The sequence below is a fragment of the Hydra vulgaris genome, chromosome 06 (assembly GCF_038396675.1).
Source record: "Hydra vulgaris chromosome 06, alternate assembly HydraT2T_AEP".
NCBI lineage: Eukaryota > Metazoa > Cnidaria > Hydrozoa > Anthoathecata > Hydridae > Hydra > Hydra vulgaris.
The window spans coordinates 643,591-787,769 of NC_088925.1; the positions used below are offsets into that span (position 1 = coordinate 643,591).

The 144,179-nt window shown below is 29.7% G+C and overlaps 2 protein-coding genes and 1 long non-coding RNA gene across 7 annotated transcripts in view; 1 reads left to right on the plus strand and 2 right to left on the minus strand.

Moving 5' to 3' along the window:
* LOC100209039 (MPN domain-containing protein) overlaps positions 1-32,731 on the minus strand; it is an 85,410-nt gene extending 52,679 nt beyond the window's left edge. The window contains exons 1-9 of one of the 4 annotated variants that reach the window (XM_065798903.1): positions 29,007-29,044; positions 27,306-27,700; positions 26,893-27,039; positions 17,017-17,180; positions 15,276-15,422; positions 8,113-8,211; positions 7,714-7,979; positions 7,603-7,643; positions 2,111-2,174 (exon numbers count right to left, since the gene is read on the minus strand). In XM_065798903.1, coding sequence (XP_065654975.1) covers positions 2,111-2,174; positions 7,603-7,643; positions 7,714-7,979; positions 8,113-8,211; positions 15,276-15,422; positions 17,017-17,180; positions 26,893-27,039; positions 27,306-27,339 — 962 coding nt within the window. In that variant the 5' untranslated portion in view covers positions 27,340-27,700; positions 29,007-29,044. Of the gene's footprint in view, positions 1-2,110; positions 2,175-7,602; positions 7,644-7,713; positions 7,980-8,112; positions 8,212-15,275; positions 15,423-17,016; positions 17,181-26,892; positions 27,040-27,305; positions 27,701-28,295; positions 28,333-29,006; positions 29,045-32,714 lie in introns of those variants that run through there. The other 3 variants (XM_065798906.1, XM_065798907.1, XM_065798904.1) reach the window with 3 other exon arrangements.
* A 10,620-nt stretch (positions 32,732-43,351) lies between these two features.
* LOC100213781 (TNF receptor-associated factor 5) lies at positions 43,352-116,660 on the minus strand. Of its 2 annotated transcripts, none has more exons than XM_065798909.1 (7): positions 116,576-116,660; positions 113,468-113,630; positions 111,203-111,359; positions 67,686-67,844; positions 50,768-50,923; positions 47,876-48,471; positions 43,352-43,687 (listed from the first exon to the last, which is right to left on the minus strand). In XM_065798909.1, exons 2-7 carry the CDS (start codon positions 113,620-113,622, stop codon positions 43,369-43,371), a joined length of 1,542 nt encoding a protein of 513 aa, XP_065654981.1. In that variant the 5' UTR covers positions 113,623-113,630; positions 116,576-116,660; the 3' UTR covers positions 43,352-43,368. The 2 variants fall into 2 exon arrangements, with proteins under 2 accessions (XP_065654981.1, XP_065654980.1); XM_065798908.1 differs by lacking the exon at positions 116,576-116,660 and adding an exon at positions 115,813-115,867.
* Positions 116,661-142,592: 25,932 nt separating this feature from the next.
* The window catches only part of LOC136081572 (uncharacterized), a 4,626-nt gene continuing 3,039 nt past the window's right edge, over positions 142,593-144,179 (plus strand). Inside the window, exon 1 of the long non-coding RNA XR_010638910.1 lies at positions 142,593-142,889. This is a non-coding gene — a long non-coding RNA (uncharacterized LOC136081572). The remainder of the gene's footprint in view (positions 142,890-144,179) is intronic.

Consider the following 144,179-nt stretch of genomic DNA (forward strand, 5'->3'; position numbering starts at 1 on the left):
TTCTCTGCTTTGTTGCTTAAGTTTTGTACTATACATCAGTTGAACTTTTGTGAACATAACAGGATATTATAATATATCATATATCAACTTGATGTGATATACAGGTCTATCAAAAAACCATAAAAACGCAACATATATGACTAAAATCTTGTTTGCTTTTTAAATTCAGAACTTTTCGTTTTTGTTTACTTAAATGTTTTTATTTCTTTTAACTTTTTTATTTTATTTTTGTTTCATTGACTGATTTATTTAGGGATTAGCAAAGTGGAGTGCACATACATCAACTGACTTATTTAGGTAGAACATACAAGGAGTGCCGCCTCATCAACTCAGGGTTTTGATTAGGGGAGGCAATATATATATATATATATATATATATATATATATATATATATATATACATATATATATATATACATATATATATACACATATATATATATATATATATATATATATATATATATATATATATATATATATATATATACATATATATATATATACATATATATATATATGTATATATATATATATATATATATATATATATATATATATATATATATATTGTATACATTTAATTTAAAAAAAAACTTTATATTTTGCTTTGAAAGCATATTTTTTATAGTTATTATGTTTACAATATGATTAATTTTTGATAGCAGTATGACTTTTAATTCATCTGTCTTCATCATGGATCCTAAAGCATTGTACTGCAAGTTTTTTAACGCAATAACTTTTATTTTTTCAAATTTTGTTTTGTTTTAATAACTTGTTTAGTCAGCTAACTGCATTCATTTAATCAGCTAACTGCAAACATTTGCACAATCAACATAGTTTAATGTAACTAAGCTTGGATATCAGGAAGATTTTGTTTCAAAGGAAGGGCCTTGATTCAAATCCACAACAATATAATTGCCAATAATAACCATTATAAATGATTTAATGGTTTAATTTTCCACTTAGCAAATTTTTGGTCAATATTTACTCTGGAAACTTCAATAACAATGTTTTTGATCACAACTCAAAATGTTAAACTTCATTTTAGGAAAATACATATCATCTAAAAGGCTGCAAACTCTTATGAAGTCAGTAACTAAAAAGTTAAGTAATTTGTGAATAATGGGCTAAAAAGCTCATACAGAAATAGTAAAATATTTGTGAAAATTCTTAAAAACAACTATTTTTCTAAATTTTGTTTTTGGTATATTTTTTAACAGAGCTTTTTACCGAATTTATAAAAAGTATCAATATGGAAATTTCGATTCAAAATAAAATTTCGGCCAAAACCAATACCAAAACAGATTTTCGGTCGATCACTATATAATTGTTTATCTTTTTTAAAGTCGAACTTCTCATTTAAATTCTTAACTTCTCAGTAAAAGAAAGTGTCTATAATGTTTATTAATTTTCTCACTTATACTTTTCACTCTAGAATTTTTTGCTTTGATTTGCTTGCAAATCAAAGCAAAAGGAATTAGCATGACTAGCCCTAATACTAGTTGAAACATTACTAACTTTGCCACAATTTTCATACAGTGGTATCTTTAGATTCACAATTTTCATACAGTGGTATCTTTAGATTCACAATTTTCATACAGTGGTATCTTTAGATTCACAATTTTCATACAGTGGTATCTTTAGATTCGCAGTCTTTTTATTACATTTTTTTATTACATTTATTGCTATTTTTGCAAATTCATAAACTTTCAGGTGTTGGTGGATATTTTTAAGGAAATAACTGCATCAAATAAGTTGATGAAACTCTGCTTCATTGAGAGCTGATTACAAAATATTTTTCACATGTGCATGACAGCAGTGAAGGCTTGCCAAAAAATATTTTAACAAAACTGTTACAATTTAATACTATTTGTTGTTTTTTTGGCATTTTATTTAGTAGCTAAAAATATTCCTATAAACTCACATCATTTTTTAAATAATATGAAAATGTACAAAATAATGTAACTGAAATACGTAAATATAAAAACTAAATAAAGTTAAAATATATTAGAGTATATTAATTTTTTATTATAATAAAATTGTATAAACATTAACATTTTTATATGAATAAAGCCATTTCTCTTTTTTAAATTAAAAAATATATTACCTGGTTGAAGTAAGAGAAGAATGTTTTACTGATGTCTTAGTTCTTGCAATTCGCTTACGGATACCTAAAAAAGCCAAATAACACTATATTTGACTTTTACTGATGCCTTAGTTCTTGCTATTCGCTTACGGATACCTAAAAAAGCCAAATAACACTATATTTAACTTTTACTGATGTTTTAGTACTTGTTGATTGCATAAGAATTTTAAAATTTTGTTAAACTTATATTTTTAATAAATTAATACATTTTATACAAATAATATTACTTTTTATTTTTTATTTTTCTATATTCAAATTTAAATAGATTTTTTACTGTTTAAAGTTATATTATTAAGTCATATCAGACGCTGTTACATTGCCTCGTATACCTTATCAATTAATGAAATTGAATTGAAAATCATTTTTGTTGTGAATGATAACTACAACTAATGATATTTATAATTATATATACACTAAATTTATAGTTCTTTTTCATCAAAATGTTTATTCCCGCTTTTAACTTTAAACTATAGTTGATACTTTTAATATTATAATTTATTATTAAAAAATACATTAAGGAGTTAAAAATAAGAAAAATAATACCTATGTAGTATGTATAGAGTAATAGTACCTATAATAGTATGCTATGATATTATGTTGATATGGTACTATGTTGCTATGCCATTATGTTGCTAAGATATTATGTTGCTATGCTATTATGTTGCTATGTTATTATGTTGTTTATTTTCATGCTATACTTATTTTATTGATATTGATATTTAGGTGTTGCTGTAATGTTTTTAATTTTTTTTATTAGAACTATTTTTAGAACTAGAAGTAAAATTAAACAACTTAAAGATAAACATAGAGATTTAAAGATTGGATCTCTACAACTTAGAAATCAAAAATATAGAAACTTAAAGATTGAAACTGTACAACTTGAATATGAAAATACAAATTGAATATTAAAACTATTTTTTTATCTCTTAACAAATATAATCATAAACATGTTTTTTTACAAGCTCATGGTCAAACCAAACTTTTACTTCTAGGTGCTTCATACACAGAAGGAGATGTTTAATAATTTTTGGAAATTTTTCCCACCCACCCTAAGCTTATTAAGACCCCCCCCTCCTCCTTTCCTGTTTATTAATATTTATTTGTTATCAACAAAAAAACAAACATCTCAAAACTAAATAATAGTGTTAAAAATTACAAAAATATTTTTGCAATTTTTAACACTATTAATACTGCCGAAACAAGTAGTGTTCATGCAAATGATAAAAAGCAAATGATAAAAAATAACGTGTGCGCTGAATTTTTTGAGTAAAACAAAATAATAAATATATACTAAGACAAACTAACTTTGTTGGTTTACTTGAAGCTTGCCGTCTCGATTTATATAATCTACAATCTACAATTTATTCATAGCCGTAATCTACAGACTTTATAACTTATTCAAGCACGTTTAATTTCAAAGTATTTTAGTATGTGATATCATTGTAGAATTTCAATAAAAATTATTTTTTTCATCAAATTAAAGATTTTTTTTTTTTTTTTTCATTATAGATTACTAAAGAATTTATTTAGTGACTTATTATTATACAAAAGTTTTTTTTTTTTTTATCATAAATTACTATATAATATTTTTAGTTATTGTAAATTATTATTTTTTAATTATTATTACTAAGTTCACATTTAAAATATGAATAAAATATTTCAAATACTTTAAGCTTGTCTATTGCTATAAATTATTTTTATGTTATATTTATTGTATTTAAACAACAATTATCCTTAATAAGATTCTGTCAAAAAAATTATTTTGTATTACTTAACTCTTTTATTACCCCAAGTTGCTGAAAGATGGCTTTTTGATTTTTTAAAATTTTGACCGCAAGCTGCTGGTAGCAGCTTTTGAGTATGCTTTACAATTTATCTTGTTTTGTATATATATTTTCACTCTAGACGCATATAATTTGTTTGTTTTTAAGGTTTAGTTAATAAACAAGAACAAATAAAAGCCATATAGTGTATTTATAAAAAATTATCACTTGACAAAGTTAAAAAATCTTGAGTAATTCTTTCATAAAAAAAACTTCTTTAAATTTAGATTTAAAATAAAGCAGCATTAACAATGTAAAATTTAACTTGTATAAGTGTATAAGTATTTGTCGAAGTGTAGAAGTATTTAGTAATTACAAGTCTTTTGACGAAAAAGTTTTAGTTACTATTTATAAAAATAATGGTTTTATCACTTTGCATATCTTATTGTTCAATGATGCGTGTTTATAACTTATTTAATTGAAAAGTTTATTTGTTTAGGTTTCTATTGATATATAGTTTGTTATGCTTTTAAAGAGATTTACTATTCGAACTTTAATTAGTTGTCAATGTTATGCCACTTTTTATTGCCAACGTTTTTTGAATTGTAATGTTAAGAGACAGATTTTAATGAAAAATACTCGCCAAATAAATTAATATAAATTAAGACATGAATTAAGAAATATTAAATATAATATGTTTTTCAATACCCACTGCAACACATTAACAATTTTAATTGCCATCTGTCTTGAATTATTGCCATAAAACATTATTTATTGCTTAAATTAATAAAAAAGCTTTCTGTTATTTGTTCAAGAATTCAGCAAATATCTCTAATAAATGATGTCGTGTGCCAAAAATTATTTATTAATTAAAAATTTAAGAATTTGTAAATTGTCATTTTGGTAAGAGAACAAAATTGTCATAGCAATAAACAGCTTAGATAAAATAGAAAAAAAGTTTATGTTGCTTACATAAAAAAAAAGATTTAGAATATATAACAAGGTGATCAACGTCATTTTTATATATTTATTATATTTAGTGTGTATCATAATATGTAGTGTTTATAATTTAATATTTAGTGTGTATCATTATATGTAGAGTGTATCATAAAAATCTTAATTTTATTGGGTTCTCGCGCTCTATAAAAAAAAATTTTTTGTTTAGCTTATTATAAAACTTAAACAAAGTCATACGACTAAAAATAAACGCTTATTTTGAAAAACAAATAAAACAAAAAAAAATTATATTGATTTGAAAAAAAAAAATCCTACAACAATGCCATATACTAAAACTCTTTGGAATTATACACGCTTGAATAAATTATAAAGTTTGTAGATTGCAGCGTATATCTTAAAGACTTAAGGGAACTGGCTAATATGAAGACGCGAGCTTCAAGTAAACCAACAAAGTTAGTTTTACTTGGCAAATATTTATTATTATTCTGTTTTACTCAAAAAAATTCAGCCCAAACACCTTTTTTAATCATTCTCTTTAATATGAAAACAACTTGTCTTGGCACTTTGGAATCCCTTTAAATACATTATAACAAGAAACTATTTTCAGTAATATGCTGTTGATAAATATTGAATTTATTATTGAAAATATTGATTTATTATTGAAAATATTGAATTAAAATTGAAGGTCAGGTATTGGATGTAGATACTGTTAATAGTAAAGCTCGTAGAACATTTTGCAAAACATGCATTTTAAACAATTTATTGATGACACTAAATGGAAGAATACTCTTTCTGAGGCAGTTTTTAATGGGCATGCAAAAACAATTTAGAAAGCTGCTTTTAAGTATTTTGACCTTCTGCAAAGCTGAATACATACAAAGATTTCATGATAAAGGATTTCATTCTGTACCCACGGCTGTTTCACTCAATATAATAAATCTGAGGTAGGCTGGTAGAAGGGCTGTAGAAAATCATGAAAATGCCAGCTCAGGTACCCGTCAAAAGAACGGGCAGGTACCTGTTAAAAATAAATTAAAAAATAAAAAATAAATTTAGTATAAAAAATAAATTTTTATACTAAAAATATTTACGTATAATAATTAGTGGTAGATTAGGACTTTTCAGGGTCAGGAGTTATTTTAAAGCAAGAGATCTCTCACCATGTCATTTAACAAATATTTTATTTTCAGAATTCTTTTTAAAAAAAAAAAAATTTTTATTGAAAAACCCAAAACTGCGGAACTCCGGGTTATAGTCCCCCTAATCCTCCATCCTAATCCAGCACTGATAATAGTACTATATACTTAACTGAAACTTGGACTTCTTTGAAAAAGTTTAAAAATAAACTAAGAGCTTCAAAACTTTCTGTCTTTCATCTTTTCATTTTCAGGTTTTAAAAGAGTTTAGTCTAAGAGACAAGTTTATAAATGAGTTGAAAAAGTTCTGATTTGCGTAAAGGAAAACATCGTACATAACATGAGGTTAATTGTATTTAACATTGTGCTTAAACATATATTTTCAGAAATTCTGAAATGCAATAAAAAAATTGTAACTATTAACTTTTGAACAAGATCTCAAGATAAAAGATTCAAAAATTTTTAAATCTTTTTTCGAATTTGATTTTACATATCAAGTTAAAATTGTTAAATTGTTTTAAAACAAATAATGATTTTTAACTTAAAAAGTGAATGAAATTTAAACTTATTAAATGACAGTTACCCATCAGCTAAAAATGTTACCCGAGCCTGATGGTTTCTCCAATAGACCATTGGAGAAACCACATGATAAGAAATGTCAAACATGTTTAAGTGAAGAAGCAAAAACACTAAAATGATATCGTCAATCTAACGGACAACCTTTTATCAGATTGTTTCTGCTCTATCATTAAATGCTTTAAAATCTAGAATAAACAATTTCTAACTCTTTTGAATATTGAGCTAAACCAATATGTTTGCTATGAAGATCCATTTTATCATAGAGATGCATGGATTCATGCCTTAACTAAATGTATTTTATAACTTTATCAAATATATTAACTTTTTGATTATTGTTGTTATTGCAATTATTTATGAAATGCATTCTCTAAAAATGTATTCTGGCTTTTAAAATGTTTTCTGGCTTTAGAAATGTATTCTCTAAAAATTTATTTTGTCTCTAAATAAATAAATTTAAAAAAATAACTATAACCATTTTTTTTCCTTGTTCACTTGTAATCATGTAAACAAAAATAATCATTTAAAAATGGTTTGCATGTAAACAGGTGTATTAATTAAAAAATGAATTGCTTACATGTAAACTAAATAGTTATAAAAAAATCACATGTAATCAAAAATAATTTGTATGTAAACAGGTGTATTAATTAAAAAATTATTTGCTTACACGTAAATAATTAATAACATGTAATAAAAAATAGTAGTTAAAAAATAACTACAAAATTCTTTTGAACAAATAAATACTTTGAATGAACAAATAAATACCTTGAATGAACAAATAAATACTTTGAATGAACAAAATAAATACTTTGAATGAACAAATAAATACTTTGAATGAACAAACAAATACTTTGAATGAACAAATAAATACTTTGAATGAACAAATAAATACTTTGATGAACAAATAAATACTTTGAATGAACAAATAATTACTTTGAATAATTAATTTAGTTCAACTAGTTGCAGATAATACAATAAATTTTTACAAGAAATACCTTGATTGAAGAAAAACTTTGATTACCTTTCTGACCAGTTAACTGTATAGAAGGATTGTTAGATTTTCTAGAGTAAAAATAAGTGATTGTTGTTCTAAATTTTAATACAAAAAATTTAAAGTTATTTATATACATACATTTGGTAAGTTGGTTTGTCAGGAAATTTGGAGACTTTGGCTTGGCCAGCATTAGCAACTTTCAAGGAGTTTGCTTGACCAGCATGAACAACTTTTAAAGCCTCGCTAAAAGTCAAATAATTTGTAGTTGGTGGAACATAACTAGACTTTATTGGATCATCAAGGGATGAAGCAGAATACTTCTTTAGTTTATTTTTCTCAGATGGTGTGGGATCAGTTATAAATTCATCAATTTCAGCACGCTGGTGTGCATATGGAGTAGAATTCTATGCACATATAAGCAAATGGTTTTTAAATCATTTTATTTTTAATTTTAATTTTACAAATTAAAACAATCATCTAAAATTATAACTTAAAATAAAAAAATCATTAAAAAATAGTTTAAGAGAAAAAGCATACACCAGCATCAATTGTTGAAGCAGCTACAGCTTGTTCAATCTTTTGCTTACGAAACCATGTGGACTTGAATTCATCAAGTTTTCTTCCTTTATATTTTACCTATAAATTTTATCCAAACTAATATTATTTGAAACTCATAATTAGTTATAACATAATAATTTTTATAATAAAATAAACATCACAAGTAAAGGTTGAAATAATTTTAAGTTTTTTCACTTTTCAAACTGAACACTATTTTTACAATACAAAAAAGATTTTCTCTATACTCTACAATTCAGACTCTACCATTCAGACTCTACTTTTTCATTATTTTATTAAAAAAATATCATTAAAAGAGCCAACTATAGAAGCAGTAAAGAACTGTAAAAAATTAAAACCTAAACATAATGGCAGAAAAAAAAAGGACTGTAAAAATTAAAGAAATAGAGTTAAAAAGTAACAAGTAAAATGACTTTAGGTAATAAAAATGGAAAAATAAAAATAACATTTGAAAACTAAATTTTTATTCACTCAAAATGTAACTTTGATTTGCAAAACAAAAACATGTGAGATAATTTGAGTTCTTTGTTTTGTCTTAGTTTTGTCTTATTCCACACTGTGTCATAAATCGACCCTCAAGTTGAACTTTATCCTACTTAAAAAAAATATATGCCATCAAATAGATATTTATTAGAATATTAAAAATTAAACATTTTAAAAATCCAAGGGTGTATTTTAGACTGGGGGGGGGGGGGTAATGCTAAATTTATATATCTTTTATCTTTTTTTTTTTCAAACATTGATTTTAGTGAACCTAAATCCGGCCTCTTGGTCATTTGTAGGCAGAAGACAAATTTTATAGAAAATTATATAAAGCTAAATACTTTTACAGATCTTTATTTAATTAAGTTACTGCATAATATTTATAAAGTTAATTAATATTGTCTTTAAGTTACTATCTTCGTCTCGATGAGAAGTCTAAAACTGCCTTATGCAAGTTCTCTCCATGGTCTTTGTGACTTACATTTCTTTTGTATCTTGCCCAAGTTGGTTTAAACTTAGAGTGAATAGCTTCTCCAGTTTGTTCTGCAAATCTGGCTAGACCACATTGATTTTCTTCACAAAAAGGAACAATATGCGCTAACATGATCTAGACAGCCACATTTAAAGTTTGGCCAGAGAGTAAAAACTAGGTCGCTGAGAACATTAATAAAACCCATAAATATATGTAACGATGATGGAGGAATTTTTTTATCACTTTAACTTCTGGATCTTCATCAAGATGAATAAGCCTTTTTCGTATAACATTTTTATACAGCTGTGCTGTTTCTTTTTTATCTCCTGCTGCTTGAAACTCTGAAAGATGAAGATCAAGGCTTCCAAACGTTCTTAGAGTTCCTGCATTTATAGTCTTCTCACTTTCACAATATAAACATGCATGGATGCCACCATGCCCAGATAAACCCATAATCATGTTAGCCAACTTTAAATCCCACGCAATATGAAAACCCAGGCTGTCTAGCTGGATAATATCTAAAAGTTGTTTTATATTCTGATATGTTTCAGGAACATCTTCAGCAATAGCAATAAACTGAATAGGTTGCACACCAGACCCAATATATTCGTCAGATCCCCGACGTATACTTCTGTTTTTTATATTATTACTGTTAACTTTAAGTTCATCTGAATCAAAGATGTTAACACATATTTTCAATGAACCTCCACCTCCATCAATTGAAACTCGTACAATGGTATTATAAGGATTTAACGCTCTTTCACTTATAATGTTCATAACAAATTCTGAAGAATCTTTTACAAAAACCAGGTTCCTATCAACCTTTTTATCCCCAACTTCAAATTGCATGGACTGAACACTGTAATAATTTTTCACAGTTAATTCAAGATTTGACAGTAACTTCGTCACTTCTGACTGGACAACTCTCTTTCCTGTGGCCATGTTAAGGGTAGAAATCAGTTTTCTAGTTCCTCTGTTTGAAAAGAGATTTGCTGGATTTGATTTCTGTCTCCTTTGTTCTCAGGACGACCAACTCTTATATTCTGCGGTTTTCCGCAGGTGGATAAATAAAATAGATCACTTAATTTACTTTTTCTTTGTTTATTTTTTCCTTGATTATTGAAGAAGCCACCTGCTCTGCACTGTGCATACCTTGTTCCAATGCCAATGATGTAAAGTTTTTTACAGCAGTTGATTTGCAGCATTTGTGCTCTAAGCCACGACCTAAATAAAAATATTTTTGATGGTAATTTGACTATACCAATATCATGTAATATTTTAAAATCTTCTGTTTATATTACCTATTATTGACAGACATTTAGAACAGATCTTTAATGTGTTTTCTAGAGAGGTAGAAGAGGTCTCATCAATCTCAATTGTAATAATGTCAGACTTGCGCTTCTTAGAAATCCAATCAATCTAAATAATAATTATTCAGAACTGACATTTGAGCTTTTTATGACAGAATTGACATCTTTATAATTTAGCAGATATTTTAAAATTTTTTTTTAAAAGATGCAATTAACTTAAACCTACCCTTTTCTATCTTCTGTGTCCATCTGGTTAGTGGTTTCTTTCTTTTTGCAAGCATATACAAATTAGTTTTGCAATTTCCACATATAAAAGAAGGATAGGCTGCAATTTCTTTCATGTATCCAGAGTATACATACGTCTGCACCAGTTTTTCAATAGTATCTTGGACTGTAATAAGACTCTTTTTAGTTTTTGTTTCCGAGCAAACACAGCAATAACTATTTATATTCATTTTTTATTTGCTAAAATTATAACAATGCCACGAGTATTATAATACAATTTTTTAAAGATTTAGAAAATTTATTAAATTAATCTTTAAATTTTTGAAGCATTTCGCGCCAAAATTTTAATAAAACAAAAAATTTAAATATATTTGCATATTTTATGCTAGATTTATATTTTATATAAAAAATTTGGCAATTGGAGGGTCAAGGCCCCTCTGCCCTTTTATTATTAATATTTTCAATACGATTTTAGACCCCCCCCCCGGTCTAAAATCCACCCTTGGATTTTTAAAATGTTTAATTTTTAATATTCTAATAAAAATCTACTTGATGGCATTTTTTTTTTTTTAGTTGGATAAAGTTCAACCTGAGGGTCGATTTATGACACAGTGTCCAGAACTTTTGTGTTCTTTAGCTCAAAAAATTAGAGATGGTGTCTCGATAAAAATACTCATCCTGGGCAGATGTTAAGTGCATCTGGCTACTGTCTTGTAGGCAAGACAGTAGCCTCCTAGGCAAAGACTTAAGGGGTAAACAGATTTTATCTGCTGACCAGCCTTGCACCCCTTCTTCATCTATTAGGCTGGCGCAGATGTATTTTTAATACATTGTTTCCAGTTTAGAATGTTGAAATCTTCTTGACTCAATGGGTTTTGCTTGTGTCTCTGTTTTGCTTGTGTCTTAATGGGTTTTACTTGTGTCAATGTTTTTATGACTAGGCAACTCATTCTATTATCACCTCATGAGGGTACAGCTCTAAAACTCAGTTTTATGGTTCTGAGGCCGGCTGGTAGTAGTATCTATGGCAGCTCTCAGAGAGGCTGATTCCATCAACAGCTAAAAAATATCAAAGAATTAACAGTGCCATGTTGAGCATGGATGGTGTCCCTGTTTGTACTTTTGATGTGCATTGTGGAGGCCACATTTGGAGCCCTTTGTTATGGCTTAGAGTTTATTATTAGTAAACAGGCAATTGCTTGGGCTATTAAGCAGTGTTCTGAGTACTATGTATGCTTTGAATCAAGTTCTTTAACAAAATTAAAAATGAATAAAGTACCAAAAACTATAAAACACAAAAAACCATCATCATCACCAAGTTCTCTAAACCTATCATTCACTAATATTTGTGGTCTTCGAAGTAACTTCTTCTGTTGAGTCTTATCTCTTGCAAAGTTCACCAGACCTACTTGCTCTTTGTGAGACTAATTTGAGTTCAGCTGTCTCATCTTGTGATCTTAGTGTTGATGGTTATCTTCCTCTAATTCGTAAAGACTCCAATAGTCACATGCTTGGCCTGGGCATTTACATTCGTAAGAATTCACCCATTTGTCGTGAAACTAGGTTTGAATCCGCAGACTATTCTTTCATGTGCTTTCGTTTAGCACCACTTCACTCTATTGCCTTTCTCTTTGTTCTAAAACTAATATCTCATTTTTATTCATCACCTGAATCCCCCTATTATCGTACCTCTTACAACTACCTTAAAGCTGACTGGGATTCTTTCCGTGATTTTCCTCATGATAGCCCTTGGGTAGGAATCTTTTGTCTTCCCGCCAACAAATGTGCTTCTTACATAACTTCATGGATTCAGGTTGGTATGGAATCTTTTGTTCCCTCTCGATGATTCCAGGTCAAGCCTCACTCTGCTCCATGGTTTTCCTCACACTGTGCTGCTGCGATTACCATTCGAAACCGTTACTTCCATATCTACCAGCAAAACAATTCTCCAGAAAACAGACGTCTGTTTATTACTGCTAGAAATCAATGTAAAAAGGTTTTGTCTAACGCCAAAGCCCGCTATTCTCAGGTCATAAATTCTTGTATCTCATCTCACAAATTAGGGTCTTGTGACTGGAGAATCTTTAATAGCATTAATAATGAGGGCAAATCTTAAATTCCACCTCTCTTGTATGGTTCAGACTTTGTCACCTCACCTAAAGGCAAAGCTGAATTTTTGCTAAAAACTTTTCATCAATATCATCTCTAGATTCCACTAGTTGCGTTCTACCTGATATTGCCAATAAAAAGGTTGATCCATTGCTTGACATTCGTATCACTCCAGTTTCTGTATCTAAAGTGACTTCCTGCTTAGACTCTTCTACAGCTTGTGGTCCAGACAACATACCTGTTATTGTCTTGCAGAAGTGTTCTCCGGAGCTGTCGTCTATACTCTCAAAACTATTCAACAAGTGCTTATCAGAGTCTTGTTTTCCAGCCTGCTGGAAAGCGGCATCTATTATCCCTATTTTAAAAATTCTGGAGAACGATCTGATTCGTCTAACTACCATCCCATTAGTCTTCTTCCTATTATAAGCAAGGTTTTTGAATCTTTAATTTACAAACACTTAATTTCTTATCTTGAATCTAATAACTTACTTTCTAATCATTAATATGGATTTCGATCATCTCATTCTACAGCTGATTTGCTAACAGTAATAACGGATAGGTTTTTTTGTGCATTAGACAAAGGTGGAGAGGTTAAGGCCATCGCTCTTGACATTTCAAAAGCTTTTGATAAAGTTTGGCATGCTGGTCTTCTCCATAAGCTTTCTTCTTATGGTGTATCTGGCAACATCTTTAAGATTATTAAATCCTTCCTTTTTAATCGTAGTATAAATGTAACCCCTGAAGTTACAGAATAAGAAGAAGAGTGATGGACAGCACTCTTCTTCTTATTCTGTAACTTCAGGGGTTCCTCAAGGTTCTATCCTTGGCCCTATACTCTTTTAAATTTACATTAACAATCTTCCAGATATTCTCACATCTAAGGTGGCATTGTTTGCTGATGACACTACCATTTATATTTGTCGTGATAAGAAACCCACACTCTCTGATTGCTTGGAGGGGGCATTTGAGCTTGAAAAGGATCTTACTTCTGCTACAGCATGGGGCTCACAGTGGCTGGTGAACTTCAATAATGATAAAACTCAATTTTTTTTCAGTCAATCGTTATCGCAATAATTTAGATCTTCTTATATTTATAAATGGTGATGTACTCGATGAGTCACCTACTCTTCATCTTCTAGGATTAACTCTTACTTCCGATCTTTCTTGGAAAACATATTTCAAATCTGATGCAAAATTAGCATCTGCTAAGGTTGGATCTCTTTATTGAGCTCGACACTTTCTTACTTTGGATTCTATTCTCTATCTCTATAAATCTCAAATCCGGCCTTATATGGAATACTGTTGCCATATCTGGGGCGAATCTTCTAATGATGCCCTTTCTCTTTTAGACAAGGTGCAAAAATGCATTGTAAACATAGTTGGACCTGCTTTTGCAGCCAACCTCCAACCATTATAACACCGTCGTAATGTTGCTTCTCTTTCTCTTCTCTTTCTACAAATACTATAATACAATAATGCACTGCACTAAAGAGCTAGTGTCTCTTGTGCCATCTACTAAAATTCATTCTCGTGTTAATCGGCATTCAATTAAGTCTCATCCTTTTTCTGTGACTGTTCCTAAGTGCTCCAAAAACTCTTATTTATCTAGTTTTTTTCCTCGAACATCAGTCCTTTAGAATTCGCTTCCTTCATCTTGCTTTCCTGATTCATATAATTTGCAATCCTTAAAGTTGTCTGTCAATCGTTATCTTGCTCTACAATCTTCGTCTTTTTTCTTCCAGTAACTTCCAATTTTAATTAGTGGTTGCTTGCAGCCTTGTTGGAAGCGAAGATTTTTTTTTTAAAAAATAAGAAAAAAAAAAAAATGTTAAGAAGCTTTGATTGACTTGGGCAAAAAAAAAATTAGGACATAAAATTAGAAACTATCAATATTGAACTAGAGTCTTTATATGAAATGGTAGCCATGGATTACAAGACTTCATGTTTAAAAATAACAGATTTTAAACCCCCTGATAATTATAAAAATATAAATCCCCTTTTTTTAGTTAATAGATACAGAAACAAAACAATATTTAAAATAATAAATGCAAAGAATGAACTAACTCAACAAAATTAATTTTAAAATAACTATTCACTGTAACTTCAATTATTTATAGGAAAAAAAGTATTCTATAGTTATAAAGGAAAGATTCTATAGTTATGAAGGAAAGATTCTATAGTTATGAAGAAAAGATTCTATAGTTATAGAGGAATGATTCTAAAATTACAGAGAAAGATTCTAGAATTACAGAGAAAAGATTCTAGAATTACAGAGGAAAGATTCTAGAATTACAGAGGAAAGATTCTAGAATTACAGAGGAAGGATTCTAGAATTACAGAGGAAAGATTCAAGGGTTACATAGAAGTAATTTTAGGGGTTACAATGGAAAGATTCTAGAGTTAAAGATTTGTAATTCTAGGCAGAAATTCTGTTCAAAGCATTCATAGTGAGAAAAAGTTTTTAAAAAAATAAAAACGTGATTTTATCATTTTACAAATATTATATAATCATGCTATAAGTTTACCGAAGCCCAGCCACATCCAGACTTTTTATCAGGGTTGACCTGCTTTTTGCAGTGCATGGCCCAAGCAGAAGGAGAACTAAATATTCGATTTGCATTTTTGCAATTAATTGTACCATCTTCTTTTAAGTCTCCTACAAACTTATTTCCCTAAAATAAAAATACTTATAAACAATATTAGAATTAAAAAAGTCAAATAAAAAATCGTAATAATGGGTGATAGCAGTAATCATTTTCATTACAATTTTAAAAATATTCCTTTGGGGTTATTATTTTGAATACAAAAGATATTAAAAACTTTTTTTTATTTAAAATTTAAATAACTTAAAAAGTAATTTTAAATTATGTTAAGAAAAGAGAAAAGTTGTTTCGTAGATTTTTGTCTTGCTGACTAGAATCCACAAAAAGACCATTACATAGACTCCAAGCTTAAACGTCTACTTAGAAATACTTCCCAAAATTCAAGAGGTAACCTAAGAAATATATTTATCAGCAAAGAGAAAATTTCAAGAAGATTTCACCTAAGGCTTATTAACAGAAAAAATATGCTTTCTTGTCAACTTTTCTTGTTATTATATATTTGAACTCGTATTTCAAGCTAATTATTAAATAAAAAAAGAAAAATACTTTAAAAAAATACTTGTTAATAAATAGTTTAATATTTAAAAAAGCTAATAATAAAACCAAACAAAGAAATGTTAGCTGTGTTTCCTTTAATTATGATTTTTAAAACATTAGCATTACATGTGTTAGGTATTTGTTAAAGTAACTTATTTGATGACACTCACCTTTTGCTTAAAGCAAATCTTTGTTGCTGATTCAATAAAATAGTTATTGTTTATAAAAAATAGTTGCACATTTGCTCTCAACTAAAGTCACACATTTGAGCTCAACTTATCAAACTTTTCTACTTAAAATGAAACATTATTGATATAATTTTTAATTGAAATATTTTTGATATTATTTTTAAATAAATTATTACTTTTAAATGAAATATTTTTGATATTATTTTTTAATGAAATATTGTTGATATAATTTTTAATTGAAATATTTTTGATATTACTTTTAAATGAAATATTACTTTTAAATGAAATATTTTTGATATTATTTTTTAATGAAATATTGTTGATATAATTTTTAATTGAAATATTTTCGATATTACTTTTAAATGAAATATTACTTTTAAATGAAATATTTTTGATATTATTTTTTAATGAAATATTGTTGATATAATTTTTAATTGAAATATTTTCGATATTACTTTTAAATAAAATATTACTTTTAAATGAAATATTTTTGATATTATTTTTTAATGAAATATTGTTGATATAATTTTTAATTGAAATATTTTTGATATTATTTTTAATTGAAATATTTTTGATATTATTTTTAAATGAAATATTATTGATATGATTTTTAATTGAAATATCTTTGATGTTATTTTTAAATGAAATATTATTGATATTATTTTTAAATGAAATGTTATTAATATTATTTTTAAATGAAATATTTATGATATTATTTTTAAATGAAATATTATTAGCAGTAAAAAGCATATACTTCAAATATTATTCTTATTTTTTAAAATTAAAATAATTTTTCAACACCTTTTTAAGTCCCTTTTATAAATTCCCAAACAAATAAAAAAATTACTGAGAGAAAACTTTTTTTGAATAAATAATTTTATTTTTATAAAACTTCAACTTAAAAACTAATTTAAAAATTTATAAAACATCAAAACTACCAAATAATTAATGGTTAAATTGTTTTCCCCAGCCTCAAGAATATTTTCTTCAATTAGCATTTGTGTGGTTACACCTCGTCCAGTAAGCATTGCACTTTTACTCAAAACTTTTTTTTTTGTTGGGGAATCTTTCATTGGGGAATCTTTTGGCGCCACAAAAACCTCTAAATTAAGATTAAAATAAAAAAAGGAAATTAAAAATATAAATTAAAAGAAAAAGAAAATAAACAAGGAAAATTAGAAATTCATTTTTAAAACCCAATGTTTTATTTATACATTTATATTTAATTAATATGTAATTAAAACACAAATTTTGCAATCAATTTTTTCTGATATTAGTGTTTTATTTTATTAACATTTGGCTGTATGCTTGTGTAAAAACACAAAATATATTCAAGAAGAGGTGGATCTCAAACCACAGACATTCCGTTTATAAAGTCAACACCTTATCCATATAAGCTAAATGCGCATATAAGTAGGTATAAATAATATACCACTGTTGTAAAAAAATGAAATATTGCTTGATGTCATGACCCAGAAAAATCCTTTGGGGGTATGATTGTACTATCATTGGTGGTTACTAGGTTATAAGTCCCAAAATCTGGTTACACCGTCCGTGGAAGAAAATCCATTCTCAAATTTGCATAAAATCGCATTAAAAATACTACAAAATAATCAACTCTAGAGCAATAAAACTTAATTTTTTATAACTTTTACTTTCATCCACTTTATAAATTTTGACAGATTTTGTTAACTAAGTTGTTTTGGGAAGAAAAAAAAATTGGAGCTTTAATGATCCAAAAGTCCCAACTGGCATTTGTGAGCATTGCCGTTCCAACCTTAGGAGGCTCGAGGAAGGGAAGCTTCAAACCCAACTACAGCTGTTTGACTTCTCCAATATCAAAGTCCATCAAGTTATAAGAGATTCAGTTTGTGATAGTTTGATTTGCTCAGTTTGCAAAGCAAAGCACAATTCCCCACATCCAGTCATGGCAACCCAAAAACCTAAAGCAAACCAGAACTCAGTTGAAAGAAGATGTTCTCAATGCTTTTCAATATTTGGCAAGGGTCTTCCACACAGTTGCTCTAAGTCCACTTTGCAAAAGAATTTAGCAGAAGTTGTGTCAAAGGACTCTGTTGCAGCTGAAAGAGTTGTAGCATCAGTAATTGCCAACAAGGAAGCTTCACTCCATGGAACAGTTCTTCTTAGCAGACCAGAGGGAATAGGAGGCCACTTTATTCCAGTTCTTCCAGGTAACATTGTATTGGATATTTAAAGTTTTAGCTTCATATTTTAAGTCTATGTAATGCATAATAATGTAAAATCTTTCTTGAATATTTCAAAGGTTCATACTTAAGAGCAAGAAGACTTTTCAATAAAGAACTAAAACTGACTGCAAAAGATCTTGTTTATATGCAACACAACACAGTAAATCTGGTGTGAAAAAGCTGGTGTCAACACTAAATCAAGTTGTTTCAAGTCGGATTGTAGAAAAGAACTTCCTCTCTAAGTTTGACCAGTTGAGCAAAAAACTTGAAAGTCATTTTACTAAAACTTGGATCAAAGTTGCAACTGACAATGGCACAAATCAGGTGGATAAACTTGTCATTCACTGCAAAGACTTAAAAGCTCTTTGTCAGCAAGTTCTTGAAACTAGAAACCTCTCTGATGACTACATGGGAGTGGATGGTGGTGATGGTTTTCTTAAAGTAAGCTTTGGAATCATGGAAAATGTTTCAGTTTCAAAATCTCCGCCACCAAAACGACTTCTCACCAATTCTCTGGCCAAAGATTCTGGTGTTAAGCGTCAGTTACTGATTGCCGTTTCTGAAGATCTCCAGGAAAACTATAGCAATGTCAAGCAAGTTTTTGATCTGCTGAACATTGAAAAACTTCTCTTTATTTTGTCCTGTGATATGAAGCTGGCAAACATCATTTGTGGTCTACAAGCACATTCCAGTGCACACCCATGCTCTTGGTGTGACATTTCATCAAAAGATCTTGCTAAGTGTGGATCTCTGAGAACTTTTGGATCAATCAGAAGAGAGTATCAGGCATTCATTGTGACTGATGCTAACATCAAGAAAGTAAGTTTATTCAGAAACTCCATTCATGAACCCATCATTAATGCCTCAGATGCATCTCTTGTTCTTGATGTTCTTCCACCCATGGAACTTCATCTGTTGCTTGATGTTATAAATCATCTTCTACAGTCTCTCTCAAAAATTTGGACACATGCTCCTGAATGGCTGGCGTTACTTCATATTCAACAGCAGCCATTTCATGGTGGACAACTGGGTGGAAATGAGTGCAGGAAGCTTTTAAAGAATGTGGATGTTTTGGAGAGATTAGCCCAGCAGCACTCTTTCTTTCCAGCTGTTCCCTTTATTGACACACTAAGAAAATTCAATGGTGTTGTCCATGCTTGTTTTGGCAAAACTCTTGATTACAGCCATGCTGAAAGAATTGAGCAGTTCAGAGTCTCCCATTTACAACTTCAGGGCACCACAATCACTCCCAAGGTTCATGCTGTCATTCTTCGTCCATGTTCCACAATTCATCCAACGCCACAATAGCTCTTTGGGAATTTATTCAGAGCAAGCAACTGAAGTACTCCATCATCTTTTCAGAAACAATTGGCAAAGGTACAAGAGACCAAGCAACCACCCAGAATATGAAGACAGACTGCAAAGATGCATCACAGACTTCAACAGCAAAAAAATGGATTAGGAATATTACAAGTTTTGACGTTTTTCTCAAGAAAAAATAACTAGAATTGAAACTTTGCTTTGTAAGAATTGAAGAATTGTTATTTACCAGTGAATTTACTGCATAAATATTTTTGTTATGTTTTTGGGATAAATAAAAATTCTTAAAACCAACTTTGTTAGTTACTTACCAGCTATGTATTTAATGGGATTTTATGCAAAATTTGAAAATAGATTTTCTTCCACGGACGATATATTTAGGGACTTATAACCTAGTAACCACCGATGATAGTACAATCATACCCCTAAAGGATTTTTCTGGGTCATGACATCAAGCAATATTTCATTTTTTTACAACAGTGATACTTATTTTAGAAATTATTATTATTCGTTGCAAAAAAAAAAAAAATTTGATCAAAATTAACTAATTAACTGACTTATTGCAAAACTATTTTTGAATATTGTATCGTGATCAAGAGTGTGTAAGCAAAATTTGAAGAAAATCTATCACCAGGAAGTGACTCAAAAATTGATTGCAAGATTTGAAGTTAACAGACAGACAGAGACGAGAAGTTAATAAAAGCATTGGGAAAAACTTTTTAAATAATTTATTAATTTATTAAGACATGTGCATAATATTTTTTGCAACAATAATAACACACATCAATAACATATTACTAAATAAGAACATAATAATAATTAATAACATAATCAATAACATAATAAACAATTTAACAAAGCAATAATAGATTTTAATTTAACAAATTTAAAATCTATTATTGCTTCGTGTACTTGTACTTTTTTTTCAACATCTTCACTTCCAACAAGACTGCAAGCAACCACTATTAGAGTTAGAAGTTACTGGAAGAGAAAAGATGAAGTATATAGATCGAGATAACGATTGACAGACAACTTAAGAGATAGCAAATTATATGAATCAGGAAAGCAAGATAAAGGAAGCGAATTCCAAAGAACTGATGTTTGAGGAAAAAAACTAGTTAAATACGAGTTTTTGGAGCACTTAAAAACAGTCACAGTAAAAGGATGAAACTTAATTTAATAAAGAGTAACATAAGAATGAATTTTAGTAGATGGCACAAGAGACACTAGCTCTTTAGAGCAGTACCTATTTTAGTATTTGTAGAAAAGAGAAGGAGAAGCAACATTACAACAATGTGATAATGGTTGGAGGTTGGATGCAAGAGCAGGTCCAACTATGTTTAATGATGCATCTAAAAGAGAAAGGACATCATTGGAAGATCTGCCCCAGATATGGCAACAGTATTCCATACAAGGACGGATTTGAGATTTATAGAATCTTGAGTCTGAAAGTGTCAAACACAATAAAGAGATGCAACCTTAACAGATGCTTATTTTTCAAAGGATTTGATATTTGGTTTCCAAGAAAGATTGGAACTAAGAGTTAATCCTAGAAGATGAAGGGTAGATGACTCATTGAGTACATCACAGTTCATAGGTATAGGAAGATTTAAATTATTGTGATAACAATTGGCTCAAAACTAGGAACAAAATTGGCTCTAACTAGGAACAACAAATTGCAGATGTAATGACTTACTATTAACTTCTGAAGATGTATTACTATGTTTAGTCAATAATGCCAACCATTTTGTTAATGTGGATTGACTGTGAAGGTTGCATCATAGTCTGCAGTTGCAATATTAAGAGTTGTGATTGAGTTCATTGAGTGGTATGCAGATTGCTAATAAGGGGGCAGGTGACATTTTTAAATAGTTTTAGTAAACAGAACTATCTTAATATTAATACTACAGAAACGTTTAAGGTTTAACGTCGTTTTATTAGTTATGCTTTGAAAGAACGCGTTCTTAAAATGCAGGGGGTCATTGGAGAAAGATCTCTTAAGCGAGTTAAACTTTTTTCTTTTAGAAATTTAATTATTAGTTTAGATATATTACATAAAGAATCATACTAAAATAAATAATCATTGTTAAGATCATATTATAATTGAAGTAAGTATATAGAATAGTTGTATATACATTTTTATTAGATAAAGTAGAAAGGATTTACATTTTTATTAGATGAAGTAGCAAGGATTTTAAGTAGAAAGGATTTTAATTTTTTAAATTGCTTATATTTTGTTTGTTTTAGCTTTTCTTTTAGCAGTTTTATTATTTTATTTTTTAGAAGGAAAATAGGGGTATGGATGTTATTTAAAGTTATACTAATGCTATTTCCATAAAATGGTTATTACTACTTTGAAATTTCTGTGATGCTATTAACTATTTTTGTTCTTTTTTAGAAAATTTAGAAAAATTAAATTAAAATTTTGTGCCAACACTGACATGGCATGTCACATGTTATTGTATGTAAAGGTTAAATTTTGTTATGAGGATTACAGTTCTTATGAAAAAAAAAAAGGTAAGAAGTATTGTTTATAAATATATATTTTGATTACTTTGAATCTTTTTAAATTTTCTTGCGTCATTTTTAAAATTTTTGTTCGCACACGTTTATTGTTTGCATTTATGCTTTTTTGATATGTATGTGTATGTGGTAATAAGTGCTTTATAGTTGTTTTATCAATGTGTTTTTATAATAATGGAAAGTGTTTTTTATTGTTTGTGTATGTGTTAATATGTGTTTTATAATTGTTTTTAAAAATGGGTTTAAATACATATTTAAACATATTTGGCTTATCTTCATGTTGGTGTCTATTGTGAAAAATGGTAAATAGATAAATTTATTAAAAATTACTGCTTTTAATCACTCACTAAAAGTTAAGACAAATTATTTTGCCATATATACAATTTGTTTGATCTCAATTTGATTTTTTGTCTTTAGTGCTGTTTACTACATGATTTTGCTATAAATATTTTGGAATCATGATGTTCCAGCATAAATTATTTTGTAAAAGCTAATATGAAATAATAATTTTTTACAACTACTACTCTGGTAAATCACAACAGCTTTTCTCTATAAGGTGCATTGATTTTCATTTTTTGTATGTAATGTTTTTCTTATTTATTTACTTATTCATTACATTTTTTATTTTAGATTTATCAGATGATGTATTAATATGGTTTAGAAGAACGAAATATTGTAAAGTTTTGTGAATTTATGAAAAAAACGTTTACAAATAATTTTTTTTGAAGAAATAATTTTTAAGTATGCAACAAAGGGTTTACAATGCTTTTTTTTTTAATTTTTCTTTGTTAGCAGTATGTTTATTATAAGAATTGCATGTTTTTAATAATTCTTTTAATTATTTGCTAAGCTAATTTTTTTCAAACATCTGCTAGCTGATATATATATATATATATATATATATATATATTTATATATATATATATATATATATATATATATGTATATATATATATATATATATATATATATATATATATATATATATATATATATATATTAGTAGTAGAAAATCACTTAACAAAATTGTGATTTTCTACTACTAATATAATTGCTCTGTTCTTTTAAGAACATTGAGCACTCTATTGTGTAAAATACTTTTTAAAGTTGTTTAAATATATATATATATATATATATATATATATATATATATATATATATATATATATACATATATATATATATATATATATATATATATATATATATATATATATATATATATATATATATATATATATATACATATATATATATATACATATATATATATATACATATATATATATATATATATATATATATATATATATATATATATATATATTTATATATATATATATTTTAAAGTCATAAGATTATTGTATAATTTATTTTAAATGACAGTCTGTTATATATAAAAAAATTTTGTGTGTGCTAATTAGAGTAGAAAAAAAATTATATAGGAAAGATCGCAATCTTCAGGATTCGTTTAAGATTTTTTGTTACTACTTTCAATTAAAAGTGAAGTTTAAATGGATGATATTAGGCTAGAAGCAGATATTAGTTTAGAAAATAGAAGTGTTAATAGGCAAGTTGTTTGTGGCACAAATGAAAGAGATAGACTTAGGCAAGATGAAATTAATAATCAACAAAATGCAAGAATTGCTGCTAGATACGAAAGAATGCATTGTATAGCAAGAAGTAATACTATTCCAGATTATAATTATTTAGGAGAAATGAATTATATTTGTCAGCATTGTGGTGCTAAGAAATTTCCTAATGAAACACATTTTTTATGTTGCCATAATGGAAAGTTAGTTTTGTCGCAACCTTTATCATTTCCACAAGATTTAGAAGATTTATTTAAAGGAAACTATGCAGATAGAAATGCCAATCTGAATTTTTTAGAAATGCTAATCTGAAAAATATATTAGAAATTATAATGCCTATCTTTCTTTTGCTTCATTTGAAACTAATGTAGTTCAACCCATGAATCATGGGCCGCCATGTTTTAGAATATGTGGTCAAGATTTTCATCGTATTGGTAATTTAATTTTTTCTTTAGTTTCTGGTAGAAGCATAACTGGTAGGGCTGTGTTTTAAATTTTATATATTTTTTATGGACAAATATGTGAATTAGGTGAAAGAATTATTTAATATAAATGTGACATTTTTAAACTGTTTGCATTTTACTCATATTTTTATTAAAATTAAATTTTTCACAAGTTTAACCTTTTTTAATTTACTTTTTTATTAATTTTTTTTTTTTTTTAACATCCTCTTCATCCTTTGAAAATGGTGAGGTTATGCTTTATATTTTGATTTAAAAAAATTGTAAAAATTTTTAATCTTTATTATATCCTTCTATTTGTAATTTTAGAGTCGTTAACATTTGAGAAATATCAAAGATATCACTCCCAACACTCAGGGCCTCTCTCGGAGAGGTCCTTCAATAAGTGGCGAAGTAATGGCGGTATGGATGAGCCATCCTTTAAATAGAGGGCTCATTCATACCGAGGTGTTGGGAAACACCGAAAAAAAAACAGCAACCTAAAGGTTGTATATGTCTTCTATCAGTGAAGATATTTATAACTTTTTTGTTACCGCTTTTTCTTCAGTGATTTTTTTTAATTTTTTAATTATTTTTTTTTAATTTGTAATTTTTTGCTTATAATATATTTTTGTATATTTGGTTTGTTTTTTGTCAGTTCTAAATTACTCAAATAACGTTAAATAATTGGTAAATTATTTATTTTAATTTTACAGATGGTTTAATTTTTTAATTTGAAGGCGCTTTTCTTAAAGGGTATTAGTTAAGGTTTTGCAACTTTAAATGGAAAGTGGAAAACAGCCACATAAATTAACAGACCGACCATAACCCGTATTACAGGTTGCTTTTGGCTAGTTTTTATAAATAATAAACCTTTTTATAATATAAAAAATGTTTTATATTATCTTATTGTAATAAAGTGCAAGGATTTTAGGAATTATTAAAACAATTAAAAATTCTACAATAAAAATAAATAATATATTAAAGAATTATATATAAAGTATATAACTCATATAAAATAAAAATTATTATGCAATAATTTAGAGTGTAACAATTTTATTTTTATCAGATAAATAATATAATATTTTATCAATATAATTTAGATTTTTTAATTTGTTTTAAATTTAAATTTTGTATTTATCAAAATGCTCCCATAAACCATTTCAGGGAAGTGTGGGCAAGAGCTAAAGCTTTCGCTTCCCACTGAGGCCTGTGAAAAGCAAGGATGAGCCTTTTAATTGGCTCTAATAATAATAAACAAGTAATGGCTACATTTCAATATTCATTGGAAATTTTTCACGAAATAAAATATAAAATAAATTATCCAATCAAAAAAATTTCAAAAAAATTGAAATAAATAATTTTTATGCTACATGATCAGGGGCTATTCGAGAAAATTAATTTGCTGTGGTAACCCCCTCTTCCCAACCCCCTCCCCCTAACAATATTTAGTGGAAATTCTGCTGAATGTGTTTTTTTAAAAAAAAAGGTCCTCAATTTTTAATTTGGATGGCACCCAAATTAGCGCCTAAATACAGTCGGTGCTGTCAAAAACGGTCTAGAATAGCCCCTGATGATTGAATAGGTTTCTTTTCCTTTCGACTGAAATCTTCCTGTTAGTGGAAATTTGCCTTGGGGCATTAAACAAAACATAATGAATAAAGACTCCTTTAGAGTTATGGAAATTCAACACTTTTTATCTAAATTTTAATGGAACAGTCAAAAGACTTAATGTTGTAAATAACTGTTCTGGGAGGCACGTTAAATACGAGACCATATAAAAGCATACTCTGAGAAGAAAAGACAGAACACTTTTTTCTAAACATATATTTATGATAAGAACAGAAAAAGCTTCAACAAAAAAAACCTTTTTAGTTTATAACATTTTAAAAAATTTTCAATTTTCTTTCTATATTTTGTTTCAGATAAATAACTGGAATGAGGAAGTTAAAGCACAAAAAACATTTCAAAACCCTCCTTTGCACCTTTCCCAGATTAACCACTGTTGCTAATTGTAACGCATTAAAAAATAATTAAAAAATAAAATGTTTCTTGAATTTGAAGATAATTTTGCTAAACATTCAATGATTTTTATTTAACTTTTTTTTGAAGATTAAAGCCATTTTATTTAGATAAAATCTTAACAAATATAAATATTAGAAAGAAAAATAAAATTCTAATGTTAGGACTTCCCAAAAACTGTTAAAAAATGTCACAAAATGATTTAAAAAGGGGCCTTTTGAAAAAATCTTTAAGATTTTTTTTTGAGTGTGAATTTTTTTCTTCTGGATATGAAGTAACTCTAACAGCCTTGTCATAGAACACTACAGAAAAACATTTATCTAGGAAGTTTGCAACATATTACTAATATTACACATATGGCCAGAGCAAACATCAAATCTCAGATTAATCTTGACTTAACAGCAAGCATACTTACTCACTTTATTCTATAGCTAGTACTCTCAGCCAAAGCTGTTCTACTTATATCATAAATACAGCTTCTTATATTAAAATTAAAATACATTAGTTTTTCAAATACTAAACTTATTTTAAAAACTTATGATCAGTTCATAACATACTTAAATTCTATGCATTTTTAACCTAATAAATTTTTAACCTAATAAATTTTATGCATTTTTAGTTTAATAATAAAAATTTTTTCATTTTACATCAATGAAGTATAAAAATTTAAATTACATTTAAATATATTTATTTAAAAAATATTTTAAAACCTTGAGGCTTTAAATCTGCTGGTTTAAAAGTGGAACTTTGTTTATTATCAACATCTTCGTCATCTGATGCATCATCCTCATCATTTGTTGTAGAGTTTTCTGTATCAGATAATGAATCACTGTATGTTTGATTTTGCATTTTTCTATCTAAATTAATGTTCCAAAAAATATGTCAACAAAATACTTTATTCAATTTATTTATATACTTTAATTTATTCTTAATTTTAATTCAAAATGAAGAACTATAACTACAAAAAGTATAACTACAGTTTTTTAAGACAAAGCAAAAACAAAAAAGGCAAACAACTGTTAAGGTATCACTATGAATAACTTTCATTTATATTATTTTATTTTTTATAAACATTTAATAATGTTAAAGAATTTTTGCAAAGGTCTGATATTGGTCTGAATACCTTTTACTATGATCAGGAGGTGCATTATTTTCATCCCACCAAATTTCTGTGAAGTAACTTGTTTAACAAGTAACTGTTTATGTATTGTTTTTAGCCCTCACTCAAACATAAACATATATTTTATTTTAGTTATCTTTAAAAGAGTTTTTAGTATGTCAATAGAAATGGTTTTTAAAGTTGCAACGCTGAATTGAAAAGATTAAACTTCAAAAAGTGAAAAACATGCTTTAGATAATTTAACAAGCAGAAAATGGTCAAAACTATTCAATGAAAGTATTTTTTATATTGAAGTTTAAAGGTGAGGAACTACAACAATGGTGGGCAAAGAAAGTTATCAAATGCAATCACAATTAACAGCAGCATTAAACAATGACCAACATTGTGCTTCTGATCATCTAAATAAGACAGAAATAGTTTAAAACTTGGAAATTGGCACCTACATGAATTTCAAGGTAGACAACAACAACAACAAAAAAATTATCACTTGTAAATAGCAGTATCAAAGGAAAAAAGAAAGTTTCTTTCGCATCAAATTGCTACTACAGAGTTGCTGCAGTTATATAGGAATAAAGTTCACTGATTTTTTTAGGAACTTTGCTTCCTTTCTGTGATATTTTCCATTAATCAATATTTTTTATGGTTACTATGGTGCTCTAAGAAGTCCCTACTGTCTTATCACAAAGCGCCACATCAGAGCATTTAACTAGGAAGTTCATCTCTCCTTTCTAAGGAACATTAGTGACATTAGAAAGAAAGTTTCTTTCTAATGTCACTAATGTTCCCAGAGCTGACATTAAACCTCTTGATTCTGAATCAAGTACTTACACTACAGTGTTTGAAATATTGTGTATAACATACAAACCTTTTAGAACTATCATTGGTGATGTCTAATAACATCAGCTAGTAAACTCTGATAGCTAGTTAACGCCCTATCTTTAGGACTTTGGTAAACTAAAGCCAAGAGATAGTGTCTCAAAAAAAAATACTCACTTTGAACAGATGTAAATTGCATTTAGAAACTGTCTTAAAAACCAGCCTTTCTGACAGATTGAAACTTTAGAGGTAAGCAATAAACTTATGCTGACCAGCCTGTTACCCTTCTTTATCTAATAAGCTGGCATAAATCTAAACCTGTCTAGATGATAAATGCTGGATTTTCACTCATAAGTGAAGATCCAGCACTTATCATCTATACAGGTTTAGATTTATGCCTTTTTAATATATATACATATATATATATATATATATATATATATATATATATATATATATATATATATATATATATATATATATATATATATATATATATATTTATATATATATATATATATATATATATATATATATTTATATATATATATATATATATATATATATATATATATATATTATATATATATATATATATATATATATATATATATATATATATATATATATATATATATATATATATTTATATATATATATATATATATATATATATATATATATATATATATATTTATATATATATATATATATATATATATATATATATATATATATATTTATATATATATATATATATATATATATATATATATATATATATATATATATATATATATATATATATATATAGTAGGATTTTCTCTACAGTAGATCTAATTAAACGTTAAAAATCTTAAATTGAGGAAACATTGACTATCACCATACCGATTATGACCGACTTTAAACAATTCAAACTTTCGGACGTGGATGAAAGTTTGTTTAGATAAAGGTCATTATTCGGATGTGAACTTGTCAAATAATAAACTTACGACGTCACGGGGGGAGCCGAGGGGGCCTACCCTCACTTTTTTTATAAAGGACCTTTTTTTTTATTATTTTTATTTTTTAAGAAAAATCTAGATAACTTGATATGTACGACTTTTTTAAAAAATTGATGGTTGTAGCCCCTCCCCCCCTTACACTTCGAAATTTGTGTCGGCCCTGTTGCAAGCAACAATGCTTTTTTTTTTTTGGTTGACATTTGTTGGTCGTTGTAGAGGGTTCTAAACCAATAATAAAAATAATAATATAAACTTACAATGATACAAAACATAACAAATATAAACAAGGTATCTGAAAGAATTATTATTATTATTTAGAATTATTAATATTATTATAAGAATTATTAATATTATTATTATTATAGTAATACTCTCCAATAGAAGTTTAACTTCGATGAGCCAAGTATCAAACGACAACCGGCTATAGTAGACCCACTCGAAAGACAACGAGTCATAATTGTCATAATTGTTTTAAAACTTTTTGACCGAAATAGCGACACTATTGAAGCAGGCAAAACATTCCATGTTGGCACTACTCGATTTTTGAAGAAATTATGTCTTTGACTGTTTTTGGTAACTTCTCGTTCAATATAATGCTTTGCGCTACAAATACTACCTGCAGGACCATCACATCTGAAAGAAGTCGCTCGTCTACATTCTTGATGCCAGTTGACTCTATTGCAGTTTTTATAAATTTTAAAAAATTGAATAAGATCAACTCTTAATCTACGTTCAGCTAATGAGCTAAAACCAAGTTTGTTAGACGTGATTTGTAGTTCATGTTGCGCCATTGCGGAACAAGTTTAGTTGCCCTACGTTGAACTGATTCTAACTTTTTAATGTCCTTTTGTAAGAAAGGGCTCCAAACTGCTGCACAGTACTCTAATATCGGCCGCACATGCGCTGTATAAAGCTTGATGAACACACTTGGATTCCTTTTTTAAAATTTCTTTTGAGTATCCCAATTACAGAGTTTGCCTTAAGAGTAGCTTAACTAATCTGTTCTGACCATTTGTGTTTATTATTAACTAGGATACCCAATGTTCTTTTGACAAATACAACTTCAAGAGGAATGCGACAACTATTTGCATCCAACATTGTCAGGAGGATGTGAAATTCTGAGGAACTACCGTGAAACTTTAGAACTTTGCATTTATTTATACTGAATTCAATGCACCAAAGTCTTGACCATTCACCTAAAATTTCAATGTCCTCCTGAACATACGCCAAATCCATAACTGACTTTATTTTTGCAACTAATTGGGTATCATTGGCAAAAGGTTTACAATTATTTTTAGTTCTGGCATATCATTTATGAATAGCAAAAATAGTAGAGGTCTTATGACCGATCCTTGAAGAGCACCACTCAGGACATCCATCCATTCAGAGAAAAAGTTGACAAAAACAACACGTTTTTTTTTACAGTCAAGAAAGTTCTTGAACCAATTGAGAATTTTATTGCAAAAATCATAGTCAGCCAACTTGAGATGAAGTAAAACATACGACACACGATCAAAAGCTTTAGCAAAGTCTAGCAAAATAAGCAATGCTGCACAACCATCGCTTAAAGCTTCAGTAATTATATCCAGCGCTTCAAGAAGATTTGTAATGCACGATCTATTTCTGACGAAACCATGTCGATGCCAAAAAAACAAATTATGTTTTACTAGGTGTTCAGTCATGACATCATGCATTATACTGTCTATTATTTTTTTAACTGCAGAGGTGATGGAAATAGACCTGTAATTTCCAGGATCAGTACAATGACCTTTTTTAAATATGGGCGTTATATTAGCGAGTTTCCACCCAGATGGCACTTAGCCAGAACCAAAGGACTTAATAAATATTAGAGAAAGAGGTACACTGAACTCTTTAGAACAAGTTTTGAGCACTCGAGGATTAATTCCATCATTACCGGCGGCTTTTGAAATGTCAAGTCCAGATAAATGTTTTTCGATATTACAACAATTAAACAAACAGCTTTGATTCTTCGTGGAAAAAATGAGAGTGATTTACAGGTAATGAAAACACTCTAAAAAATTGATATTTTAGGCAGTCTGATATAGAATTTTTATCGAATAATTGTATTCCATTGTGGTTAAAGAGAGATCGAATGTCACTTTTACAAGATTTTTGGCTTTTTACAGAAGAGCAGAGCTTTCTCGGGCAAGATTTGCAAGCAAAGATGATTTCGCTCTCAAACTTTAATACCGCATTAGTTACAAGTTTTTTGATCAGACGATTTTTTTTATTGCACAAGACTCGAATACTGTCTTTAAAGTTACTAGAAGCACAACGTAACTTCATAAATAGTCTAAATTTTTCTTTTGACACCGCTTTAATAGACAAATTAAACCATTTTGGATCACTCTTTTTCAAATTAAACGACACATTGAACACATTTGATTGAATTATTAGTTTGTAAATTAGACTCATTTTGAGTAAACGGATGACGATAAGTACATCCAATTAACAAAATATCATTTCCAATTGAAATATGACACCATATTTGCTCGCCCATTTGTATATCACTTAACTCGCATTCAAATGAAGGTATATCTTTTCTAACATATATGGACACACCACCTCCACAAATTGTCCTATTTCGAAGATACGTAGTGTAATTGTCTAGATTTGTTAAAGATGTAGAAGTGAACCACGTTTCTTTGATTGCAATGATGTGTGGGTAATCCAATGATGTAAATCTAGCTTTGAATTCATCCCACTTATTTTCTAAAGACGTTGGATTAAAATAAAGACATTTGAGTTTAGATAAAGTATATAAATTTGGAAGAGCATTATTTCTAATTCTACATTCAGTATAATGTTTAGATAGGGCTATACTTTCGTTTTCGGTCTGGTCTGACATTTGTTTAGTAAAACAAGAAATATTTTTTAACTCTCTTGCGTTATCCAAAGCTAATTGACGTTTTCCATAATCCTTAGATTCAATTAACACCAACGGGGAACGCAAAGTTACATCTTTTAATTGATTGGTAATCCTATTAGAAATAGAAGGAATGGGAAGTGATGTATTTTTCTTTTTTAACCTTTTTTTAATTTTTGCATCATCACGAGACACTTTTAAGATGGTCAGAACTTCATCAATCAACTTATTATCATCCTCCAAATTAAATGACTCAGTAAGATCACTTATGATTAAATTATATAAAATTCTGTTCTTCCGGTTGTTTTCTTTTGCAACTTTAGCAAATAAAGCAGCATTACACTCTTAGATAATAATGTCCTTCTATTTGTTAACAAAACCTTCCCAAACATCCGCTCTGCAAGTATTATTTTGATAATTGATGCTTGCATTTAAATTTTTTCTAAAGACAATCGAGTTCCTATTTCTGAATTTTGTTTTCTGCTTCTAAAAAACCATCTCTTGAGGTAAGAGAGGAGAGAATTTTCCACACCAGATATGCAATGCTCTGCTTAGATCACTGTGATTTCCTTGACCAATTTTAGGCCAATTTTTTTCTTGAAGAAATTCCATCTTGAAGCGAATATTTCTGCTAAGAGGGCAACTACCCTTAATACCAGTGGATTATCTCAGGACGTGAACTTTTCATTTATTTTTATTAGGTGCCTTATTACACAGGGACTTACTAACACAAATCCTGTAAGATGTTTATATGTGTTTTTTTCCGTCTATATATATATATATATATATATATATATATATATATATATATATATATATATACATATATATATATATATATATATATATATATATATATATATATATATATATATATATATATATATATATAGATAGTAGAATAGTGATAGCCATATAAAGTAAAGTAATATATTTGAACAATTTGATAGATTTTGTTAGGAAACAAAGTATCATTTAAAATAGTTCATATATATCTTTTAACCAATAAAAGTTTAAAAAGCTTAAACTTTTAAACCAAAACCAAACGAAAATTAAAATCAAAACAAAAAAAAATTTAGGTTTAAATTTTTGTTGGAGTACCAGATAATTCTGGGACTTGATGGGGCTGTTATTGTTCAGGTATTGAAGCTTTGTAAGGCTAAGACGTTTGCGTCCTTTGCATCAGACGTATTCCTTCCTTATCTTCGTTTACAAATTGCTACAACGCAACGGCTAGATCTTGTCTGGAACACTTATAAAGCTCAAAGCTTAAAATCTGGAGCTAGAGTACGTGTTGGACCTTAATTATCACAACAAAACAGAGTTTTTTGAATTTTTATCTGAAAAAGCAGTTTCAATTCAATTACCCGAGTCAGAAGTCATAATTGGCACCGCAGGGCAACATGTTCTGTCTTCAAGCTCTTGTATAATCTTGAACCATGTTTTCATGAAGAGGCTGATACTCGCCTCATTTTACATGCATATCATGCAGCAAGGGGTGGTTATAAGAGTATTGCAATATGCACAGCAGGTACAGATGTTCTTTTCATAGCAATATCCTTTTAGCACAAAATTTTATGCAATCAGCTGTGGATTGCATTTTGCACTGAAAAGCATTTCCGTTACATTGCAGTACATGAAATAGCTAACATTCTTGGACCATTAAAATCGAACGCATTACCGACTTTCCATGCTTTTACTGGTAGAGATACAACCTCGACCTTTTGTGGCAAAGGTAAAAAAACAGCATGGTCTACTTGGTCTTCTTTCAATGATGTAACTGATGCATTTTTGGTACTTTCTGCAGCTCATTATCCAATGACGGATGAAACTTTGTTGTTACTAAGATCTGTCATTTTATTGTATGACCGAACTGCTGGGCAAAAAAGTGTAAATCCTGCAAGGCAGTATTTCTTTACTCAAAAGAACTGGCAGATTGGCAACATTCCACCCACGCATGACGCACTAATGCAGCATGTGAAGCGTGCAGCGTTTCAGACGTAAATTTGGAGTCAAGCATTGATAGTATCGCCAACTTTACATAGCCCCAGTGAACGGGGTTGCAAGCTAGATGGAAGTGATTGGCATTCAATATGGATGACGCTTTCTGAAGCTGATAAATGCTGTCCTGAGTTAATTTAGTGCGGATGTTAGACAGATTGTAGAACACGCCGCTGTAAATGTGTTCGTAACAGCTTAAAATGTACTGCTCTTTGCAATTGTCAAGGAGTGTACTAAAGATTGAAATGTAACAATCTATAGATTAATATTAACTAAAATGGTTATTAAAAGTTGTTTTGGTTTCTTAGCTGCTTTAAACTTTTTATTGAGTAACAAGTTTTTTAAAAATATTCAATAAAAAAAAACTAAAATTTTTTTTTAAAAAAAAGCAGTGGGAAGGTAGTATTTCTTGGGAAAAAGGGCCGTGCCTAAGCCCCTTTCCCTCTCATTGGCGCATATGCGATCAATGTATACTTCCAATGATCTACCATCCCTTAAATTTTGGCCAAGATTAGTTAAACAGATTAAAATTTAATAAGGTTTTTATAATCCAAGATGGCGGTAATTGCCATCATGGATTCAAGACAGTTCTGGTCATGCTATGCTTTGCCACCATATCTTAAAATAATCAGCATAATTTTCTGAGTAGTTGGTAAAAATTTCATGCTTTTATCCACTTGTGCACAATTTTAGTCATTTTTAATGCTAATCTGCTGCACTAACCGCGTAATTATAATTTAATCATAATTTAAAGTTAACCAATCACATTCAACTTTTAACATGTCATAAGAAATTGAAGCATTCCAAATAAAAGATAGAAGTTTAATAAATTTGTAAACTATATTTAAAGTTAGATTTTGTTATTTTTTTGTTGTGCTTTTTGAACGACTAATAATAAAGTTCTAGATTAGAATTGAATTAATAAATTTCTAGATAAGAATCGGTAGTATTAAAAGCCTGGAAGACTTTAATTAGTGCCTGGCTGAAAGAACATTCTTAAAAAATGTAACAAACCTGAAGCTGAACCAGGCAAGCAAAAAATAAGGTTCAAACAATTAGTAAAGATTGTCTAAAACTTTGATATTTATACCTATAATTGAGGTTTGCAAAAACAATTACTTCGCCCTAATCGTGATTTTTGCTATAATTAACTTCTTAATTGATCGAATAGTTGTTAAAAATCTATCAAATAAACTTTTAAGAGATTAATCCACTTCGATTACAGCTTTCAAAGCTTACAAATTACATTTCCAAATTTGTTACTATTTTTCAAAAGCCCCATTTTGACTTGCCACTAGAATAATTATACAACAAAAACTATATCGGGTTTGAAATCATTTTTGGTTTCGTTCTCTCTCCAGCTATTATATCTCTATATATCTTATATATATTATATTATATTATATCTATTGTATCTCTTTGAGCAAACAAAAACGTTTTTTAATTTATTTTTCTTTTAAGTTTTCTGTTCCTTAATATTACAAATTCGTAATTACATAATAAAGTTTCGTTAGCAGTGAATATATGAATAAAAACAAAATATTACAAACTTGTTTTCCAAGAATAATAAATTTACTCTAACACGTAAAAAGAACGCGGAAAACTTCCAGAAGGCCAAATAGTCTTATCATCAAGCATATAAAATTTTTACATAAAATCATTACAGTATAATGGTATTATAATGTCAGATAACATGTATACAAATATATTTTTACAAATATCTTTTCTTTTTTAATTATATTTACACATTTATTAGTAATGCAATGTTGAAAATATATTTATATATAATAAAAAATGAGAAATTTTTAAGAAGCTTACAGAAAATAAATTTAGAAAAAATCAATTTTTATACTTTAAAATACTCCTTTTATTAGTTATCTTTAAAGCAATTTTTTTTAAATCAATTTTATTTATTACTTTGTAATTTTTTTTTAATCAATATTATTTATTTATTTGTAAAAACTTATTCTAGATATGAGGTGCACGATGAGTCATTTTGAATTGTTCAAGCTTATTTTTGCATGAAGACTCTAACAGGGTACTATTTGTACGCAATAAATATTTGTACTCTGGTTTTTGTTTATAAAGACTTTAGAAAATTGAAGGAATTTTTTGCATTTTGCTATTATACACAAGACTTAAAACATTATATACATTTAGTTCAAACAATATTAATAAAGACATTTGTTAAAAAAGGGGTTTTGAATGTTCTGTTTTATTTTTAAAATTAATCACACCTATAGCATGCTTCTATTTACGATATAGTGGTTCTAGTTTCGTTTTATGGGTTCTACCCTACGCTATATTACCGTTGTCTAGGTAACTTTAAACAAAACTACAGTAGATTTGTCTGAAAAGCGTTTTTTTTTTTTTTAAGAAACGTGACTGGTACATTATTCCTATGCTTTTGGATATTTTACTACCTAAATAAGCGTTTACTCAAATTTAGATTTTCATCAACAAAAACACCCAAAAATTTTGTAACAGTATCTCTACTTATTTCTCTATTTTCAATAAACAATATCGGAAAAAAAGAAACAAACTCTCTAATAACTCAAGTTTTACTTGAGTTATTAGAGAGCTTGTTAGCCTTAAACCATTCTGAAATTTTTTCTAATTCAATGTTCATTTTTACGCACAGCTCGCTAATATATTTTCCAGAGAAAAAAAAAGTTGCTATCGTCAGCAAACATTATAGTTGAAATTCTTTTTAATGCCATACAGAGATCGTTTACATAGATTAAGAAAAGCAAAGGCCCAAGTATTGATACTTGAGGTACATCATGCTCTATTAAAGACGGGTTAGAGCGTTTAGTGTCTCCGTAATATACATATTGCACACGTTTATCTAAATAGCTTTCTATCCAGTTGTTGGATCTATTTCTTATACCATACATATTACGCTTTGATAATAACATTGTGTAGTCGACTATATAAAATGCTTTCGAGAGATCTACAAAAACACCTAATGTAACTTTTCCGTTTGTAAAGGAGTTTTTTATTTCTTCAATCAATTGAAGGATGGCGTGTTCAGTTGATATATTTTTTTTTCGAAAATTAAACTGCTTGGAATAAATAAGATTGTTTTCTTCTAAAAAAGTATATAACCTATTGTACATAATTCTCTCAAGTATCTTAGAGAATGTTAAAAGTATTGATATTGTTCTAAAATAACCTATTTCACTTGCATCTCCTGATTTAAATATAGGTTTCACTTAAGCAGTTTTTTGTTTTTCAGGAAATTTCCTTAAGAGAATATTTAAAAATTTTGAATTAAGGAATTTTAAAGCTCAATGTAGCAGTTAACTACTATGTTGCTAATTAACACTGTCAATTCCAGTAGCCTTGTTTCTATCTAGGCTTTTAAAAGCCTTTTCAAATTCTATCATGATTAGTTTAATTATTATTTAGTTCATTTATCAAAAGATTTATTTACACGAGGAATTTGAGATGCAAGTTTAGATCTTATATTAACAAAGAAGTTGTTAAACTCATTGGCAATGTCGTTTTCATTATTAATTGATTTGTGATTGATTTTTATTTTCTTAGGAAAGCATGGTTTGCTAGTTTTCGGTTTACCAATAATTTCATTTAATAATTGTCTTTTTGAAATCTGTTTGACACTTTTTAAGTAGTTTATTATAATAACTAGCTTTAGCGTTTTTTTTCGGTTTCTCAAATAAATTTGCATAAATTTTGTACTCTGTTTTTGTTTCGTCACATTTTTTTTAAAGGTATTTTATATATAATTTTTGTTTCCGTTTAGATGATTTTTAAAGACCTTTACTTAACCCAGGTGAGTTTATGTCTTTGAATTTACTTGTTTTTGTTTTTTTGGGAAAAAAATTTATATAAAAGAATAAAAAAATTTTGATAAACTTGTTATACATTAAATTGGTATCATTTGAGGATTCTAAATCTGACCAGTCAATATTCATTAACTCTCTTTTAAGGTAGACTTGGCTATCCAAAGAAAAATACCGCCTTGTGATTGACGTTTTTTTTGAGTAATTTTGATTTTGTTTGAGGTCGTTATTGAAATAAATATCGAAAAGTGAAATAAATATCGGGAAGTGATTTTGAGCAAGATTTCAAATAAAAAATTCGTTAGTATATTATCTATTTAAGTTGCAGAATTTCTTGTAATTCGAGTTGTTGAGATTGAAATTATTGCGCGTTCAAAAATTAAATTACATGAGATCGCACAAAAAAAATCGCATAAAACAAAACGCGCAAACAAAGTATCGCATAAAAAAGGATCGCATAAAAAAAGGTTTGAGTGTATACGCAAAGTTTCCCGATTGCCATTCAGTTTTCATTTTCTCTCGCAAATCCTTTCTAATTTGATTCGTCTCCGTGCAATAATATTTGTTTATAAAAATGTTCTTTCCTTTTAACTTTAGAAAGTTTTTTAAAATTGCCTCCTTTTCTTTAAAGCCCAATAATTTCAGAACAATTGCTTTGTGCTCATTTATACCTTACTTACCATCTCTATGCGCTCTTTCAATTTTTACTTATTTTATACCCAGGTATTTATCAAATATTGTTTTTACTTTTAATTCGCTTTCCAACTAGCTTTCATTAACATCTTCTTTAGCTCAGTCAACTCTTAGATTATTCTTTCTTTTCTATCTTCTATTTCTCTTAGCTTACTATTTATTTTTTTGAGCTCGTGTTGTTTAATTGAATTTCGTTAAGGAATTAATTTATTTTTCATGAAAATACCTTATGCGGTTTTAATTTTTTTTTTTTTAATGAGTTCCTCATGAAAATTTAAACTAACTTTAATTTCTTAAACTTCTGTTGCAAGTGTGGATTTTTTTTAGCTATTTCCAAAATAATTTTTTCTATTTTGTTCAATCTCTCGTTTAAAATTTTGGTATTTGTACCAACGATGTTTATAAAACTGTTTTCTTGTTGCTTTAGAACAGCTGCCGTTTCTATTTTGTACATTTTAGACAAATCTTTAATGATTTTTTAATTTCCACTAGTGTTACTGCCATCATATAAATAATATTTGTTCAACAGTATTAACTTTATTATTATTATTATTTTGTTAATATATTAATATATACTTTTCCTTTGTTAAATTGCTAGAATCAAAAACACGCCCGTTCGGAATGGAAACCACAACGCAAAAGCATGCGAAAAGATTGGTTGCAAAAGCAGATCGCTTATCACGCACTAAATTGCTTTTTGTTAAATTTAATACTCTCAAAAGATTTTATCAAAAGTTCTCAACTTTTTATAAAAATTTATATTTGATATTTGAAATTTTTATTTTAAGAGGCTTGGCGATAAGGCCAAATTTATCTTAATTTAATAATAATTAATAATAAGGCCAAATTTAATAATAATTAATAATAAGACCAAATTTATCTTGGCGAGAAGACCAAATTTATCTTGGCGATAAGACCAAATTTATGAAACTACAAATACTGAATTTGAAAAAATAAACAGTTGGTTTAAATCTAACAAATTATCGCTAAACACAGAAAAAACCAAATACATTCTTTTTCATTCTAACCATAAAAAAATACCACCCGATTTACCTTCGCTAAATGTATACTAAAGAAATAGAGAGAACCCAGGCAACTAAATTTCTAGGGATACTTATTGATGAGAACATCTAAGGGAAATCACATATAGATATATTAAATACAAAAATAATAAAAAACATTGGTATCCTCTACAAAGCTAGTTCTATAGTGTCTCCTGATAATTTAAAGTTTCTATACTTCTCGTTTATACAAAGCTACTACACATACGCTAATGTTGCATGGGCGAGTACTCAAAGATCCAAACTAACCACACTATATCGAAAACAAAAACATGCTGCAAGAATAGTTTTTAATAAGGATAGACTCTGGCATGCTGAGCCACTTTTAAAAATTTGAAAGCATTAAATGTATATCAAATCAATATATTCCAAAATTTGTTATTTATGCTCAAATATAAACTTGGACTTGTTCCTTCTTACTTTTCAAAGAATTTTTTCCAAAATAGCAAAAATAGATACCTCAACGTACCTTTTAAAAAAACTAATCTCTCGCACTTTTCCATTTCGTACCGTGGTCCTTATCTATATAACCAATTAATATCAAAAAATACTCAACTGGAAAAATCAAATAACTTAAATACTCTGAAAACTTTATTAAAAAATCTCATTTTAAACACTAACAACTTTATGAATTTTTATTAACCCCAAAACATTTAAAACTATGTATAAAACTAACTTGTTCCGAAACCAATGTAAACTCTAATAACTCAAAAAACTCAAAATAACTCAAAAACAACAGCAGTAACAAAAACACAAAAACAAATAATAAGCTTATTTATCAACACTTGAACAACTATATATTACCTATTTAGCAAATCGTGTACCTACATTTATGTATCGTGTATTACCTATTTATCGTGTATTACCTATTTATGTATCGTGTATATTACCTAAATAGCAAATCGTGTACCAACTTATATGTATGTGTTTTGAAATAAAATTAAAAAATTAAAAACTTCTTTTTGCCTGCATTCTTTGTTTTTTGCATTTTGGATTTTTATTCTTATTCTGCCGAAAACCGATAACATTTTTTTTTTTTTTTTTCAAATATAAACATTTTAAATAAAAGCATCCAAAAATATTAAGTAACGCATAGCGGTTTCTTGATGACGTGACCGTCGGTCTTCTGCAAGTTTTCCGCGTTCTTTGAAGTAATTTCTAATACTTTACAGTTTTATTTTATATATTTTTTTGTATAACGTAACTTTGGAATTTTATTTATTTTTCTAAATTCTTCTTCTTTCCTCAATCGTGTATTGATATATTTCTATTACCAAATTTTTGTAACTTTTATTTTTTTATCGGCGAAATATATAAATTAATTAAAAAAGTTATTTATAATTGAGGATATATTTTGGTAATAATGTATTATAAAGACTATGTTCCATCTTATGCACTATTTTATTTCAGATCAGGAGTGACCTTTTAGTACACATTAATAAACGCAACTCCTATTTTTACAAAATTATTCGCGCGAGTTATTTTATTTCTTCCTTTTCTTTTTTTACAATTAAAACCACAGTTTGTTAAAAATTAAAAATGATTAAATAAAGTAATCAAAACTGTGATTGCAGTTTTTGCAAACTTAAAGCTATTTTAAATGTGGCAAAACATAAAAAACAGGGCCGCCTAGAAGAGGGGGGCCAATAGAAACGTTCAACCTAGGCACACGGGCACAGAAAGTACAACACCCTCTAAATAATTTTTGTGACTAAAAAAAACTAAAAAGGCAACTAAATAATTTTTTTTTGAATTAATAATGGATTTCTAACTGAATCGTGTTAAATATTGCCGCCCGTAAGTGTGCTAAACAATCCAGTATTACTCAAACATACTAGATGGTATGGTGACTGTTTTTTTATTTTTTTAATTATTATTCTGTTTACCAGTATTCAGTGTTATTTAGCACATTTACTATGATACTATGTGTTGACGAGTTGAATTCAGACTAAATACGAGCTGAATTCAGACTAAATAAATGTAGCCAAGAAGTTAACCAATTATCATTTAACTTTTTGATCTACTAACTTTAAGGGTTAGGGTTTAAGACGAAATACCACCACCAATAATTCAACAACCACCAATCCAAATCAGACCTTAACATGACATTGGAACAACATGGACACTGTCCATATTCTTATTTTGCCAAGCGAAGATATTTAAATCCGCAAGCAAGGATTTTTTGTTAAAGGTTCAAATTTCAATGTTTACTTTTTAAGAAATGTTGATACTTTTTCTTGTAGTTTTACAAAAAAATATTTTTTAAAGATATTATATTTTAAAAAAAATATAAATATTTAAAAAAAAAAATTTGTTAAAGTGCAATAGTTTGTACGTAGGTAATTATGGTATACAATTTATATAGTTAAATTGGTCCATTTATTAGGCAATTTTTTAAACAGATTAATTCTGCAACTTCTTAAAACTCTTGTAAAAAAAAACTGACAAAAAAAATCTCGTTTTCATCAATGCTATTAGGACAAAATAAAATCCTCTTTTATTACTTTCAAATATAAAACTTGTATTTAACTTTGAAATAGTCTGCAAATAGATTCATGAACTATTTTTGCGTGTTTTTATTTGCACACAGAATAACTGTTACTCAGAACTGTCCTTAATTTTATTTTTTGTTATTTCGGTGCCCCAAGAAGACCTAACGGTTTTGTCACAGAGCACCGCGGAAGTGCATTTAACTAGGAAGTTCATGCCTCCTTTCTTACTGTGAAGCGAGCATATGTCCGAAGCTCGTTGCAAACCTGGATCTCCTGCTTCCTAAGCAAGCACTCGATCCGCTGCGCCACGGCCGCACTCGCTGTACAGATGTAACTACATCTGTAATCTTTTTGTTATGTAAAAACATTTTAAAAGTGATTCACAGATGTTATTAAACTTAGATAAATTAAAAGATGTAACTACATCTGTAGAAACCACAGATGTAGTTGCACCGATGTTGTTATACTTAGGTAATAGAAAAGATGTAACTACATCTGTAATATCCGTTTAATTTTTGCACAGATGTTATTAGACACAAATGAAGTTTCAGATATTGTCGGACAGATGTTATTATACTTGATTGTATTTACAGATGTTATTATACCTCATTATAATTACAGATGTTGTTGGACAGATGTTATTTGACATGGCAAAAACTGATGTTATTATTCTGACCACTTTACGTAACTGTATGACTCTTAGTAGATTTTTAGCGTTATTTTACAAATATTCGACACTTTCTGACAGCCTAAATATGTGACATTAAAGAAAAATACTTTTTGACATATTATTATTAACGCAAACACATTCACATAATAAATAGTTTTTATTAAATGAATACTTAAGTATTCAAGCACACATAAAAACTTATATTAAAAAAATGCTAAAAACAAAAATGTAATGTAAAATTTGTTATTTAGAAATATAAAGTAAGAAATATCAAATATAAAAATTTCAAATAGCAAACACTATTATCATATTATTTGCATCATTCATCATATTGTAAATCTGTATTATAAATATATATGATATTTTGTTTATTTATAAACTTTTCTTTTTAATTTATTTATAAATTAATAAATATTATTTATAAATTTTATCAAATTCATTCATTCCGTCCAAGGATCCAAAGGGTGCCATTTTTTTTTGCAATTTTATTTGCAACTCTTCCTACTAACCTTAAACTTTAAAAGACAAAACCACCGCTCAGAGAAACAGGTTGTACGCGATACTTCCACAAGCTTATTTTGACTCTATAAAGCTTTTTTTATTTACATGCCAAACAAAATTTAAAATAAGTTACATTTACTCACTAACAATAGTTTCTAAGAAGATGGTGTCATCGACAAGATAATTAGGTGAAAAAAGAGACGCTTTAGGGAAAAATTGTGGACATCCAGCAGCAATATTCATGTCTCTTACTGGGCGTTGAAAACTTGAAGAATTAATATCTGGTATAAAAGATTCTACGTGGCTTTTGGTTTGGTCTAAAACATTAATTAATTTAAAAGTAACTCTTTTCTTAAAAGGCCATTCTAATAGCTGGTCATACTCGGATTTCATAATAACAAAGTAGAGAGATAAATGTGTCTTTGAACCACTTCCATCGCCATTAAGATAAAGTCTAAAAACATAAAAATATATTAATTATTAAAAAAAATAATTTAATTCAGTATTAATATATATACAGTAGTGACCAAAAAATTAAGGCAGGCTACGTTTTTTAAACTTTTTTTAACTTATTGTTTATTTGTGGCGTTATTACCTTGGATACAAATAATTTTTTATTATGTTTGGATTTTTTGAAGATATTTTGATTTATTTTACATCGTCAGGTTGCCATAGTTGTGATATTATGGGTAAAAAGCGTAAAAGGGGACTTACTATTAGTTCGAGAACAATTAGAAGAAGGTTGTGTTGTGACTTTGGTCTAGTTGCAAGAAGACCAGCTAAAAAAACCTTTATTAACTTCATCTCAATTACAAGCTAGGATTAAATTTTGTAAGAGTTTAAAAGACAAGACACCGGAATGGTGGGAACGGGTAATGTTTACAGACGAAAGTACGTTTCAACAAATTAGAAGCACGGGCTATAATTATGTTAGAAGACCTGTGGAAGAACGCCTGAATCCAAAGTAAACCATAAAAACAGTAAAACATTCTCCTTCAGTCATGGTATGGGAGCAATAACAGCGCAAGGTCGATGCAGATTGCACATCTTTAAAAAAGGTGAAAAAGTCAATGCACAAAAGTATCTAAGTGTATTGAAAGACAAAGTGAAACTGCACATGGAAATCACTAAAACCAGCATTTTCCAGCAAGATTTAGCACCTTGTCATACAGCTAAAACAGATAAGAAGTGGTTTACAAATAATAAAATTGAATTATTATCTAATTGACCCTCAAGTTCACCCAATCTTAATGTTATTGAGAACTGCTGGAATACAATGAAGCAGAAAGTTGCAGCATATCAGCCAAAATCTGAAGAACATCTTCAAAAAGTTCTTAAAGAAGTGTGGACTAATGAAATCACTCGAAAATTTTGTAAAACATTAGTAAATAGTATGCCAAGAAGAATACAAGCCGTGCTTGATTATAAGGGACATCCGACAAAGTATTGAACAATAACATTCAAGTCATTTAAACTTTTGCTATAAATTGCTGCTATAACTATCATTTTATTGAATATTAACAACTTTGATAATTTTCATCTATTTTTTTTCATTTATTTTACATTTTCTATTGTACTTATTCAATAAAAAATTTACAAAAATTTGAGTTATTTTTTATGACGTGCCTTAATTTTTTGGCCACTACTGAATATATATATATATATATTTTTTTTTGAATGTTTGAACAATTATCATGTATGTCAATTATTATTTTATAAACATGAATAAATACGAATTTCTCTCGATACTAAATTCATTTTTTAAAAGAAAATTTTGCTGGATTTTTTTTTTTTTTTTTAAGATTATTCACCTCCCCAAGGCCCGAGGGGGGCCACTACAGTCGAGGAGGCTACTCATTTTTTTTGTGTTTTTTTTATTTTTATTTTTTTTTTAGTTGTTATTCGTGGTACAACCCTCTCTCAACTCTTTAACTCCGAAACACAAATCGCTGCGCGGAGAAACTAAGTTGAGCGCGGTACTTCCAGGGACGTGGTGTGAGTCGAACTCCGAACCTCTCGCTTACAAAGCAAGCGCTCTTACCACTACACCACTACCGCACTACCAGATTATTGTGAACAGCGTCTTCAGCTTTATTTTATATTATTTATAGCTGAAAACGCTGGTCACAACAACCCAGCGAAAATTTCTTTTAAAAAATAAATTTAGTATCGAGAGAAATTCATATTTATTGATGCTTATAAAATAATAATAATAATAACAATAATAATAATAATAATAATAATAATATATATATATATATTTATGTATTTACAAAATGTGTGTGTGTGTGCGTGTGTGTGTGTGTGTGTGTGTGTGTGTGTGTGTGTGTGTGTGTGTGTGTGTGTGTGTGTGTGTGTGTGTGTGTGTGTGTGTATATATATATATATATATATATATATATATATATATATATATATACATATATATATTTAGATATATATATGCATTTACAAAAAAAAAAGTTATTTTCTTGTTATAGAATAAAGTGTGTAGAATTCAATAAATAAAACTCTCACGCTCACTAAAAACAATTATGTAAATTAAGAGAGTAGGCTTGACACAACTACGTATTTTGAAATGTATCAATCAGATTGTGTCCTAGATTATTCGAAACAATTAAGGCGCACAAACTCGAAAAAGATCACCTAATGCATCCTGTTGTATCAACAAATAAGACACTACCTTATAGAACATCTGAACATCTCCTTAATACTATTCAATCAACATAAAATAAAAAATTATTAATTTGAATAGTTAATGAAGCCAGGTAAAAGTAAAAAGTTCAAGTTTCATTTGATATAGTTAATTTAAATTCACTCATACAATTTGACGAAGCTATTCCAGTTTTAATTAATATTTAATAACATTGACAACTTAAAGACTTACTAAACTTTCTCTTGTAGACATAAACTAAACTATACATAATAATAAAACAAATAAAAACTAAAGACATAAACAAGAACTAAACTTACTCTCGTAGACATACACCAATTAATAAAACTTTCGTTAAGTATTTGCTATTTTTCACATGAAAACAAAATCTAAATAATACCTTTAATGGTTTAATGGTCTTTAATGGTTGTTATGGCGGAAGCGTTTTTACAGAAAATAGAAAGAAAACATGTGAACCAAAAACTTTCGTGAGATATCTAGACAATTCTCACACTAAATTTGATTCAATAAAATAGCAACAAATGATTCCAAACACCATAAATGAACAAAATCCTGCAACAAATTACACTGTTGAACTCAAAAATCACCAAAAACAACCTAATTTTTTAGATAATATTGCAAACATAATACATGGAGCTTATGAAATACAAGTACATCAAGCAATTACTAATATTCTACTTAAACATAACTCAAATATCAATCCTAGCATTATCAGTATTCAAGGAGTTTTATGTGTCGCGTGATAAGAATATGCTCTCAAAGACACCATTAAAATTGATAAGCTCTTGTCCTTGTCATGGTGGGTACAACAAGAATAACCCAACTAATATTGCCAGAGACTATATAAAAAACGATTTCAAATATTCCAATAATCAACCAATGAACAACCAACTAATTATAAAGCCATGGATAAATTGTGGGTTTTAAACTTAGAAATGAATTTAGGAAACGTAATATAAAAGTTATATTCACATTAGCTCCAAATTTAATCAATGTATTCCAGACGTCTAAACAATAAACAATATATAACCCAGGTATCTACCAACTAAAATGTTTATGCAAATCTATACACATTGGCAATACTAAAAAGATAGTTATATGAAGATATATTGAGCACCAGCAAAATAACATAAAAGGAAAATGGGCCAGTCAGCTACTGAACATTCAAAATCACGTCATGAAACTTTTGACTGGTTGCATTCCGAAACCATATCTATTGCTCCAGAATATCATGTTTGAAAAATATTTAATTAAAAACATATAAATGGCTTATTGGTATTTAAATATATAAAAAAATACTTAATTAAAAATGTTAAAAACCTATAGTAGTATAACATCCTTGTTGATATTGTTTGAGTTTTAGAATAGCCGTAGTGACATTAGTCACTTCTTGTTGAAATGAACTACATAGGTTATATAGTTTATTTCACCAAAAACTGAATGAGCTATATATAATTGTAAATTAAAGTACAAAATAATTTTTATTAGTTATTAACTACAGTTAATATTGTTTACTTAAAAAAGTTCTCCAAACAAAGTCTTTAATTGGTTATAACAGCGCCAGCATTTTTTTAATCCGCTTCCTCTCATTTTCAGTGTATTATTGTTATTAATATAATCTTTATGGTCTATAGACTGTATTTATTCAGATTATTTATTATACTAATGCAAAGATGATATTTGTTACTTTCAGCACAGTGAATTAACGTATCATCACCAGATTTAAAAATAGCTGAGACTCGTCAGGGTTCAGGGTTAGGGTTAACCCTGGGTTAGGGTTAACCCTAAGTGTATATAATTAAACTTATATATTATAAAAGATATTAACACATACTAGTATATTTATAACTTCCTTCTTGTCCTTAATCAACTGGTAAAAATAGAAGTTTTACAAAGTTTTTTAGAAGTTTTATAAATTTTATAGAACTATTTTTATAGAAGCTTTAAAATTATTAAAATTGTATTTACCTGCTGCAAAATTTATAACCACCACGACTGGTAAACGATGGTGCACTGTGAATAGCCAAGGTTTTACCTTCTTCAGCTTGTTTAAAACGGAAACGAAAGTCAGTAATTCGCCACAAATGTTTACCATCGTATCTTGTATTTTCGAGCATCTGTAATTTAAGGTCAATTTCAGATATACTTTCTCCTATTACAGCATTATCAACCTCTATCTTGTCTGCAATGCTAGTTAACTCCTCGATCTTTGGCTGCAAAGATAGAAAATCATCCATATTTTTTTTTGGAAGAAGTTCATCTATTTTTTTTTTACATTGGTTCAATTTTATTTCAAAATTTTTAATTTCATCATCTGACACTATTGCAGTACCTGACAAGTTTGATAAGCTTTCTTGTAACACTCTTATAATACCATTAACATCTTTAATTTGAATCTCTAATTTTTCTTGTTTTTCTGAACTCGATTTTAAATTTTTTTGATGAACTCCTAGCTCATGTTGCATTTTATCATAATCTTCTCTCAGTTTTTTTACCACAGCAACTGTAATGAGAAAGTGATCTGTGGACTTTAGATGACTATTGAGATCATCTGAATCAATTGCCTGAAAAAAGTTGAACTAAACACAAATCATATTGTTTTTTTAATTATTCCCCAAAAAATCCCCGACGCCAAGAGAGCCATTACAGTCCAGGAGGCTACATTTTGTGGTTACAACCCTCTCTCAACTCTAAAACACAAATCTCGACAAAAAGGCCGCTAACCCGAAAAACAAATTGAGCACAGTACTACCAGGGACGTGTGATGTAGCATAAAAATAACACAAATGCAGCCACATACTAGTTGATACCATTAAAAAAAAAATGTTCCACAATATGAAAGACGCAAAGTTAATTTCTTCTAACTTCCTTTAACTTAAGATGTTAAAGGGAATTAAAAGAAAGTATTAGTTATCAAATGATATTAAATGGTTTACAAATAATTATAAATAGTTAGCAAAAATTTTTTTTTATTCTGATTCACTCCAAACAAGGCTGCAAGCAACCACTATTAAGTTGGGAATTACTAGAAAAAAAAAAGAATAGAGTTAAAGAGCAAGGAAACGGTTGACAAAAGACATGAAAAATTGTAGGTTGTATAAGTCAGGAAAACACAATGACGGGAGTGATTCCCAAAGGGTTGCAGAGCAGGTAAAACCAAACAAAAATATACCAGACAAATAAAAGTATTTAGAGCATGGAGGGATAGATACAGTAAATGAACAAGACTTTGCTGAATGACGAGTCAAGCGAGATCGAGTTTAAGTTGGAACTAGAGATTAAAGCTCCTTTGAGTAGCAACCACAATAGTATTTGTAGAAAAGACAAAGAGATGCAACTTTATGATGATGGAAAAAAGGTTCAGGCTTACCAAATAGAGCAAGTTCAACTACGCTTACAATGCGTTTTTGGACCTTGTTCAGAAGAGAAAGAGAATCATTAGAAGAACCAGCCCAAATATGACAACAATATTGCATACTGGGATAAATAAAAGATTAATAAAGGTGGAATCAGAAGTAAGAAAATAGCAAGCACAGTAAAGAGAAGCAACTTTACCAGATGCTAAGTTAGCAATCAATTGTATATATAATTTCCATTAAATGTTAGTAGTAAACGATAATTTAAGAAGATGTAAAGGAGAAGACTCAGTGAGAGGGTAGCGATTCATTAACATAAGAATGTTGAAAATAATGCAATAGCTGTTTGCAGTAAATAATTGAGTTTTGTTAAAGTTAAAATTTATGAGCCACTGTAAGCCCCAATCTGTTACAGAAGTGAAATCAAGACAGGGGTACAAAGTTGAGTCATCAGCAAAAAGAACTACTTTAGATGTAAGGTTGTCAGGAAGATCATTAATGAAGATAAGAAAGAAAACAGGACCAAGAATAGAACCTTGAGGTACTCCAGAAGTTACTGGGAGTGAGGAAGAGTGTTGGCCTTCGAGGATGAATTTAATAAAGCAGTTAAAAAGAAACGATTTGATAATCTTAAAAACTTTCCAAGACCATATAAAGCAAGCTTATAGAGAAGAACAGCATACCAAGCTTTGTCAAAAGCTTTAGATATATCAAGAACAATAGCTCTGCCTCCATCTAATGCACAAAAGTCAGCTGTAGAGCAAGAAGAGCGAAAACTGTATTGAATGTTTGATAGTAAGTTATTCAACTCTTACTTTGACAAGGTTAAGGAGAATTTTTTGATGTTCTGGAATTTCTGTGCTGCATAAAATTAATCTTTAATATAAATTCTTTAATATAAATTGTCAAATAGGATGTTTTGTTAACACATTTATTTTGAAGTAGTTTAAATTTTTTAACTCATCTGCCTTTTTCACTAACATGCTTTCTTACGCTTTATCAGTGATTCTTTTTACAATTTCATAATGGTTTCAAGTATTTCCATGAGTTCAGTTTCAATAAATTTAACTGTATCAGTTTTCTTCTGTGTTCCTAAACCATTTTTAAAAAAAGCAAGCAGTTTTTTAGAGAAGTTAGTAGAAAAACAGGATATAAATCAGTCTGTAGAATATATCATGACATAAAAAAAAAGTAATTTTATGCATGGATACACAATTAAAATTACAAAAACTTTGAATTTTAGGCATGATTTCTTTAACTAATATAGTATTTATACTCCGATGTAGTTTGGTGTGGTCTGGTGTAGTACTCGTACACACCTGTATTTGTAAATATATAATTAAATGCATTAGCTAGATACATAAATTTCTATAACAATATTTTCTAATAAATAAAGTGAAATTATCAAAATATTAAAAAACTATTTGCTAATTAAAATATTTTTATTTGGTTTTATGAGATGAAATTAAAAATATCATGAACAAAACTAAAAATTAAAAATTACCTTGTAGTTACATCCAATTAATTGAAAAGGACATATGTGATTTATTGAAAGTTTAGAACATGATTTAAAGTGATCAAAGAGCTCAGTAAAAAAAGGTTTTTCATTACAATTATACGGACAATCAACTTTTTTCATTGGACAGATTAAACGGTGATTCTGAAATAACAATATTAAAATTACTTTATGTATCAAACATAAATTTATCTTTAAAATAATATTTTTATTTATATATAACTTATTTTTTTTATAATTTGTATAATAACAAAATTATTAAACCCAATAATATGATGTATTTATAACTAATAGCTATATATAATTATCATTAGCCCATAATTATTTTGTAGCTGAACCAGCAGGAATTTACTAATGAGATCATTATTCTGTCTATAACTTGTTCTAAAAATGAAAGTTTTTTTTTCTTTTCTTCCCAACATCTTTGCTTCCAACAAGGCTGCAAGCAACCACTATTGGAGTTGGAAGTCACTGGAAGAGAAAAGATGAAGTTTATAGCGTGAGATAACATTTGATAGACAACTTAAAAGATTGCAAATTATATGAATCAGGAAAGATAAAAGAACCGAATTCCAAAGAACTAATGTAAAGGAAAAAAACTAGCTGAATACGAGTTTGTGGAGCACTAAGGAACAGTTACAGAAAAAGGATAAGACTTAATTGAATAACAACTAACACAAGAATGAATTTTAGTAGATGGCACTAAAGACGCCATCTACTAAAATTCATTCTTGGAAGATCTGCCCCAGATATGGCAACAGTATTCCATACAAGAACGGGTTTGAGATTTATGGAGATAAAAAATATAAAAGAGTCCAGAGTAAGAAAATATCAAGTAGGATAAAGAGATGCAACCTTAGCAGATGCTAATTTTGCAATCGATTTGATATATGGTTTCCAAGAAAGGTTGGAAATAAGAGTTATTCCTAGAAAATGAAGGGTAGACAACTCATCAAGTACATCACCGTTCATAAATATAGGAAGATATAAATTATCCTGGTAACGATCAAATGGATTTTAATGAAAAAATAGGTTTTATCTGAATTAAAGTTTACCAGCCACTGTGAGTCCCATGCTGTAGCAGAAGTGAGATCCTTTTCAAGCTCAAATGCTCCCTCCGAGCAATCAGAGAGTGTTGACTTCCTATCAAGACAAGAATAAATGTTAGTGTAATCAACGAACCTTAGATGTGAGATGATCGGAAGATCATTAATGTAAATTAAAAAGAGTATAGGGCCATGGATAGAACCTTCAGGAGCCCCTGAAGAGACAGGATATGGAGAAAAGTGCTGTCCATCAAGGACAATTTTTATACTACGATTGGAAAGGAAGGATTTAATAATCTTAAAGATGTTACCAGATGCAACATAAGAAGAAAGCTTATGGAGAAGACCAGCATGCCAAATTTTATTAAAAGCTTTAGAAATGCCAAGAAAGATAGCCTTAACCTCTCCACCTCTATCCAATGCAGGACAAAACCTATTGGTTATTATTGTTAGCATATCAGCTGTAGAACAAGAAGATCCATATTGTTGATCAGAAAGTTATTAGATTCAAGATGAGAGATTAAATGTTTGTTAAATAAGGACTCAAAAACTTTGCTTATGATAGGAAAAAGACAAATGGGGCGGTACTTAGACGAGTCAGATACTCTCTAGAATTTTTTAAAATAGGAATACTGCTTACCAGCACGCTGGAAGACAAGACTTTGATAAGCACTTGTTAAATAGTTTTGAAAGTATAGACGACAGCTCCGAAGAACACTTCTGCAAGGCTATAACAGATATGTTGTCCAGACTACAAGCTGTAGAAGAGTTTAAGTAGGAAATCACTTTAGATACAAAAGCTGGAGTGATTCAAATGGATCAACCTGCTTGTCAGCTATATCAGTTAGAACAAAACTAGCAGAATCGAGAGATGTTATTAAAGATAAGTTCTTAGCAAACAATTCAGCTTTGTTTTTAGGTGAGGTGAGAAAATCTGAACCATACAAGAGAGGTGGAATTACAGATTTGTCCTTATTATTGACACAGTTAAAGATTCTCCAGAAGTCACAAAAACCTAATTTTTCAGATGAAATACAAGATTTCATGACCGGAGAATAGCAGGCTTTGGCGTTAGACAAAACCTTTTTACAATGGTATCTAGCAATAGTGAACAGATGTCTATTTTCTGGAGAACTGTTTTGCTGATAGATATGAAAGTAATTGTTTTGATTAGGAATTGCAGCAACACAATGTGAGGTAAACCATGGAGAAGAGTGAGGCTCGAATTAGAATCCTTAAAAGAAAATAGTAGATTTAATGCCAGCCTGAATCCAAGAAGTTATATAAAAAGCACATTTGTCAGCAGGAAAGCAAAAGATTTCTACCCAAGGGCCATCGCAAAGAAAATCAAAGAAAGAGTCCCAGTCAGCTTTAAGGTATTTGTAAGAGGTACAATGATAGGGGGATTCTGATGAAGAAGAATAAGCTTAGAGAGATCAAACTGTGAAGTATCAGAAGTACCTATAGGTGAATGTGGAGAAACTGAGCACTGACTAGGATCAGAAAAAAGACATAAGACGAGTAAAGAAGGTAAATGATTTGAGTTGCCTGGAAAGCGAGTTGGAAAGTTGTTTATTTGAGTAAGAGATTGAGAAAGACTAAAGATGTGGACCTTAATGCCTGCAGAGTCACTGCAAGCCAAGTCATTCAGTGTGATGAGCATTAAAGTCACCAACAACAACGATATTGGCTGATGGATAAAGAGAGAGGGCTTGGTCAATTGAAGTTTTAGAGAACTTGGTGATGACGATGGTTTTTTATGTTTTAAGTTGTAACAAAGGGTTCCAAATATGGCCTCAAAATGTTTAGCAAGTAATTGAATAAAATTTGATAATATCTAGAAAACTATGCAATGCTGTAATATGTTGGTTTCAGAAAATTTTGTATTGCTTCAACTTATGGTAAGAAATTTCACTCCTTCTACTAAAAAATTATGTCCTAAAATTTCTATTTCACTTTGATTGAATACACACTTTTCTAAATTAAGGGTAACTTAATAATTAGCAATACTAATAAGTTTCAATTATACTCACTTTCTGTGTTGCCAAAAACTAAAAAATTATCATACTCTTTACCACTCCTTTTAAATCATCAATAACTCGATTCATTTTTTTACAAAAATTTCTGGAAGTGATGTTAACTCAAACATTTTGTTAAACAAAACGAATAAAAGGTACAAAAAAAAAACATACACTTTCCGAATTTATTGTTAATTGCCAATATCTTAAGCATCTTATTTAGCCATAAAAAACATGTAGTTATTCCTACCCTTTTCAAGATTACCTTTAATTACTCCTAATTCTTTGAGTACTGAAGGAAATTGTTATAAAACATTTTTTTATTAAATCTTTTAGGAATGTCTACTTTAACTAGGTTAAATATTTGTAAGGTAGGTTGACCTAATAAAGCAGTTTTTACATTATTACAAACATATAGGGTAATTAATTCACTGTTCTGATCCATGTTTGAAAATGTTTTTGAAAAATATCCTAAGCAACATTATTTGTTTATGATCAGAACCTATTAAGTTTGTTAGTAGTATGCAACTGTTTAATTTAAATTCAAACAGTTATTTAATTTAAATAGCTCTGTAACTGTAATTACATCGTCAATTTTAAATATTATTTTAATGTTTTATCCTATTCTATTTCAAAAAATCAGATTTCGCACTTTCTAAATATTTCCAATAGCACCTCCATTATAATATTTATAGAAAAAAGAAAGAGAAACAACATTATGACGATGTGACACTGGTTGAAGGATGGCTGCAAGAGCAGATCTAACTATGTTTACTTTATGTTTACGTTTTAACTAGGAATAATGGAGCTTAGGCTTAAACATTTTTTTTTAGACTTGAAACTTTAAGAATTTTAAAAATTGAAAAAAATTACTTTTACATTGTTAGTGGAGATATTTTTTTAAAGAATCTCATAATATTTACTGTGCTGTGACGAAAAAATTAAATTCAATTAATAATTATAATAAATTTTGACAGAATAAATTTTTTATGTTTATTTGTTTAGTTATCTTAATTATTAAACTTATGTTTAATTAAAAAAAAGTTTATTTGAAAAATTGAAGTATTTATTTCCTCTTTTGCACAGTAATTTTAAGTGAACTTAATGCGCCTTAAAATTTTTGGTTTAATTAAATACTCTGCAAGAGCTTTTAATATTATTGGTTTTGTTTATAAGCGAAATTAAGTGTTTTATAAGTTATGGATAATCCATAACAGTTATACCTGCAATTTTTATTAATAAGGTTTAGAAAAAGTTTTAGAAAAACATCTTTTAGTACACATAAATTCAAAAAAAAAAAATGTAATTTTTATTTATAAGGTAAGTAAAAAAGTTTTTTTAGTATTGGATCAACAATAAGTTGATCTCATTAACTAGTTTTCGAAGACTTGGTACCTTTTAGCATGCCATGCCTCAACTAATATCTTTTTTATGACAAGTGTTCTGCGTCTGTAATTTACATTTTGTTCTGCTGCATAATTGTTGTCCAACTTTCACTATTTTCATTATTTTGTAGTTCAGATACACCATCTTTTCCAAAAGAAAAAAAAAATTTCCATTGCCTTACCCAGTGTGAACATCCTTTTAGAAAGTAAATTTTCTTGTAATTTTGTCACGTCCTACACCAGAAATAATTTTATCTCTTAATAAGCTGTTTTTACTTAATTTTATTTCTGTCAAAAAGTCATCAAAGCATTTACCATTTTCCTGTAAATGTTTGAAACACTTTCAAAAGTCCTAATAATAATATTTCCGAGCACTTATTTCTCCAATATAACAGAAAGGTTTATTTTTTCATTTTCAAATAGATTCAATGATATATAAATGTTTAGAGTTTCTGAAAAAAAAGTATAACTTAACATAACAGCTTGATATGCTCGTGATTTCTTTTCCAAATCTGACAATAAAACATAATCATGCCATTTTTCATTTTAAAATTGAAATGCACTACTATCTACCACTAAATATAACATTGGAGGAGAAACATTTTCCCAAGATTAAACAATCAGTAAATACTTTTTTTGTAGGTTTATTTACTCGTAACACCATGTGATGTTATAAAAACTACTTTTAATATAAAAATTAAATTTTTATTTTAACAAGATAATCAGTAAATACTATAAAACTTTTTTTTCAAATATATTTACATAATTGTAGCACAATGCTGTGTTATAATATGTGTCTTCTAAAAGTCTGACACCAATCTATTTACAAAATAAAAATTTTGAATACCTATTTAAAGTTATTATAATTATCTATACATACATGCTCTCAATATACACTAACTCACCTTCACCCACTTCACAAAAAAATGTTTTCAAAGCATCACTAAACTTCTTCTACACTAACGCCACATCTCTACACCCCAATAAACTCATTGAACTCGCCTAGGCAATGTCAAGAGGATTTTGTGAATTCTGCTCTTCTAAACTACAACATCTATAGAAAAGATTGTTCTGGTTGTGGAGGAGGCATAGCCAATTATGTTAAGAGCAGTAATAACATCAGCAATATTGATCATTTTCAATTATGCAACAATTTTCAATGCAAAATCTAGGAACAGCTCTGGCTTAAACTTCCACAAGAATCTCTCTTAATTAGCTGCATCTATAACAGTTTAATAATTACTGGTGACTTTAATTTCCTAGAGGCCAAATGACATGATGACTTGATTAATACCACTGGTGCCCTTATAATTAACTCATAATTAGTGAAGTAGCAAAGTTAACATAGAACATTTATATTGTTCCGCTTAGCAGTGCCACACAGGCTACTGCACTCTGATATTGCAACACCAAAAGAGTACAATCTCACTTACATAGACACTATTAGAGAATTTGAACACAAAATAGCTGATAACAAAAGAACCCTAAATGTCACTATATTTATGTTAACAGCAAATGCATCATCAGCAATCAAACAACCTCTATGAGCTCACCCTCTAGGGAAATAAGTAGCAACTGAGCATTCATTGCCAATATACTAACCAATCAGTTAAACCATCAGATTAACCTCTATTATCCTTCGTCAAATGCACAAATGCTTTTATATCCTCAGTTATCTTCACATATTATTCCATTCACAAACACATATATGTTTTACACACCAATAAATCAACTGGAGGTGACCATAATAGCCCATTTGTGATTAAAAAATGGAAGCATTTTGACCATATCAAATTTAAAACTAAGACCATGGATTTTTTACCTTACAGCATTTCTCATAAACTTCCTGTAGACAGCATGTCTACAGGAAGTTTTCTTGACTTTGCCAAAGCTTTTGACAGAAGTCCGAAGCAGTTTTGCAAATGTCACAGAAGACTTTTGCAAAACTTGGGTGGAGATGTTGCATTCTTGCATTGGTTTATATACATATATTATAAACAACTATCTGAGCATTTTTCAACCTACTCTCCTATTACATAAAATCATATATAAATACAAAGTTATAATTCCCATGACAATTATAAAACTACAAGTCTTACAATAATAATCATAAATGAATGCGTGACTTTCATCATTTTTATCTACATGACTTTTTACCATGTATACGTAATAATTTTAATTCACTAACTTTAATAGAACTTAAATGCCCTCTTGGTGAATTAACTCATGAGTCTAATTGTTGTGGGGCTCTTATTATTTGTCCGGAGTGCATTATCTTTTGTTCGTTGCATTCTTGAGAATCATTTCAAACTTGAACGGCATCTTCGTTATATCTTCCTTTACCATTTTCAACTTCATCTTTAGGCATATCAAGACCATTGTTAAATGAGTCATTTATATTCTGAGAGTCTGGAATACGGCAACGCAAGTGTGAGATATGTCGTGGGAATACCCTATTAGCAGTTTCGACGTCAAACAAAAAGGTATTTTGCTTCCGTTCTATACCTGATACCCACGACTGATCACATTTTGTTTCTTGAGCTGGTTTTACCCAAACATTGTTACCCTCCTTGAATATGTTGTCTACTTCACATTTTTTAGCATTCTTATGTGTATTTACACCTGGGATAAAAGAGGTTCGTTTTTGCTTAAATTGCTGCGATGGACTTTCACTACAGTTTGATGATATTGTCTCATTGTATAGCAAGACTGCCAGAGCGAACAACGTGAGTGGGTGACTGTTCTTTTAATTGTTCTGTGTATGCGTTTAACTATACCATTACCTTGAGCTCGATGGGCTGCTCGATATACTAAATTAATGTAACATTCTTCAGCAAACCTTGTTAACATGTGTGAACATGTTAACAAGGTCCATTAGAAGGCAAACTGGCAGGCCAAATAAGGAGAATATTTCTTCAAGCTTTCCGACAACTTCAGCCGCTGTTTTGGTTACCAGTTTATGCCACACTGTATACCGTAATGGGCTGCAGTCAATCATTGATAAGTACAGTTCTGCACCTACATGCGCTACATCGAGGGCAACCCAATTCCAATTCTGCTTTACACTCAAATGACCATGCTTCCATTTTATGGAATAAGGATTGATGGAGTTGTACTGGTTACAACATTCAATTGCTGCTGAAATCTTCTTACATAATACATTCTGGTTGTTTGGTAAACAAAGTTTACCAAACAACTAGACCAATTGAATGAACTTTCCATATGTCTGTCTGTTGAATTAATCCGGTTGTACACACTGTTCTGCACCATTTTCGAGTAATTCGTGAAAGTTGATTGGCCAAATTTAGTTCAGATGGAATCAATTGTACAATAATCTTAAAATCTTTTGCTATTTCCTTTATCGTATTCAGGCGTCTTTGTACTAACAATTGAGAAATTCCCTGATTCTTTACGCGATATTCTTCTTTTAAAATTGCGTTTAATCATTCCACAGTGCTCTTGCTATTGCTGTATACTGTGAGTTCTTTTATATCCCATTTACTGGATAAATCTTAGCTCTCTAGTTCACTAGATCGTCAGTCGTAGCCATGCTGCATCTTCAATAACTACTCCTCCAATTAGAAGAACTACACCAAGCCCTATGGATAATGTGAATTTGAAGGTAGGCTTTCTTAAAACAAGAATTTTTGCATTTTTAATTTTCCTCCAACGACGCAGTTTCACTTGACAAACGTTGGCATTTGCTGTGTGACAATTTACAAATTTGTTGAGAGCTTGGAAGTCTCCCACTTGGTGTATCTTTCTATCTTTATTTTCTTGCACAACACACATGAACAGAATCAATACTTTAGGTGGTCCCAATGCTTGCTCGTTATGCGGCACAAGAATGGTAGAGTTGATCAATTCATTTATTTCTTTTTGGTAACTATGTTCATGCTCTTCGCTCATCTTGTATTCGTGGATCATATTAATAATTGCAGGCTCTTTATTCCAGTTCCACGATGCCAACCACTTTTTTCCGTCAAACTTTGCTGTAAAGTCCTGATCCTGCTTAATTTTGTTGTCTTTGTTTATTTCGTTGTCTTTGTTTATTTTGTTATCTTCGTTTTTTTCATTTTTTTTGTTTATTTCGTTCTCTTTGTTCATTTCATTCTCTTTACTTCTTATATTATTTCCACCACATTTTGCCGTGTCACATGCTAACATTCGGACAGATTGATTTTTATCACCTTAGATTTTGGCTCCTTTAAAATTTTCAATAGCATCCATTCCAAAAATCAAATCAAACCCGAATGGTTTGTCTTTAACAATCAACGAATTAACTATTCAATATGTTCCATCAATTTCCAATTTGAGTACCATTTCACCTAGTACTTGCACAGTTCCTCCCAAAGTTGTGATGAATTTTTGACTTTTCGAAACAAGTCCACGTGTAGATTCAGCATGAACCACTGTAATTGTGCATCCAGAATCAATTAATGCTGTTCCGAACATTACGTTTATTTTAACTTTTAATGATGGCAATGCCATTTCCAGGAGAATACTGGATGCCATTATTTCCAAATTCTACCTTTTTCTTTTAAACCTTGCAATTGCTTGATGCAGTTTTTGGCTCAATGGTTGCGTGAACATTTTGCCTCGCAGTCCCATGCATAATGTCCCACAATTAAAACATGTTATTTTATTTGTTTCGGCAAAACCAGTTGTTTGGGGAAGTAGCGATGTTGCTACAACCATCACATTATCATAACCATCCAACTGTCGGGCTTCTTGAGTCACTCGTTCCAAAGTAATAGCAACCTCAACAGCCTTTGCAAATGTAAGTTCTTCAGGTTCCAGTAATAGCCGTTTGATCCTAGCTCCATCGATAAAGCCAGTTATAAATTGGTCGCGCATCCTGTCATCTTTATCTATAAATTTGCATCCTTCAGTAGCTCTGGCAATCTGTCGTGAAAATTCTGTCACACTCTCATTACTTGCTTTTTTAATTGTTGCAAATTTAAAGCTTAGATTTAAAGATGACTTTGGTTTATAAAAGCTTCATAATATCTTCATTGATCTCTTCGAGGAAGTCACTGAATTGCCTTCTGGGCATGCCAGCAAGCATAGAACTTCTAATGCAGACATGTTATAGCAAGTATAGAACTTCTAATGCAGACATTGTGGTGGCACAATGTCTGCACTTTGCTTTGCCAATGTCCATTGCTGCAATATATATTCGCATTTGACAGATAAACCGTTGATATTTGCCATCAAATACTGGTGGCATAATGGCTGAAATAGCTTGTTGCATTCTTGCATTGGTTTAAATATATTAAAAACAACTATCTGAGCGTTTTTCAACCTTCTGTTCTATTACATAAATTCATATATAAATACAGTTATAATTCCCATGACAATTATAAAACTACAATAGTCATTAAAATAATAGTCATAAAGGAATGCGCAACTTTCATCACATTTTAATTCACCAACTTTAATAGAACAGGAGGTTGTCAAGACGAGATGCATTAAACTCTGACTCAATTCTCTACTTAATAGACATTTACAAGGCAACCTCATCCAACAATATAAAGTCAAAAACAAATATATATACATATATATATATATATATATATATATATATATATATTATATATATATATATATATATATATATATATATGCAATCTATCATTTTCAAATCAAGGAATCCCTATTTTACGAAGTTATATTTATATTGCAAAATCAGCATAATATTCATATGATGGTGTTAAGTTTATTTGGTATGAATTTTTTTCTAATTTATGAAACTGTTTGAATAATATTTTGTTTAGTGTTTTATTTTGTGACTTTAATTTACGTGATAGTGAATTTGTTACAAACGTCCTAATATTCATTAAAATGCCTAAAACAAAAGAAATCAGTTAGGATTTAAGACAATTAATTGTGGATGACCATAAGAGAGGTTTCCCTAAAATAGCTCAAAAGTAAAAAAAAAGTAAAGCTAGTGTACAATCAATAATAAAAAAATATAAAATGCATGATACTGTAGAAAATATAAAGAGAAGAGGCCGCCCACGAAAGACATCATTTCACAACGATAACAGAATTCTATGAGAAATAACAAAGGAACCAACTCTGTTGGCTAGGAAGATTAAAGAAACACTTGATATCAATGTTTTGGAGAGAATAAAATCAGTCTGATTCAATGGGTCTCACATGACTAGAAAGCCCTTCATCTCAGAAAAGAACAGAGTCCATAGATTGCAGATTGCAAAAAAATATGTTTCTAAGTCTATGAACTTCTGGAAAAAAATAATCTGAAGTGATGAAACAAAATTTAAGTTGGAAAATTACTAAAAGCGACCAAAAGTTTGGAAAAGCTTTAAAAAACCACTAGATATAGAGCCTATCCACACCACAATAAAACATGGCGGTGGTAACGTTATGCTATGGGGTCTTTTGGCAACAAATGAGTAGGAAATTTGGTGCTAATCAATGAAAAATTGACTGAAATAAAGTATGTTGAAATTTTAGAGAATAATCTACAACAATCTGTAGAGGAAATGGGGCTTGAGGACTCATTCATCTTCCAACAAGATAATGATCCCAAGCATACCAGCAAAATTGCGCTAAGATTTTAACCCCAAAGAAAATCTATGGAATTATTTGAACCAAAAAATTAAGGGAACCCAGTTTGGTTCAAAGAAAGTAGATTTTTGTAGATAGATTTTGTCAGTTGATGTAGCAGCACTACCTTGCGAGTCAGGCTATAAGACAGTCGATGTAGCAACACTCCGCGCATGATTTACAGTAATAAAATAAAAATAAAAACATTTTATTAAAGAAATTAAAAATAAAAACATTTTATTAAAAAAAATTAAAATAAAAACATTGTTTATATTGTTAAAAACATTCAGAATGTTTTAAAAACATTCAGAATGTTTTTAAAAACATTCTGGTCAATTAAATTTGCGTTTTTGTGGTTTTTTAAAAAAATGATTAATTTGTAATTAAATTAATGGTTTTGACTTTTGTCCAACACGCAAATGTTGGAGTAAGGCTAAAAGATAGTAGATGTAGCAGCACTCTGTTGCAAGTCAGGCTATTTGTCAGTCGTACTCCCAAATGCAACAATCTCTCTCTCTCTCTCTCTCTCTCTCTCTCTCTCTCTCTCTCTCTATATATATATATATATATATATATATATATATATATATATATATATATATATATATATATATATGCATATATATAACTTTTTTTCTGTTGAGTCTTATTTCTTGCAGTCTTGAGATGAAGGAGAGCAAAAGAACAAAAAGAAAGGTAATAGATTAAGTTGGTGATAAACAAAAGATTCAATTAAATTAATTACGAATATAAATGCCCAAGCATGTGACTATTGGAATCTTTACAGATTAAAAGTAGATAAACAACAACAGTAAGAATATAAGATAAGACAGCTGAACTTAAATTAGTCTCACAAAGAGCAAGTAAGTCTGGTGAACTTTGCACTCTTTCCAATGTTATTTCTGATCAAATTGATCAAGACCTCTCTCTTTATCCGTCAGCCAATATCATTGTTGTTGGTGAATTTAATGCTCAGCGCACTGAATGACTTAAATCTAGTGTTAGTGACTATGCAGGTATTTGCCTTTCTCAATCTCTAACACAAATAGTCAACTTTCCACCTCGCTTTCCAGCCAATACAAATCATCTACTTTTTCTATTTGACTTATGTCTAGTTTCAGTTCCAAGACAGTGCTCAGTTTCTCCTCATTCACCCTAAGGTGCCTCTGATCATGGAACCCTATCATTGTACCTCTTACAACTACATTAAAACTGACAATTGGTAGAAATCTTTAATCTTATTACTGACAGATGTGCTTTTTATGAAACTTCTCCACTTCAGGCTGGCATGGAATCTTTTATTCCTTCTCAACAATTCCAAGTCAAGCTTCACTCTTGACTTGGAATTGTTGAGAAGGAATAAAAGATTCCATGCCATTGCAATTGTTGAGAAGGAATAAAAGATTTCACTCTATGGTTTTCTTCACATTGTATTAATGCAATTTCCAATAATACTCCAGAAAACAGCCGTCTGTTTAATATTGCTAGAAACCATTGTAAAAAGGTTTTGTCTAAAGCCAAAACCCGCTATTCTCAGTTCATGAAATCTTATATTTCATCACAAAAATTAAGGTCTCAAGACTTCTCGAGAATCTTTAACAGTGTCTATAATAAGGGCAAATCTGTTATTCCACCTCTCTTGCATCGTTCAGATTTTGATATCTCACCAAAAGATAAAACTGAATTGTTTGCTAAGAACCTTTCATCAATCTTATCTCTTGATTCACTAAATTTTTATCCTACCTGATATAACTGACAAACAATTTTTATCCTACCTGAGATAGCTGACATCTGTTTTTCAAAATTTCTGAAGATCTGCGGCATCTCTATTTTAAAAAAATCTGGAGAGCAATCTGACTCCTCTAACTATTGTTCCATCAATCTTCTTCCTATAGTTGAAAAGAATTTATTTTAAGAAAATTAATGATAGGTTTTTAATGCTTTTATTTCTTATGTAATTTTAAATTTTAAACTTATTAAATAGTTATCACTAACTTTAGAGGAGTTTCATCATTGTTACAAAAGTAAAGCTTTAAACAATATCATAGAAAATATCAATATCAACAACATTGTAGGAAACAATATCATATATTAAATAATCATTTGGAGGAACAAAATCTGTAGACCACATGAACATGTGGTCTCCGGATAGATTTGAGTCTATTGTTAGAAATATTGTGGTCTACAGGTAAAAATGATGTAATCTGCAGGTAAAAATGTTGTTTATGGGTAGAAATTTTGTGTTCTACAGGTAGAAATGATGTGGAGTATAGGTAAAAATGATGTAGTCTACAGGTAGAAACAATGAGGTCTCTGGGTAGAAATCTTAATTTTGTAAATTATTTTTTAATTTAAAATTTAATTTATTTTTGATAAATCAAATTAAGTAAATCAGATATCAAACAGTTATAAAATAAATTATGTTTTATGCTATATACATATATCTAACTGGTGTTGTAGAAGCACTGACTGGATTGAAGGAAACTCTAGATACTTTAAATAAATGTAAAACAGTGGAAATTGCAGATGGTGATCAGGCAGTTAATGTCAAGAATACAACAGAAATCAACATATTTACAATTTTTGCCTTTGTGAAGGAGAATATACCTGTCTTGTAAAGAAGAAAGTCCTCTCAAAAGAGTGAAACTTACAACATTGGGCTCCATAGATATATATTAGTAGGGTTGCGATTGTTGAGGTCTTTTCCATAGAGAACTCAATAAAAATTTTAATTTCAACAAGTTAAGCCCTGTGCTCTCTCATGTAAAAAACGGGACAATGGCTGCCCTAAAAATTATGATCAAAAAAACATTGAAAATGCAGTCATTCAAGAATGTTATAAATCCTTGCTTAATTTACTTAGAAATTTAAGTTTAAGAAATTTAACTTGAAAACATTGTACTTCACCTGAGCTCCACATTATAATGGGATTCATGAATTAACTTTATATTTTGCTTTTATTTGTTTTCTACTTCCTCATGTAGAAACAAATGTATGAAAACATCTCAAGCTAATTTAGCAATTTCATTTTTATGTAAAAATTTTAAAAGATTACCTGATAACTCTGAATATGATTTAAATCATCATCTGCATTATGTAAATAGTATAGTAAACCAGCAATAACAAAATGTCTTCTTTCAGTAATTCTCTCAGAGACTACTTTTAATAGTTTTTGACCAATTTTAGTATTTTGTTCTCTAATATTTTGATAAAACAAAATAATTTTATCAGATTTTATTAGATCACAGTCATTTCCCAACGCCATAACACTTAACTCTACAACATGAAGAGCCTGAACAATATCAGAAATGTGTTTTATTTCTTCTTCTGATAAAATCAAATCTATTCTGAATATATCTACAAAAGCTTTTCCAATAACATTTTTCAACTCCAAAAATCGTTATAACATACTGATTAAAGAATTTTATCTTGTTTTAGTATCCAAAATAGGTCTAACCTCTTTTCCTAAATCTGATCTACAAATGTTTTAAAGGGTATCATTTTTAATTGGTGATTTTCTAAAAAGCTTGAGAATTTTACGAATCTTTGATGTAATAATACTATAGTCCTCATTAAATTGATTTCCTTATCAACAAAGCAGATACTTTCCTCATTCCTACATTCTTCATTTTCATCATCAGGTTCGGAATAAGATACTTTATTTTAATTTAGCTTTTCCATAATTTGTTATTCTCCAGTTGCTGTTGCTGAGCCTTTTACTTAAAAAGAATATCACATGACGGAAGATAAATTTCATGGCAATAGCAAAGTTGGTGGGTAACTTCAATTTCTTGTCCTTTTTTTTTCATGACTGAAGCACCATTAGTAACACCCTCAAAAATATCATTGATCAAATATAAGCCAAAATCAGCTAACTTTTCAATAACAATATCAACTGCTCTTTCAAAAGGCATTGAACCATTTATTCTAGTTGCTCCAAGACCAAAAAGTTTGTCTGAACAATCTACATTAAGACACAAATATCTTCTCGTCAAGAGAAATTGTTATAATTAAGCGATTAATCAATTAATCAAATAATAAAAATGTAACCAATCAACAATTAATTTTTATTATTTGATTAATTGATTAATTGCTTACGACTACTAGTTGATTTTAACTGCAATGATTTTACTAATAATTAATTGTTTGTGTAAGTTTTTATTAGTGAATTCAATCAGTGTTTGGTTTAAAACTGGATATAATAGTTTCTGTTAAAACTGAAGACTTTAAAAGTTGATATTTTGGTTTTTAACTATATACAAATTATTTTTTTGTCTAAAATTACTGTCAGGTCAGGTTATCCTGTTGCAAAATTAGCATCTGCTAAGGTTGCATCTCTTTATCAAGCTTGACACTTCCTTACTTCGGATTCTATTCTCTATCTCTATATATTTCAAATCCGGCCTTGTATGGAATACTGTTGCCATATCTGGGGTGGATCTTCTAATGATGCCCTTCCTTTTTTAGACAAGATGCAAAAATGCATTGTAATCATAGTTGAACCTACTTATGCTCATTTGTAATGTTGCTTCCCTTTCTGTTTTCTACAAATACTAAAATGGGTACCGCTCTAAAGAGCTAGCATCTCCTGTCCCGTCTACTAAAATTCATTCTTGTGTTACTCGTCATTCAATAAGTCTCTTCTTTTTTCTGCGACTGTTCTTAAGTGCTCCAAAAACTCTAATTTGTCTAGTTTTTTAACTCAAACATCAGTTCTTTGGAATTCGCTTCCTTCATCTTGCTTCTCTGATTCATATAATTTGCAATCCTTTAAGTCGTCTGTCAATTGTTATCTTGCTCTATAACCGTCATCTTTTCTTTTCCAGTAACTTCCAACTCTAATTAGTGGTTGCTTCCGGCCTTGTTGGAAGCGAAGATGTTTATATATATATATATATATATATATATATATATATATATATATATATAATAGATAATAGTTCTGTGGAAAATACATACTTTATTCTCTCACAGCCTCCCCTTAATCAAAAACAACAAGATATGCTTTGGTAACTATGCAGAATAATGAGGTGAAAGTGTTTATTACAAACTAAAAAAAACTTGGATAATATCATTTGTATTATGAATGAATTTATTAAGAGTTTTATAGTAATAAAACAAAAAAATGTTATGGACTTATTTTGACACCTATAATGTGATTATACAGTTGTTTAAGACTGCTCTTTAGCAGTGTTAGACAACCTCATAATAACAAAAAGATTCTGTTATGTATTAAGAGAAAGTGTTGAGTCAAGAGTTTTTGCTCTAAATATATCAAAGACTTTCAGTACAATTTGTTATGCTAATCGCTTCCATAAGTTGCCATCATATGACAGCTTAATGCTTGCTGTGGATGGTGAATTAAAACCCAAACAAAACTCGTTTACTGCTAATAATTATCACAATATTACTTATTTATTGATAAATGACAACAATTTTACTGATACCTTTACTTATTCAAGTATTATCTTTCTGACTTCTCTAAACAATCCATATCTAGCATTTGCTAAGGCTTATTTATCAGGATCACCATCTTATTACTCCTAACTCTCTATCTCTGTAACTCTCTTATTCTCTCTATGAAATACTTTTGGTATATTTGGTATGAAAATTCAAACAATGCCCTCTCTCTATTGTACAAGGTTCAAATACGGATTGTAGAAGTTTTAGGACCTTCACAAATCCAATAAACTACAAATACAGTATCAAATTAATTAAAAAACTATAATTTGAAATTAATCTGGAAATGGAAATAAAAAGGTGGTTAAACATCAGAAAACCTTGTTTTACCATTTATACTGTTTCAAAACCATTTGCTGTAAATAAGATTTATTTATTAGTCTGTTAGTCAACTATATTATAATAATTTTAAGTCAACAATTACCTCCAATTCATTTGCCTTCAAATCTATACCACAATCATTGCAATTAATCGAACGATATAAACATTCTTCACTTTGGTGAACCTTCATATTTATTTTTGGAATCTGATTATTACACATTTTGCAATCTATCTTAACATAGTTGCATCCATCAAGGTGTTTCTAAAAACAAATTCAAATTTTTTTTATAAACAAGTGAACTTTTTTTTTGTTTTGTTTATTAAAATTTGTTTTCAAATTTAAAATTTATATATTTTACCATTTAAAAGATTCACAATTGAATTGGTGAGAAGAAGAACAATACTAGTCCATTTTTTGTTATTTGCACTTTTTTTCATAATTTCATTTAACTTATGTTGATTTCTCTATGTATTTCGAAAATAATACTAGTTCATTTTTCTTTCATTATTTTTAACCATAAAGTAGATTTAAACTATTTAAAGAACAATACTTGTCCAGGACTAGTACTGATTTTCTACTCAATTCTTATAAAGTGACAAACAAAGTTTAATAATTTCTATTACCAGGATGCGCCCAAGTCTATAATTGTCAGTTTAGTACAAACTTAGATGATTGATAAATAGTTAATTATTGTTTTGTTTAATTTGAGTTAAATATTTATTAAAGATTTTTTGAATTGTTGTTGGAAAATTCTGTTTAATAATCATGAGTGATTCAGAAACAACATTCGATGAACAAAATAAATCACCAATAAAAAAAAAAAAACATGAAGCAAATCCTCTAACCTGGAGACGACAAAAGATAAAGCAAGCCCGCCAAAAAGGACTACCTTATACTAGCACGTCAGGTAAGTTAATAGAAGCTAAAACTACTGGATCAGATTGTGTTTGTAAACGTCAGTGGATGAAGAAATTTATTGATAAAGATATAAAGACAATTATTTGCAATTTGTATGACAGTAAATGTAAAAATGAGGCTGATACCTTTTTACTCAGATTTTTTTTTTTTATTTGTAATTCACCTCCCCAAGGCCGAGAAGGCCACAACAGATAAGGAGGCTACTTGTGGTTATAACCCTCTCTCAACCCTATAACTCTGAAACACGAACCTTGAAGAACAAGTCTGCTGCGCGGAGAAACAAGTTAAGCGCGGTACTATCAGGGACGTGGTGGGAATCGAACTCGGAACCATTCGCTTATAAAGCGAGTGCTGTACCACTACACCACTACCGCATTTAACTGAACACAAACCTATCATCAGATGCCGTCCAAGAACTGAAGTTGGTGCAACAAATTCAAAACCTAGAGCAAGTACTTTTTTATGTTTTGCTATTAAAAACAGTAATCACATTTCTGTATGTAAACATGCCTTCATAAGTTTGCATGCCATATCGCATATTCAAGTACAGGGACTAACAAATATTCTCTTATCTGGAGTGTCAGCTAAAGATAGATGTGGAAAGCACAACAATAGACTATCTTAAATCAATGATGAATTTATTGTTAAACTTAGAGCACATATTGAGTCATTCCCAGTAAAAACATTTTATTATTCTTCTAAAACTTTGAAATATTTGCCTAGCAAAATATTAAAACAATACACAGTTTGTTTATAAAGCAACACCCCAATCTGACACCCCGATCTGACAAATTAAAATTAAGTATGAGTATGAGTACCTAAGTATTTCAAGAACGTATAATCAGACTTGAACGTCGTCAAGTTAACACATTTTTTTTTCCTACGCAGGGACACTCATTCCTTCCCTGTGATCGAGACTTTGGTACTATCAAAAGAAATATATGAAAGCATGATTGCATCTACCTTGTGGATGAGTATATTGATTTGACAGTCTGTAGAAAAAAAAATCTGAACCATTTACAGTTACAAAGATCATGCGAGAGGACATTTTAAATTTCAAAGATTGGTGGCCTACTGTTTATAAAAAAGCTCCAAAACCCATTAGAGACAATATACATAATCGAGCATTTTCTCTATGGATAATAAAATATTTGTTAATGACAGTGCAATACCTGGGGGTATGAGACAACATATGACTTTATTGATGGAGTATGTTCCAGAACTTTTAAACTTGTAAAAAATCGAATTAAGCAAATAACTGCCCAGCAAAAAAGTTTATCAGAAACAAGTTGCAATAAATGAAAAAAAAAATCAATGATATTAAAAAGCTGGAATGTTACATACCCACAAACGCAACGTGTGGAGGAAGATAGTTAACTTTTTTTTTATTGTAATGATTATTGTTTGTTAATTTAAATATTAATTGTTTAATAAATACAGCTTTTGATGTAAAGTTTGCAGTTTTTTTATTCCCTAATTCGTAAAAATTTGATTGCAAGAAAGAATTGCACTTATCCAAGGATTTTATTTAATTTTTGTAGCAAGAACAACTTTTTTTTTATGAACTACCAATATATTAACAGGTCCTAAGGGAACGGAAGTAAGATAACTGGCATTCAAAGTAAATAGTTTATAAACTATAACTGTTTAAAACTTAAACATTGATTATCTCGAAATAAAAATATTTGACTAGTACTGTTTTTATTTTCACTGATTCAATTATTAAGTTTTCAATTAACTATTTTGGTTTTTTTTCCATTTCAAATTTGAGTTTTATATTTTCTATATTTTATTTTTTATATTTATAACTATTTTTTTATATTTTTAATTTTTATATTGACAACTATTTAGTTACAATTTTAAAAACAAAATGAAAATTTGTTAAAAGCAAATTTATAAATAACACACACCAAGCATAGAATATTTTATATATTTATGTCAAACTTATTAGGTATAAAGCTTGTTCTTGCATGTTTTGACATTGAACTTTTAAAAGAAATGCCAGCAGCAAAAAAATTGCTAAAGAGAAATAAAATTTTTTTTAATTAAAAAAAAAAAAAAATAAAATATATAATTTTTAAACAAAAATTTTTACCTTTCTTAGATTTGCTTACCTATTTATTCTAAGCTAAAGTTATAACTTGGAACTAATAGGTAAGCAAATCTAAGAAAGATACAAATTTTTTAATTAAAAAAAAAAAATGTATTCAAAGTAATAATTATATTAAATAATTATATTAATTTTAGTCATATTTAAAGTAATAATTTTTTTTTGTATTTTTTTTAGGTAAATTTGTTGAGTTGTTAACACTTAGTTTCTTTGAACCACATTAAAATTAAAGAGGTCAATATTATTATTAATTGTTTTCTTTGTTAAATGTTAAAAAAACCTTACACATATTAATTTTTTTAGTGGTTTATTTTTATTCAATTTTTTATACAATAGTATTTTGTTTATTAAGCTTTGAGATTTTATGTCATTTAGATTACAAAAGCTGTGTTTTCAATTCATCTAACACAAAGCTTTTACATTTATTTTCCTTGCTATGCAATTTATTTTTGTAATACAGTTGAATCCTGTTAACACTGACTCTGAAGGGGTATATATACATTGTCCAACTTAGTGAATGTATGAATTAAACAAAGCTCTTGCTATGATAGACTTCTAGAAAATCTCAAACTTACTGAGATTTCAAGACTTATCAACACAGAATACCACAGGAATGTTTTGCTCTCAGCTGTTTAAAAGCCACATATAACATGCTTTATCCTAATCCTCATTTAGGCTGACTTGTATTCACACTCTTTTTGCAGAAGCATTTTTTTTTACTTTGAACATATTGTGTATATTTCTTTTGACCACCCAGACAATGTTTGCTTTGGAATGAAATCTTTCTTTGATATAGATACAGATGATTTTTCTTTATCAAGTTCATTTAGTATTATGTATGTTCATTTAGTATTTTTCTGTTGTTGATGCTATTGTTCTACTCATTGGTTTTCTATTAACTTTTGACATTTTTAATAAATAAAATTTAATTGAAGCAATTAACCGAGTTGAAGATACCAGTGAAAATGTTTAGTTTATTTAACTATATTTGATGCAAAGGTATTTAATTTTTGATAGCTCTAAGATTTGAATTTTATCTGTTTTTAAATTTTTAATAAATAGTCATTAACAAATAGAATTTAATTGAAGTTTAACAAAATTGAAGAGTATCAGGGAAATTTAGAATTTTTGTTGAAGTACTGAAAGTTTTGTTAATATAAGCACTTTTATGCAATTCAAAATGAAAGTCCTAGTTGAGCGAAGTTTTTTGCCAAAAAGACCCCAAAAAACAGTACAAGTTAGCAAATGGTTTGACTTTGCTAACTTGTACTGTTTTTAAACTAGGGTACAACTTAAGCGGATAACTTTATAGTAAGTTAATAAAGTTCAAGGGGAATTGAAAATCTCTCCCACTTAGTAAAATTTCAACTTATCCAGGGTCTGAGTTAACGGGATATATATATATATATATATATATATATATATATATATATATATATATATATATATATATATATATATATATATTTAAACAATTTTAAAATGTATTCTACAAATATAGTGCTCAATGTTCTTAAAAGAACAGAGCAATTATAAATTAGTAGAAAATCACTTAACAACAATTTATCTCATTTAACATTGTGTTTCATTAATTAAGACTCATCAGAAATCATCAGAAATGATTTCTGATGGGTCTATCGATGCGTTATCTTGCATAAAGACAAACGTATGTTTTGTGCAAGATAACTCGTGCCCATATAGCATGTAGCAATCAGAGTGTAATAATATAGTCTTCAGCTGTTTGTTTCTCTTCTAAGAAAGGTTGTTTCTCTTCAATTCAGATAATCCAGCTTTGGAAAATGCACCCCAAATCATGACGCCATCACCACTATTTATTCAGGTGCCAGGACAAAAAGTCAAGAGCTCTTTTTGTAAGTCATGCCAATAATATTGATATCCGTCTGGACCATCAAGATTAAATTTCTCTCATAAGACCAAATAATTGAGCCCCAATCAGGTGGCAAGACAAATGTTTGTTTGCATACGCCATACGTTTCTCCATGATATGTTTCTGCATCGCCAGAGTTAACATACGCTTTAATACCTCAGATGTTTAACTTCATGTAACGTTCTTTGTATCCTACATAATGACACATCAATATCTTGCTGGGCGTGTATCTATCAGGCACTAAAGCTGGTATTTGAAGCCACTTGTAGTATGTTACTTTTGTCATGCTTTATTAATTTCGAAGCATTTTGGTTGGATTTTCTTTTTAAACATGTATCAGAACCACCTTCCAACTTCATTGTATATGCTTTGATATCTCAGACGTTGATACATTGGCAGCCTTGAGTGCCTTGATCATAGCGACTTCTTCAGCATGTAACTTAGTTCCACGTCCCATGGTAGTCCTCTGTAACACATATGATTAGTTCACATATGATGGGCATTTGGTCTATGTTAACATGTGTCACTTTTTTTTTTTTTTTTTTTAGATTATTGACTGACGTGTGCTATCCGTTTATCACCAGAAAATATCATATGATCTACCATATTTTGACACAGGAAAATATTTGGCGCAAAAAACGATATATTTCTTATTACTTCACTGATTATGACTATTTTTTAGATATTTTGATGTTTAAAACAGTATAAGTAGCAGAAAAATATGGGTTCTGGCTCATTTTTTTTTCAACCATATCCTTAACCATAATCTCATATCATATTTAGCTATAAACATATCCATATTCTCATAAATCATTTAAACTAGTATGAAATGCTGTTTCTAGCTCATAAAAATTCTTTGCATTTACATGGATCCAAAGGACCTTAAAAAAAGTGTCTGAACCAAAATATTAAGATAATGGTAACAACCATAATATATTAATATATTATGGTTACAAACTCTGAGCTAAAAAAATTTGTAAATTCGAAGAATTTTTCAAGCTATAATTTCATAACTGAAATCTCATTGGAGTCCTACGCATAATAGTAAATTACTCCTATTAAATCAGACTTATCAATTCTTTATTATCAACCCATGAGTTAAACGAATCAGGATACCCATACCACTTTACTAATGACTTGTTTTTAAGTTTACGAAAACAAGTCATTAGTAAAGTGGTATGGATATCCTGGGTTGATGTGTTTTTTGCATTTCTTGTTCATAAAATGTACCTTGTATTTCTTCACTATTATCGTCAGTTATTTTATACGTTGGTAGATCTGTGAACTGAACTTGTGACACTGTAAAAACTTCTTCAGTCCATCTTGGTGTGTATCCTTTTTCAAACATTCCTTTCTGTTTAGTTATCCTAACTCTATCACCAATTGAAAACTTTGGTCTTACAGACTTTGATCGTACATTTCTATTTAGATTGAACCAAACAATATTTTCATTCTTTTTAGTGCTAGCTTCAACTGGTGGTTTAATTGAAGAATGCTTTGTGTTGTTGTATTTATTTACCATTTCATCTAAGACGTCATTATATTTTCTAGTAGAATTAGCTGAAAAGTACTTAAACATTTTATCTTTCATTGTTCTATTCCAACAATCAACTACACAACTTTTTTCTTCATTTTCAGTTGAGTATAACTCAACACCTAGAGCTTTAACATGCTTATTATAAAATTTTAAGCCTTTACCCATATTTTTTGACATTTTCTTTCATGGAAGATTTTATTTAAAGCATTAGCAACATCAACTCCAGTTTTACTCTTTAATGGAACAATCCATCCATACTTTGAAAAAACATCTATCACCATTAATAAGTATTTTATACCGTCATTGAATTTGGAGAAAGATTGCATGTCAACTAAATCAACAGCTCATATTTCATCGATTCCATTTACAATCACTTTTCTTTTTGTGAAATGTTTTACAACTGGTTTATGAAGTTCGTTTGCAAGTTTGTCAGTCCATTTCAATTCTTTACCCTTTTCTTTTTCTTTGATCGGTTGTAGTTTTTTTGAGTAGTTTTAACACCCAATTCATATGGGTCTGAATGACCTAACCCAAACTTTGCTTTAGATGATATAATAGGTTTTGTAATACCTCGTTCAATTCTTTCATGTATTGTTGGATTTTTTATAGAATCCATTTCTTCGATCATAATTTTATCAGCTTTATTTCTATTTGCAGTATCATCGAAGTATTTATAAGCAAGATCGTGATGGTAAGCTGCATTATCAACTCTATCTAAAGGTTTACTCCATTCTTTATATGCATATAAAGAATGGAGTAGAAGTTAATCGTTCATCTAAATTAGTACCAGGACAAGCAAAGTTCATTCCAGGTAAATACATTTCACCAGGGAACTTTGCCCATGGTAATTTTATTTTTTTAGTTATTGAATTAATTGAACTCACTAAATCTCCTCCTTTTTTGATGATACAAATAGAGTTTTTGTTGTTCCACAAATAGTGCAAGTTCCACATTGCATATTTCTATTGTTTTTACTCACAACATTTTGCAAGTTTAGTGTATTTGTTTTGTTTCTACATTTGACACAGTAGATTTTATATATATAAAAAAATTTTTATATATAAAAAAAATCTTATATATAAAAATGGATATTATAGATTATTCATGGAAAGTAAATAAAAATAAGCGAAGTAATAACAAGTTGTTACCAAAAAGTATAAGAGGAATTATTGTTGGAAAGTCGGGTTGTGGAAAAACTACTTTATTATTAAATCTACTTTTAAGACCTGGTTGGTTAGATTATAATAATTTACAAGTTTTTGGAAAGTCTCTTTTTCAACCAGAATACAAAATATTAAAGCAATCTTTTGAAAAAAAATTGCCAAAAGAAATTATTAATGAACTATTTAAGCTACAAGACCAAATAGAAAAATTTAATGCAAATCCAGATTTTGTAATTGCAGAAGTTTCAAAAAATTTGAAAGATAAAGCAGATATGGAGTGTAAGTTTTTTGAAACAGATGAAGATGTACCAAATCCTGAGGATCTTGATATTAACAATAATAATTTGATGATATTTGATGATTTGCAATTAACAAAACAAAATAAGTGTGAAAAATATTATATAAGAGGAAGACATAGTAATGTAGATTGTTTCTATCTGGCACAAAATTATTTTGTTACCTAGACCAACTATTAGAGAAAATGCCAATTTTATTTGCTTATTTCCTCAAGATGCAAAGAATTTAAGTCATATTTATAGAGATCATGTTTCTAGTGATATGAAAGTTTAAAAGATTTTGTAAGCATGCTTGGTCAGAACCTCATGGATTTGTTGTCATAGATCTATCTTCTAAAATAGATAATGGAAAATATAGAAGTGGATTAGATAATTTTTATTTTCCATCTAAAGTTTAAAACAATTTTTTTGTATATAAAAAATGTATATAATATTGAATGATAAAAGTAGTCATATAAAAGAGAAGTTTGCTCTTATTATACAACTAAGTGAAGATAAAGATTATGAAATATCATTAGTTGGTCTTGATACATTCTACAGTTTTCCAAATGTTGATTCTTCAAATAACAATTTTAGATATAGTTCAGATAATGGAGCAACTTGGATAGATATAAACATTCTAGAAGGTAGTTAAGAGATTGATGATATAAATAAGTATATTGTGGAAAAAATTATAAAATAGTGAAAATAGTAAAATTATTAATGGAGTTAACTAGTATTATATGTTCATCAGATAATAACACATTGAAAACAACTTTAAATATTGAAGTTGATTATAAAGTTGATTTTAGACCTATAAATTCAATTAGATATATTCTTGGTTTTAACAGTCAAGTATATTAAACAGGATCTCATGAATCAGATAATATAGTAAACATTTTAAGTATTAATAGCATAAGTGTAACAAATGATATAATAGCATCATCCTATGTAAATGGAACAACAGAAAACGTTATATATTCATTTTTCCCAAATGTCGGTCCTGGATATAAAAGAGAAAGAGAAGCAACATTACGACGATGTGATAATGGTTGGAGGTTGGCTGCAAGAGCAGGTCCAACTATGTTTACAATGCGTTTTTGCACCTTGTCTAAAAGAGAAAGGACATCATTAGAAGATCCGCCCCAGATATGGCAACAGTATTCCATACAAGGCCGGATTTGAGATTTATAGAGATAGAGAATAGAATCCAGAGTAAGAAAGTGGCGAGCTCGATAAAGAGATGCAACCTTAGCAGATGCTAATTTTGCAACCGATTTGATATATGGTTTCCAAGAAAGATTGGAAGTAAGAGTTAATCCTAGAAGATGAAGAGTAGGTGACTCATCGAGTACATCACCGTTCATAAATATAGGAAGATCTAAATTATTGCGATAATGATTGGCTGAAAAAAATTGAGTTTTATCTGAATTAAAGTTCACCAGCCACTGTGAGCCCCACGCTGTAGCAGAAGTGAGATCCTTTTCAAGCTCAAATGCCCCCTCCAGGCGATCAGAGGGTGTTGGTTTCTTATAACGACAAGAATAAATGGCAGTATCATCAGCAAACAATGCCACCTTAGATGTGAGAATATCTGGAAGATCGTTAATGTAAATTAAAAAGAGTATAGGGCCAAGGATAGAACCTTGAGGAACCCCTGAAGTTACAGAATAAGAAGAGGAGTGTTGTCCATCGAGGACAACATTTATGCTACGATTGGATAGGAAGGATTCAGATGATGTTGAAGGATACACCATAAGAAGAAAGCTTATGGAGAAGACCAGCATGCCAAACTTTATCAAACGCTTTTGAAATGTCAAGAGCGATGGCCTTAACCTCTCCACCTTCATCTAATGCACGATAAAACCTGTCAGTTATTACTGTTAGCAAATCAGCTGTAGAACGAGATGCTTATGATAGGAAGAAGACTTATGGGACGGTAGTTAGACGAATCAGATCGCTCCCCAGAATTTTTAAAGATAGGGATAATAGATGCGGCTTTCCAGCAGGCTGGAAAACAAGACTCTGATAAGCACTTGTTGAATAGTTTTGAGAGTATAGACGACAGCTCCGGAGAACACTTCTGCAAGACAATAATAGGTATGTTGTCTGGGCCACAAGCTGTAGAAGAGTCTAGGCAGGAGATCACTTTAGATACAGATGCTGGAGTGATATGAATGTCAAGCAATGGATCAACCTGTTTGTTGGCAATATCAGGTAGAACGCAATTAGTGGAATCAAGAGATGATATTGATGAAAAGTTTTTAGCAAACAGTTCGGCTTTGTCTTTAGGTGAGGTGACAAAGTCTGAACCATACAAGAGAGGTGGAATTATAGATTTGCCCTTATTATTGATATTATTAAAGATTCTCCAGAAGTCACGAGAGCCTAATTTTTGAGATGAGATACGAGATTTCATGACCTGAGAATAGCGGGTTTTGGTGTTAGACAAAACCTTTTTACAGTTGTTTCTAGCAGTAATAAACAGATGTCTGTTTTCTGGAGAATTGTTTTGCTGATAAATATGGAAGTAACGGTTTCAATTGGCAATCGCAGCAGCACAGTGTGAGGAAAACCATGGAGGAGAGTGAGGCTTGACCTGGAATCGTCGAGAGGGAATAAAAGATTCCATGCCAGCCTGAATCCACGAAGTTATGTAAGAAGCACATTTGTCGACAGGAAGTAGAAAGATTTCTACCCAAGGGCCATCACGAAGAAAATCACGGAAAGAATCCCAGTCAGCTTTACTGTAGTTGTAAGAGGTTCGATAATAGGGGGATTCAGGTGATGAAGAAGAATGAGATATTAGTTTTAAAGAGATCAAACTGTGATCAGTTTGATCTCTTTAAAGCTGGTCCTTATTAAGGTTAAAAAACCTCAGATGATGCATAAAATTAAGCTGAAGTTATGAACTGATTAAGTCATTATTTTATCAGTCAGTGCTCAGTTTCTCCACAGTCAGTGCTCAGTTTCTCCACGTTGCCTAGTCAGTGCTCAGTTTCTCCACATGCACCTAAGGGTGCATGTGGAGAAACTGAGCACTGACTAGGATCAGAAACAAGACATAAGTCAAGTAGAGAAGGTAAATGATTAGGGTTGTCAGGAAAGCGAGTTGGAAAGTTGACTATTTAAGTTAGGGATTGAGAAAGGCAAAAGTTGTGGGCTTTAATGCCTGCAGAGTCACTGACACTAGAGCCAAGCCATTCAGAGTGGTGAGCATTAAAGTCACCGACAACAACTATATTAGCTGATGGATAAAGAGAGAGGGCTTGGTCAATATGATCAGAAATAACATCAAAAAGAGTGCAGTCTTGAGATGAAGGAGAGCGATATAGAACAAAGAGAAAGGCAATAGAGTGAAGTGGTGCTAAACGAAAGCACATGAAAGAATAGTCTGTGGATTCAAACCTAGTTTCACAACAAACAGGTGAATTCTTACAAATGTAAATGCCCAGGCCAAGCATGTGACTATTGAAGTCTTTAGATAGAAGATAACCATCAACACTAAGATCACAAGATGAGACAGCTGAACTCAAATTAGTCTCACAAAGAGCAAGTAGGTCTGGTGAACTTTGCAAGAGATAACCTCAACAGAAGAAAAGTTACTTCGAAGACCACGAATATTAGTGAATGATAGGTTTAGAGAACTTGGTGATGATGATGGTTTTTTGTGTTTTATAGTTTTTGGTACTTTATTCATTTTTAAATTAGTTTGAAGAACTTGACTCAAAGCATAGATAGTACTCAGAACACCGTTTAATAGCCCAAGCAATTGCCTCATTACTACTAATAAACCCTAAGCCGTAACAAAGGGCTCCAAATGTGGCCTCCGCAATGCACACCAAAAGTACAAACAGGGACACCATCCATGCGCAACATGGCACTGTTAATACTTTGATATTTTTCAGCTGTTGATGGAATCAGCCTCTCTGAGAGCTACCACAGAGTTCGGGAAACCTGACTACCAGCCGGCCTCAGAACCATAAAACTGAGTTTTAGAGCTGTACCCTCATAAGGAGATAATAGAATGAGTTGCCTAGTCGTAAAAACAGTGACACAAGCAAACCCATGCATTGAGTCAAGAAGATCCAGCATTCAACATCCTAAACTGGAAACAATGTATTAAAAATACATCTGCGCCAGCCTAATAGATGAAGAATTCCAGTAATATATAATGGAATTGAAAGATGTGAAGATTATGAATATGAACCCATTGTTGGAACAAATCTATATAGTCTTGGAGACATAAGAACTGTCGTTCCAGAACAAAATTTGTTTTCACTTCCATCTAAAGCGTATCTCTTATTTGAAGGGCAACTAGTTTAACTAGCTGATGGATCAGCTTATGCTGATGCAGATGCAGTAGCTCTTACAAATAATAGTCTTATGCAATTATTTGCTAAAATATCATACCAATTATCAAACCAAGATATAGAAACTATTTATTTTCCAGGTCAAGCAACTACAATGCTAGGATTGCTTAATTATTCAAATAACTTTCAATTAGCGCAAGGATTAAATCAATTGTGGTATAAAGATACTACATCAACAGCAGTACTTACTGATAACACAGGGTTTGAAGCAAGGCAACAATACATAATTCAAAAACCAACTACAAATGGAACATTTTCATTTTGCGTACCTTTAAGACACATTTTTGGATTCTGTGATGATTACGACAAAGTTATTTATGGACTTAAACATACAATAACTCTTACAAGACAAAGTGATAATAATGCAATTTTTAGGCTTGCTGCTGCAGCTGCAGGAAAGGTTAATTTTACTAAAATATCATTGTTTATTCCAAGTGTGACACCATCACTTGAAGAAGAGAAAAAAATTGATTATGAAATTAAAAGAAAAGTGAAAGCTCCATTAAGTTTTAGAATGCGTCAGTGTGATACTACAACTGTTCAACAAGCTACTTCATTTGGTTGGCAATTACGTTGTGCTGAAATTCCAAGATATGTTATTGTCGCATTTCAAACAAATAGAGCTACCGGGGACCAAACTGTCAATTCGGCATTATTTGATCATTGTGACTTGAAAAATATTTACATTATTTATAATAATAGTATTTCCAAATCAGCAATTTCCAAGAATTTATAGAGATGCATCAATGTTTAAAGAAAGATTTTATGGAATGAATGAAATTATTGCAAACAGCAATATAACTCCTTCTGACTATAAAGATTTATACCCAATCTTTGTTTTTGATGTTAGCAAACAATCAGAAAAATTAAAATCAGCTACAGTACAACTACAAATTAAAGCATATTTTAATACAACTGTACCAGCAAATACTCAAGCATATGCTCTTGTAATATCTGATAAGATGATGAAACTTGAATCAGATGGTAATAAATTTGATGTTAAAGCAAAATTTTTTGAAAATTAAATTTTTTGAAAATTATTTAAATTTTTTTTCTTTATATAATAAAAATGTATTATACAAAGAAAAGTTTAAAAAGTTTATTTAAAGAAAATAACATTTCAAAAACATCTGACAATATCGCTACATTGCTAATGATTGCAATGGAAAATGGGTGGTAACTGTTAAAAGATCAGTTGGAAGACCTAGAATACATCCAGTAAAAGATGTTGATGAGAAAAGATCAGTTGGAAGACCTAGAATACATCCAGTAAAAGAGAAAAAAGAAATAGATCCAAAATACGAAAGATTAAAAACAATTAAGAAAAAACCAGTCACTATTAAATTAACAAACATGGAAACAGGAGAAGAAACAGCTAGGGTCAAATTGGAGATTTGTTTCTGTTAAAAAGATAGATATAAATACTTTAGAGTATAATCCTCTTAAAGCTAAATTTTATATTCCACTTGACAAAAATTTAGCAACTAAAAAGGTAATCATTAACATAAAAAATAAAGATAATGAATGCTTTAAGTGGTGTGTTACAAGAGCATTAAATCCTAAAGATAAAAATCCTGAAAGAGTTGATAAAGAACTTAAAATACAATCTAATAAGATTAATTGGGAAAAAATAGAATTTCCAATATCTTTAAATCAAATTATGCAATTTGAGAATAACAATAAAGATATAAGTGTGAATGTATACGGATACAAGAATTCAGTTTATCCTTTACGTGTTTCAAAGAATAATGATCGTCAGCATTTAATAGATTTATTATAAATCTAAATGGAGAAACGAATCATTACTGCTTAATAAAAAGTTTAAGCAGATTGCTATCAGCGCAAACATCTAAGAGAAATAGCGCTATTCACTATTGTAGAAATTGCTTACTTGGGTTTAATTCTGAAGAATCATTATCTAAACACAAATCGTATTGTAATACACATGATTCAGTGCATATTGAACTTCCACCACCAAAATCGACAATGCAGTTTACTAATCACAATAGATCGATGAGAGTACCATTTGTAGTATATGCTGACTTTGAAAGTTTCATCAAACCTATCAGTACTTGTGAACCAAATCCTAATGAATCCTATACTAAACAGTATCAAAAGCATGTACCAAGTTCATTCTGCTACTGCATTAAATGTTTCGATGAAAGTTTTTACCAAAGCAATCCAGTTTCATTTACTGCAAGTAATGAAACAGATGATGTTGCACAAATATTTGTTGACAGATTACAAGAAGATATCATAAAAATTTGTAACAGGATTAAATTTAAAAAGAATATTGTATATACACATGAAAATAAGAAGGATTTCGATGCAGCAACTGAATGTCACATTTGCGGAAAAAATTTGGATAATGATAAAGTACATGATCACTGTCACATTACTGGAAAATATAGAGGTGCTGCTCATCAAAATTGCAATTTAAATTATAAAATTCCAGATTTCTTCCCAGTACTATTTCATAATTTATCTGGTTATGATTTTCACTTATTTATCAAGAAATTATCAGGAGGTAAATTAAGCTGTATCCCAAACAACGAAGAAAAGTATATTAGCTTTCTAGAGAGAATAAAGTAGGAGAGTTTGTTAAAGATGGAAAGAGTGTTGAAATAAAGCATCAGATTCGTTTCTTAGACAGTTATAGATTTATGCCTTCTAGTTTAGATTTTTTATCAAAAAATTTATCAAATTTATTAAAAATATCAGAAAATTGTATTCAGGGAAACAATTAGATTTATTACTAAAAAAAGGCGTATATCCCTATGATTGGATAGACTCTGTTGATAAATTTAATGAAACCCAATTACCCACAAAAGAATCGTTCTTTTCTAAATTGAACGATGAAGATATTAGTGATGATGATTACTCACATGCACAAAATGTATGGAAGGAGTTTAATTGCAAAACATTTAGAGATTATCATGACTTTCAGATGTGCTTTTACTAGCAGATGTTTTTGAAAATTTTAGAGATGTTTGCATGAAAAATTATAAATTAGATCCGGTATTACACATCACCAGGATTAGCTTGGGATGCAGCATTAAAGAAAACAAAAGTGAAATTAGAACTGTTGAGCAATTACGATATGATACTAATGATAAAGAAAGGAATAAGAGGTGGAATCAGTATGATATCAAATAGATTAGGAACATCTAATAATAAATACATGGATGACGCATATGACAAAAGCAAAGAATCAACATTCATCCAATATCTAGACGCTAATAATCTATATGGATGGGCAATGAGTAAGTCACTTCCAACACATGGGTTTAAATGGATGGATGAAGATGAGTTGAAAAACTGGAAATCAATTACATGTATACTAGAAGTAGATTTAGATTACCCTGAACATCTACATGATGAACATAATGATTATCCACTTGCACCTGAAAGGTTAAATATCGATAAAGTTGAAAAACTAGTCCCCAACTTGAATAATAAGAGAAAGTATATAGTACATTATGAAAATCTAAAACTACATGAACGATTAGGTCTAAAGATCACAAAAATTCATAGAGGTTTTGAACAAAGCTCTTGGTTAAGCGAATACATTGAGCTAAATACTAATCTAAGAACCAAGGCAACGAATGATTTTGAAAAAGACTTTTTCAAACTGATGAACAACTCAGTATTTGGAAAAACAATGGAGAACATTGACAACAGAGTTGATGTTTGATTAGTGACGAATAGAAATGAAGCTGTTAAATTAGCTTCAAGACCAAATTTTGAGAGTCGAACGATATTTGATGAAAATTTAATAGCGATTCACATGAAGAGAACCAAATTAATGTATAACAAACCAATTTACTTAGGCATGTGTATTTTAGATTTAAGTAAAACTCTAGTGTACGAATTTCATTACGATTATATAAAGAATAAATGTGCTGATCAAGCAAAACTATTATTTACAGATACTGATTCTTTAACATACGAAATTAAAACAGAAGACTTTGATTCCGATATTTCTAAAGATATTGAAAGCAAATTTGATACAAGTGAATTTGATCCAAAGCATCCAGCAATAGAACTTGTAGGATTCAAAATTATAATAAATAAAAAAGTAATTGGAATGTTTAAAGATGATTCTGGAGGAGCACAAATTGAAGAATTTGTAGGATTAAGATCTAAATTGTATTCCTACAAAGTACACGGTAAAGAAAATAAAAAATGTAAAGGAATAAAGAAAAATGTTGTAAAAAATCATATAACACATGAAGATTATAAAAATTGTTTATTAAATAAAGTGGATCAAGTTAGGAAAATGAATGTAATAAGATCACATTCACATGAAATTTACACAGAAGAGGTCAATAAAATAGCATTAAGTGCAGACGATGATAAAAAAGTCATTTTAAAAGACGGAATTCACAAATTAGAATATGGACACTACAAATTAAAAGTTAATAAGACAATAGGACAATAAGACAATAGGTCAAAGAGCCCAAAAATTATTTTTTGAGAAAAAAAATAATTTATAAATAAAAATGGAAAATATTTATAAACTTGTCAATGTTGAAGGAATAATTCTACCTAATGAACCACTAACAAATTTTCAATTGATCAAAGCAGCAAAAGTATTAAAAATAAAAAATTTTAAAGGTGTATTTGTAAGAGATCAATTACCAAAAAATACACAAAGAAAAGAAAGTGGAATATTAAATACAGGAGATTCAAGTACGCAAGGATTTCACTGGATTTGCTGGTACAAAGATAGAGATAAAAAACTAAGTTTTGACTCTTATGGGCTACCACCTCCTGTTGAAATTGTTAATTATTTAAAGTCCTGTTTATTATAACAGTGAAAGAGTTCAATTTGGAAATACCTCATTATGTGGACACTTGTGTTTATATGTTTTGAAAAAACTAGATGAGGGACATGATTTTCAGAATATTATTAATAATCTATGGTAATTTTTTTCTTTATATATAAAATGCCTGTCGATATATTCGGACGTACAACAACTTATTCAACTACAAGTCGAGTAGTTTCAAATGGATTAACAGTATTTCAAGCTGATAGTATGTTTATTAGAAGAAATGGACAAAATAGTGCAACTAGTGATATTGACATGAATACAAACAAATTAATAAATGTAGCAGAACCTACAAATCCAAATGATGTTGCTACAAAGTACTATGTTGACACATTAATACCTAATCCTAGCAGTTTAGAAATAGTACCAAATTCAAGTTTAACATGCATGGGAGTAAAATCCCAGACTCTTGAGCCAAATACAGATGGAACAGCAGTATTTATTCAAAATAGTGGTCCTGGTATTCTCAGAAAACTATGGTTAGAATTTAAAGGAACAAATCCTAATGAAAGTGTATCAAGTAACGTATTTATTAGGATATATGCAGATAATACGCTTTGCATAGGAAGTATACCTTGTGATTTATTATTCGCTCCGTTTGGTGGACCATTTTATACCAACTCTTTACAAGGTTGTAATATGCATTCTAATATTGAATTAGGAGGATACTTTACACTCGATTTACCATTTAAAACTAATCTAAAAATTGAATTAAACAATAAAACTAGAAATCCACTTACATATTTGTTGCAACCTTTTATTACAATAAGTTCAACACAACAAGCAAATATTTCATTAGTACCCCCATTTATTTCAGATCTTAAACTATACTCATCCACATTTAGATATTTGAACACAACTTATGGTAATGAATATATATTATTGAACACTGCAAGTAATGGTGTTTATTTAAAATATATTAGAATGCATGTTATCAGTAAATCTGGAAATTGGAGGGAATCAAGAGTACGCATGTATGACGGAACCGATTCTCCTAAAAACAATGACTCAGTTATTCAACCTTGGACACCCTATAACTATACTAATTTAATATTTCCTGGATAGGAAAATAATAGCAGATGTATATACTGCTCATCTGGTTTAGCATATTTTTATTTATCTTCATGGAATGGAATTGAAGATTGCGGTTTTCCAAAACTGGTTTCAAAAAATGAAAAAAATGAGATAACTCATTTTTCTGGAAATTCTCTCCGATGTCTATTTAATGAATAAAACGTTTCATGCAAAACTTGTTATATGGCAGTATAAAGTAAGTACAAAATATTGACATTTTTCCAAAACTTGGTAAGTCATGATACGAATTCTTTCCAAAACTCGTTATGTCTATGCGCATGCGCAGTGAAAGCATTTTGTTGCAATGGCGTCGAACGACAATGTAGATGTATCGGAGCTCCTTGATGAATTCGCTTCCCCAGTAACACTTGGTAGAGGACGAAAAAGAATTAAAGAATGGCAGAAAACAAAAGATAAGAGTACAAAATATAAAAAGATCGATAAAGTGCCAATACTAAGCTGCCAACATCGTAATGGCCAGTGTAGGGCTGGTGACCTAGTTTCGAAAGATTTACAAGGTTAGTCTCTTCTAAAATTAGTAGATCTACTATTAGACAGTAGTCTAATAGTTATAGTTATAGTAATATAATCGAGTCTAGTTATTATTGAAAAAAATAACTTTTTGTTTTAAGGATTAGACCTATATATTTTATTATTAATATAGGCTATATTTTATTAGTTTTTAATAAAGTACTATTGTTTATTATAAAAATGTTTTTATATTTATAATATTTTAATGTTATATTTAAATTTAATATAATAAAATTGTAATATAATTTATATTATATTTAACTATATTTTCTTTTGTTTTTAGGATTTTTCGATGCACTTTACCAATGTGGAGAAAAGATTGAGCAAGACAAGTTCATTCTAAGGCATGTGTCGAGTAAAATGCCGTCTAGAACAAGACATCAAAAGGCATTGCAGACTAAAACACGCCGGCAAATACTTAACTACACTGTGCGCAACAGTGCAGGTGACCTAGTGCCTGTATGTTCTAAATCATTTAGATCGATTACATGTTGTTCTGCAGACCGTATTCAGAGAATACAGCGCAACTACGCCCAGAATGAAAGCTCTGTTATTAAAGAGACCAGAGGTGGATCCAGACAGAGTCTTAACGATATAAGGATAACAAAAAGCATTACAGATTTCATCGCTACCTATCGATGCAGAGAAAGTCATTATGGGAGAGGCAAAAGTGTGAGGTCGTATCTTCCCCCAGAGCTGTCTATTGCCAAAATGTGGCGTACGTGGAAATCTAAGCAACATGAAAAAGCTTCGTTATCAAAGTTTACTCGAGTGTTCATTTCCAAATTCAACTTAGGTTTTGGAAATCCTAGAACTGATGTCTGCTCTTTTTGTGAGACAACGAAAATGGAAATTAAGAGTGCAAGCACACCAGCTGCTAAGCAAAAGCTTATTACTGACTTGCGAGTCCACAAACTGCGTGCTTCAAAGTTTTTTGATCTGTTAAAAAATACTTTTTTATGCTCGCCAGGTATGGCTGTACAACCTTACATTTGTAAGGCAGGGTGCAAAACAAGACGAACAAAATGTGGACATATACACATGGCTTGAGACTCAAAGTGGACGCGGAAGCAATCAAGTAGCTTCTGCATTATTGAACTACTTAGATAAGATTGAAGATGAGTGCAGTCAAAATGAAGTGAGTCCTAAAATTATACGCCTTTTTTCAGATGCTTGCTCATTGCAAAATAAAAACTCTGTTGTAATGAGCACTCTGATGAATTTCATTAAAAAAAGTGAAGTTTTTACAAAAATTGAACATTTTTTCCCTATTCGAGGGCATAGTTATATGCCTCCAGATAGAGGGTTTGGAAGAATAGAGAAAATGCTTCGAAAAAGAGAAAATATTCTATCCCCAGAGGAATATTATGATATTTTTTCTGAATTTGGCACTTTACACGTATTTGGAATAAACTGGGATATGTTTGATTTTCAGTTGGTAACAAAAAATATTTTAAAATCAAAGCTACCATTCTTAATGAGAAAACGGCGAGTGTTAACCTATACTAAAACTGCACTGTTTGTTCAGACAACCTACAATCCTGAACCAACAATGGTAACAGTTTTGGCTAAGGGGAAGAAAATTGAGGCGCTTGAAAAGGCTGTTAAATTAACCCCAGAAAACAAAGTTAAAAAAGTTAAAGCTGATGATGTGCGAAAACTTATGTCATTTTTTACTATTCCAGCTAATGCAGTTTCATTTTATAATGATGTATTGGGAGCGAATGTTGAAGGAGAAGGAGAGGAAGTTCAGATCTATGATGATATCACTTTTTTGTAAAAATTTCCTATAACTGATGTTTGTTCTATTATTAATATTTTTTGTTATATTTTTTTGTAATGTGTTACGAAGGGCTCAAACAAAACTACTCAAGCGGAACACTGAAGTTCAACGAAGAGTATAGCGTTTGGATAAACATTTGTTTATCAACCAAACTGTTTACTAACCGTAGCCGCGTCTAGCGTCTGCTGAAAATATAAAAACACGAAGAAGACGAGATATGACGGGTGTATGTGAATATAGATATAGGGGATATACAAGGTCAGGAGTTGGAGCAGATGGTCAGTCAGAAGAGTTAGGGAAGCAATAACGGATTAATTAATTAAAAGACGAACTATTTAAGGGGATAAAATAAATTGTATTTATATATATATTTGATTATTTATATTTGGGTAAACGAGACGTAGTTGTTTATTTAAATAAAGTCACTTTATAAACACTTTGGAGTAAACTTATAATGCATAACCACGAGAGAAATCTATTACGTAACATTTGGAGGCACTGCCCGGATACAAGTGGATTCTATCTCTGCTTGGGCCGATCAATTTACCTACGTAAGTAAAGATTAACTTTGGTTTATCTCGTTATTGTTACTCACACCAGATTACTCGAACAGAGCCGTAGCTATATTGACTTTGATGTTTACTTATGAGCCGTTTACGCTCAGGGAAAATTTGTCCGTTTACTAAAACAACTCATTGCGGTGATACAGACAAAAATTCTCACACCTCTCTCAACGACTCCTCCTCTGATTCTAGCGACTACTTAAAACTGTTAGACACCAACCCGTTTAAACCCGAAACCAGTCGTTCTCCAACGAATCCTGAAGTGAAGAACAGCATGTCACTTGAGCAAATTTTAGAACGTTTGGCATTAAAACCGAGCCAAGAACTACATCCGAAAGTTTTCAGGGGTACAGAAGTGGAAGACATTACTGAATGGTTAGCCAGCTTTCAGCGTATTGCGTTGCACAATTAATGGACAGAGGAAAGGAAATTACTAGCGTTTCCACTTTATTTAGAAGGCAGCGCTCTAGTTTATTATGAGACACTTCCCGCACTTGCTAGAAACGATTACCACGAACTCCAAGAGAAATTCCGGCGACATTACGATAATGCAAATATTGCATGGAACCGGAAAATGGAACTGTTTAGCCTGTCACAGAATACCAATCTCACCTCCTACACCAACACCCTCGATAAACTTAGTCAGCAGTTAGGCATCGATGACGAGACAAAGTTAAACCTATTCATTAAAGGACTAAAACCCCACCTGCGGGATGCTCTTAAATTAAAGCAACCGTCTGATTATCAAGCCGCAGTAGCTTTTGCTAAGCTCCAAGACTCAATCGGATCGAATTCAGTTATATCTCGATTGGAAGCCAAGCTAGATCCACTTCTTAATCCCCCAAAGCAATCAGTTGTGGCTTCTACCTACCACGAAAACCCAAACTTAAATCAGCGTATTGGTGAGCTACAGTCAGAAATAGACTCATTAAGGCGGAACAATAACCGTCTCGCCCAGCACGAAAGATTTTGTCCGACTGGACGCAACTTACGTACCAGTGATGGGCAAGTAATATGTAACCGATGCCTAAAGGTAGGACACACCCAAAGGTCGTGCACTGACCAAACCTTCCCATTATCCGGGAAAAATCATTATCAACCTATATCGCCGCAACCTAACCGCTGGAACCATGATACACAAAACTCAACTTTATTTTGCAATACTCCTTCCCCGAATAGACAATTTCGAAATAATGAACCAAGAAACAGTCCGCAGTCGGATAGCCGAATTCCCCAGCGACACACCAACACACTCGAATCGGATCCGGAAGAGGACCCTGGTTCCGAAATCTGGGGTAAAGTATTCAAAGTTAAAGTACTTATTCTTATGGACACAGGTGCTAGATGTAGTATATTGGACGAAACCATCTTCGAAAACATTAAGAATCAAGTTGCCAAACCGCTTCCCTACTATGGCACTCTGAGAACAGCTAATGGAGCGCCACTTCATGTCCTAGGAAAAACCTTATGCCCCATTAATATTGGAGGTAATATCTTTGAGCATGAAATGCTAATTGCTAAAGACTTAACCCATCCAGTAATTTTAGGGTATGACTTCATGAGCCAATTTAATGTCAGATAAAACTGTGGGAATCATCTGGTTACATTTGAAGGTAAATTTGTTATAAATATGATCAGTAAACCTATCAATGATAAATTTGCCACTGGAATAATTATTGATGATACGCCAATCCACCGTAAAACACAAATTAATGAACTTAAAGACAAGTGGTTAAATATTTCCAAAACTTTATTGAGACGTAATTCGCTTATCGACCAACTTAATGTCAAGGCTGATAGCAAAACACAACGAGAGAATCTGAAGCCGCAGTCCGATATGCCGCTTACACCAGATGAAGCTATAGTGTCCCAGCCGCTGCCCAACGACCGCTGCCAATACCCTATAGTCCCTGTAGGCCGTCTAGATAGAATCGATACACCCCAACCTAACTTGAATATTACGAATGAAGCGCTTTTTCAAGAGTTACCAAAAAAAACTACTGGAGAGTTTGTAATGGCCACGGTATGTGCCAAGAAGGAAATGAAAGCAATTCCGAAATGTGAAACTATCCTCACCATAGCACACGCCTTAGAAACTAAGGAGGACTGTCTTTTCGTTCCAGAGACAATTTTTTTTAAAGAACAAGGTGTCCAAACGTCTCCTGTAACGTTCAAGGTAGAAAATATGAACAATAAAGAACTTACCTCCAGTTCACGTGTCTCGCCTCAAACAATGGTTTGGTTTGGAAGAAAAACCCACAACGGAAATAGCTTTAGACATTGAAGTTCTAAATGAGGCAACAGAGACAAGTGATGAATTTCGTTTTGAGGAACGTAACCAGAAAGAAAAAAAACAAGTAACACTTGCAACCAATAAAAAAGAAACAGATAAAATACAACATAGCTTGCCGGAAAACGAAATTGATGACTTAGATATATTTAAAATGGAGGAATAATAGGTAAAAGGCAAAGGAAAGGTAGAACGCAATACCTAGTTAAATGGCAGGATTTTCCTTCGACTCAAAATACGTGGGAACCAGAAGAAAACATCTTTGATAAACAAGTAGTGCAAAAATATTTAGAGAAGACAAAAAAAAGTCTACATTTTTCCGCAATAACAAGAGTATTTTCGATTAGACAACAAGATGACAAACAGGCCAGAAATAGACTCTTGCCAATTTTCAATATAAACAGATCATGGAATATAATGATTTCCATTATTCTCTCATGCTTACTCGTAATACCTACATTGACCACAGGGTTATTTATCGGTGAAGTCTATGATTGTACAAAGGTGCAGCCTATCGGAGTTTATCAGCTACCTTCAATATTATCTTGTGCGCATAATATGCATTCCTTAAATGAATCTGTAAAGACATTCGTGGCAGATGTTTACGCCTACCGACCACAAACAACGACAGTAATCTTATATCATTGTTATGCCGAAAAGGTCACCCTCACATGCCAATCAAACTTCCTTAACCAAAAGTCAAGAGAGAAAGATTCAAAAAAAGTCTATAACACTATTCGACTTGTTAGTGATGGCTGTGGAGGTCAAAATAAAAACAATATCATGTTAGGAATGGTACAATCATGGCTGTTTAATTAGCCACAACATGTGACTAAAGTTGAGCTAATATTTCCTGTATAGGGAAAACTTATTTCTACCATGCGACAGATTGTTTGGTCGCATAGAATAGGATCTTAAAGTCAACACTGACATTTTAGAACCGAGCGGTTTCCATGACATTTTCTTGAAACATTGCAATACAGTGAACACTGTTAGGCGGGAATGGTTAGTGAAAGACTGGAAAAAATCTTGTACTTCGACATATAAAACATTGACCGGATTTCAAGAACTTTAACGCATCATTTTGCAAAAACATTTCACAAGCAAAGGAAAAGTTTATGTCAACGTTCAGTCAGAAGTGAACTACAAGAGTGATTTAGGAAAACCAATACAACTTTTTAAACGAGGAAAATCTCACACATTCTATCCATTAGTAATATCAGGAATGCGTCTAATCAGTGCACCGAAGTCTAAAAATATCTCTCAGCCATGACCACCAAAATTTCACCATATGGAGCGCTGCAAGTAGCTGGCCCTATCGCATGGAGAACAGTAGTTTCAGACGAATTCCATTGCTCATGGATGCACACAAAAAACAGTGTATTATATGCACTTCAATATGAGAATATACGAAGGACAACTTACCGGGCGATCTTTAACGATAGAACAATATGTCACAAGAGTCCTGGATGGGATTTGAGACGCCCCAACCACCACAAGTTTCCTACGGTCAAGATGTTTCCTGTAGTTTATTACAATGAGTTTTATGATGATGTTTTTATGTTGCTGTTTCGCAATAATGCTGTTTAGCAATGAGTTTTTATTTTTATTTTGCTGTTTCGCAATGATGCTGTTTAGCAATGATTTCTATGATGATGTTTTTATGTTGCTGTTTCGCAATGATGCTGTTTCGCAATGATGCTGTTTTTATGTTGCTGTTGCGCAATGATGCTGTTTAGCAATGATTTTTATGATGATGTTTTTATGTTGCTGTTTCGCAATGATGCTGTTTAACAATGATTTTTACGATGATGTTTTATGTTGCTGTTTTGCAATGATGCTGTTTTTATGTTGCTGTTTCGCAATGATGCTGTTTAGCAATGATTTTTATGATGATGTTTTTATGTTGCTGTTTCGCAATGATGATTTTTAATGTTGCCGTTTATTCGAGATACTGTTGTTTGCAGAAATTTACTGATTCTGCTGATTATTCGAGATATTGTTGTTTTGCAGAGATTTTACTTATTCTGCCGTTTATTCGAGATATTGTTGTTTACAGTAATTTATTGATTCTGCTGATTTTTCGAGATACTGTTGTCTGCAGAGATTTACTGATTCTGCTGATTATTCGACATATTGTTGTTTTACAGAGATTTTATAAGTTCTGATATTTTGGTATTGCTTTTAAGTCCGAGGACGGACTTTTTCTGTTTTGGTAAGTAATGTTACGAAGGGCTCAAACAAAACTACTCAAGCGGAACACTGAAGTTCAACGAAGAGTATAGCGTTTGGATAAACATTTGTTTATCAACCAAACTGTTTACTAACCGTAGCCGCGTCTAGCGTCTGCTGAAAATATAAAAACACGAAGAAGACGAGATATGACGGGTGTATGTGAATATAGATATAGGGGATATACAAGGTCAGGAGTTGGAGCAGATGGTCAGTCAGAAGAGTTAGGGAAGCAATAACGGATTAATTAATTAAAAGACGAACTATTTAAGGAAATAATATAAATTGTATTTATATATATATTTGATTATTTATATTTGGGTAAACGAGACGTAGTTGTTTATTTAAATAAAATCACTTTATAAACACTTTGGAGTAAACTTATAACGCATAACCACGAGTGAAATCTATTATGTAACAAATGTAATGTATTTTTATTTTCTGTTCATTGTATCATTTAAATTTGCAAATTTAAATGATACATTGAACAGAAAATAAAACAAATTTAGAACAAATAATTAGAAGACTAGTACAAAAGCACAATTTGCTGTTTACAAAAAACCATGTCTATCAAAAATCATCAGAAAGCAATAAAAAACTGCTTTTTAGCTATTAAAATTTGATCTATGAGCATGTGGCACATGTCATATTCAGCAATGAAATGAATGTTGAGGCTGATTCAAGAAAAAACTGAGTAATGCTGAGTAGAACATCACATAAAAAAATGGGTTGAGATCGTACTATGTATAGAACAAAACTAATAGTGGCAGTATAGGCATCTGGGCTGGTGTAAACTATGAAGGTATTGGTCATTTCAAAATATATATATATTATATAGGATGGCTCTTAAAACAACATTGTTTGAAAATGTCTGCTAGGAACCTTAAAACCCATAAATGTGTTCTATATAAAAAAATAATACTGGATTTAAAAGTTGTATGAATAAAAAGTATTTTTAGGGTTTGCACAAGACCCTTAAACATCTGACAGAGCCCTAATATTATAAAAAAAAAAAGATTTTTTAAAAAGGATATCATATTGGGTCTTAAAAGAGGCACAATTATATAAAAGTTTTAAAACAAATAATCATTTTATCACAAAATTTCTTTTTTAGATTTTACTATCTGAAGTCTATAGTTTGTAATGGTCCATCTGAATACACATTGGAAAAAAAACTTTTAAGAAACCAGACAAATGGCCATATATCCAGTTGCAGAACTTGCCAATTGACGGACAGATTTGACAACCATATTTATGATTGCCAAAAAATAAATAATAAAACCATGGAAAACTTTTTCTGGCTTTTTGCTTTTACAGAACTTAAAAATTAAAAGATTTAATTATCTTATGAAAATCATTTACGCAAATAAAATACCTTTAATTAACACTCCCTCTTTAAAAAAAATACAAATCTATGGTAACTCTTAGCAACATAAAATTAATTTCCTTTTTACTAAAAAAAAAAAAATTAAATAGAAAAAACATTTTTGCATAATAGCAGTAACTAAGAAAGCCCTCAAAGTGTTAAATTTAAAAATAAAAAAGGTTCAACAATTGAATAAATCATTTATAATAAATAGAAAATTTATAGATTATTTTATTGTTATTTTGCCACTGTTGTAAATTTAATTTATTCCAAAGAATATTATGAATTTTGTCCAATATAATTTTGCTTACAATATCATTTTTTGAGGGAATCAGTAACCTACAAGGAAATTTGTTTTGAAAATTTGGTTTATGATTGTTAAGTGTTACAAAAGCTTGGACAGGGGCAGATGATTCAATTCTGTTTTTAAAGTAGCATTTCAAAATTTTGAACTGACTTAGACACTGAAAAAAAAAACATAAAAAAAACAGAACTAGAAATGTAATTTGGTTCAAACATGCATAACAAACAAAACATAATATTATTGATGGTTTTGTATTGAATTGGTCCATGCTCAAAACAGTGCCTGCATATAATAATATTTCGAAAAAGTGCTTGTTAGGCCTACAAGAAAAATTCGAAACAATTAAACATGCGAAATAAAAATGTTTATTAAACAAAAAATCAAAACTAATTTCTAAATGCAGGTATAAAAAAAAGTTTCTCCTAAAAAACTATAAATATAAGTGAGCTCAAGAAATAATTATATTAGATCCTCTCTTTAAACATATTCATACAAAAAAAAAAAGCAGAAGTAATAATTCTAAAGAATTTTTTTTATAATAGAGTCAGCATATTCCACAATGTATGAAAAATTTACAGTAACAAAGATATTTATGACTTCCTGTAGTTAATATTTGGTATAAATTGAAGTCTTACTAATTTGAACAATTTGAACTTCTGATAAGTCTTAATGAAACACAGTGTAAAATGAAAAAAGTTTAATAAGTGATTTTTTACTAATTTGTTTGTGTGTGTGCGTGTGTATATATATATATATAAAATATAATGCATAAACAATTTAATGTATATAAAATATGTATAATTAATTTAATGTATAATAAGCCGATTAAGCTGATGCCAATTAATTGGCATCAGCTCAATTGGCCTCTTTTTGCACAATCAGAATCAGTATCAGCATCAGCCTTTTTTTATTAATTTACCGATTTTCCAACTGATGGCATTTTAATTTTTTTATCCTGCATTATGTTAATAATTAAATAATAAAGTTTGTGCATTATAATTTTTTGAGAAATTGTTTTTTTTGACTTTGTTTACAAGCAAATTTGTTTATTCTTAAGATGATGTTTATAAGCTTTAATTTAACAACTGAATGTACTTTTACTTTTATTACCATAATGTTGTTTTTAGAATAATTTTATTTTGTATTGTTCTACTGATATACTTAAAAGTAACCTACTTAATCATTGTTATCTATGTGTCCAAGTATAGCCTTCTTTATTTCTATATGATTGTTGTTGATACCTATATTACTAATAAATTAATAAAAAATTAAACTGCTTATGATAGTTCCATTCTCTTTTTAAATTTGAAATAAAAAGTATTCCACTAAAATTGTATATATTTTAAAAAAAACTAAATATGTATATTTTTATAACTGAGTTTTTCTAACATCTTTTAAAATAATGGTTTAGCTCTAATTTGGGTCCAAGTACTTGTTTACCGGTATTGATTCCAGATATATGAAAAAATTTACACGATTTAAAGTTATATGGTTTTATATTTTCAAAACTTTAATGATTACAAAGAAAACACAAAAATTTTGAAATTTTTTTTTATTTCTCAACATAATCCCCTTTTAGTTCGATACACTTTTCCTAGGGATGTTCAATTGCTTCCTTGTTTTATAGTAAGAACCATTACACTCTGCAAAATAACCATCAACCCCAGACTCTACCACTTCATTTGTAAAAAATCTTCTCCTGCCAAGCCATTTTTTTAAATTGGGCTAAACCTGGAGAATAGTGAGGAAGCAATTCAAACTTTAATTCATAAATTTTAGCCAAGGCAAAAACAGTAGTGTGAACCAATACATTGTCTTGATGAAACAACACTTTCTTCTTCGCCAAATGCGGACATTTTTCCTTGATTTCTTTACTCAAACGCTGCAATAAGTTTGCATAATATGCGCAGTTGATGATTTTTCCTATTTGAAGATAATCAATGAAAATTATCCCACGCACATCCCAAAAAACTGATGCCATAACTTTTCCAGCCAATATATTGAGCTGATTCTCCCCTTTTGGTCCATTCTTTCAACTGCTCTTTTGTTTCAGGAGTTACATGATAAACCCATGTTTTATCCATAGTTATAAATCGACGCAAGAACTTAGCCTTATTTTTGTGAAACATTGCAAACAATTCATCGAAACATCCTCACAACATTGTTTTTGGTTGATTGTGAGTAAATGCAGCACCAATCATGCGCACAACTTTTTCATGTCCAAGTTTCAGTCAATATGCGATGTACAGCACTTTTTAATATGCCTGCCATATCATCCAACCCGCACACTTTTAATCAACAATCATCCAGTATGATTCTCTAGTAACTACCAACTCTAATTAATGGTTGCTTGCAGCCTTGTTGGAAGCAAAGATGTTTAAAAAAAATAAAAATTTTGTGGATTTTCTTAACTATTTCTGACATGGTGACCTCATTTAGTCAACTACTCAGAGTTCATCTTGACAGATCATAGAGCCTCTTTTAAACTCTGCAACCCAATATTTCATAGTTGCAGATGAGGGAGCAGACTCCCCTAGAGTAGAATCTAGTTCACTTTTGATATTGGTCGGACTGAGACCTTTTAAATAATAATATTGAATGACACGACGATGACCAATTTTCTTCATGTTAAAAATTTACTGAAAACGCTCACTATTTATGGTTGCAAATCTAAAAAGAAAAAAATTAAATTTCACAGTATTACTGGTAGCTTCTAAAGGTTAAGGCTTTCACCATGGTTGTTTTTTTCAAAATTTTTGTGTTTTCTTTGTTAGGCTAGGCAGTTCTGGGACAACTCTTGTAGTTAATTCATCGGTTCCGGCATTGACCTTTTCCCATCCATCGACATCAGTATCGGCCTATTGGTAATAATGCCTATATATATATATATATATGCATTATTACCAATGATGTGCTATTGGTAATAATGCCTATATATATATATATATATGCATTATTACCAATGATGTGCTATTGGTAATAATGCCTATATATATATATACACATACATATATATATATACATATATATATATATATATATATACACACATATATATATATATATATACACACACACATATATATATATATATATATATATATATATATATATATATATATATAAAATATGTAAACCCCATTTCTGTCAGTAATTTTGCACCTATCAAAAACTTCTGCAAGAGGGGGAGTGAAAAATGGCTATGTAACTCGTGTTGTTGGAACTTTTGCTTTGAAATGTAGCCAACAAGACAGACATGAAAATCTTTTTTTAACTTCTGTGACTAACTCCCAGACAAACTTAATGCCATTTTACTGTCTAAAAAGAAGACAATCTAAAAGTCACTTTACACGAGCAGCACAAATAGTTTTGAAAACAGTTTTTAAACTTTTCACCTAAAAATGACTTTCAAGGCAAAAATTTTGAAACTTCATGGACAATGAGGGTCAACCTACAATTGTCTGATTATGCTAAAATTTTGTATAGATCATTATTTTCATGATTGGAACAAGAAATGGGATTGTAGGCTAAACAATTTGAAAGTTTAAAAATAAGGGCCACCCTAATATATATATATACACACACACATATACATATATATATTTAAATATATAAATATATATATATAAATTTATAATTGCTCTGTTTTTTTAAGAACATTGAGCACTCTATTTGTAGAATACATTTTAAAATTGTTTAAATATATAAATATATATATATTTTTAATTTCTAATTAATTTATATATACACACACATACACACACATAAACCAATGTATGCATTGCTGGGTGTATATATATATATATATATATATATATATATATATATATATATATATATATATATATATATATATATATATATATACATATATATATATATTAGGGGTGTCCACTATGCAAAAAATTTTCAAAACCACCCAAATTGAATTTTTTCCCATTCTAGTGTTTGTGTACAGTGTAAAAAAAAGTTTTACTAAATTTTAATGACTATTCTAGAGCCCCCTCAAAGCCCTTAAAGATAAGCCCCAATTTCCTGTTTAACCCATTAGTGCTTGAGTTTTTTGTTACATTTTACGATTTATAGAGCGTCCCATTTTTGGGGATGGTAGGCACGAATGAGTTAAAACAGTAGCACATTTTTGCATTGATTACAAATTTCATAAACAAGCAAATAATATTATGATATTGACACAATTTAATATGTAATATTGATTGTTATAATTATTTTGCTGTTTCCTGTTTTAGTTAAATAAATTAAAACTGAAATGTTGACAAGAAGTGGTAAAGCTGTAGAAACTGAACTCAAGTCTTTGCCAACTAGTTCCAGTTGTTTGTCAGACACAACCGACCAGCCTTCACCGCCATCATCATCATCAACAACAAGGCCTGTTACTCATGCCTCTACTAAGTTTTGGTTAATTGGACACGCATCACCATCAATAACTGGTTCTAAACTACCCGATTGCAGACAGGTTTTGAAATTTTTTCTTTTTTTACGACGCGATGAAGAAAATGTCCGAAATCATGTGATAAATCAAGAAATTGGCTATATTGTTATCGACGCTGTTGTAACATTCTGGAATATGGCACGCATCAAGACAAAGACAAGACAAAATTCGGTGTTAGATCTTATGTGTCTCTGGAATGAGTGGAACCGCTTGTTGAAGAACAAGAATCGCGAAAGTGATGCTGGCGGAAAATGTGTTAGCTTCTTGGCCAAGTTGGATAGTCTATTTGATATTGGATCACCTGATGCCATACAGGAAATCATGAAATCCAGGCTACAGACTGCCCAAAAGAAAGATAATGATGTTGCATTCTATTTAGATCAAAAAAAAGACAGAAAGGTGACCATGGACGGGCATGACAAAATCTTTGAGATTAAAGCAAAAATGAAAGAAGCCAGATATAATCGGAAAATCATACTTAGAGATGAAGAAAAAGAAAGAGTAGAAAAATAAGGTAGACAGGATGATCAGGATGATGAGGACATGGAAGTTAATGACGAAGAACAGAATATTAATGAAAATATTACTGTTGCTGAAGTAGATATCGGTTTAGGGTGGGACTTGAATTATGAACCTCCAATGAATAGACGATCAGAATTTATTACTCTTCACCTCCCCAAAAGAATTATGCAATGCAAGGAAATCACTTCTGCAGCAGACAGGCTGAAATTGTCTGATAATAAAACAACTAGGATTGTGTCTGCTGTAATTAAAGCTGCTGGTGGAAACTTGGACGATTTTGATATCTCCAGATCGACATTTCGTTGAAGTAGAATGTTAAATCGACAGAGGATTGCTGAGAGTGTTATAGATAATGTGAGGCTCAACCCACCCCAGTTTGGTGCCCTTCACTGAGACGGAAAACTGCTAAAAGACATACTAGTTGTGCAACATGAACAGTTAGCTGTGCTTGTGTCGGGTGCTCCAGAATACAGTGAGGCGAAATTGCTTGGTGTTCCCGTTCTCGTTGATTCAAAAGGAGAGACTTAAGCAAATGCAACATTGGATCTCCTAGAAGCTGGGGATCTAAGCGACAGTGTTGTGGCATTGGTATTTGATACCACTGCCAGTAATAGTGGCATCCACAATGGTGCTGCTAAATTGATTGAAGAAAACTTAGGTCGAAAACTTCTCTATCTTGCCTGTCGACATCACATTTTTGAAACCTTTGTCGGAGCAGTTTGGAAGAAATTATTTGGAAACATTTTTGGTCCAGAGAATAAATTCTTTGCTGAATTTAAAACTGCTTGGCCAGCATTGGATAAACAGTTGCCAATCAAAACTTTAACTGTTGAAGATACCTGCAAAACCTCAAAGAACAGACCATACAGCATTTGACACATCTACTTGCTAAGGAAGATGCTTCAACATTTCCAAGAGATGACTATCGCGAATGTGCTAAGAACACACTGATCATCTTTGGGCAAACTCCACCGCGGGGTGTACACTTTCTTAAACCAGGAGCTATCCACCAAGCTCGGTGGATGGCATGTAACATTTATGCGAATAAAATGTTCATGTTTTCTAAACAACTGCCTTATGATCAGAGGATGACGACCAAACTTTTTAGAACGAACAGATATCTTTCTCTTTTCCACACACCAGCTTGGACAAAAACTAGCATTGGTGCTGATGCACCTATGAATGATCTACAATTCATCCACGACATGATGGACTACAAAAAAATAGACAAGGAAGTTGCTGATGTCATTCTTTCTAAAAAACCAATCGCCGATGGTATTTGACAGAAGAGGTAGTTCCATTTGCTTTCTTCAGCAAACATGTTAGTTCCACTGTGAAAAAAGATATGGCAGCCAAACTCTTGGAAATTCCAGTACCCGAAAATTTTCGTCATGGTAAGCCAGTTTTTCGTCAAATCACTCGCCAAACAGGTTTGTCAAATCTTCTGGGACCTGAATCTCACTCATTGTTCAGCATTCTTGGCATCAATACAGATTGGCTTGCTAAACCAATTGAACAGTGGACAAAGCAACCAGGATACAAAGAAGCTGAAAAATTTGTTCGTACGGTAAAAGTTGTAAATGAGAATGGTTGCTGCAGGGCGTTGAAAATCACAGGCAGCAATATCCTGATTTTGGAAAAAAAAAAGTTGGACAATGAAACAACATTAATAACATTCAGAAAGACAGTCTTAATTTTAGTTTTGGGGTTCCCGTCTGATACTTTGAATATAACTTTTAACCAAAAATGCAGAACTTTGTCTTTAGGGGCTCTGAGGGGGCTCTATAATAGTTATTAAAATTTGATAAAAAAATTTTTTACGTTATACACAAATACTAGAATGGGAAAAAGTTCAATTTGGGTGGTTTTGAAAATTTTTTGCATAGTGGACACCCCTAATATATATATATATATATATATATATATATATATATATATATATATATATATATATATATATATATATATATATATATATATATATATATATATATATATATATATATATATATATATATATATATAAATATATATATATATATATATATATATGAAAATTTTCATATATACATATATATACGAAAACTTTCATTTCATTTTATGTCTGTTTGTCAACCTGCATTCTACCCTATGGTTTTCATCTCTTTGTGAAGTGGCTGTATCTAATTGTAATCAAATTTTCATCTTTTTTTACAAGAACAATGGTTTTTAGAACAAATGTCATGCCATTATTGTTAAAAGTCTTCTCTAAATCATTTCTTTGCTCTTTAACAATATTTTTTGTTTTATATTAACTCCTAAATTAATAGCTTGCAGCCTTGTTGGGAGTGATTTAGGTAACAATAAATATCAAAAAATGTTAATTTTCATACATGTTGAAGAAATATTGGGTGGTCACGGAAAAGTCCGGTCAACTTGTGTGCAATTCTAAGTGTGAGCAAAATAAAAATTGCCGCCCTTATTAATGATCAAATTTTATCAGAACGATGTATTTTTTTGGTAATTTTTCATTTACAGTTGATCTTAAAATTTGCCGCCTGTGTGCTTTACACACTTCGCACACACCACCAGTAGGCACTGACTCTTATTATTTTTAAATGTGTTGATAAACTTTTGCTTCCAAATAAATAATTTGCAAAATATTTTGTAAACAATTTGAGGTGCGTAAAAAAGTTGTGCATATTTTTTTCAAAAAATCCATCAACTTCATATCTTTTGATTGCTAAACGTACAAATGTCCCAAAATCTACAACCATAGATATTATAAGTTCAAGACTACTTAAAGCTTCAAAAGAAAATTTGGAAGTGGAAGAAAGAAAACTTTCCATAAATACAAAAAGGTAAAGTCAATTCTCAGTTCAATAGCAAGAAATCTGAACCAGTCACAGCAAGATCTAGCAAGAAAATTCAAGACTTTGCGTTCTTATATCAAAAAAGTACTTAAAAATGTCGGAATAAAGCATTTCATAAGATAAATACACCTAAGAAGTGCTTAAATGGTGAAATTAAAGGAATTTGACGCGCAAAGAAGTTGGTTATAATAATTGCGAATAAAGGTATGTGCATAATTGAAGACGACGAAACATATTGTAAGGGCAGATTTTTCACAACTTTCCTGGTAAACAATTTTACCTTGAGGACAAAGATAAACCTGATGATAATCAATTTAAGTATATTTGACAAAAAAAGTTTACATTCAAGTTGTGGTATACAGTACTCTTGTTTTAACACTAAGAAGACCTTGACTACCAATCTCAACATCAAAGAATGCCGCTAAATAAAACTTTTGCCATTTATGAAAAAAATACAAAAACCTGTGTCTCTTTTAGCCAGATCTTGCTGGTTCTCACTATTTAAAATTTTACAGTGGTGCACAGATAATAATGTGAAAATTGTTCCTAAAGATGCAATCCTCCAAATCGCGCAAGATTGAGGATTTTTGGGCAAAAGTTAAAGGAGATCTTTGTAAGGCAAGTGAAGGAACAAAAAATAAAAAGGACTTTCAAAAAAAGTGGAAAAGAAAAAAACTGCAAAAAGATGGCATCAACCTGCTATAAAATTTGATCTTGCTAAATAGCCCATCAAGCCCCTTAAAACCGTGTTGAAACTCTAATTGATGTAAACACATCTAATAAAAAAAAAATTTGAAAAAAAAAGCATTTATGGTTTAAAGGAATCTCAATTTAAAAGAAATCTCTACTTTTTCCGTGTCCACCCGATAATGAAGAAACGTTGTTAAGCATATTGAATTATCACAGATAAACTAAAACAAATTATCAAACTACATAAAAGCAAGTCACTAGGACACACACAAGTGGGCACATCATATTGCAAGAAAGTGGAAGGATTCATTCACAAGTGAACCATGAAGGACTGCTATAACAACATTCTGTTCACATATGATCAGCACTGCTTCTTACCTAAGAGAATAATCACTTCAATGGATTAAAAAAAAACATTTCAATGGACTTGAAAGTGTATCCTGGGTATGCCATAGTAGGGGGTTTGTTAGGAAAATAGTTAAGACAACAGTACCCCCAAGCCTGTGCCTGCCATAAGGAACTTTGGCGGAAACATTGCTGTATTTAGGTGTTTTTTAACAAAAAAAACAATGCCATAAAAAAAGTCAATTACTAAATTTTAAAATACATTCAGGAATAGAAATATTCTTGAACATAACAATAGTAAGGTCTAGAATAGCCCTTGCATAGATGTGATATATGCTAACTCTGCAAAAACCTTTGACAAAGTGCCATATGAAAGACTTTTGCACAAACTAAATGCCTACACAATTTTTAGCTCGCTGCTCAAGAAGCTAACTGGCTGGCTAACAAAAAGCAAAATGTAATGACAAGAAGAGTTCCTCAGAAATTGTTGCTAGAACCACTGCTTTTCATAATGGACTTATTAAAAATATAACTCATCTCATCAAACTATATGCCATTGTAAAATACTGCCAGCGTAAAAATATACCAACATAAAATACAAGCAAAATACTAGGTCTCATCAACAGAGAGAAGGACAAAGCACCTCTCCAGCTAGACATTGACAAAGCAGTCAAATTTGTGGTAGAATGGTCCAAAGTGACTAATGCTCTTCAACTTAGACAAATGCAAATACATACATATAGACTACTCCAACAAATCAACACACATGTACACAATTAATGATCAGATGGAAATAAGAAAAGAACTGGGTGATTTCAGTTTCCTGATTTTAGAAACTAGAAAGTCAAGCATCAAGTTAAAGCAGAAACAAATGCAAACCAGGCACTTGATTGGCTTGATACACCATTTCAAACCAGAGGCCTCCTGCTTTAAAGTACTTAACAAAATGTATATTAAACCACAATTTTTCCATTTATTAATGGTACCCACATCTGAAGAGCAACATCAAAGTGCTTGATCTTTATAATCACCTTTGTTACAAAGTGCAATAAAATGTAACAAACTGCAACAAAGATGGCCATAGAGATTAAGCACAAATCATACAAAGAATTATTTAAATTAAAATTAATTTAAAAAGCATTATGTAAAAAAAGTATTAATGAAGAAAAACATTAAAATTTTAATATTTTCAATTAGAAGGATTACATATTTAATATTAGTTTTTATTTTATTTTGTTTTCAAATTTAATCTTTACAAGTTTATTTTTCATTCCTTTAGTTCTATTTTTATAAGAAATGTGTATGATTTTATTTATAAGGAATGTATATTTAAAACATGTCTACTTTTTATTATTTTATCTCTTTAATTGTACCTTTCTATGCTTTACTATTGCTTTAGGGAGAAAGAAAAAAAATTAAACATGATAAGAATAATTTTATTTTCTGGTAACATTATTAAGCGAGTTGTACTGTCAATAACTATGTCATTGCTAGTTTGTGTAATGTTTTGACTAATTTTAATTATATAGAATGTATATTTAAAACATGTCTACTTTTTATTATTTCATATTGAATTTGGTAATTTTTTATGATTTGAAATTTATTTTATTATATAATGTTTTAGGAAGAAAGAAAAAAAATTAAACATGATAAGAATAACTTTATTTTCTGGTAACATTATTAAGCCGGTTTGTACTGTCAATAACTATGTCATTGCTAGTTTGTGTAATGTTTTGACTAATTTTATTGCTCTGCTAACTATAAACTCTATAGACACCGAACAAGTTTGGGCTTGTCTAAAGTTTGGAATTGAAAAAATTTAGTAGGTCGTATTTACAAGCCGCCAAATTCAAATGATAAAATTACAAACAATATAAAAAATGCCACAAAAAACTGATTGAAAATAAGATCTTACAGCTCTCATAATAACAGGTAATTACAAGGCAATTATTTGCTCAAGCTGAAAAATTTGTAAATTGTCTTGATAAATGTTTTTTTAAACCAATGCACTGTAAATCCATTATTTCAAAGAGCCACTTGTCATGAAACAAACATTCTAGACTTGATAATAGTAAATAATGCCAATGGAGTCAAATAGATTCAACATAGCGCTCCTTTCGGGAACAGAAATCAAGGACATCACGTAATAATATGGCAATATATTATAAGTGAAACATATGAAGCAAGACTAACACCTTTAAATAAAATTTTAAACTGGAAAATTATCTTGAGATACTTTGAATATTTTTAATTAGTATTTATAAAAGATAACAATGATACTTTACCAAACTTTGAAAAAAATTGAAGTTAATAATATGATAAATGCTTTAAACCCAAGAAAATTGGTGAATTTATGAAGGTGTAGTACCTATTTCACGGAAGACAGCAAACATAACAATGCTGCTTAAAAATGGCAGTAGAAATAAAATTTCAAATAATAGGCTAGTTTCCTTGACTTCAATTCTTTGTAAAACTTTAGAACATTTAAAATTTAGCCAACTCTTACATTATTTAGAGGCTAACAATTTATTATTTTCTAATCAGCATGATTTTACAAAAGGTAAAAGTTGCACAACTAATCTCCTAGAGTACATGTATACAGTAACGACAGGTATTGCAAGGGGTAAGTCATTTGATACCCTTTATACTAATTTTAAAAAAGTTTTAAACAAAGTTTTACATCCATCCAGTCGGAATCACATGACTATTGCAAAATCAAAAGTAACCATATTGAATTGGGGGAAAACAAACTATACTTTCTTATACACAAAGTTAAGAAAACATTCCTTAACAGTAACTTTATGTCCTACAATTACTATAAAAGTTAATCAAAAGAAACAGCAAACAGATGTCTGCAAAATAAAGGTCTTTTAGGTGGTTTTACTTTATTTTTACATACTTTTAGATCTCTGTTTAAATAAAATGATGCCTTACATTGGTGTCTACATATTACTTTGGTTATTTTAGGGTATAAAAAGTACTGATATTTTGATATTTATTTACCAGTACTAAATTAAGATTCAAATTAAAAGTAACCCACCAGTAATAAAATGTGCAAAACAAACATAAACATTACAAGATTTTAGGAAAACATTGCTTGCTACATGCACTAATATCTACAGCATGATTTATCATATTCAACCTCAATTCTTTTAAGTACTTCATCTTCAGGAAGACTAAAGTTTTAATTTTGTTAGTACAACCAACTGCACAACAACTTTTAAGGATCTATGCTTTGTCCAATTTTATTTTTAATATACAGTGGGTGCTCATATTATTAGAAACACGACCAAATTTTAAAAACTTTGTGAATAAAGTTCAAAATTAACAAAACATTTTAACAAAATAATTTTTTTTATTTTACAAATAGTATGTATGTACCTTTTACTTTAATCTGGGAGTTTGGCAACATTGCATTTCATCTCATTATGAAGTTATAGGGTTTTTCCCGAATTTTGACAATTTTGGCAGTCATACCTGTGTTGTTGTCGCGTGAAGTGTTGTTTGTGTATTGCTCTCTTTTTAAAGTTTTCAAAGATTTTTTTATTGTTTTGTTATTGAGTTCTATTTATGTGTCTATTTTTTACAGTTAAACATGATTAAATCAATATTTTTACATATAATTTGACTTCTATAACGGTTTACTAGAATCACGTATTTTGTTCAATATGGGAAAGGCAAAAGATGTTTCACCCTCAAAAAAAAGAGAAGCTGGAGCATTATTGAAGAATACTTCTTATTCTCAAAGGTGTATAGCATCAATGACAAAGGTTTCAGTGGCAACAGTCAACCGAATAAAAAAAAATCTGGACAAAAATGCTGATTATACTCCTCAACGAACAGGACATTGTGGTAGAAAACGGCTAACAACGCCAAGAGACGATAGAAAAATACGAGATATTTGCCTAGAAAATAGGAATAAGCCTAGGCAAATACTAACCACTTTAATACAAGATGCTGGAATACCAGTATCTCCAATGACAGTTCGTCGCCGACTCAAAGAACAAGGATTTAGATGCTGTCGACCTGCTAAAAAGCCTAAGCTCACTCTAGCAATGCAACAAAAACGCCTTGCTTGGGCTAAAAGTCATCAGCATTTGACCGTCAATGACTGGAAAAATGTAAGTACTTCATTTATAATACACATTCCATTTAGAGATTTGCCTACATTAAAACTTTGACTTATAAGTTTTTTTGATGTTGTTTAGGTATGTTTCTTGGATGAATCGACAATCCAGATATTGATAAACAAATCGCAGTTTGTTCGTAGACAAGCTAGAGAAAAATTCCACAAAAACTGCATCTTAGAACGTGTAAAGCATCCTCTAAGTATAATGGTATGGTCTGTCATTAGTGGACATGGAACAGGGCGCTTATATGTCGTTGAGGGAACTATGCGCCAGGACCAATACATAAAAGTTCTTGACACAAGATTGGTACCACAGTTGAAGGAATGGTTCCCAAAGAACCAAAAATTTACATTTATGCATGATTCTGCCCCATGCCATAAAGCAAAGAAGGTTACAGAGTACCTAAAAGCAAAGAAAATTCCAGTGCTACCATGGCCTGGAAACTCACCAGATTTAAACCCTATTGAAAATCTGTGGGAGATCATGAAAAGGGAAATTGCTTCTGAAATGATCACCAACAAAATACAATTAATTGAAAAGATGATCAAAGTCTGGCACAATAACATAGATATTCAAAATAATGCAATAAAATGCATAGAAAGTATGCCAAGACGTGTAGAAGCGGTAATAAGTGCCAAGGGAGGGATAACAAAATACTAAAATAAATCACCAATATGTAATCTTTTGCTTGTACAATAGTGGAATTATTTTTAAAAAAATATAAATAAGTATGTTTTTTGTAATAAATATAGACCGCAACACTCAAAAGTTACGAAAAAATAGTCTGCAACCTTTTTATTTCTATAATAAATAACCTTTAACACATAATTTTCAAAAAAAAAGACAGTGTTTCTAATAATATGAGCACCCACTGTGCATCAATGATCTTCCAAGTTAATTTACAAACCAATTGTTGTTGTATGCAGATGATACTAAAGTAATAGCTGAAGTTAACAATGAAACGGATGCACATACTTTACAAAATTACATTGCTATATTAGAAAAATGGATAATAAACTGGAAAATTTAATTTTGAAAAATGTAAGATCATGCGTATTGGTAACAAAAATAAAATTATAAATACTTCATAACTAATAATAATATAAAGCAAGAATTAATTACTATTATATCGGAAAAGGATCTAGGGGCATTACTTTCAAATGACTTAAAATGGGAACCATAAATCTAAATTGTATTTATTGCAAACTTTAACAAGGCTCAAATTAAATTCTTAATTTAATAAAAACTCTGAACACTGTTTTAATAAAACCGCCAATTTATCATAATGCAAAAAAAAAAAAAAAAAAAAAAAGAAAAACAAAGCAATAAATTTACTGCTGCAAAAATAATAACAGTCAAAACTTAAATATTTTTAATTATTATTTTTTTAAACACCAGGTTATTTATGTGGTAGTGGTGATTATTTATGCGGTAGTGGTGTAGTGGTAGTGCGCTCGCTTCATAAGCGAGAGGTTCCGAGTTTGATCCCCACCATGTCCCTGGTAGTACCGCGCTCAACTTGTTTCTCCGCGCAGTGGCCTTGTTCGTCAAGGTTTGTGTTTCGGAGTTATAGAGTTGAGAGAGGGTTATAACCACAACTAAGTAGCCTCCTCATCTGTAGTGGCCTTCTAGGCCTTGGGGAGGTGAAATAACAAAAAAACAAAAAAACAAAAAAACAAATTTAAGGATTATAAATAAAAAACAAAAACTACTATTACTGAAGGCCCGAAAAAATATTGGCGGGGTAATTTAAAAATCAACCAATAAAAAATTATGCTAAAGCTATTTGCACATTGTATGAAATATATCGATTTTTGATTGGGGGGAAAGTTTAAGGAATTATTTATTTAAAAATTTAAATGTTTTAAATTAGAAATTAATTAATTGATAGTAAAAATAATTATTAAAAATTTTTCTTAAATAAGCTATTAGAATTTTTTTGTTTTGTTTTAAAATAACTATAAAAAGTTTAAATTGGTTTTTATATAATTTTAATCTCCTCCATCTTTTATTTTTGTATACATATCTGCAAAAGAGTTCAATTTATAAAAAAATATTGAATATGATTAAAATAAGATAAAAAAGTATTTCATATCTTCTTTAAGGATTTCTTTTGTTTAAAATATTTGATTACAGCTAAATTCCTTTAGACTGATATTCACAATCACTAAATTTGAGCCCTGCATAAATTTGGATAATATGCAAATATTTCAGTATAAAAATAGTGAGCAAATAAAATTGGTGTGTTGTAGTTATATACGCCTGCATTTATAATTTGCAATATAGGTATGGAGTCCTTATCTTGAAAAAAATATAAATATATTAGAAAACATTCAAAAACAAGTAACAAAATCTGTACCTGAGCTACATCATCTATCATATAACTAAAGACTAGAAAAAATGAAATTGACATCTATAAATCAACAAAGAATATGGGGAGATCTTATACAAATGTACAAATGGTATTATGATATAGAGAAAAATAACTTGGAAAATACCTCCTCAATATTCATGCTCTTTTAATTTTTCAGGTCCATATTCAAATATTCAAGGTAACAAACATCATTTATTCACGGATAAGAAATATTTAAATCGAAATCATGAGGGTTTTTTTTACAGATTTTACAGATTACAGAATTTTACAAATTCTGGAACAAATTATTAATTGAAATAGTGGAAGTTAAAAATATCAATTTATTTAAAGCAAGACTTAATCGAATATATTTAACTTTCTTGTTTAGTCTGTGAAAGTTTTAACATGGTATTAAATCTCAATTATTACAATTATTATTATTATTACTGACATTATATATCAATTATTGTGTTAAATAATAGTAAATTGCCTGTATTTTATGTAAATAATAAATTGTATAAAAAAAGCACAAAAAATATATACTTTACATTTTTACTCAATAGTAAATTTGCGCTGTTATTAATTGCTGCTGTAATACAAATACATCTTAATTTATTACTATTTGGATTATTTAATTTTTATGCACACTCTTTTGTTTTTTTGTAATTGAAAATTTTATAAACTGATTTTTAAAAAGCTTTTCAACATGTTTTGATTTTCAAATCTTCATAAACTATTGCATAAATAACAGATTTTTTTACAAAGTTGCTTTTTTTTAAGATAATTGATCTGTGAAAAATTGTTATAAAAAAAGTCATGCAACAAATCACCTTGATGCCTACCAACTAAAAGTTTAAAAATTTAAAGTTGTAGCATTAAAATTATTTTCAAAATATTTTAAAATTATCATCAAAATATTTTATATAAAGTTTTATTTCTCTATTAATATATACCTCCATAAAGTTTCACAATAAACTTTTTGATCTCATATAAATCTCAGTAAAAATTTATTAAAAAACCATATTTTAAAATAAAAACCTGAATTTCAAGCAATTCTCCTTTCCATACGCATCCAGCATCTTTATTATTACAATAACACTTCAGTTGTCCTATCTCTCTCATAAGATGTTTATCTTGAAATACCTCATTGTCAGTGATAGGCTCTTTGTCTATGGGGCATACAGCAGGATTCTTGCTAAAAAAAAGAATTTTAATATTAAAAAAATGAATTTTTTTAAAAAAAGTCTAGTGCTTTTTGAATGTGTGTGACAGAGGCTAATCTATTGCAACAACTTTTTCTTTTCTACAAAAAGTTTGAGCCTCTTTCCCATCGCCGTAAAGTGGCATCTCTTTCTCTTTTTTACAAATACTCAAGGTTGCTGCTCTAAGGAGCTTTTATCTCTAGTTACATTAACCAAAACTCATTTACGCTTGACTTATCAAAGTCTCATCCTTTTACTGTATCTGTCCCTGCATGCTCATAAAGCTTTTATTCCTCATAAAGCTTTTATTCCAGGAAAACATGAAGATAGGAACTCTTTCCTATCTTCATGTTTTCCTGACTCATACAACCTTCAACTTTTCAAGTCTTCTGTCAACCATTTCATTACTCTATAACTCTATTTTTTTTTTCTAGTAACTCTCAACTTAATAGTGTTTGCTTGCAGCCTTGTTGAGAGAACAAGAATTAAAAAAATAAATAAAGAGCTATAATCTCTAGTTTTTATCTACCAAAAATTATTCTTGCATGACAAAATCTAGATTGCTGGTTTTTTTCAATAAGCTTGCTTCATATGGCCATTTATTTCTTGCTAACCAAAATATAAAAGTTGTCCTCTGTGGAAAACACTCTGCTTTTTATTCTAGTAACTTCTTGTTGTTTCTTATCAAAATTAATCTTTCTGATAATCTTTTTTTTTTTTTAAATAAACTTTTTCTAATAAGACAAACAACAATTAAATTGTTCAAAAAACAATTAAATTGTTTAAACAACAATCAAGTTAACAGAAGAAAAAAAAAAAGAGTTAAAAGGATAAAAAACTTTAACTGTTATAGGAGGTCAGAAAAAATAAAGGCAGAGGAGAATTTCAAAACACTAAAAACACTTTTTGAGCATGAAGTTAAAATAAAACGATGCAACTAAGCTGAATAGCAAGTTACGCAACCATGGTAGTATTTGTAGAAACATGAATAACATCTAACATTGCAACATAACATGCAACATTGCAATAATTAGGCTGAAACTCAAGCTCAGCAGCTAACCTTATTTTCACTGCAATTTTGGATCTCATCTAAAAGAGAGAGGGCCTTATTAGTAGAATGAGCCTAACAAAATAACTGTATTCCATACAAAGAAGATTTTGAAAAGATTTATAGAGATTTATAAAGTAGGGAATAGAATCAGGAGTAAGAGGTAGTGAGCAAGATAAATGGAGGCAACAACAGCAGGTATTAGGTTTGTAATAGCTTGTATATATGGTTTCCAAATGAAAGGTAAAAGACTCAGTAAAAGTGCTGCTATGTATCAATATAGAAATATTAACAAAATTGTGATAATTATTAGCAGTAAACAACTAAGGTTCATTTAGGTTAAAATTTACCAGCCAATACAAGCTAATAGCTCCCACATTCAAGACTTGAAAAAATATTTGTTGCAGTTTGAAAATTTTTGCAAGCATTGCAAGTAAAAAATTACAGAACTTATATAAATCTATATTTATTTTGGAAAAAATTTTAACAAAAAGTTAAAATTTTAAAAAATTTAGAGTTAATTTTTTTAATTATTTAAATTTATATCAATTACAAATAAGTGCATAACAGCAAAACAAACAACAATAAGACACTTAAAAGGATAAACTAAAAGTCAATGGTATTTGTATTATCTATCAGTGTTTTTTTCAACAACAGGAATTTTTTATCATAAATTAGCTAATTACTGCCTTGGCATAACCAAAATGAGTAAGTTCATAAGCAGGTCCTTATGAGATTGTCTATAAATTATGCAACGCTAGATATCACCAATCTCTAAAACAAAAAAGATCAAAAGTTTTCCTTCGCAGAGCCTTAAGTTGAATGAAAAATCAAAATAGGGCATTAAGTTTAATGAACAGCGTAAAAGAGCTTAAGATCTTCTATTTTTTAAATAAATTTAGCGTAGTGTAATTTATGGGCGATTCCTTATTGTATATATACAATAAATATATGATTTAATTTTTGCATTCTTCATATTCTTTTATTTATTTTTTAATGTAATAAAAATTCTTTAAAATTTGAAAAATTCTTTAAAATTTGAAAAATTCTAACCTTTTCATATTAAAATAACAATATTTGCAGGCTCTTTCACCACGAAATGTTTGTATAGGATCACGGAAAACTAGTTTGCAAAAATAACATTTGTATTTATCAGGAAAACCGTCAACTAATTTTACATCGTATCCTTTTAGTTTATTTTGATCCATTATTAAATCTAAAGAAAAAATCATTACATTAATAAATTATCAGTCAGTTCATTAATGTAGCTTCATCAGTGTATTAATGTAGTTTCAGCTGCACCTACAGCTATGCCATGTTATATGTAATACAGTCAAAGACAAAACCATGACCACAGTCTAGGGCTATATTATCAATGAAAAAATAATTTAATAATAATTTAAAAATAAAATTATTTAGCAAAAACTTAATAAGAATATAATTATTAATAAACAATAGTAATACTTTATATGCATAAAATATATACAAATAAAACATTAAACATTATGAAAGGGGATACAAATTTGTTGTGAAACTTTAAAAAAGTAGGGGGGGAGGGGGAGAGCAGTAAAGTGTGACAATTTGTCTATAAGGGAAGGAGCTTAGGTACAAAACTGTCAAAAATTGGGAAAAGTTATTTATAGAAGATTCTTTTAAAAAAAACCAAATGAGTAAAAGTAATATAGAAAAGAAAAAAGAAAAGAAAAATAAATAAAAATATAAGTCCATTTATATCAAGAACTAAAAAGAGCTTTTCACAAAAACTTATTATTTGAATAGTTTGTTGAATATTCTGTTAATTAAATTAATAATGATATTCTTTTAGCACATGTGACAAGCTTATTCTTTAAACTTATCCATAACTTATCTATACAGTTAGACAAAATAGTATTAAAAGTTGACAGCCTTAATTCTAAAAACAATTGAGTGAAACTGCAATAATTTTCATATCCAAAAAACATTAAGGTACATTTGTTATAGCAGTATTGAAGGTATAATAATAATCTGTTTCACATGGAAGTCCTGTATAATCATATGCAATGTGATAGGAATAACTTTACTTTAATTAGGCTTGTAAAAGTGCCTTATCAACATATTTGTTTTAGTATATAAATTTTTTACTTCTTTTTTTATATCCATATCATCCGGTTGATCATTTTTATAATATGGCCAAGTTATTTAAAGCTGTAAACAAATTCTAGTTTGCAACCCACTATACCCAATTTTGGAAATGTAAGCGATACAATTTTAGTATTTGTTTTGGGTTATAAACCGTACAAACTTGTTGTTACAAAACATTATTTAATAATGCATCAACATAACTTCTATTTGATAACTTCTGCAGAGAGAACCAAGATAGAGATGTAAATACTATGTCATCGGCATAAGCAAAAATATTTAGAAAAATTCCACCTATATTGCATCCAATATGCATATTTGAAATTCTAAATACTAAATTATTTATGTTAAACCTAAACAGTAATGGTGAAAAAATACCTCAATCGAAGACAATCTATCATCAAAAATCATACCCTCTAGGCATAACTTTAGCCACTTTCTAAAAAACCATAATCCAATCTTATTTTTTGTATCACATTTTTTGTTACACCACAAGAAGTGAAAGATTATTTTTCCACAATCAATCCAAAAAAGAGTACAGGTCCCAACAGCATTCCCACAAATATACTTATCCTAGCATCAAAAGAACTAAGTTATCCATTAACAGCTATAATTAATGAATCATTTAAATCCGGAACATATCCTGACCAATTTAAGATTGCTAGGGTTATTCCAATCTTGAAAAAAGGCTTAAACACAAATCATCTTAATTATCGACCAAGATCAGTAAACTGCTGGTAAAATTTATGTATAAGAAATTAGAAAGTTTTTTAAGCCAGCACAATTGTCTATATAAGCTTCAGTTTGGATTTCGCAAAAAAAAATTGTACTAACCAAGCACTCATAGACATAACCGAAACTATACCCAAAGCTTTAGACAACTACACATTTACTTGTAGGGTTTTAATTGACTTAAAGATGATGTTTATAAGCTTTAATTTAACAGCTGAATGTACTTTTACTTTTATTACCATAATGTTGTTTTTAAAATAATTTTATTTTGTATTGTTCTACTGTTATACTTAAAAGTAACCTATTTAATCATTGTTATCTATGTGTCCAAGTATAGCCTTCTTTATTTTTATATGATTGTTGTTGATACCTATATTACTAATAAATTAATAAAAAATTAAATTGCTTATGATAGTTCCATTTTCTTTTTAAAATTGAAATAAAAAGTGTTGTCACAGAACTACCTTTCAAAAATTATGAATCTAATTATGATCTAATATTCCTACTGAATTGCACACTTGTATTGGACAGTTTGCATAATAACTTACCAATAGTTATTATAAATTTGTTAATAAAAGTCATCGCCATAATCTTAGATCAGCATCATGTAACTATCTTGTAATACCATTAAAGCAAACACTTAGGTATGGCATTAATTCCATTAAATATAAATTCATTAAATCATGGAACTATCTTCCCTCTGAAATCAAGACAACATATCTAAAAAAAGGAGTTAGAGCTCTCTTCATCAACAAAGTTAAGGAATTTATCCTAGATAAAAATATTATGTGAAGCTTCTGCTGTGTTATTTATCTCAATAATTATTTTTGATGTTGTTTTGACCTTATCCTTTGTACCTGTACAGTTCAAGTTGTTTTTGCCTTTTGTTTTAAATAATATGCTATTGCTGATGTTCTTGTTACTGTATTGTTATTGTTCTATTTAAAAGCCTGATATTTATTATTTTTAGCTTCTTTTTTTAAGTGGCTTTTTTTAAAAAAAAAAAATTTTTAGTGTTTTTGCTTTTGTTTTTATTATCATATTATTATTATTATTATTATTATTATTATTATTATTATTATTATTATTATTATTATTATTATTATTATTGTTATTATCATTATTATATTATCTGATATTATTTATGTACTAGTAATATGTTATACATTTTGTCAAATTTATAATGAATATTTGTAGGTAGTCACGTTTTTGGCAGTTAAATAACTGTTTGTGACTTATCCTAACTTTGCATTTACTTTATAAAGTGAAAACGATTGATTGATTGATACTATAAAACTATAAAAACTTCACCTTTCCCGAGACTTTACAAAAGTATTTTTCTTTTTCAAATGAAGGGGAATTTCCCCCCTACGTAATAGGTATGTAACCCCCCCCCCTTCCCCCATGAAAATCTCCTCGGGACGGCTCTGATAGTTGCTAGTTTCCATAGAGACCATTTGTGGTTATGTTAAAAGTGTCTACCGCGAGTTTCATGCTTTTACCCTATAATAACCCTATAAATAGCACAAAGTTTGCACTAATTGACTGCACAAATATCATCAATTATATGTATGGACGCAATGTGACTAATTTTAGTGGAGAAAATTCCTTTTTTTTTGCCGACTTTAGAGCAATTCCACGACCGTCACAGCGTGACACCCGTCATTTTTTTTGTCTTAAGCCTTTAATATTTTAATATTAAAATAGATATAAGAAGAACTTTTTTTGCTTTTTAGTTAGCTCATAATAGGTGCTACAAAAAACAAGAAGAAAAATTTGGGTGGATATATTGGCCTCTCATTCATGCAAGAAAATATAAAACGTCCCAGCGTGACCAATATTTTCTCAGTGTTTTTTAGTTTTTAGATCAACACCGTGATTCAGCTAATATAGATGAACTGAATTATTAACTTGGCATTAAACAAAAAGTTAAGACATTACTCTTACAAGTTTTATAGCTAAATTACATTTTTTAAATTAAATTTTAAACAGGCGCACCTTTAATTAACTAGTGGTAAACGTCACAGCGTGACGTCACAGCGTGACCAGACACATTTGGGTAGTTATAAACCAGGTAAATGGGCTGTTTTTAATAAATTTAAAACTTAGTAGAGAGGTATTAGACAAATATATAATTTCATCTTCATAAAAATAGTTCTTATATAGTAATCTTCAGAACACGCCCATACTATATCAGTGTCTAATCGCGTCCATATTATATTGCTGTCATATAAACAACGTTTTAAAGTTTTTTAGTGATTTTATTTGTAGACATAAGTTGTTTGACTAAATACTTGGCACTTGAATAGGATGGCATTTGTATTTTCCCATTATTGTTGTTAATTAGGTTCGCTGCAAATATTCCTGGTTTTGCTGGTGTTTATGTAAATAACTCATCAATTTTATATTTTTAAATTGTATTTATAATATCTTCCATAGAAACAAAATAGACATTGAAATTAGTCTCATTTTTAACAGCTTCATGAAAAGTTATGACATCAGTTATTATAAGTTTTCTCTGGATTATTTTTTGCTTTGCTATTCTTTTAACGGTCCCACCAATAGCATAGACCAATCCTTTCCCATGTGAAGCAGCAAAAAAGTTCCAGAATAATTTTAAATCATGCTGCTCTTCCAACCAGGGTATTGCTGATGCAATAAAACGATATTTAAATTGATTACTTGGCTTGTCTGTTTAAATCTGTAGTATTTTAACATTTGATTCAATATGGTTAGATAATAAATTATGAACAAATACAAGAATAAATTTTTTGAATGGGTTAAATCATCTGAAGCTATGACAGATGACGAGAATAAATTTTGGTACTAAAATACAGCAGTAAACACAGTAACTTGCTTCTTGTACCAATGTGCTGACTGCACTTCATCTTGCCAAAAAGTTGAAAATTTTTTAGCAAAATTCACTTGAAGGACGGCTGTGTCTGGTTTACTTTGAGGTTGGATCTTATGATCACGATGTCTTTGATTGTTTCTGTTTAATAAAATAATGCCAAAGAAATGAATCTAAAGATTTTGAAAAGGTGCTGTAAAGATCATCAACGATTCCCTTTTTTTTAATCTTTTTAATATATTCTTTTCCATTATCATCTGCAACTTTTTCCCATTGGTACCATGTAATGCATTTATTCTTGTCAATTTCATTCAAAACATATAGATTATGAAACTTTGCAGCATCTTTGCATGTAGTGCACATATTATTATAACAAATGTCTTTTTCACTATCACATACAATGCTAAGAAGAAATTCATGTGAATACAATAGAAAATTTGAATCAAACTTGTGCAGGGCTTCAAGGATAAGAATTATATTTTGATGTCGTTGACAACAACAAACATTTCTTGACATTGAACTAGACAAAAGAACATGTGATGGGCGTAAACTTGCAAACTTTGATTTTCCAACTGATTCTTCTGGATAATCACATTTAAAAACAGCATAAGCTTCAATAACATTCACATACAAATGATGTTTTTGCAGTTTTTTCTTGTTCTTTAATCTCACCACAATAATGTCTCTTTTACCGGGTGCTTGACGGGATATATCATCATGCTGGTAAAAACAAAGAACCAATTTTACAGTTAAAGCATCTAATGCATTTTCACTAAGTATTTTTTCTGGACTAGGGGTTTCATTCAATTTTGTTAAAAGTTTTTGTACAACTTTTGCCGTCTTTCTGGGTGATTTTGGTAGTGCTGATTCGGCTCTCTTAACAGCTTTTCCAAGAGTGCTTGAAGATTTGTAAGAGGGTGATGTAACAGCTACAGATTTTGATTCTGCTATTTTTTGTCTGCTCTTTCTCTTTCAATGTCTTTCTTTTTCTCGTTGAGGCTCCAATTTAGCAAGTTGTCTTTCTTTTCTCTTTTTTGAATCTTTTTCTTTAAAAACTTTTTCTCCAAATTTTTCTAACTGCCTTTCACGATATTTCCTTTGACGTTAAGCATGAGTAAGAGACACCCTTGAAAGATTAAAAAATAGCAACACAATAGTTATGGAGATGGACGTATTACATCCAAGGCCCAATGGAGTTACAACTATCCTTTACAGAGAGGCTCTATGTATCCCAAAACAGACCCTCAAGAATAACTGAGCAAATGTTGCCTATCCAAAACATACCTATATTTTGTAGTTTTTGTAGAAAACCCAAAGAAAGTTAACTGCACAAAAATCTGCCTGATTAAAGTTGATAAAAACTAAATTGTAGTTTCAGTTAAGCAGTTTTGAATATTGTTTTAAATTTTGTTAAAAAATTGTCACACCGTGACGTCACGGCGTGACATAAAAAGATTCTAAAAATAACTTGAGCTAATTATTTTTTTAAACATGTTAGTATTTATTTAGATGTACTAGATAGAGTTCTCATTGCGCTGGAATTTTGAAATTCTAAATTTTATTGGTTGTCTTAGAAATAAAACTATTGGTACCCTAATTGTCACAGCGTGACATGTCACAGCGTGACAATAGTGGTAATAACGTTTGATTAAAATAATTGGTTTTCTAAATTCGTCTGGCAATAAGTATGTTTTTATCATAAATAGCAATGATTAGTGCAGCTAAAAACCTCATTGCAATGAGCAAGACAGTTTTTGAACTTTTTGTAGGCTCAATTGAACTTCGGCGATTAAAAATGATTTAAATTATCGCAAAAACGCCTATTTTTACCTTCTGTTTCAGCCCATATAATTTTTTATGATAGCGGCATACTATAACAAACTATATATTTTATGAAAGAGGAAAAGTAGAGCTTTCTACTGATATATAGTACTATGTATAGTGGCTTCGTTTAATTTTTTCATTTTTTGTGAGACGGTCGTGGAATTGCTCTTTAGCCAATAAAAATTTTTTGCCAACTAAAGTTTCTTAAATAAAATAAAAAAATGGTCCAGTTCTTAGTCGGCAAATGTCGGCTAAAAGTTGGCCGACATTTGCCGACTGCCAACTATAGATCCAATTTTGCCGACTCCAATATCTAACTTGCCGACTAATAAAATTCGTTGGGGGTTAGACACCCCCTATGCCCCCCTCCCTCAGGATGCCCATGTCATAAGCAACAAAACTTATTATTTCAAACTCTAATAATTTATATACCAATCGAAAGCTCAATAAAAATGAAGCAAAATATACGAAAATATTTTATTGAAAAAATTTACTGATAAAGTACATTATCAGTTAATTTTTTCAATAATTGTGTCCTTAAAGAAAGCATGTTGATTCTTCGTTTCTTGTATCATATACTGTTTTAATTCAGAAAGAGCCTCGTTGGAGGAGGGGAGCAATTCAGCATCAATTTGTTTGTCAGAACTATTTCTATTTACATTTTCAAATAAAATTGTAATATTGTTAACAAACTTTATAAACTTGGGATATCAATGTTTTATGACAGGTTAATGAAATTATTAGCACAAATGGGTATTAGAGTTTCGAACTATTTTGCAGAAGAAAAAAAATGGTTTGCCCAATGCGCTTGAATCCTAACGTTTTCACAACTGCTGCTTTGGATAATATAGACCACAATCCAACTTCCGAAAAAACTGAACGCTTATTCCACAAAACAGGAATATCGTTATTCCAGCATCAAGTATGAGAGAAAGTTGGATTAGATCTTGAAATTTCTACTTTGAGTTTTCTAAAAAAAAACAATCATCAAACAATTCTGATTCATACACTGAGATTTGACTTCTTTTAAATTTTAATGAAAGACCAGAAATGGAAAACTATTCCTACGCCTGTTTAAACAACTTTTTTCGGGAACTTACACCCAAAATAAACTTAGAAAAAACGTAAGACTTACTTCCACACCATCTTATGCACATTACATGTTTATATAGTTAATTAAAGATATATATATATTCAATAATTTTAGGTTTCAATAATTTTAAGTTTAGAAATTTTTCATAACCTACAGTTTTACAGAAGGTTTATAGATATGGTGTGGTATTGGCGAGAATCAACGCTTCATTTCACAGCACGAACTTACAAAATGACTCGGCCCAAAACAGCAATTTTACTTCTATTCCACGTACTTACAGGTTGTGATCGAGTTTTATTTTTTGCTTGGAAAAAAAGGAACTTTCTTGCAAAACTTGAAGATCTCTTTAACAAGTTGCAATCGATTTACAGTTGTCCCTCGAAAGATGATATCATCAGCATTTTCCTTTTAATTGAAATATTTGTTGTGCTATTTGTTGTACTATATGATCCTACAAGTTTTTACAGTAGTGAAATAAATGCAGAAAAGATTTATTTAAAAAAAAGACGTTTACCAGACGCCATACCCTCTACAAAAGATGCTTTGCAACTGCATATCTCCGGAGCTGTTTAACGGACTTTGTATTGCTGGAGACAATCAGTGAATAAGAACCCATTGATTGCCTAATACATGTGAGTTGAATTGGATTATGGATGACAATATTTACGGAATTTTTTGGACGGCGATTCCGGAAGTTTTCAAAATGTGCAGTAAACTTACACGATGTGGTTGTAAAATAGAGAAAGGCTGTAGAGGTCTTTTTAAATGTGTAAAAGCATTACTTCCATATATCACACTTTGCAAATGCAAGATTGTGATGGTTGAATTTATAGTTTATCAAAAGTTTCAAATAACGGGTTTTAAATGTAAAAAGATAATGTAAAAATTCAGGGGGTAACTTTTTATATATAGTATTGCTTTTTTAATATTTATTAAAAGTTAAAATTCAATATTTTAATATTCTTCTAAAAAATATTTATTACATTTTTATTATAGTTAAACTTTTTGTGTCATAAAAAACTGTAAGCATAATTCAAAGATACAATTTGGAACAATAATATAATGCTTTTACCCCTAACTTTTATGTTTTCAAAGCCCTGTTACCTGTTATCAATTTATTTTTAACAAATAGTGTATTAATATTTTTTGCTGTATTTTTGATAAGCTTTCGATTGATGCATAAATGTCATTTAAAAAAAAAAAATTTATAGTTATGGACATGATCCAGTTACCATGAAGAATGGTAGACCCTTTTTGGAAGTTAGTCTGAATCTTAAAATGAGTGCTTCAATGTTGTGCAGTATAGTGCAGTATAGTGCAGTCAATTGTCACCAATTGACTTGACTATATTGAAAACTAATAAAAAAATTGTTAACAAGCTTGATGTACTAAATCTGTTAAATTATTATTTTTTTCTTGATCTGTTAAACTATTATCTGTTTCTGCCTCAGAAAAGAAGGTTTTTAAGTCTTTATTTGATATTGTTTATGGGAGCAAGTTACTTATAAGGAATTTTCAGCTACTCTCCCCCTTTTTAAAAATAATTTACCCAAAAGAGATACATTTTGGTAAAATGACCCTTTTTTTCTAAGTTTGAAGCTATTGTGAGAGTAAGTTGGCGCTAATGCTCTTTCGCACCACCTCTGAACTTACAAATTTCTTTTGCAGATTCTGATGTTTTAGAGAGATTGTTGTGTAAAAATATTTTGTTTTACACAACATTTGTTTTAAAGAACCTTTCAGAATCTGCAACAGAAGTTTGTAAACTCAGGGTTAGGGTTGGCTATAAGATAAATACTGACTAATAGCGCATAGTGTGTTTGTGAAAGCTTTAACATCGAGTTAGATCCCACATCTTTGATTAAATTTAATATTATATATCATTTTCTTTTAAATGATATCATTTTTAAATTTTAAATGATATCATTTTTAAATATCATTTTTATTAAAGATAAGAGCTCTTATCTGTGTAAAACAAATTTTTTTCACTCAACGATATTTCTGAAGATCTTTCAGAATCTGCAAAAGTTTTGAAAAATACACAATACACTATTAGAAAGTATTTATCTAATAGTCCGATTTAAAAGTCTTATCTTAAAATTTTATTAAATTTCTTATCATTCTTAACCAAAATGTCTAACATACTACATTCTTAAACAACATGCTCTTTTAAACCTAGAGAAATTATTTTCAATAAATCTAGAAGGGACAGTTGCTTCTTCAACCCCCCTCCCCACCATCACCACTATAAAATTGCCTCTGTCAACAAATCTAATAGATCAACCTGGAACTTTTAGAGCATGGAGTGTCGGTAGCTTTTCTTCAATTATGAGACTTTCACTGATACTGTTGGTGAACTCTATAAAGTCAGGCTGGTTCTTACGTGGAGTTTTATTTTGTGCTGTGTGACAACAATACAAGATCCATCTATTTACAATGGCTACGTTAAGGACCCAGAAAATAATCCAACGCTACCATTTACAACTTTTGTAATAGAACTGGTAAAGTGGCATCAACATGTCAAAAAGATCAACCTTACCCATATGTTTATTGTATTCTTTCGCATTAGCGGACAATATATTTCAACATACTTCCTTTGCTTTCTATCCCATCGATTTATTTTCAACATCGATTTTATTTCAATATGAGTTGATGACAACTGTACAACCTAACTATCCATCCAGCGAACAACATGTAATCCACTGTTGGCATCAACTCTTTAGTCATCATCAATCGGTATTCACTGTTGACATCTAACTCGGTAGATCCACGTTCTTCTTTTTTCATCTCTTTCTCTGATTTGAGGTCACATTCTTTAGTCTGATTTAATTAGATAGTTCCAACAAACCAAATGCCCGATTTTGCAGCTGTGTGTGTAATTTAAGGAAGGTTAACCAGTTGTCGAAGAAGGCCTTAAAATTTTTGTCTATTAAAAATGCTTTGCAGAGTATTATAACACAGTCTCCAGCTTGATATCCACAACTTTCTGACACTGAAGGAAAACGACCATCTTAAAACAGAAAATCGTAAGTCAATCCGCTAATTCCGCATCGTGCTATAGCCTTAAAACTCCATTTCTTTAGTTTTTTAGAAAGATGTTGTGGTTAACTGTTCTTCCCTTTTATATGGAATCATTTCCTCATCAACACTCATATTTTCTTTTGGCTCAGTAGGCAAGCATCACGTAACATGTTTAGCATGGGCCGAACCTTGAAATATCTACTATATCGTCGGTCATCCCAAACAGTTCAGCAAATCAATTTCTACTCATCACATTTTCCAATACACTTTTTCAAGATGTAATTGAAAACATAAAAATTTTAGTTAATAAATCGCAACATCTTATTTAAAAATGTACATTATATATGTATTTTTTTGAATTACATATTGCGATTAATTGTAATAAGATACCCTTATATGTGATTAAGAATCACAACATGTAATTAAGAAATTGTAAAAATAAAATTAAGAAACCCAACATGTAATTAAGAAATTGTAATATATAATTAGAAAAACAAAATTGTAAATAGGAAATTATAATGTGTAAATGAGAATACATAATTTGTAATTGCGTGTTAACAATATAAGCTTGGAGGTCATTATATAAGATCTTCTTGGACATGCATTTTCATAAGTTAATAATATCAAATTTAACATTTTTATGCACTAACAATAATAATGGAGTTGAAAGATCGTTATATTATTTGTCAACACGCTATGATTAAAAAGTCTGTTATTAGTTTAATTTGTTTACATCCACTTTTTGAGCAACCAAAACCAACTTGTCCAATTTGTAGACATGAAATACAAATAATCAAATAAGTTGAACGAAAACTTTATATTTTATTTCAACTTGTTCAAAAACGTTACTACAATGAATTGTAATGAGAACAAACAAAAAGAAGCTGAATATGTTCGGAACATCAAAGAACACATCACAAATGATAATCAGAAAGTTTGGTTGGATAAAACAAATTTTACCTACTTTGTAGAAAAACGCAAGGACGTGCCAAAAAGGGAAAAAGAGCAATAATGAAAATACCTGATTCAAAAGGTGCAAACATACGTTTGATTTCAGCTCTATCAACAACAAATGTCATGATGATAAAAACTCGCAGGTTAATCATTTAAAACAGATTCTTGTAACGAGTGGATGTTGGTTATGTTTAACCAGTGGGTTACATCTGGGAATCTTTTAGAGGATTTGGTCGTCGTAACAGACAATGCTCCATAATACGCTTGATTAAAAAGAGTGTTTGAAAATTCATTAGTACAGTTGTTACGATTAGGACTCTTGAGTCCAATTTTAAACCCAGTTGAAACAATCTAGTCTAAAATAAAGATAAAAAATGCATAAAATATACACCTGTATTCGGTGCCGGTGTTATAAAACAACGATTTCTTTTCTACAACTTTTATATTCTAAATTACATCTTACCTTTCTCAATTACAGCTTTCATCTTCATAATTAAATATTGAAAAGGAGTAAAGAAAACCTTGTTTCTTTTGCCCGATACAAACGGTATCGAGGCATATGCACAATGCCCATCTTCAATAAAATACCAAGATACTTCTTAATTTTATATCAATCGGTTCTGAAGCTGGAACCACTTTGCACAGCGTAAATATTAGCTTGATCAATAATGTGCTGTATTAGTTCATCGATAAAATATTTATGGAAGTATTCAATAGGTTTTGGTATTTCAGCTGATGGATCACTAAATGAAGATTTACGTAGCGGTAATTGCTTAGCCGTCCGCTACCTAAATGCACGCCCAGTTTTCCAATTTTTTCCAAGGATTTCTGAGGTGTTTTGGTTTTTGTGCAACAGTTTTGAAATGAGTATGTCATCTTCGGATGAAGAACTGTCATCTTTTATTTCTGATGATAAACTGTTTTCAAGGGAATGTCAGTGTCTGATGATGATCCATTGTCTGGATCTGATCTGTCTGCATCCGGTGGCATGTCAAGTGGAGTTGCCAATCCTCCTGATCTAATTTGCCGACGTTCAACATTACAAGTCTGAAATGTTATTATTGTTTTTCTACAATATATTTTTTATATATGATAATAATTAGGCACCGCCGATTCGGTTCGTAAAGTCCGCAAAAAGTCAGACTGCCTTATTTTGCGGATTAAAACAGTCTGATCGTTAAATATTTTACAAAACATTATCCGAAAAACAATTTACGAACTAATAGCGATTTTTTTTTTCGGATTCATTTTGCTGTTTGGATTATTAATCCGAAAATCTTTTACGAATCAATTTAACTTTAATTCCCTTAGCGATTTAAACGAATCGTGTTCCGTTCGCGACACCGTTAAATGGTCCAAATAAATTATACTTTTATTGTGTGCTTCCTATAAATAGTGGATTTCTTTTTTATTTTCAATCATTCCTATTTGGAAATCTTAACTACAACAATTCGTTCAACAGATCAACAAGTCTACTTCACTTACATTTATTACGGTAAACCATTATTATACTTTTTTGATTTAAAAGTTAAGAATTTTTCAAACTCAGTTTTTGCAGTTTTGGAAAAATGTTAAGGAAAATTTTCAAATAACTTTTAAATAATTAGTTCTTTTTCGGAAACTGTTTGCATGCATCACGTTTTATTAAAGCAAATATTAGGGAAATAATTTTTAATAATACTCCCTCAATATTTCCGAAATATTGAGGCAGATATTTCAATAGAAAGTCCATAAACCGAAAATGTAATTTGATCCGTGTTTTCGAATTTTTAACCCGAAGAGTAATCCGTATTAATATTCAGGGTGCGTATTCACGAAACTTTCGTAACTTTTGCGCAGCTCAACTAAGGTTACGAAAATCGTAAGTTCATGTTACAATTTGGTATTCACCAATGTTTTGCAGCATTTCCGTAAAGTTAGGGTTGCCGTAAAGTAACCCTAAAGTTAGGGTTGCGCATGAGTTGCGCTGAACTTACGCAAAAAACAACCAAGTTGATTTTTTTTGAATGAACCAAGTTTTCGTAATTTTATAAAACAAACTTTTCTAATATTGAATTCATATAATTTTAAACTAATTTAATAAAAAAATAAAGCAATAAATAGAAGGACATTACTATTAAAGAGAAAAGCTGTTTTATTTGCTAAAATTGCAAAAAAAACAAAGAGAAGAACAGAATTTTAAATAATTTAATCATAAGTGATCTTACTGAGTCATTTAATTTGGAGGATGATAATAAGTTGATTGATGAAGTTCTGACCATCTTAAAAGTGTCTCGTGATGATGCAAAAATTAAAAAAAGGTTAAAAAAGAAAAATACATCACTTCCCATTCCTTCTATTTCTAATAGGATCACCAATCAATTAAAAGATGTAACTTTGCATTCCCCGTTGGTGTTAATTGAATCTAAGGATTATGGAAAACGTCAATTAGCTTTGGATAACGCAAGAGAGTTAAAAAATATTTCTTGTTTTACTAAACAAATGTCAGACCAGACCGAAAACGAAAGTATAGCCCTATCTAAACATTATACTGAATGTAGAATTAGAAATAATGCTCTTCCAAATTTATATACTTTATCTAAACTCAAATGTCTTTATTTTAATCCAACGTCTTTAGAAAATAAGTGGGATGAATTCAAAGCTAGAATTACATCATTGGATTACCCACACATCATTGCAATCAAAGAAACGTGGTTCACTTCTACATCTTTAACAAATCTAGGCAATTACACTGCGTATCTTCGAAATAGGAGAATTTGTGGAGGTGGTGTGTCCATATATGTTAGAAAAGATATACCTTCATTTGAATGCGAGTTAAGTGATATACAAATGGGCGAGCAAATATGGTGTCATATTTCAATTGGAAATGATATTTTGTTAATTGGATGTACTTATCGTCATCCGTTTACTCAAAATGAGTCTAATTTACAAACTAATAATTCAATCAAATGTGTTCAATATGTCGTTTAATTTGAAAAAGAGTGATCCAAAATGGTTTAATTTGTCTATTAAAGCGGTGTCAAAAGAAAAATTTAGACTATTTATGAAGTTACGTTGTGCTTCTAGTAACTTTAAAGACAGTATTCGAGTCTTGTGCAATAAAAAAAATCGTCTGATCAAAAATTTTGTAACTAATGCGGTATTAAAGTTTGAGAGCGAAATCATCTTTGCTTGCAAATCTTGCCCGAGAAAGCTCTACTCTTATGTAAAAAGCCAAAAATCTTGTAAAAGTGACATTCAATCTCTTTTTAACCACAATGGAACACAATTATTCGATAAAAAGTTTATATCAGACTGTCTAAATTATCAATTTTTTGTGTGTTTTTATCACCTATTTTTCCACGAAGAATCGAAGCTGTTTGTTCTCCAGTTTCAAGCTCTTTGTTTAATTGTTGTAATATCGAAAAACATTTATCTGTACTGATATTTATCTGCACTTGACATTTCAAAAGCCGCTGGTAATGATGGAATTAATCCTCGAGTTCTTAAAACTTGTTCATGAAAACTTGTTCATAAAAGAGTTCAATGTGCCTCTTTCTCTAATATTTATCAAGTTCTTTGATTCTGGCCAAGTCCCATCTGGGTGGAAACTCGCTAATATAACATCCATATTCAAAAAAGGTCATTGTACTGATCTTGGAAATTACAGGCCTATTTCCATCATCTCTGTAGTTGGAAAAATAATAAAAATAATAATGCGTGATGTCATGACTGAACACCTAGTAAAACATAATTTGTTATCTTAGCATCAACATTGTTTCGTCAGAAATAGATCGTGCATTACAAATCTTCTTGAAGCGCTGGATATAATTACTGAAGCTTTAAGCGATGATTGTGCAGAATTGCTTATTTTGCTAGACTTTGCAAAAGCTTTTGATCGTGTGTCGCATGTATTACTTCATCTCAAGTTGGCTGGCTATGATTCTTGCAATAAAATTCTCAATTTGTTCAAGAACTTTCTTGACTGTAGAAATAACGTGTTGTTTTTGGTAATTTCTTCTCTGAATGGATGGATGTCCTGAGTGGTGTTCCTCAAGGATCGGTCATAGGACCATTTCATACTATTTTTGCTATTCATAAATGATATGCCAGAACTAGTTAAAAATACTTGCAAACTTTTTGCCAATGATAGCTAAATGGTTGCAAAAATAAAGTCAGTTATGGATTTGGCGTATGTTCAGGAGGACATTGATATTATAGGGGATAGGTCAAGACTTTGGCGCATGGAATTCAGTATAAATAAATGCAAAGTTCTAAAGTTTCACGGTAGTTCCTCAGAATTTCACATTCTCCCGACAATGTTGGATGCAAATGGTTGTCGCATTCCTCTTGAAGTTGTATTTGTCAAAAGAACATTGGGTATTCTAGTTAATAATAAACTCAAATGGTCAGAACAGATTAGTCAAGCTACTCCTCAAGCAAACTCTGTACTTGAGATACTAAAAAAAACTTTTAAAAAACGGAATCTAAGTGTGTTCATCAAGCTTTATACAGCGTATGTGCGTAATAATTTTAAAATTTACTTTAGGAAATACCTCCAAATTGTTAAAACAAATGTTCTTTGATCTATATTAAGACATTAGCACTGCAAGTATTATTTTGATCATTGATACTTGAATTTAAATTTTTTCTAAAAACAATCGAGTTCCTTTTTTTGAATTTTGTTTTCTGCTTCTAAAAACCCAACTCTTGTGGTAAGAGAGGAGAGAATTTTCCACACCAGATATGCAATGCTCTGCTTAGATCACTGTGATTTTCTTGACCAATTGTAGGCCAATTTTCTTTTTGAAGAAATTCTATTTTGAAGCGAATATTTCTGCTAAGAGGGCAACTACCCTTAATACCAGTGGATTACCTAAGGACGTGAACTTTTTATTTTTTTTTTATTAGGTGTATTACACAGGGACTTATTAACACAAATACTGTAAGAAGATTAGATGTGTTTTTTCCGTAAGTGTAAAATACACTAACAGTTTTCAATATACTCGGTTTAGGTTGTTTTAATAATAACAGCCCGATAGCGTTTTCTATTGGCTGCCAAACGCAAAGTGAGCATAGGATGTCTTTTTAAAAACATTTTAATGCATTCTAGTCCTGAAAAATTGTTTCTTAACTGTAGAATAGTTTTGTTTTGCAAAGTGAAATAATCCTTCATTATAAACCTAAAATCCAATTCATCCACAGGGAATCCAAGCAACGCACAGGGAATCCACATCCACAGGGAATCCAAACAAAATTCTACAAAATCCAAACACAGGGAATCAGACACTGCTAAGATGTAAGCAACAAAAGCTGATTCTTCCGAAGAAGTAAATGTTGTAGGATGCCCCGGTCTTCTAGTATACATTCTTGGCATTTTTATATACTGGAATATAAATTAATATATTTTAGTAACAAAAAAAATACTGTTTACAACATAATAAAATTAATACAATACTATTTTTATGAAGTGGAAATGCAAAGGAACCTTCTTGAAGAGGCTATAAAAAGAGACTTTACTGAGGGGACGGTGCAAATAATACAAGACTAGTTAACATAATAATAAAATAAATAATATAATAAAAAAAATAACAACTAAAGAAAAAAAAATTAAATCATTAATATATAATTATTATATATATATATATATATATATATATATATATATATATATATATATATATATATATATATATATATATATATATATATATATATAATATCATAATAATATTCTATCTATTAATAACTTTAATTTATCATATTTGTTACGATAACAATGATAATAATAACAATAATATTAATAACAATAATAACAATAGCATTAATAAATATAATAAAGAAATAAATTACATCATCAAACTAAATAAGAAAAAAGTACATCCATATAATATACATAAAATCCATATAAATAAAATGATTAGAGATTTTATTATGATAGTTACTTTAAGTCCGGCTTAAACTAACTCCATTTTTACATAAAAACTCACTTAAATATAATTAAGTATTTTTTTCACAATAATGAATAAAAAACAGTAAAAAAATACTCAAATCTTTTTATCATAGTGTTAGTCTAACAAACTCAGAGATTTTTTTTTCTGTAGTGTGTACGACAAAAGCAAACCACATAAAAGTTATGCACATTAAATTTTACAAAAAACTTTTGCTACTTTTTGACATCCAACTAACAGTTATATTATTTAGTGTGCCGCAATGGCAATATGATTTCTTGACAAGGTTTGTTTGAACAGGAGAAGCATGAAACTCAAATTTTCAGTGATGGAATAAAATAGGAACTTAAGGCATAAAGTAACCCCTTGTTACGTTATTGTAGTTGATTTCGTTTTATTATAAGCGCCATTTTGTATTTTAATTATTCTTTTCAATTTGATTTCATCAAACAAGAAGCCAAAAAGAAAGAGGCGCTTCTCTAACGATTTTACAAAAAAGTGTTAAAAAATGAAAAAATGAATACAAAACATTTTGTTTCAGTAGCAAAATTTTTATATCGGTCAGTTATGGCGGAAAATAAAGCATAAGAGATCACATTAAATCAGGTTCTCACCGTTCCAGAATATTGTTTGCATCTTCATTGAGCCAACGGGAAGTTTTTTTAACAGCCCTCATTATGATCAACCATATACCCAGGACCACTAGAGCGTGCTCTGGCCTCTAAAAATTAGAAATGAAATATAATTGAAAAAAGTCAAAACTATTTGAGTCTTTTAAAAGTTAATGTTTGGAAAAATTGTACAAAAAATGTTAAACATTATTTCATAATGAAGCTTTGCGAGCTTTCCGATTCGCTAAAAAGTTAATAACTTCTTCAAAAATTACTTTTCATAGCCAATTCGGCTTCAAAAGAGTCTTTAGTTATTTAATTGATTTTGTGTCGATACACTTTTTATTTTTTTCAACACACTAAACGATTATTTTGCGACTGTCTCTGGATTTGTGCAAAATAGCTATATAAATAGTTTAGATACAGTACATTCAGTTTATTTTATTTTATTTAGTAACTCGAAGAATTATTAAATAAAATTAAAAAAAGGGCTGAAGAGAAATATTTTGTATATTGGCATCACAAATTGATTTTAGTAGTATTTCATCTGTAAAATGATTATCAGATAAACATAAAAAATTGCAAAAAATGCATGCGTGCATTTTTTGCTTATATTTTAGACTTAATTTGTTTTTCTTAATCGTTTAAGTCACGGAACAAACATTTTTATTTAGTATATTTTTTACCTAAATAATTAGTGTTTATCTGTAAAGATGTGCCGAACAATCCACATTCATTTAAATGGTGTCCCAACTGTACTTTATTGCATTTAAATCAACAAGAAGATTTGACAAATTGATTATTTCTACATCAATTTTTGGATTGCGAGTTTGTATAACAGTACTTCGGTATTTTATAGCTGCAAGAACTTTATGCCACATTATTGCCAGTATTAGTCATTCAAAAGGTGCCGTATATTTTTTTATTTCGTTAAGATCTGATCGAGTTTCTGACGTCAAGTTTAATTCCAAAACTGAATCTATTACATTTTTAATTTCATTAGTTTTTTTTCAGCAAATGGTTTAACTTTTAATTTTTGCAGAACAGCGAGTATTTGTCATAGTGTGCACAGAACATACAGTATTATTTTTTAATATTTCCCATATTTGTGGGCTACTGCTAAATATATTGTATATTTTTTTGTATAGTGCCAAAAAATCGTACAGCTTAAATACAAGATTCTGCTGCCACATAAATTTAAACTATGATATGCACAAGGAGAGCATAATGTCAATGAATTAATTTGCGAGAATTACTTATTAGAATATTATACCTTTAAGGCGTTTCAAGAATTGAATTAGCAATATCTTCTTCAGTCTTCTTACTGCAATCAACAAATGCAAGAAATATTTTTTAGTTGTTGACTGCAATAAGAAGATTGAAAACATTTCTTTTTTTTAAAAACGAAAGCCTAATAAATACGTAGGGAACTGATTACCGTGTTTATCCACAGAAAGTTTTGTTTGGTGTAGATCTAGACCTCTAAGAATGGCATCTTCTACGTTTTTTGGTGTTACATTTAATTTTAACAATCCAATATCGATGTTGGCACAGTCGGTATAGAATAAAAGTGTAGAAATATCAGATTGCACTTCGAATGCAGAAATTCCACAAATTCCATTTTATTTCTTGCACTTAAAGGGTCCGCATCAATTTTTTCATTATTTAAATTTTAATTGTTCTGTGTTTTTCAAGAAATTGTAAATCCCATATATACTATCTTGTGACTACACTCCATAATGTTTAATGCGGTATTGGTGTAGTGGTAGAGCATTCGCCTCATAAGCGAGAAGTTCCGAGTTCAATTTCCACCACGCCCTTGGTAGTACCACGCTAAATTTGTTTCTCCGCGGAGCGGCCTTGTTTGTCAAGGTTTGTGTTTTGGTGTTTAAGAGTTGAGGGTTGTAATCGCGACTAAATTATCTCCTTGACTTTAGCGGCTACTTTTAGTTGCGTTTAAAAGAAAAGAGAACTCTAGTATTTTTTGTATTTTAAATCACCTCGAGGAGGTGAATTAAAATATAATAGAGTTCTCTTTTCTTTCAAACTTTTTAATGAGCCTTGTTGCCAGACTGCAACATAAATCGGAACCAATTATTGGCTTTCAAAATTTATAATTTTTCGTGATTTTTACATGATATTTAATTGTAATATTAAAATGCTAGAAAACAATAGTGTTTGAATTTGCTAAAATGACAATAAAGTTTTCACATTTATGGATTATTATCTTTAAAATAGGATGCTGTGACTGGTTTTCGATGTTAAAAAGTCTTCTCATTTGTTTATTTATAACTTTTTTTATTTCTATTTATTTTCTAATAATACAACATTTTTCTGACAGATAAGTGGTACATTTATCATTTTTTTTAAACATCTCCACTTCCATTTTTTGCACCTTGTCTAAAAGAAAAAGAAAGCATCATTAGAAAATCTGCCCCAATATGGATGTTTCCAGAAATGGTAACAGTATTCCATACAAGAACGGATTTGAGATTTATAGTAATAAAAAAAATAGAATTCTGAGAAAGAAAGTGGCAAGCACGATAAAGAGATGCAACCTTAGCAGATGCTAACTTTGCGATGATAAATGATAAAAAGTTTTTAAGAAAGATCTGAAGAAATAGTAAATCTTAGAAAATTAAGGGTAAACGACTCATCGAGTACATTACCGCTCATAAATATAGGAATTCATAAAATCATAAATCTAGACTATTGCAATTGCGATTAACCGAAAACAAATTAAGCTTTATCTAAGTTTATCTCAGTGGCTGGTGAGTTAAACCTCACCAGCCACTGAGAACCCCATGCTGTAGCAGAAGTGAGATTTTTTTTAAGCTCAAATACCTCCTCCAAGCAATAAGAGAGAGTTGGCTTTTTATCAAAACAAGAATAAATGATAGTATCATTGGCAAACTAGCCACACCTTAGATGTGAGAATTTTTGGTAGATTGTTCACGTAAATTAAGAAAAGTTTAGGGCCAAGGAAAGAACCTTGAAGAACCCCTGAAGTGCTGAAGAAAAGTGCTGTCCATTGCGGACAACTTTTATACTACGATTGATAAAGAAGGATTCAAGAATCTCAAAAATGTTTTCTAATACACCATAAGAGCAGAGCTTACGGAGAAGACCAGCATGCCGAACCTTATCAAAAGCTATAAAAATGTTGATAGCAATAGCCTTAGCCTCTCTTGTCTGTTTTCTGGAGAATTGTTTTGCTGATAGATATGGAAGTAATGGTTTCGATTGGAAAATGCAGCATCACAATGTGAGGAAAAACATAGAGAAGAGTGAGGCTTGACTTAAAATTGTCGAGAGGGAATAAAAGATTCCATGTCAGCCTGAATCCAAGAAGCACATTTGTCAGCAGCAAGTTAAAAGATTTCACCCAAGGATAGAAATCGCCATCACAAAAAAATCACGGAAAGAGTCCCAGTTAGCCTTAAGGTAGTTTAAGAGGTACTATAATAATATGTTATTAATATGTTAAAATTAAAAAACTAATACTTTAGAATGATCACTAAATTGTCCCCCTAGTCACCATACTTTTAACGAACTACCTTTTATAAATCACTCAACCCATTAAAAACAGGGAATAAAAAAAATTCTTCGGTTTTCTTCTCCCCTAAAAGAGGATCACCCGACCCCCCCCCCAGTCCAGGCGCCGCACTGGCGCACCCCCTGCTGTAGCTAACGCAGGGGGCCCCGCGCCGCACCAACCCCCCCCCCCCACACACACACACACACACACACACACACACATCTATAACTCGTCTACAAATATATTAATGAACAACTAAAAATTAAAGAGTTCGTTCTCTCAAAGATACTTCAGGCAGAATTATTGAAGCTCTTCCTGATATTGCTGATCTTCTGAACTCACAACTTAAATCTATGTTTAAACTTGAAAGCTCTAAATATTTTCCATAGCTAATTAAAAGTGATGTTAATTCTAAATGCATTTATAATTAAAACTTGGATTTCTCTATCTCATACATTATTCAGGAGCATGCTGAACTAAACCCTTATAAATCTTTCGGATCTGACGGCTTGCATTCTTTAATACTTAAGATATGCGTCAAAAGCTTCGCAACTCCATTTACAAAAATCTTTCATGAATCCTTTAATTCTGTGGAAGTTAGCGAGTATAAGTCCGGTCTATAAAATAAAAGGGAGATAAATTAATTTCTGCAACTATAAATCTTTTTCATTAAACTCTGTTGCCTGTAAAATCTTCGAAAATTTTGTAAAGAACAAAATTTTAAAGTACATTAACAATAACAAAATGCTTTCTGCAAATCAACATTGCTTCCTTCATCATAAATCATGCGTAACTAATCTAATACAGATTACTGATATTATTTCTTCTTCCATAGCATCTCATGATGTAGTATCTCACCATGTAGAATCTCGCCACGTAGCATTTCTCCAGTTTATTGATGTAACCTATCTTGATTTCGCCGTTTGATTTTGTACCTCGCAACAGACTTATGTTAAAATTATCTTTTGGAATAAACGGCAAACTCCTAAAATGGATTAAAAGCTTTTTTAGTGGGCAGAAGGTAAAACGTCACAATTAACAATACCAGTTATGCATGGGTTGATGTTCCCAGTCGTGTTCCTCAAAATTCTGTTCTCGACCCACTTCTCTTCATTTTGGACACAAATAATCTTGCAAAACTCACTGAAACTTCTAATTTGCCAATCATATTAAACTTTTTTCGAAAACTTTGTTTGCAGTCTAATCTTGTTGATCTGCAGGATCGTCTACGCTTAGTATGCGAGTCAAGGTAACTTAAGTTAATCATTTCAAAGTGCTGCGTAATTAATTACAATCAAAACAACCCTCATTAATAATTACTTTCTGCAAAATAACTAAATATTGAATCAATGTCCGAGAAGCTCTACTAAAGAGCATGATTTGGGAATCATTTTTACATCTAACCTCAAGTGGAGCACACATATTCAACAGTTGTGTCTAAATCCTTACAAACTCTTGGTATGCAGAAAAAAACATTCACCTCACCTTAATGAAAATATAGCTTTCAAATAATATAAAGTTTTTATAAAATCACACCATATCCAAATATGGAGTGTCTATTTGAGCTCCTTATTTGAAAACTAGTATGGCCTCGGTCAAATCTGTTAAACGCAAAGTAAAAAAATGGGATTCCAGCTTGAGGCATCTTTTGGAAATTTCCAGACACTGAATTTTTGACAAAACGAAAGAAGAGAGCAAAACGGTTTTGCTATGAACCAGCCAATGCAATTTTATACGACGAGAGCCCTAAGCAACAATTTAAGTTATAATCTTCAACGTTGCTCTTGATCATTTCATTTCAAAAATTTAATTAAGGTTTGACATTATAAAAACTATTTTTTCAAGGAGGAGTCTTACCTTTTTACTCCTTAATCCAAATAAGCCTTTTAAAGGATCTACATATACATTTAAAGGGTCTACAGCCTATTTCCTATCAGTATGCATCATAAAAAAATAAATCATTTTAAAAGCGTATGCAACCATACATATTTATGATTGCATATGGTTTTAATTTAAATTCTTTTTAAAATTACTCATGTTTAAAGGGGCATCTGAAAGATGGATGTACCATCGTCTGTAAAATTGTAACTCCGGTTCCGGCCGGATTTACAATATTCCATATTTTTTCCTTTTTTTTTAAACACGGATGCCGACTGTGTAAATTAAATCAAAAAATATTCCACAAGTCAATAAAGAACTATAGGTAAACCAGGTAAAAAAAAATCTTAATTAACTCATAGTAATTGTATTCGCAGTAATTAATTATGTAAGAATATTTAGAAGTTTAAGAATATTGTGGAGCAAAAAGTGGTTGCTATCTAGTTTTGGGCAACAAACTAGCTCATTTTATAATATGTTACCTGCCTCTGAGAATAGTCTTATTTTCATTATTAGAATAGAAAACAAAGAAATAGTTTTAAATATAAATATTATGCAGGCTAAAACTATCAGTAAAATTATTAAAAAAAATAAAAACAACATATTAGATCTAAATGAAACAAGAATCAAATTAATGAAATAGGTCATATATATACAATAGTTTATAAATATACATTATCTAGCCACGATGCTGAGGTGCAGGATTTCACTTTCAATTTTAAAGGTAAAAAATTACATATAAGTATAAGTTATAAGTATAATTCGTTCTGGAATTTTATTTACAAATTCGGTTCCGGTCAGAATTCAAAATTTCCAATATGGTACGCCCTTAGCTAATACGCATCCAAATAGAAATGTTTTTGAAGATTTGCAAAATGCTTACTCTAAAAAATAAGTAAACGGGATAGGATATCTTTTTAGTATTAAAAAATGAGAATTTAAAAAAGAGGCAGACCTAGAAAACTGTTCAAAATCTTATCAAACAATCAAAATCTTATTTTAAACTTTATTAAAAATTTATTTTATAAAAGTTTTTAAAAAAGAATTAGATGAGAAAAAAATGAGAAAATCTGTTTTTGAATTGAATTGAATTGAAAAAAAAAGTTTTTGAATTATTGTTGGAATTAAAAAAAGTAAAGATTTTTTTCTAAATTTTTAACAATATTTGAGGAGTCTTTTTTTCTTTACTTTTTTTTTTGTAAAACAATTTCTTTTATCTGAAAGTATGCCAAGAAAGTTTAAGAAAGTTTCAACTGAAAGTTAAACCAAGAAAGTTTAGGAAGATTAGTATTATGTATTTTCAAATAAAATCTTAGTAATTGAATGTCATATAATGTAACTATGTATGAAGATAATTTTTTACAATTTTTATACTAATACAAAACATTTATACTTTATACTTTACATAAGTATATTACACCATGTAACAAAGATAAAAAAAAATTAAAAACATTTTGATGTAACGTTAGTGTTATTTTTTTATGCTTAATATAAACTAAAAATTCTTAAAATCTTTGTTGGATAGCTCTAAAAACTTTCTAAAGCATGCAGTTATAATGTGGACAACAATTAGACAATTTGAAGCATGTATTGGTTTCACTATTAATCTAAATATATACATTTTTTGATAAAAAAAAAGCAATCAACTTTAAAAAAAAAAATTTTTAAGCTAAGATATTTATGTTACAGTTTAACTTTTTAACAGTCTGTAAAAATATTATAAAAATTATAGTAATAAGAACCGTATCTTTGAAGGAAAAACTTACGCAAACTTTCTAACATATTTTTATAACTGTAAATGAAGTTAGGATTTGGTGTCTAGTTTTGACATTTTCGATCTTTCAAGCGGGCTTGAAATCAAGATTGAAAATACCAAAACTAATGGATTTTAATAAATCCGTTGCATCGATCACACACAAACGCCAAAAACGTTAGCTTAACTCTCATTTACTTGAATTCAATTTTTGATATATTTTAATAGGACCTAAGGAATCGTCATCAGAATTGTTATTGCTGGTATCGATTTCCTCTTCCGCAGAAGAAACTTCGTCACATAAATCCGAATATTTATCACTGATATCTTCAATGGCAGATTATGCCTCTATGTCGATTCTTTACGGATATATCGCTTTTGCAATCTCGTGGACTTCATAAACTCCAGTTATGATCATACAGCGTAAAACCTGCTAATCCTTTAGAAAGTCACGTTCAATTGTGGGTATCTTTCTTGACTTCTCTCACTGACACTGAGATTTGAAAGAACATTTGCAGAAGCAGACTTTAAAGAGTTAAATTGTTTCATCTTTAAACAGCGACTTTTCTCTCTGCATGTTTTTGAGTCTTTCCTAGATTTATATGGCTTCAGCTAATTAATTAATGTCTTGTGTTACACGTGTAAGAATTCTTAAACACAACGGTGGCTTACATGTGATAAGGAAGTTTTGTCCAATATTTTTTCTATTTCTATCGACACTCTTTCTGCCACATTACACATATGTGAAGGATCTTTATTGTTCCATTTGCATTTTAGTGTCTGCTCTGTCAGGTTTTAGAACTTTATAACATTAGGATAAGTTGGTAACTGGTTGTCGAACAAACTAATAATGATCTTTTAGTATGAAGTTTACTTCAAACTAAAAGAAGGTTATTAGTTTGCTTTTCTACTTTTATGCTTCCGCGTCTTTACTCATAGTTAAAGATAAAGTTTTAACGCATAAAAGTTGCCAATGGCATCGGCACCCTCTTCCCACATACCCGCGTCCTTCCTTCCACTATCTCCTTCAACACTTTTTTTACTTTGCAGTAAAAATCTTATACGCGTTCTTTACTTTGCGGTAAAAGTTTCGTATCAGATTTTTTTTGCGGGAGCAAAAAAAAGTTTGAGTAAAAATCCCATACTGCACTGGCAATTTTCCATGGGTTCAAAAACCTTTTGGTTTTAATTTTTTTTAGTTTTGGAAATGCATTTTTTAATAATGTTTCAGAAATACTTTTTTAAAAATTTCATAGGCTTCGCTAGTTTTTTTTCGTTTGCAAATTTGTTTTATGTCTTCAGAAAATAGAGATTGATTAAAAGGTTTAATATAAACGTCATTATTAATTCGCTTATTTATCTTTATATTTTCAAAGATGTGTTAAAATCATTTTTTGTTAAAATATATTTTGGAAAATTTCCCTTTATATCGAATGTAAATATTCTAGTTTTAATATTTGTGTTTTAGACCTATTCGAGTTAATTTGATTAATTGAGTTCCAACTATTTTGATTCTAATTGATCTACTTATGGTTGGAACAAATCTGTTTTTAAATACTAGAGTAAAAAATATGTGACATTTCTATTTAAGTCATGATCTAGCGCATTTCAGATCGCCCACAAGGTAAACGCATTTAATACAAACAGCTTCATTTGCGGCATAACATTTTATGTGCTTTTTTAAGATTTTAATACGACCTAAAAAGAGGTCTATATAAAACATGCACTATTACGTATTTAGTGTTTTTATTTAAAGTTTCAATTGTTAATGACTCAAAATCGTTAATTACTGTAAAGTAAAGTACGGAAGTTTCTAGAGTGATCGGACGTGTTTGTTTAAAAAAAGATGTACTTGATTATGTTTAGATGTATATATATATATATATATATATATATATATATATATATATATATATATATATATATATATATATATATATATAGACATATATATATATATATATATATATATATATATATATATATATATATATATATATATATATATATATATATATATATATATATATATATATATATATATATATAAACAAAATAAAAAAAATAAGATAATAAAATAAAAAGTTTAAAGTGTTTAGTTAAAAATCATAACAAATAAGTTCTAACATAAAAGAATAATTCAACAAGTTATAATAAAAATATCAACAACAACAACAAAAAAAAAATTAAAGATTCTTGCCTTAATAAAGTCAGAAAAAAAGTTACAGTCAATTAACTTCTGTGGAAACTTAAAGTTACCAGAATTGATGGCTTTATTTCAGAAACAATTTTAATAAAAAAATGTTATAAAACCCAAGGAAAACAGCTCGAAAGAAACGAAACCGTTCATTGACATAAGAATGTCAATAAACGGATGAGAAAATGCAAATGTGTTCAAAGTAATACTGAATAGAATTTTAATTTTACTCAAGAGCCCCATGACTTGATTATCACAAGGGAAAAAAATTTAAAACATAACAGAAATCGAGTATTCATAAAAAAATAAAGTAATACCATTGGAGGTCGGGTAAAGAGGACGTAATCTTCAACTTGGTGACCCAATCAAAAATAAATAATAGTCGGAGAAAAAAAAAGGAAAATTTTTTGAAAATATTCTAAATATTACAGGAGCTATGCATAAGCGTAATAATACTTTCCTTTAACAGGAAAATAAGAAAGCAATAAGAAAATAAGAACGCAACAGGAAAATAAGGACCGAAACAGGAAAATAAGGATCAAAAACGCGATAATAGTAGTTATTAGGCTGTTGAGCTACAGGAATAAGTTACAAAAATTATTAAACATGTATAAACTTAAAGGAACGGACATTTACTTAAACGAAGATTACAGTTTGTTTATTTTCGTTGCAGTAATAAGGAAAAAGTTGTTTGATGAAATGAATCGATTAACAGGGCTAATGGTAGGTATTCTATACAAAATGATAATTAAAAATATTATTTAAAGAACTTCGAAAAACTAAAAAAATTTTGTAAATAATATAAAATAACAAAAATAGAAATTTACAAATGTTTTATTGTATTTCTCAAACAACATCTTCACATCATTTTAAATTAAAGGAAAAATTTAGCAAAAAATGTAGAAATTGATAAGCATAGTAGAGTTGTTATTGTCACGGCTTTTCCGTAGAAAAACACAATAAATCTTTATAAGTTTAGCGCTGAATTCTCCATAAAAATTTGAAACAATCTTTTTGATTAATAATCTGTGCTTTCCATAAAAAATAGGTTTATAAATCGTTTTTTATTATGTATAAAAAAATGTTAGTCGATTTAAAACTAAATAAAACTTCTTTTGTAAACAATCAATGAAAGGATTATTTTCAATTACTCTGGCACTCACCTCATCTTGACACTTACTTCAAGAGCACACGACCCGCAACCGCAATCTTCAACTATTAAAGCAACAATAGGTCGATATTGAACTATAGTTTTGTTACTATCCTCAAAACATTTTAAAAATAAGATTTTTTCATAAATATTGAACGATCTGTCAGTAGAATCTTTTTTGGCACTATCAAATTCACAAATACATTTCTCATTCCAAATCGCAAGGTGTTCGCAACCGTCTTGCTTGACGCTTAACAAAGTCGGTCTTTTCATACACCGTTGTGGTGTCGGAATAATATAATTAGAAAAGTCCACATCAATTTTTTTTTGAACATCGCCATCCATCAGTCTTAAATAATCATCCCACCCAAAACATAAAGAAATAATACTTGAAAAAGTAAAAAAAATGAAAACAATTTTTCCAAACAAGTGCACCATTTTTCCACAGTTGACAATAACTTCAATCAAATAGAAAGAACAACTTTATTACAAAGTTTTTTACTTCGTATAAATGAGATTATTTATTATGGTTATTATTTGATTCTTAATCACGATAATCCTAATCAAAGATCGGATAGAATCCTTAATCAAAACATGAATGCACTTCTTGAGTATAACGTAGTATGCACTTACAAAAACAAAAGAATGGAATTTGAATGAATGAATCCCTTGCTGAGATTAATTTATTAATTAATAATGATTTATTGAAGTTTTTACGTTTACTTAGGAAAACAATACTGTTTTGGATTTATCATTTAACTCTCAAAACTCCGAGTGCAAATAAATAAACTCCAATAAGCTTACTCCTATCCCGCTTTAATATATGTAAGTATATTATTCGATTTGTTGTTTATACTTTTTATGCTTTGCATCTCATGTTAATTTTACATAAACGTCTAAAACGTCTAAAAGTTTTAAAAAGCGGAGAGAAGTTATAACTTGAATAAAGTTATAATTTTTTTTATCATAAATTTTCTTATCTTGTTATTACTTTAATCAAGCAAGAAAAGTAATAACTTTGCTTGCTTCATTATGCTTATGACTTTCTAAAAATCCCTTAACTTGTTTAAAGAGAAACTCCTTACTAATCATGCTATGACCTAAAGAATTTCGCAAAAAATTATAAATGTGTCAACTTTAATCCAAATATAGTTTTCAATTCCTAAAACACTGAGGTTTTAATACTTTTAGTTTCAAACACCATCAAGTCGAGGCTGTTGGAAGTTAACTTTTTTTTTTGTTTAAGACGTATTTATTCGAAACTTAAAAGATACTTTTAAAACGATTTGTCTAAAAATTATCTTAATTATGAAAGTAAAATCAGGGTTAATCAAAACGATAACTCAAAAAGATAACAAGTTTTTTATATACTTAGAAAAGTTGTTTTTCTGAAACAATTTTCTTTCTAAAACAATAAAAAAAGTTAAGCAGATCAAACGTCACAAAATTACTTTGAAGTTCATGACCTTGTAACGTTTTAATTTATGATCTTGCATTTTTATTTTACTTTTTTATTTTCAAAGCTAACCACAATTAATAATTAATAAATCTTGTTTCTACAAAAACAGTTTTTAGTTAACATTATTTAACTTTTTTCGCAATTAAAAGTTTATATTTATAAACTAAGTATTAAGCCTGATTATTTTTGTAGCGTCACAAATGTTTAAAGCAATTTATTTCACACTGCTTTTTTAAAAAGGTTTTCAGTTGAAGTTATTTTTACTTCATGTTTTTTAAGCCACTCTTTCGAGTAGGTTAATAAAAAATTAAAACCCGCTGATGAATTAACGATCGCATAATACTATAATAATAATAATAATAATAATAATAATAATAATCGTACTTTATTTTTTTTGTTAAATTACAAACAAGAAAATTAATATCGATTAAAACAAAATAACCTCTAAAGATGTATCTAAGTGATCGAAACATATCTGCCTTGAAAAACACATCAAAATCTATTTACTTATATAATATTTGAGACAAAATAAATTTTCAACAAAGTGTCATAAAGCATAAAATTGCAGGTTACCAAGGCTACTAATAGCAGGTTATTCAAAGAAAACTATATAAAGATAATTATATTCCTAGTTTTAAAATTTTGTTTTTGTCTCA

Bases quoted from the DNA above. Each gene is read 5' to 3' on its own strand.
- LOC100213781 (XM_065798908.1), bottom strand. From the start codon at position 115,852: ATGGCGATGACTTTTATTAACAAATTTATAATAACTATTG. The intron at 67,845-111,202 runs GTTTTTATTTTA...ATTTGTTTTTAG, and splicing joins GAGAATTGCTTGAAATTCAG to AAACACCTTGATGGATGCAA. The intron at 50,924-67,685 runs GTAATTGTTGAC...TTGTTATTTCAG, and splicing joins TGAAGGCAAATGAATTGGAG to AATCACCGTTTAATCTGTCC.